The sequence below is a fragment of the Orbicella franksi genome, chromosome 10 (genome assembly GCF_964199315.1).
Source record: "Orbicella franksi chromosome 10, jaOrbFran1.1, whole genome shotgun sequence".
Lineage (NCBI taxonomy): Eukaryota > Metazoa > Cnidaria > Anthozoa > Scleractinia > Merulinidae > Orbicella > Orbicella franksi.
Genome location: NC_138154.1, coordinates 3,547,764 through 3,691,942, shown reverse-complemented (window position 1 = coordinate 3,691,942; position 144,179 = coordinate 3,547,764). Strand labels below are relative to the sequence as shown.

General features: G+C 39.3%; 5 protein-coding genes and 1 pseudogene across 10 annotated transcripts in view; 4 read left to right on the top strand and 2 right to left on the bottom strand.

The window, feature by feature from the left end:
- Positions 1-27,877, top strand: part of LOC145500946 (uncharacterized) — a 41,310-nt gene extending 13,433 nt beyond the window's left edge. For 3 of the 6 annotated variants that reach the window (XM_081480510.1, XM_081480509.1, XM_081480515.1), the window contains 10 exons: positions 523-603; positions 3,438-3,872; positions 5,286-5,417; positions 6,113-6,505; positions 6,923-7,447; positions 8,541-9,065; positions 10,226-10,366; positions 12,390-14,112; positions 15,827-15,897; positions 21,503-21,769. In XM_081480510.1, the coding sequence (XP_081336636.1) occupies positions 523-603; positions 3,438-3,872; positions 5,286-5,417; positions 6,113-6,505; positions 6,923-7,447; positions 8,541-9,065; positions 10,226-10,366; positions 12,390-14,112; positions 15,827-15,897; positions 21,503-21,576 (4,100 nt within the window). In that variant the 3' untranslated portion in view covers positions 21,577-21,769. Of the gene's footprint in view, positions 1-522; positions 604-3,437; positions 3,873-5,285; positions 5,418-6,112; positions 6,506-6,922; positions 7,448-8,540; positions 9,066-10,225; positions 10,367-12,389; positions 14,113-15,826; positions 15,898-21,502; positions 21,770-23,540 lie in introns of those variants that run through there. The other 3 variants (XM_081480511.1, XM_081480513.1, XM_081480514.1) reach the window with 3 other exon arrangements.
- Positions 27,878-54,760: 26,883 nt separating this feature from the next.
- On the top strand, positions 54,761-141,144 carry LOC145501446 (uncharacterized). Its single transcript, XM_081480922.1, has 13 exons — positions 54,761-54,927; positions 62,871-62,942; positions 63,475-63,542; positions 64,023-65,247; positions 65,661-65,741; positions 67,278-67,358; positions 71,391-71,825; positions 73,163-73,294; positions 74,004-74,396; positions 74,813-75,361; positions 133,652-134,200; positions 135,353-135,493; positions 139,943-141,144. The coding sequence occupies exons 3-13, from the start codon at positions 63,525-63,527 to the stop codon at positions 141,142-141,144; spliced, it is 4,806 nt and encodes a 1,601-aa protein (XP_081337048.1). The 5' UTR covers positions 54,761-54,927; positions 62,871-62,942; positions 63,475-63,524.
- On the top strand, positions 65,258-123,375 carry LOC145501096 (uncharacterized). The gene is made up of 6 exons (XM_081480653.1): positions 65,258-65,583; positions 111,532-111,727; positions 117,440-117,520; positions 120,399-120,833; positions 122,243-122,517; positions 123,062-123,375. The coding sequence occupies exons 2-5, from the start codon at positions 111,709-111,711 to the stop codon at positions 122,428-122,430; spliced, it is 723 nt and encodes a 240-aa protein (XP_081336779.1). The 5' UTR covers positions 65,258-65,583; positions 111,532-111,708; the 3' UTR covers positions 122,431-122,517; positions 123,062-123,375.
- On the top strand, positions 79,957-84,187 carry LOC145500039 (uncharacterized). Its single transcript, XM_081479544.1, has 3 exons — positions 79,957-79,967; positions 80,524-81,948; positions 83,448-84,187. The coding sequence occupies exons 1-3, from the start codon at positions 79,957-79,959 to the stop codon at positions 83,581-83,583; spliced, it is 1,572 nt and encodes a 523-aa protein (XP_081335670.1). The 3' UTR covers positions 83,584-84,187.
- Positions 91,948-94,788, bottom strand: LOC145500037 (uncharacterized; annotated as a pseudogene).
- LOC145500036 (uncharacterized) lies at positions 102,900-104,958 on the bottom strand. Its single transcript, XM_081479542.1, has 2 exons — positions 104,812-104,958; positions 102,900-104,053 (listed from the first exon to the last, which is right to left on the bottom strand). Exons 1-2 carry the CDS (start codon positions 104,956-104,958, stop codon positions 103,148-103,150), a joined length of 1,053 nt encoding a protein of 350 aa, XP_081335668.1. The 3' UTR covers positions 102,900-103,147.
- Positions 141,145-144,179: the final 3,035 nt, after the last annotated feature.

The window sequence follows — 144,179 nt, the reverse complement described above, 5'->3', positions numbered from 1 at the left end:
ACGATATGCCAGTATGTCAGATATGTCTGAAATTACTCAACAAATTAAAGGATTGTTCTTTTTAATTTAGTGAGTCATTCCATAAGTAAACTATAGCGAACATATGATACAATACTGATGGATTGTTTGTCTCAGTTTAAAATAATAGATTTGAATTGTTGTCATTAAAAACCAATGGCGTAGCTAGGGGTAACAACCTACAACAGGTGGCAATCTGGTGAGTAGCCTCACTTTGACACAGTGTGACCCCCATTTGAAAAATCGTGGCTACGCCCCCCGGAAAACTGTTTAATGTTTGGAAGCCTTCGATCTGGGAGTTTACATAAGAATGTAACATGTTAGCAGAAAATAATATACACGCAATTTTGGATAGCTTACGTGAAACTGTACTACATTTAGAAGTTCATCAAAGTCATCAGTTTGTAATTGAGCTTTATTCATTAAGAGACCACTGAAGCGATTGCATGTTCAAAAGCATAATTTTGAGTCCTGGAGAAAAGCTATCGTCTTTTCTTTTAATAGATGGTTCTGAAGCCTGTGAGAGCCCAGAAAGAACAGCGGTGCTTACCCAGCAAACACAAATCAAGACTGCGCACGATCCAGGTACCTCGCCTTCTGAGTTTACATTTGTCTACCGACTAGTATATTGACTTACAACATACATGGTACGACACGGGGATCTTTGAATATTTCGCTAAGCAATAATCCTGTGTTTTTGGGAGTACGTTTCACCAGAGTAGAGCCGTTAGAGGTCATAGGTCTGTGTGGTTTCCGCTGTTATCGGCGTGTAATTTCTAGAGTTTGACGCCTCTGTTTTTTGCCACGTGCTAGTTTTTTGGCTCATTTGTGCTGCAAGATATGTTTTAAGCTCTCTAAATATTAGCTCTGGAGGGACAAAGTTTGAAATATTCCGTGAACATGTTGGTTACTTGCATTTTGCATTATTACGCGGGGCCCGGTTGTTTGATTAACTGTTGCAAGGTATGCTACTTCTTATCACGGGAGTCATATTTATCTTTGTCCGGCTTTGCCAGAGAGAGTTGTAGCTTTCCTCGCGGAAATCTTTAAGTCTGTCTTTGAGAGACGTTCTTATGTTTCTTGCATCATGTTTGTTTGTTCTGGCACTACAAATGTAAGTGTTCACGCGCAAGTCTGTGGACTGTTTTGCGTGTTGTTTAGGATATTGTGTGGTTTTGTCCAGTCAAAAAGTTCTGAATTTAGGAGTTCTTCCTATGATTGTTCATGCAGCTCCACGTTGTGGTCGTCATTGCTTTTATTTGCGATGTTGTCAGGCGGTTTCAATCTGGATCTCATCAGTTGCCGGTAGCAGGGAATGATGGCAACCAATGCTCGCCAACACTCCGCACCTGGCGTAATTTTTTGAGATTATATAATAACAACGCATAACTATCTTACGTTTTATACTTAAATTCAAACTACACATGCTGGAGAAATTAAGCATTATCGCCATCATAGAAAACACAGTGTCAAGCTGTGTACAATGGAATCGAAGAATTTATGCTCACCATTCGCTGGTGGCAAAACTACCAATCACAATCAAGAATTCTCGATCCGCCGAACGAGTATATAATCTCCAAAAGATACGCCAGGCACGGAGTGTTAGCAAGCATTGGTCTCCATCACTCCCTGCTATCGGCAACTGATGAGATCCAGAAGGATCGAAACCGCGGTGTTGCCTGAACGACAAGGCTACGAGCCTCCTAACAAAAGAGGGACTATTAACAGTCTCAACAACACCTGTCAACATCGCAGATAGAAGCAATGTCGACCACAACGTGGAGCTTTTTGCCTCAGCAAAACCACACAATATTATAAACAACACGCAAAACAGTCCACAGACTTGCGCGTGAACACTTACATTTGTAGTGCCAGAACAAACAAACTGGAAGGACTGAGGGCTCGATGAAATTGATGCAAGAAACATAAGAACGTCTCTCTAAGACAGACTTAAAGATTTCCGCAAGGAAAGCTACAACTATCCCTGGCAAAGCCGGACAAAGATAAATCTGACTCCCGTGATAAGAAGCAGCATAACTTGCAACAGTTAATCAAACAGCCGGGCCCGGCGTAATAATAGGGACTTTAAGATACGCTACGGCGAGGTGCTACTACGGCTACTTTCACCGTGAGGGACTAGGCTGACAACGGTGTTCTACCCGCCAAACTCAAATGATTAAGATTTTGCTGTACGGCAACGGTATGTGCAGTCTCTACGTGTCTTACAAAAATGACTACTTTCAAAGAAACCAGAGATTTTTCTACTTTCAAACGAAATAGGCTTGATTAATGACAATGATTTCCTTCTCCTGTATCCGTCTTACATCTCTCAGAACTCAGATTTGCCTTTTAGAACTTGACAGCACCGCCTGTAATTCCAACCACAAAGCAAGATATAAACTCTGATATAAAAAAGCTCGATTTCAACACGGACAGGTTGTTCGTACAACGATTACCTGATAAGCCCGAAAATGCAAAACTTTCGATTATAATAAAGTACATTTTCAACAGTAATAAACAATTATAGCTCAGATTAGAACATACGAAGCTTTCTTATCTACGGCTGTTCGGCCCGATACTAATATGACTGAACTGATCATCTTGTGGTAGGTGTTAAAATCGTTCAAATTTTCTGTACAAATGACAAAGAAACAATGATCTTAGAACTTATTTTTATGATTGAGAACTTCATCTTCAAACCAAGCTGTTCAAACAGTGAAAAAAGCGTTAAAATGAGAAGTAAACAACAGGCTTATACTCACGAAGTGAAGAGCACGTGAACCAGGCACTTTCCCGTAGTAGAAAGCAAAGCTACAGTGGGAAAGCCGTACTGGTACGCGCGTCATGACGTCACCGGAAGCGATCTTCACTATCTGCCGCCGTACTACAGCCTAGCCGTACCATATCTTAAAGTCCCTAATGTAAAACGCAAGTAACCAACATGTTCACGGAATATTTCAAACTTTGTCCCTCCAGAGCTAATATTTCGAGAGCTTAAAACATATCTTGCAGCACAAATGAGCCAAAAGAACTAGCACGTAGCAAAAAAACAGAGGTGTCAAACTCTACAAATTACACGCTGATAACAGCGGAAACTACACAGACCTATGACCTCTAACGGTTCTACTCTGGTGAAATGTCCTCCTAAAAGCACAAGATTATTGCTTAGCGAAATATTCAAAGATCCCCCTGTCGTACCATACAAAAGAGGCAGATCCTTAAAGATATACAAGTTCGAGCAAAACTTTCAAAGCGGCTATTACACGTGGATAGGAGTTGTATAGGCCTGTCACCCCATTGTTATCACTGTTAAACCTTTGGAATACTTCCCGAATCACACTCACACGGTTTATATTCAGGCAAGTTAAGCTTTAATTCGTGATAGAAAAAAACTTACTGAAATGAGTTGAATTTTTAAGGTATTTTAACCATGGTGATGAAAATGAACAGAGTTGCATTTCAAAAGGCAAAAAGCAGGGATCCTGTGCAACAAGAGGAAGCCAAGCGGCTCATAATGAAGGAGATGACGAAATGCTTTCTTGAGACACATGCATCTCAAGTCCCAGCGGACAACTACCCTCTCTGCCTTGATTACTATTTAAAAGGAGTACTCGACTTAATAGTAAAAGATGCAACCGAGGGAAGTTTACTGATAACAGTGGAGTGCAGGACTCTGGAAATTCTCGAAGGTCTGTGGGAAGACTACTGTTCTGGGAACTTGAACGCAGAAGCCGAAGAACGCCTTTTGACAGATGACATAAAGAAACGATTTAATGTGGAATCCATTAAGCTGGAAACAACAATTTTGGAAGAAGATTACTTGGCTTGCAAACTGTTCCTAATGGACAACTCAAGTGAGTGAACAATGTGCAGCTTTATGCCTTGGTTTACTTTATGTATTTGATATTCAATATTCCACAATATATAGCTTACAGTAAATTCCAAGGTATGATTTTCTCTTAGTGTTGTTTTTTTTCTTTTCTGATATATCGAAGCACAGCTCAGTGACCGCTGGATGGTGGCAATACGAATATGTTTATATTAAGAGCCTATTTTCGTTCATTCTATACATCTTCGGTTACATAGAAATAAATTCGATATTCGAAACATACAAATCTCATATATTGCCACTTTTTCTGCACCGGATTCCTACAAAGTTTATTTGACCGTGAACATGTCATTTTGATGCCTTGTTTATGGAATTCATATGTATTATCTTATTCAGTGTTAAGGCTGCCGCACAGTAGCCGATTTTTTGTCATAGAACTGCAGACTTTTTGTCGGTGTCAAATCGGGTTTAAATTTGCCGGGCCATCAGCTTGCCGCAAAGTCCAACGGTTCAAATCTGGAAAAGCTCCACCGCAGAGGTGAAAATTTCATCGCGCTTTTCATCGCGCTTGGCTTCCAAATTAAACAGCAGAACAGAGGAAAGTTCCACAAATCTTCTTGTATCATTCAATCGAAAATTCATCCAAACGGCCTAGTACTAGTCATCGAACAAAATTCAGGACCGAATATTTCCAAGCCGTCAGAATGCGTAGCGACAAACAGTCGTGCCGGAAGGAAATCGCTATTCCTCAGTCTCTGTCTGACTGGATACAGTAAAACAATGTCCGTTAAAAATTCCTCTCGTGGATAGGGTGGCAAAGACAAAACTAATATTCACTAGCATAGCCGGTAATATCAATGGGGCGACACAACCCAGAGACCCTTAGGCAGTTACGACGAAAGACCACGCATATTTAAATTGCGTTGTCAAATTTTAATATGCGTCGACATAGTTTAATTTATTTAACAATGACTTAGATCTGCCTCTGCGTTGGAGCTTTTTCCAGTTTTGAGCCTTTGGACTTTCCACTCTTGTATTAATATATGTAGAGTAAACAGCGAACGTAAACTGAATCCCTCAAACCTGCTAAAATGGGCAATTTTGAGCCAAAAGAACGACAGTATACCATATATAAGATGCATTTATTTTTATTGAGCAAGTATTTGTTCATGTTTTCGTGATTTTATGAAATTCTGCGAGGTGTTAGGAAAATTCCATACATTTGCTAAAAAATGTAAATGTGCACACCACACAAACAGTTTGTCTGGGCCTCCTGTGATAACTGTGAACCACCATTACCCGTAATACATTTCGACATTGTCGCGTACGCGTTTACCCTTTTGAAGGACAACCTTCCTTCAAACACTTTTATATAAACAGGCGCAAAAAGAATATCACAAAAATACTAATGCAGTCGTGTTTTGCCTGAATTATTTAGAAGTGAACCAGGACTCATCATTGAAGAAAGATGAATCACTGCCCCAAGACCATATTGAACAAGCTGCTGATGAGACTCAGACTCAAACCGCTGAAGAAGCTGAACCAATGACAGTGCACTTTGCAGTTAATTGTAAGTTACAACTTTTTTCAAGAAGTCACCTATATCAACAGAACATAAGGCACTGATTAAATGCTTTGTATGTGCCCTGGGGTCCAGGACAAATTTGAAGGATAAAATTGAAAAGGAAGCTACAGAAATATTTAAATTTTAGGGTGAGTGCCTACTTATTAAACTAATTCATTACTTTAGTACGTAAGCGCTCATTTTGTTTTGTTTTTTGTTTGTCTGTTTGTTTGTTTTTTTAAACTTTTAAATCTTGAATCTGACTGCTGGTCTATTTATTTAAAATCTGCTGATACTATTCGCAGAATAGTGATCCCACTGCTCCAGACAGGAAAATTTTCTTGTCTTTTTTTGGTTTAGTATCGTATTTCAACTAAAGCAAATATATTAGTACAATATTTGCATGGTGTTGCGTTGATATGTGTTAAAATACACCACATACCTATCCATACGACAACAAGGTTAATGCAGAAATAGTGTCCAGATATCTACAGAAAATGACAACGACAGTAAATGAGGTACAAATAAAGGAAAGAAGGATACCGTCAAAAAAACATACTTTATATGTGCAACTGCATGTTTATAACTTGGATGAGGGATATGTCCTTTGCATGGATTAAAACCCGAAGGGAAAGAACACCAATGGAACATTTGCTATCTTCCTCACGTTTCATTAACTTTTTTCTTTGATAACTTTGAAGACAGAGGCAACGTTCAATACAAACAGTCAGATAATGGTGTTCACGAAGAAGAAGAAGTAAAAGAAAGTCAACAACTACTGTCTGAAGAAGAAAAGAGTGATGTTCCAGTTGATGAAATACCTCAGTACTTTCAGCATCTAAAACTAATTCACGACTCAACGCCAACAGAAGGAAGTGAGAATAGTTTACGGTTAGCAGTGAAGTGCAGCAATCTAGAAGGACTGGAACGCCTGTGGGAAGACTATCGTTCTGGGCGCTTAAATAAAATAGCGGAGAAATACCTCGTGACAGATGAAATTAAGAGGAGATTTCATGTGGAGTCTGTAAATTTAGCAACAGCTATTCAAGAAGAAGATTACTTGGCATGCAAAGAGTTTCTGTCGAGCAAACCAAGTAAGTTGAAAGTAACATTCTTTTAAGGTATGAGATAAGTATGTTTATACATTTTTATTCAGTCAAAACTAAACTGACAGGATTTGAGATGTCTTTCATTCAGGAAGCTAGCTATGTCAAGTTAACAATGATTGTGTCGCTTTGTCACTTGTAGTCTAGGTGTGATTTACCGTTCGACAATCATGTTATACTGAGAACTTTAGAGCACAACAGTGTAATGCACCGTTTTAAAATGATGACCAGCCAGTAGCACCCACAACAGAAAAATAAACAATTACAGTAACAATAACAGGGCACAGGGTGTTGACCGAACAAGACACCACAGTATTTAGAGATTTTTCATGTCACTCAGGTATTTCTGTAGTATTTCTTCATACGTAAAAATGACATTGCTTCTTTCTTTCGCTAATTTGTCAGAAAGCAATGCTAGTTCACCCGTTAAGGCTTCTGGGGAAACCTCGACTCAAACTTCTACGGAAACTCAGTCCCAGATTGCTGTCAAACGTGGGACTTCAGAGAAAATACAGATTCAACCTGCTGGGGAAAGCCAGAGTCAGATGGTTGACAAAAGTGAGATCTTCGTTTCAGGGAATACTCGCATTCCATCTGCGAACAAAACTCGTACTTTGACTGTGGAAGGCACGGAGACCCAAGTTACTGCAGAAGCTCAGACTCCATCGGCTGAGAAAACTAAGACGAGGACTGAGGAAGCTACAGAAACTGGGACAAGAGCTGCGGGAGCTAGAGAAACTCAAGCTACTGGCGTGAGCCAGATTCCATCTGCTGGAAAAACTGAGACCCAGGCTACTACTGAAAGTACGAACCTTACTAGAGGCGAAACCTACACCCATACAAAGACTGCTGAGTACAAGTGCACCCTGCGTACAGAAGATTTTGATATCGAATTTCCAAAGACATACGAGACTAAAACTACGAAAGAAAGTAAGCCCTCAATTTTTAATGTTAGAGATATTTCTTTTCATTATATTAAGAAAATATACCATTATTATCGACCTTGTTATCAGCGTCAAAAGAATCGTTTCCCCTCATTTTTTAGTGTGCGTTCAATAACACGTACACGAACTCAAAAAGTGGTTGCGTTTTTCGCTGCCATCCTAGGGCACCTTTCAGATAACGGATTCAAAAGGTAATGTTTGGTAACTTTCGATCCATTTTGGTGTTTGTTTTTTAAGGTTTGATTTATGTCGTCGTAATTGCGATAAATGGCAGCGAGAAGTGCAATCCTTAGTTAAGTTTGGAACTTCGGGGTTCGCGATTTTTTGAAATGCCCGGTAAGAGGCCGAAGGTAGTTTTGTCTACCATGTCTACCCCCGTAGTTTAAGTTTCAATAGCGAAAATATATCAGACAATCAATACATTGCCGGCTTTTATCAAGTTGCCTCGGACCCACTAAATATTCTCCGTTGTGAGATATAATGAAAAAAGATCTCTCATGCTTAATATATTACGTAACTATCATAGCATATACTATAATAAACTCAGTCTTTGCGCAACATAAGAACACCACAGTCAATATTGTGAAAGAAATTTAACGTGGACACACTGGATGGTCATTTTTATGGCAAATATTTTATTTCATATATTTTAAGCATTTTTTTTAGAATTTTTTATCATTGTTTTCTTTGCATTCGCGTCCCCTAGGAATTCTTAGTTTATATTTAAATTTGTACTCATTTTATTCACTCAGTTGACTTGATAATGACGTTAAGCGAAAATCAAAACGTCGTCTCTGATTTTAAACCAAAATAGTTTTAAGTTTTTCCATATTATTGCAGCGTTTTGTGGTTAAATTGTTAGACAATCATCTTATTTTGAGAACTACAGAGGTCAACAGTGTGATGTACCGTTTTATAATGACGACCAACCAGTAGCACCCACAACAAAAAATAAACAGTTGCAGTAATTACAGGGCACAGACCCGGTGTTTACAGAATTTTTATGTCGCTCAGGTATATCTGTGGTTTTTCTTCAAACGTACAAATAACATTGCTTCTTTCTTTCGCTAATTTGTTAGACAGCAATGTTAGTTCACCCATAAAGGCTTCTGGGGAAAGTTCAACTCAAACTTCTGCGGAAACTCAGACCCAGATTGCTGTCAAACGTAGAGCTCTGACTTTGGACGAAATACAGATTCAAGCTGCTGAGGAATGCGAGGGTCAGATGGTTGACGAAAGTGAGATCTTGGTTTCAGGGAATACTGGCATTCCATCTACGAACGAAACTCGTACTTTGACTGTGGAAGGCACAGAGGCTCAAGTTACTGCAGAAACTCAGATTCCATCGGCTGAGAAAACTAGGACGAGGACTGGAGAAGCGACAGAAACTGGAGCTACTGGCGTGAGCAAGATTCCGTCTGTAGATAAAACTCAGACCCAGGCTACTACTGAAAGTACGAACCTTGCTAGAGACGAAACTCGGATTCACCCTCCCGAAGAAACTTACCCCCGTACAAAGACTGCTGAATACAAGTGCCCTCTGGCTACAGAAGATTTTGACATCGAATTTCCCGAGACATACGAAACTAAAACTACGGAACAAAGTAAGCCCTCAATTTTTAATTTTAGAGATATTTCTTTTCATTATATTAAGTAAAAATACCATTATTATCGACCTTGTTATCAGCGTCAAAGGAATCGTTTTCCCCTCATTTTTTAGTGTGCGTTCAATAACACGTACACGAACTCAAAAAGTGGTTGCGTTCTTCGCTGCCATCTTAGGGCACCTTTCAGATAACGGATTCGAAAGGTAATTTTGGTAACTTTCGATCCATTTTGGTGTTTGTTTCTTAAGGTTTGATTAATGTCTTCGTAATCACGATAAACAGCAGCGAGAAGTGCAATCCTTAGTTAAGTTTGGAACTTCGGGGTTCGCGATTTTTTGAAATGCCCGGTAAGTAGCCGAAGGTAGTTTTGTCTACCATGTCTACCCCCGTAGTTGAAGTTTCAATAGCGAAAATATATCAGACAATCAATACTTTGCCGGTTTTTATCAAGTTGCCTCGGCCCCACTAAATATTCTCCGTTGTGAGATATAATGAAAAAAGATCTCTCATGCTTAATATATTACGTAACTATCATAGCATTTACTATAATAAACTCAGTCTTTGCGCAACATAAAAACACCACAGTCAATATTGTGAAAGAAATTTAACTTGGACACACTGGATGGCCATTTTCACAATAGGAAAGGGAAAATTTCAAGGCTTTTGACAATCTGGAATAATAGTGACAGAAAACAAATAAGATAACTTTTACTTGAAAACTGTCTATTTATTCCTCTTTCTTTAATTAATTAATTAAAAAAATCTTCAGCGATCTTGAAGCTTTGGTCAGTTGCTCTCCAGTCACAACACAGCCAACATTGTAACTTTGATATCACTGGATTTAGAATAAAAGGGTTACATTCACTAAACCTAACACGATTCTTGACAGAAAACAAGTACAAGTATGAAAAGTACTCTTATACCAAGAGACGATCATAGTCTCTTGCTCATAGTCTCTTCACTTTCTTAATCCTGTAATAATAATAATCATCATCATCATCAAGGCAATAATGATGATGATGATAATAATAATAATAATAATAATAACAATAAAACAATAATAATTTTGAGTCATTCAAGTAAACCATTAATATAGATATTGTTTGATAACTTCAAACTATGTTTCAATGTTGCGATTTCTCTCGTATTAATTTCAGATGTGACAAAAGGCTCGACACGTCCAGGTAATAATTCTCAGGCGCTGTCTTATCAGTCTCTTACTCGGGTTCCTATAGAAGATGAGATTCCCCTTGCTGTGAAAATGCTTGACGATGCTGCACTTGAGCAGCAGATCGCAGGTGATTTACTTTACTGTAACCAAAAACGATTTAATTATTTGACTTCAAACTTAAGATTTTATGTAGTGGGGCGCTCGGTAACAAGTTGCGAGAGGTGACAGGAATCAAATCTTTATTGCCTGATTCTGTCCTGTGACTTGTACCGCTGTCTCATCGGTTGGCATGTGTGAGCATTCGGGACGACTGAACCTGGTGGATTGAACTTCTTTACAGGACACCAACCCAAACACTTTCACGCAAATCCCACGAATGAATAGCAAAGCACTTGATACAACGAGCACGACACACGGCCCTTAAAAATTTACGCCAAAACAGGAACTTCAGTGGAGGGCCTAAACAAGGTTAATAGACAAACCCAAACATGACCACCTACTGAAGCTAATGTTAAAACTGGCTAGAGACACTAGGAAAAACAAACTATAAAAGTAAGTACAGGGAAAGATATGTGTGGGCTAACCTTGAGCCGCCGATAATCACAAGATCGATCCTAGGGGAACTAAAACAAAAATTAGGAAACTCAAATTCAGCCTCACAGCACAGCTATCACGTCATAGATATCAAGGGCAAATAATCTTATTGTCTTAGTAGAATTCTGACTAAATTTCCTTCAAATAACAATTTCCAAAATTTTTTCCCATTTAACTTTACGCTTTGGCAAATTTACGTGGATTAAATTATAATTTGAAACTAACAGCTGTGCATTCGCGCTTGTCGGTTTTCTCGAGTCACAGTGTATGTCGTTTTTTCAGTTTTCTCGGGAATTGAGTTATCTGCAGCAATCTTTCTAAATCGTCTTCCGAATCTTCGGGAAAAAACGAAAAAAAGGTGAAATTTTGTAGACGACCTCAAGCCATTCGATACTAAATTAAGTAATGGCTGATAGCTCAGCCAATCATGTTGCAGCATTTGCTTAAGTTTACAGATGGAAGTCTTCTAAGAGTAAACTGATGAGCACACATACACAGCTGCAGATTTGAAATGACAAGAGGCCGTGCTCGATTTCGCCAAAGCTTGAAGTTTATTATAAATGTTTGGAAATAATTTTTTGAAGGACATTTATTTAGAATTTTCAGCCTTGCGGTCCGTGCTCGCAATGTTATTCCATCGTCCCAAAATATCAGTATGTTAGTGGAACTGATCTTCAAAATTCGGAGAATGAAAGTTTTATAAGATAGTACCTTCTTAGGAAATGTTGCTAAAAAATTTACTGTAAAGCAAGGGTCCTGGGCGGCCTTGATATATTGTAGAAGCGAGTAGAAATTTTGGGTGCCTTCATTTTTATAAACCCGACCATTCTTTTGATTGAACCTCTAGCCCCAATTTCAAGAATGAGCGGAATGTATTCCATGCATTTTGCTTCAGCGAGCAGAATAAACTGACTACTTCGAAATAATCACGTCACTTCCCGTCAGGTCGCAAACAAAACACGTTGTTACACAAACAACTACACTCCATGAGTAAGAGGTGCTCCTTCTCTTTTCCTTGTACGGTAAAATAAAAGAATTCTTAACAAAATGCAACTAAAAAACGTTTGGTGGTTAGGTGCGCTTGCTTGCATCGATTTACACATCGATGCATCTGATACCTAAACTCTAATTAAGTCAATAGCTCCCTGGTTAGCACATTAATAACAATAGGTCGTTCTTGTTAAATTCGATCTTTCGGCCTATTCTGCCACGTATAAGTTTCTTAGATTTTGCTTTCTTCTGATTAAGAGGACTAACAAGGTTGAAAAGAGGCTTTCAAACTAGACTCGACTGTGGTCTACCAATTTTTCTGTCGGCTCGGTCTGTGAAAACGCTATATCACAGACGAAGATAGGGCATTTGCTGCGTCATAGTGACTATCATGCGCGCGTTACCTTATTTGTTAAACAAACTATAAAATTCGGACAGGGTGTTCAACAACAACTTTTCTCTTCTTTTAATAAATTGTGCAAGTGAGAAACAACGTTACATAAGCCATTGTATAAGCGAAATAGTTCTCAACTATTTTTCTTTCCTTTTTGTGGTTTTCCTTACAGTTGAAAAGTTTTCTGGTTCAGCATTGGACATTGACGCTCCAAGTCCACATTCTTCACGCAAGGCCCTTGACGTCAAAACCACCTTGACCAGTTTAGATTTGAGTGGCGAAATGATTGGTGATCATGATGTGCGTTCTTTCTCCGAGGATCTTAAAGTCAACAATACGTTGACACGTCTCTATGTGGGAAGAAACAACATTGGTGGTAGTGGTGCGGCTCATCTCTCTGAAGCCCTAAAAGTGAATGGAACATTGACTAATCTGGATGTGGGAAGCAACAACATTGGTGATAGTGGTGCGGCTTATCTCTCTGAAGCTCTAAAAGTGAATGGAGCGTTGGCTTATCTGAATGTGAGTTGGAACAACATTGGCGATAGTGGTGCGGCTCATCTCTCTGAAGCTCTAAAAGTAAATGGAGCGTTGACTAGTCTGTATGTGGGAAACAACAAAATTGGCGATAGTGGTGCGGCTCATCTCTCTGAAGCTCTAACAGTGAATAGAACGTTGGCTGATCTGGATGTGGGTTGGAACAAAATTGGCGATAGTGGTGCGGCTCATCTCTCTGAAGCTCTAAAAGTGAATGGAGCGTTGACTGATCTCTATGTGGGAAACAACAAAATTGGCGATAGTGGTGCGGCTCATCTCTCTGAAGCTCTAACAGTGAATAGAACGTTGGCTTATCTGAATGTGAGTTGGAACAACATTGGCGATAGTGGCGCGGCTCATCTCTCTGAAGCTCTAAAAGTGAATGGAGCGTTGACTAGTCTGTATGTGGGAAACAACAAAATTGGCGATAGTGGTGCGGCTCATCTCTCTGAAGCTCTAAAAGTGAATGGAGCGTTGACTAGTCTCTATGTGGGAAACAACAAAATTGGCGATAGTGGTGCGGCTTATCTCTCTGAAGCTCTAAAAGTGAATGGAGCGTTGACTAGTCTGTATGTTGGAAACAACAAAATTGGCGATAGTGGTGCGGCTCATCTCTCTGAAGCTCTAAAAGTGAATGGAGCGTTGACTAGTCTCTATGTGGGAAACAACAAAATTGGCGATAGTGGTGCGGCTTCTCTCTCTGAAGCTCTAAAAGTGAATGGAGCGTTGACTAGTCTGTATGCTGGAAACAACAAAATTGGCGATAGTGGTGCGGCTCATCTCTCTGAAGCTCTAACAGTGAATAGAACGTTGGCTTATCTGAATGTGAGTTGGAACAACATTGGCGATAGTGGCGCGGCTCATCTCTCTGAAGCTCTAAAAGTGAATGGAGCGTTGACTAGTCTGTATGTGGGAAACAACAAAATTGGCGATAGTGGTGCGGCTCATCTCTCTGAAGCTCTAAAAGTGAATGGAGCGTTGACTAGTCTCTATGTGGGAAACAACAAAATTGGCGATAGTGGTGCGGCTTATCTCTCTGAAGCTCTAAAAGTGAATGGAGCGTTGACTAGTCTGTATGTTGGAAACAACAAAATTGGCGATAGTGGTGCGGCTCATCTCTCTGAAGCTCTTACAGTGAATAGAAGGTTGGCTTATCTGGGTGTGATTGGGACCAACATTGGCGATAGAGTTGCGACTCATATCTCTGAAGCCCCAAAAGTGAATAGAGCTTTGAGTGCTCTGGACAGGAAAAAGGACAGCATTGGCGATAGTGGTGCAGGTCATTTGACTGGGCTTACTCTCCTGCGCAACGTTCGCAGTAGTTTCACGAGAAAAGTATTCCCAAAAATTGAAGGAAGGTAAAGTTATATGAAAAATACGCAAACAGCAAACAGCAAACAGTTTAAGATCAAAGATTGCCAGTTATTCATCTGACGAAAGTTTTGAATTTGATGACTGCCTGTCAGTGCAGTGTTGCCCATTGTAATTTTTAGGCAATCACAGTACATACATACATACATACATACATGCATGCATGCATGCATGCATACATACATACATACACGCATGCTTACACGCATGCATACATACAAACATACATAATTTATTTGGTAAAGAAGGTTGGGGAACTGGCCAGACATTAAGTCCTGACGTGGACCTGCACTATCTAAAATGATTAAATAATATACACTTAAATATAAACATTGGCGATAGTACTAAACAGTGCGGCAGATATCGACGTTAGTCTCGCATCCTATCTATCATTCATGTGGAAGTGAAACACCGGGAAAAACTTGTCAAAAACCAGTATTTTAATTTATTCGTCCCTTGTTGCGATGAAACGATTGAGGAATAGCGAGCTGTTGTTCCCTCTCGTCTCTCACCGAGCAGAAAGAGAAGGGTACCTCTGTTCTCAAGGTAGAGTGAGGATAATCTCGTAAGCAGGTTTTCGACAAACTTTTAACAGAAGAGGTCCCTTTCATTTTTGGGCGACTTGATTTAGTATAAATTCAAAGAAATTTTTGAGTCTTCGGCGATGCATTCGACTCTCCTCGCTTCATTCTTTATCTTCAAGTCGGTTTTTAGCAATTTGATGTGTCATTTCGTTTTAGAAAGAGTAAACTCTGCAAGTTACGGCCACAAGTTTGAACAAACCTTTCTTCGGCGACTTCAAAGCGCGTGATTCAGTTTTGGTGCAAAGGCTATGTGTATAACCTTGTACGTTCATTCATTGCTAGTGAATATTCATCGTTCGTTCGCGTTGTTGACTGTGCCGATGATACTTTCTCATTAATTAAATTTCACTGCTCGCACTTCTGTTTGACTAAGTTTTACCAACCTTTTCCTGGAACAATGTTTAAACTCAGAACCTCTTGCTACCTCGCAAAGAACATGAAAGAAATGATTCCAATTTCACAGCCCAAACGATGCCTCGAGACACCCTTTCCTTAAGTTGTAAATGGGGTCACAAGTCACAAGTTCGCTGTTTAAAGATAAAAGAAACTGAGCCAAACAGAGGAGAAAAAAAGGAACGGTTTTTTATAGAGCGTTTTCACATGACATCACAGCAGCCATATTGGTGCTCCGAAACGATGAAATGGCGGCCATGTTGGTCTACCAAACTAATCCTGTGGGAGTTTAACTCTTTTCTAAGGCCCCGTCCACACTACCCCAGGTAAATTTGAAGACGCAACAATCACTGGTCATTTTGGATTTGTGTTTGAAGAAAACTCGGCCAAGGAACTCAAATGATTATCGTTATGTCATCCTCTTCGAAAGGCTCCATTTTCAAAATGTTTTTGCAAGCCGCCGTTTTCAAATGTCTTCGGTTTGAAGAGTGTTTTTGAAAACCTCCGTTTTCGTGACGGATTCGTGTGGACAGTAGGCCTAACCGGAGAAATAAAACTGCGTTTTCAAATTTCTCCGGCGTAGTGTGGACAAGGCCTAATGTGAACGGTTTCTTTGTTTCAATAAATTTGCATGGCTACTGGCCACGTGAATCTAAACGCTCTATAAAGCACAGTTATATAATATTATTACAGAATCGATGTCTTTTTCTCACGAATCCTTTAGAACTACATTGGAACCTCCCAAGTGGAGAAAAAGGGAAAATCCTGACGCGTTTACTCGCGAAATGGAGAAAGGTATGTGCACTTTGTTGTTGTTGTTGTTTTTTTTCATTTTCTGTGATCTTCGTTCCTCCACATAAATGAAGCAAGGACGTGAATCGAAGCGACGTCGTCCCACAAATTGCTTTTGAATCATACCATACCCATTAGACTACGAGTATTCCCTGTTTCCCTTAGCTTAGTCCGTTGAACGTGATCGTAAAAAAACCTCGAGATAAAAATTTCCTTGCGAAATTATTTCCGCCAGGATTGCTTTCGGGTCACGCACGACGGACTAGGCGAAAGAGGGACCACTCTTAGTCTAAACACAGGCGACCCAAGCTCTCAATGTTATCCTTTTTTTTTCACCTTTATGCGAACGTTCAGCCTAACGTGACATATGGCATATACTATAGAAATAAAAAACGCGCCCGAGTGCATTGTTGAGTTATATAAGCACGCGGGAATTTTTAAGAACACGAGAGAAGTGCATAGAGAAGCACGAGGCGCAGCCGAGTGCTTCTCGCACTTCTCGAGTTTTCTTAAAAATTCCCAAGTGCTTATATAACTCAACAATGCACGAAGGCAAGTTTTTTTATTTCTTTTATAAAATGTAAACCACCACGTTAACATAAAGACATATTAAACAAGAAAAGGATTGCGAATTTTAATTAATCAAAATAAGTATTCTCCTTACATGTACATGCTTTCTTTTTATTGGCTTAAATGCTGAATGAAAAGTAAAACCGTTCCCTTTGTGGCAAGAAACAAACGTTTTCTAAAAAAAGTCAGAACGGTTCTAAAGAAATTATTACAGCAAAAAGAATCTTCGAAAGCTGAAGCAGTTCCCCAATTCACTGACTTTTGCTCTGAGGAGGATAAAGATTGATTTGCATTGAACCGATTGTGCAAGAATTGAACATGCCGCCAAGCATTTCGCTGTGGATCGTTGTGGTGGATGATCGGCTGTGCGTTTCAACCACTCTGCCTGATACTTCTGCTGCTTTTGGCTGACTAAAAGGCTCATCGCATTGTGGAGATTTCTGTTTTGTCTGGTCGGCCCCTTGTAGAGCAGTAGACAAGACATCACTACATTTCCTGAGCTGGATAGACGACGGACGAGAATTGTAATGCTGGAGACTATTCGGGTTTCTGTGTCCCGAAATGTGGCAGATGTGGCGATCTGACAAACCGGCTTGAGACCACAAGGTTATCGCTGTCGCCCGAACACAGTGATTTGTGTAAACTTTGGAAAGCTTGGCCTTTGTACTTATTTCTTTCATCATGTTTCCAAGAGTGTTGACACCAAGCGGGCGGTTTTCGTACCAGATTTCGGGTGTGATGGCGGATTCATTCCAGTCGCGTCGAGGTTGCTGAAATAAGGCTTCGCATTTCGGATTCAGCTTGGAGATATACAAGCTCAGCGCTCGGTAGCCGTCGTTCTCACTCTCTGTTTCGTACATACGAGCCGTCTTCTCAAAGCTGGATCGGTCTTGAAGTCCACCGGGATGGGTTTTGGTGGTCTCGTCGTGGGTCATAGTAACGTAGCGCTTGCCTTGCTCGTCTACTTCAAATGCAAAACTCGTCGGCTTCAAATTTCTCTGCCCTTCACGACCTCTTCTACACCAGTAGAGAACAACATGGAACCACACGTTTCTCAGCAAAGACCATGGATTTGCAAGGCTTAATACTGGACCAGCTTTCAATTTCTGCAAGTCGTCAACTGGCATGGCCTCTTTGTGCTGCACATTTTCCTTCCCTTGCTGTTTCAGGCTCTTAATTTTGGCGTTCAGCATACGGTTGGAATTTGAAAACGTTGAAGAATTTAGCTTCAAACTTCTGTTATAAGGTGGGTTGTTCAAATGCCTCTCTATTGCATTTCTGAACGTGATTAAGGACGACTTGCTGTACTCTTCACCCGTTTTGCTTCGTGCTTCTGTATAAAACTGTGACAGACTGTTGTCAAGTTGTTCGTCGCTCATTTCCTCTAGTTTTGGCAGCACAGGAACTTTTTGTGCACCCCATTCTAGGAAAAGAAAACATTTTTTCCAACTCAGCCTTTAAGTGTTGCAAGCGTATTTCGAGTGGTTAACTGTTAAATGATATATGCAACAGCTGCTAGAAAACATTTAATTGTATAAACAAGTGAAATGTTGCTTTTTGTTGACAAAGATGTAGATAAGCCAGTATAACTCATTATTTAGGAAGCATTGTAATATGCTTTTTTCGTCATTCTGCCTTTTAAATTAAAACAGGTTTTAAGTTTTAGTGTTTGAGATGTGTATTGGATTGTAGTCATGTTTACGTAAATTCATACCTTTGAAAGCGTTTACTGCCCAATTTGTCGAGCTCTTCGTAGACTTTGCTTGCGTTTCCACCAAAAGCCGGTTTCTCTCCGCTTCTGTCAGTTCTGCAAACCGTTTTTTCTTTGGAACAGGTGCCTCATTTTGAGACTCCTTAACGCTGCTACTTTTCTCGGCGTTCAGGAATTCGAACCCGAGTTGAAACCGTGGAAATTCTTCAGCCATAATGGCGGACGGACTAGCTGATTCTCAAATTTTGTCCAGGGCAAAATTTTCGTGACGTAGCTTGCGTGCATATGTTGAGTTATAATGCACGCGCGTGACGTAAGCAGAGTGCTTTATGGAGCTATAATGAACTCGAACTGACCAATCACAGCGCGCGCAATTACTCGAACATTTTATAATATAATATAACGACTGAATTTGACTACGCGAAACGTGACTCTGGCCTTGCAGTATATGGAAGTGTTGTGTTACAACGGTTTCAATTTAGAAAGGTTTGTATGAGAATGCAACGGCTTTGCTTGAAAAGTCAATTATTCCTATATTTTGTGAATAAAATCTACTTACCCTGTTACTGTTTTGTATTCTTTGTTGTTTGCCAGCTCCTCAGGTCGATCTAAGGCGATTTCGGCGAGTTATCGTTCTGTGGGTTTCCACTACTAAAACAAAGACAAGGCCGGACACTGATTTCCGGAGTGCCCGTCGCTCGAAGCGAATAAATCCACTGAAAATAACCCTGCCGATTCAATTCCTCAATAGAATCGAAGAAGAGATGTTGAAGTTCCATGTAAGTTCACTCGCTACGCGATTCCGTCCACAACGCCTTCGCAACGATACATTTATTTCGAGATTGCTTCGCTTTCAAGTTCGAAAACAGCCGCGTCACAAAAGTTAGGACACTTTCGCGGTGTTGGGTAACTATAATTAGCCCGACCGGGGGTAGTCAGCAACGATTTGTCAACGGTCAAACCAAAATGCTCCCCGGGTAACCGGGCACTCCCTTTATGGGTTTGACAAATAAAGCACGAGGGGCGAATGACGTCATCTCCATTTTCGTCCTTGTGCTTTCTTTCGAGTGTTGTCAGTGCAATATTGTGGACTTTCGAGTGTTGACAAAGCTTACTGTAGACTGCAGTGTTAATGGCATTTAAAAACCTTGCAGACATGTCCTCACGAGATGTGTACGACGTTTTGTGCGAACAGAAAGCTGTAGTTTGGCTGCGTGTTGTGTGCCCTCTTCTCTTCGACCAAAACCAATGCTGCTTTTGAAATGTGTACTTTTCACTTCGCTGGCCTAGATTTCTCTGCGCAAAATTTGTAACATTAACCCAACGAAAGTGTTTACATGGGAAAAGAGTTCAACTCGCACAGGATAACTTTGGCACACCAGGGCAACCCTAAAATATGGAATCCGGAATCCAGAATCTGGAATCTGGAATTCAGATATTATGAATGACGATAGAAATAATTCACTTCAACAATTTCTAATAAATGAATATAGGGAAAAATCATTTTTTTAAAATTTTCTTTGCTTTACTTCAACTACAAACTGTAATTTTTAAAAAATTATTGACTATTGTAGTTCTGAACAACCCTTAGCTATACATCTGGCCCGGTTGTTCAATAGCTAGATAAAGCTATACATTGGGTAAATCAAAGGCCAAATTTATACCTCCTGTAAACTGCAGTTCACTTATTAAACAAAACGGCAATTACCAGCAAGCTTATTTTAGACGCTCTCAGGGTGCTTGGAATCAAATTACGATTCACGATATTTAGATCCTCATAATTATAGCCCTTGCGAGAAATAACCATTGCACGAATTTCAATAGATGGGAAATTTTTGTGTCAAAAAAGGATAAGTTTAAGTCCTTTTTCCTAGGCCTCTTATTTTTTACAGGTAAAAGCCATGCAAAGTATTTTTCGTGTATTTTAAGAACTTGTTTTCTTTGATTTATGGATTCTGGATTCCGGTTTCCAGTTTCCGGTACCGGATTCCGTTCATCGGTTTCCTGGTTTTAGGGTTGCCCGCACACCAACATGTCCTCCGTTTCATTGTTTCGGAAGTGAAAATGCTCAATACCTGTTTCCCCAGAAGCCAAGGCGGCAGATGTAAACCCAATTTATTCGAAAACACTCTCACAGAACTTTTCCAAACTTTTTAGTCTTGAAGATCTAGAAGATCCAGAATTCAAGAGGCTTTAAGTCATTTAAAAGTTCAGATCTAGATTTGAAAAAGATTGTTCATAACGGGGAGCCGCAACGCCGTCTATAGACGTTTTTTGCTTGGGCGGTTTGTTTTCCCACTACAGACCACGTGATATTCTCTAGAGCATTCTTTTATCCATCTTAAAATGATTTATTCATATGCACACGACTATTTGAAAATTTGAAAGGAAGAATTCTCAAGAGTATCATCACATGGTCTGAAATGGAGCAACAAACCGCCCAGTCGAAAAAGGTCTATTTGTTGCCATTCCAGCAGCGATGTTAATCGAACATTTTTGAAAAGTTTGTTTAATCTTCAGGAACTGTGTGAAGCAGCTATCCCGACCGTGCTAACACCATGAATAATCACCCATTCATAGTTGAAATGGTGTGCCTCTGAAACTTTAAACAATTAACGTCCTAGCTCTGGCTTTCCATGATTCCATTGTTTCTCGTTGGCTATTCGCTCGTAGAAGCACCAGTAGTGTAATTGCCAATTGTTGAAACAGTTTAGTTGAAAAACAAATATCATTAAATGAATGAATGAATGAATGAATGAATGGATGGATGGATGGATGGATGGATGGATGGATGCATGGATGGATGCATGCATGCATGGATGGATGGATGCATGGATGCATGCATGGATGGATGGATGCATGCATGCATGCATGCATGCATGGATGGATGGATGGATGGATGGATGAATGAATGAAATACTTTATTAAATTGATCGATTGAGAAGAGTTTTAATACAATTAAGAAAGTGCAAGTGATAAATAAAGAAATCCTCTTTATTTGAACATGTGTTACGAGTATTGTAAGATACTCAACAGGTCCCTTGCCAATCAGGACGCAGGATGTTTTGAATCCGCCGACTAGAGAGCCGTGTTTAGGACGTCACAGGGCCTGAATGCAACTGGCTTCAATATTGTAATCAATAAATAAATCCCCTTTATTTAAAATATGTTACAAGTAGTGTAAGACGCTCATGAGTGCCCTAACCATCAGAGCGCAGGATTTTTTGAACGGACCAAAGAACAAAGTCAAAGCAAAGACAACAAGGGAAAAGGCAGGTTCCATTTTCAAGACTAATTTATCGTTTGTTTTTTTTCAATGATTAACAGAAACAACACCGGGAAATATACAGTGGAAGTTAGCAAGTCAAGCCGGACAGGTAATTATTCAATTGTTGCAATGATAACATATCAATTTTTCTCGAAGTTTTAAAGAAATGTTGTAGAGAAACCCAAGGCATTAAAAGATTTCTCTAGTACCGTTTGTGTTTGCATTGTTGTTTCAAGAAAGGTCATCCTTGAAAAGCGAAAACGGGCAGACAACAATCCCGATAGCTACTATGAGCGGTGATAGTTTTCCGTTGCCTCTTCGAAGTTCACGAGGATAGCATGAATAGGAGCATTCATAGCTTTGGAACACCGTGAACTTCGATCAAACAATGGTGAACTATCACTACCCAAAATAACTATTGGCACCGTCGCGTATGTTTTTACGCTTTCGTAGGACAACTTTTCTCGAAACAGCTGTATAGCATTCGTTACAAAGAGGCATGTAGTTGCATCATAAAAGTGGTGAAGAAAACAACACTTTATTTAGCAAACGAAGCGCGTTTGAAAGAGGAATTTCTTTTATTATCTAGACCAGTTATTCTTTATCGGATGGACTCAAGCTCTTTATTGCTCAGTTTTTTTTTTTTTTTTCATTTTATTTTGTTTTCCCATGAAACTTTGATCATTGTTATTGTTGTTTTAACTTAGAAAGAAGAGTTTTCTCAACATCAAATGACGGAAACGAATACTCCTATTCGAACATGTATTATAGTACATTCAAATGCAGCCACTGTAGCTAAAAAAAGAAGTCACACGAGCGTGTGTAAGACGTTTTCCCAATTTTCCAAGTCTTTTGAAGTCTTACAGACAAGTGCGGTTTAAATTACAAATCGTCAAAGCACAACGCTTATGTATCTAGCTGTAATGTGAAGTTTTCTTGCTAAGATGAATTAAGGACTTATGATCAAATTCTCGATAGCCGTTTTTTTTTTTTTTACATTTTCGTCCACAATAGGTCTTTCCTGGATATCTTGCCAAATTTCAATCTATTACGAACATTAGAACCACGTTTTTTGGACCTTTTTTCCCGAGAATTTACGGCCGCCATTAATTTTCCTTGTTCCAAGTCTTGGCTGAGAATAGGAGTAATGACGTCACTCACTCAAAGATACTGCACGGGTTGAAATTATAATAACAATTCGTTTAGAAAATTGCACAAATGTATGATCCAAAGTTTTTGTTCTTTAAGCGAATTGCTGTGCTAATTATTATTATAATTTCAACCCGTGTGGTATTTTTGAGTAAATGACGTCATTTACTCCGATTTTCAACCAAGCCTTGGAACAAGCATGAACGGTGCTAACTACGCCTGTTAACAGTTAAGCAAATCATTTGAGGAAAGCTGTAACTTAAATCATGTTCGACCAGTCCGTAACTGTCCAAATTAACCCAACCCAAACAGTAAGAGGGAATCAGCGTAATTATCATAAAGACCATCATTGCCAAAGCACAGAAAAGAGAAGCAGATATACAGATAACACCACTTACCCTGAAAAGCTTCCCTGCACAGTTGTCTAAGCAAACGAATGTTCTGTCCGGTAATAACCTCCGGTATCAATTCGAAGGACTTAGTTATTTATCAACTTTAACTTAATAGAGGTAAGCTAACCTTCGTAGTAAGTTAGTAACGCTGATGTTTTAGTGTCAGCCCTTCGTCACTTTGGTCAGACGATTGACTGACACTCGAAACGTCAGCTTCACTAACTCGCTACTGAAGTTAATTTTCCTTTGTCAACCTCAAATTGATAAATTGCCGAGTCATTAATTGAATGCGAGGTCCTGTTTGTATATTATTACATACATCTTACTCATCTTGCCGCGTGGGAACGCTACGAGGGATTCAAGTCCCTGCAACCAGTCCCTAGTGTAAACGCTTCGAGGGACTTGTCCCCTAGTGGGGTCTCACCTTTAGAGACAGTCTTCGGTCCAAAACTTAAAGAATATTGGACCAGCAATTAAGTAATCTCATTGGTTATTGACCCTCTGAACAAACCTTGTTGTGTAATAATAGGGGTTATTTTATTTCGTTGTCTTTCAGATGAATTTTGTTCCCTGATGTGATAACAAAAGCCGCTTCAAGATCGACAAGTGGAGCATTACGTGAACGTTTCTACCAGGAGATTGTAGTGAATAAGCAAAATATGATCATTGTTTATCCGTGGAGAATCAGTGAAAAATTTTGTTAAGGATAACATTCCCCTGTACATTCCAGAAACTGATAGTGATTACTAACCATAGCCTCTCAGTATGTATTGTAGAACCAAACAAGTAAACTGTTTGATGTGAAACGACCCCAGAGAAAACTGGGCTCCAATAGGCTTCTTGTTCACAGGCTTACGTAACCGAGACCCTTGCGGAATTACCTTATGCTTACATTAGATTGGATAGAAGCTTGCGTCGAAGCCTGGATGCACTAAAACAAGGTGAAATGTTCCGCGTTTCAATATAGGTTTTGTATAACAAGTGTCAAATTTGTCGCGTGTTTATTGGCCAATTGTTGTGGAGACGGATCCAGGGGAGGGGTTGAGGAGGTTACAAACCCCCCCTTTGAGTAGCATAAATATAATGAAATTGTTTTATACCTAGTTCTTTCACTTCGGTTCCACCAATTGCCTGATCGCCTTAGCGGGAAAAGATGATAAACCTTTTACCATTGCATTATTTTTCGGTTTTCTGGTTGATAAAAAGGAAACTACAGATTTTATATCATGTCTTCACAAACGTTTTTCAAGTGTCAGGAATGCTGGAAATGGTGTTTTAGATGGTAAAATCGGAAAAACGTTTTCTCTCTTGAAGCTCTCGCCTGCGGCATTCCCCATCCACGCCGACGGGGTCGAAGTTATTAAGGTGTATTATTATATGGCTTTGGCTTGTGGCCGATATAACGCGCGCTCTGATTGGTTAATTGTCACTGAATTGTAGGGCATTATTCTCCCGTAATGCCCCGGGCCGATTACGGATTATGCAAATTAGGAAGAGCCCGACTCGGAAAATTCAAGCGGATTGAAACGATGAAAGCCGATTAAAAACAGTAAGAGAGGTAAATTTAATTCCGAGTAGCTAAAAGTTTAGGGATTTTTCCTTACTAAAATTCATATAGAAGTCGTTTTTGACTTACCGGTAACCTTGGCGAGCACTAGTGAAAAGCAATCAGAGTTTGCCGAGTGTTGAGTAAAGCTAAAATCGCTAAATGAAAAACACCATCGGCAGATGTGTCACGTATCCTGAGCAGAAAACCACGAAGAAACTTATAAGTTATCATCTTAGTCACAATAATTACCGAAATATTGAACTCCGTTTCAGTTCTCATCAAATAGATTCCCTCGCTTCAACACAAGAGAGTGAAAATCAGCTTCCAGGATCATCAGATGTCAACAATCGGGCGGTTTCTGTCGGTAGCAGTATTTCTGATACCTGCAGGAAGTTTTAGACGTTCACAAAGCTTGAAAAGTTAATCCATAAATCCCAGAATGAAGAAGGCCAAGATATGTTGTCGAAAGCGAATGCGAAGATCGAGTTATTCTGAGCAGTGCATTCTGAAGCATTAGTATTTTGTTTCACCGAAAGGCCGTTGGTTTGGACTATTTTGAAGCACTTTCTGTCTTTTCCATGTGCGTTGACGTTTTGCCACAAAAGTTGGAAAACCTCTCCCATCAAGTTGTGGCACCACGATACTAAAATACCTTTTTGAGGCTGGGACAATCATTTCTCCCGTGAGGAAATGTGCACTTTTAACGGAAGACGTAATACAGTGGTGAAGTTCACTGACTGTGTAGTTTTGCCCTGGGTTTGAGACGATGAATGAATCGGTAAACGCGCGCATCGCCGGATGTAAATTGACGACTTCCGCTCGAATAATTTTTTCTTTCCTTTAATTCATGAGCCATATAATAAACAACTTAATAACCTCGACCGCTCGGTCGTTACGGGAAAATCTCAAACCTCGGCCTACCGTATTGACCTCGCTGTCGCTCGGTCAATACGGCAAGACCTCAGTTTGAGATTTTCCCGTAACGACCTCACTCTCGGTTATTAAGTAGTTATAACACCCCCCCCCCCTCCCCCCATTCAGGATCCGCCCCTGCATAAGCTGAGAAAAATCTCATGCTAATTTGGGGACACAAAATGTTGACGACGTTAGGAAATTGCAGAAATATTTAACCTACTTAAGCTACCTCCCGTGTAAGAACTAATCAATTTTTAAAACCTTGTATACTAAACCAGCTGTAATTAGGCGCAATTTAGATGTTCAGTGAATAGTAAACAGGTAATGTTGTAAGCGGACGTTTCAAAAATTAAAGTTTGAATACGTCGTACCCAATCGTAAAGAACTTAGAACAAGTACCTTCATTACAAGGAATTCTTCGGGTTGAGAGACTTAGTTTTTTTTGGTCTGTTTTGTCCTGTCTGTTTAGTTTTCTTTTTCCATAAGGTTTTCGTATTCAATTTAGGCCCCATGCCCAATAAGAGGTCGTCACAATAAGAGGTATAAGACGGTATGAACGTAAACGAGAATGCTCTTATTCGCTTCTTTACTAGGGAATTCCTTTTAGTAATTACTAGGTAATACATAAGTGAGAAACACATGTACATATAATACAGTTTTAAAAGAAGATAAAGAACGGGTTCCATTAGTTAAGGAAAGGAATAATAAATAAGACCAGCGAGAAATTGAATACGAACTGAGCACTGATGTAAACGGGAAAGCAGTCCGCACGACTAACACATGAACTGATGTCGCCTCAATTCCTGCAAAATGAAAAGAAAAGAGTAGAACTGAATCTATCGATATTAAGAACTATACAACACTTCAATAAGAAAAGCCTAACCTGAGTAAAACACACAAGGACGTGACAGGAACGCATAAGAATCGCCTCTTCTAACTGATTGTTTACCTCCTCGTGTGCTTTTACCAACCCAAAGTACACCTGCGTTGCAGTTATAAGTACTAGTTTATGGAAACATTTCGTGTCCGAGGACTAAACGAACCCGCGATTTTTGTTCCTAAAGTTACTACGCAATGTAACGTACTAGCATGACATCACCCTGGCACGACTGCTGTTCAAATAGTCCTATTAATTTTGACCAAAAATCAGAACATCTTGGAGTATATCAACAAAGATTTGCTAGAAACGGCAATCTGTTCCAGGGATTTCATTCACTTTAAAGTGACAGGAATCCTGGGAACATCTGCTGAACTACATGCACTAGTAAAGCTGTTAGCAGAGAAAAGGCGAGGAAATGGCCGACGACATTGGGTGGTGGTTTTCCAACTCATCTGAATAATTTCCAAGTCGATTATCATGTGATTTCTCTCATCCATAAAATTTCAAGAAGATAGGCGAGCAGAATAAAGACAATCATCAACTAGGAAATGTCGGCTTGATACTGTTGATATAACACTAGATTCTCACCACTTACATTGATAGGAATCTGTTGTAACCTGTTAGAAGAATTTATATTTATATTCTATTTCCAGGTTGGAGCGAAAAGAATGATTTACTGTTAATTGCATTTCGACAGCTCCTCAACGACCTTGTTCTGTCCAAACTGTTGGTCACATTTGGTGTACGCATGCTCTACGTGATAAAAACCCCATTTATTGCACGGCTAGCTCTGCGAGTGGGCAAGATGTGAGCCAGCTCCTACGCTGTGATTGGCTGGCCGGGCGGGCAAGATAGACCTGCTGGCTTGCTTGCTAGGGATTGCCCGCTGTGTCCCGCAAGAAAAATGGTGTCATTAATGTCATGCAATTAATCCTTTATTGAACAAGCTTGCTCTGTCAAGAGGACTGAATATTAGCCTCGTAAGTCTGAGTCCTCAAATACGCCTAAAAGCACATGGCCAATACACAGCCATCTTGACGGCAAGCTTGGTCAATAACGAAAACATCAGGGGCTTGAGGAAGGTTTGGTTCGTAGTAACCAAATTGACTTGATAGATTCAGAAGCTTATGTTCATTCAAGCTGAAGTTGTTTCTTTATGTATTGCTAAAAACTGTCTTGCTTTCAGTGTCATACAACGACAAATGTAAGATGACTAACATTAGTAATCACTCTGATCACTAGCTGGAGTTGTTTCACCGCAGACCCAACTAACTAACTGCTAGCCTGTTGCCAGCTGGCATTTTAACGTTATGTTTAGTTTCAATTAAGCTACTTGTGTCTTACTCCACTGACTTGGGCTAAATCATGGATTTATTTATTTTATCAATGTTTTTTTTTTTATTTATGTCTTTAAATCTTACCGAGATTTCTTTTGTCTCAGAGGTAACTTAAGAATCTTGAAGCCAATCTTAGACCATACCGCTCTTCCTTTTTCCGGCTTGTTTTTGTTTCCTGCTTCTTTTTGAACTGAATTGTCCAGCTGCTCAGGGAAAAACTTCTGACTGAAAGGACAGGAGGGGTCACCTTCCTCGATGTCACTGGAAGAACCTGGCTTTACTTGGGATTCATTAAAGCTGTCTGAATCACTGCTTCCCCCGGAAGAAGACGCTACTTGACTGTCTTTAGGAGTAACTTCATCTTTATCCGCCACCAACAGTGTATTTAGCAACAGCTCGTTTAGGCTTCCAGCATTTTGTTTGTTGCCTAGAGCTTGTTTCAATTTATCAAGCCTGTAGTGCAATTCTTCAGGCTGTAAATTCATGGCCTTTGCTAGGTCCTGAAACTGTTTTTGTACTGGAACAAGATGCTGCTCAATACTGGACAAATCCTCTTCCAGCCTCACATAATCTTCATAAAAGTTCTTGAAATTCTCCGTCAAAGCAGCGGTTTCCTGCACGCTCTCCTCCAAGCGATTCTTAAGCTGGCATACTTCCTGTTTGCTCTCCAAGAGCGCTTTTTATAATCCTTTTTTCTCGTTTTCGAAGACTGCCGCAACTTTCTCCATTGCATTCTGCAGTTTAATTTTCTCCTTCTCGGCAGCATGTTTGGCGTCTTTCAGTGTTAGATTTAGCCGAAGTTGCTCCAGTTCAAGTTGTCGTTTCAGATCACTAATCTGCGCCACCATTTGCTGAATTTCTTTGTCTTTGACTGACAAATGTTCATTTCTTTGCTCAGCTATTTGTTCAGAATTCTTGATCTTGTTTGCCAGACTTTTTGTTTTGCGTAAAGAACACGAACATGGATGCGAAGACTTACTAACATCTATGGAAACAACAAAGTCGACTTAAGTTACGTGAAAATGGTACAACGCCAAAAGGAAAACATGAAGACTCTAATTAAAGTCAGTCTACAAAGTGTAAGAGAATATTTCTTTTAGGTTTCTTTAAAGGCAGGAATCCAAACTAGCCTGGTGTGCAAAAAGCGACAACCGAGAAAAAAATGTTCCTTTTTTTATTCGTTTTGTAAAAAGAAAAAAAAGCCTTGGTTGATTTAAATGAGAAATTAACACCATCCAGAGGGATGGTGTTAATTTTTCATTTAAATGATCACAAAAAAAGCACGTTTTCGTTTAACGGGAGTTCATCATTGATTCCTGCAGAGTAGACCTAGAGGGCTGGTTATATTTCCCATTTTATTCCAACCATGACTGAAGATTAAGTTTCGCTGCTTGTCACTGCGCACAACCAACTTTTCACAAAGGTGAAAAGTAGTAAAAAGCAACGGATGGCCGAGTGTGGTTAGCAACTGAATGGCAAAAATGAGAAAATAATTCATAGTTGTAAGTACCCCACGTCATTACACCGAACTACTTCAGTCTTCAAACTTTGCTGCACATTATCAAACACAGCGTGCCGCTTGTGATCAATTGAGTTCACTTAATTAAGAGACTTATTCTTTATATGCAATGTTGCCTTAACCGTTTATGATACCCTGGCCCGCACTGTCGTTCTTGGTTACTTCACTAGATAAGAGTAAAATTTCCGACTTTATTTTACATTTCAGCCCATCTGTGTTTACGAACCTGTTCCATTTTTGCTGTGTCCGGTTCTAGGTGACTTTTCTTCCCGTAAAGCAATGCAGTCGGCCACTCCGCTTCCCCAGGGTACCCATGCAAATATTGCAGGAATTCTCTTTCTGTTGTAGTTTTCTCGATATCCATGATATTCATGTTAACAGGGCTCCGTAAACTGCGAAGAATAAACTATGCGCACGAGTAATAAGCAACCCGCTATTGACGTCACAATGCCTAGTAATTGTTAACTTACAAGATGCAAGCGCGCGAGGATGTTTTCACATACGCGCGTGCGCGTTACATTGCTGCATGGCAAGATTGATTCCATTACCAACAAGGAAAGTCGACAAAAGAGGGAAAAGAGTATCGCGACAAAGTTCCACTGAGGTATAGTTCTTGCATAAAAATTGGATTTGTAGCATTGCTGGCACGGGTTAAATGTGTGAATTTTTTCGGATAGTACTTTCTAGTTATTCTTTTCTTGGCTTTATCTTGCCATTGACAGCTCATGGTGAATCTGGCTTCCGTTCGACGCGGTTCCAAGGAGGTCTACTGTAGTTCGTTCAGGAGACGGGCCACAGACCCCGGTGATCAATCATATCATCGTTTAACAAAACGAGCGAATCATCGTTGCACACGTTCGATGCCAGTGATTTGCTTTCGAGTAAGTGGATCCCATACACTGCTCGCATATTCAAGATGGGGTCTTAATAATGACTGACAGGTGTCTTTCTTAATCCCTAGAGTACAACGACACAACGGTTCATTGGCCGAGAGCCAACCACGTGACATGCAAATAACTGCCTACAAACAATGGTCTGCTCATGCATAGTACCGTCTAAATGTGTTTTGCTGCAAATAATATTCTGCTCATTCGTAATTGTAACCCTGATCTCTCGTGAAAAAAGCTCTTTTGAGTTGTCAGAGGGTGATTTAAGGAAGAAAACAAACTTGGTGATCGAATAATAAAACAATTATTGAACTCGGTTATCGCAAAATATCGTTATTTGTCAGTATCTCGCAGGTCAATTATTTGCCTCGGCCTTCGGCTTCGAGAAATAATTGATCTGCTCCCCACTGACAAATCACAATGGTTCGTTCAACCTCGTCCATAGTTGTTAGTTATTCTGAACGTGGAAGCACAGTAAGCACTGTTTAGAAACAAAGGAATGAAAGAGCACAAGTCGGTTAGGTTGCATATTGTTACTGCTAAATAAAGATTAACAATTCAAAAATGTTCAAAACAAAGCATCATCTCTTGTTTATTGAGAGCGTTAAAAGGCAGCCCAGGGTAAAAAAAACTTGGTCCTGTGTATCGTTTGTTCTTCTGCTGCCAGGAGAAACCTTGCCATGTCCTCGTAGGCTTTAGTGGTTTGTAATCTAAAATACTCCAAGAAAATCAAGCCGTTTTACTTTTGGAGTTGACATTCACAGCTTGTTTTGGTGGACATGAATTTTGTTCAGCAGAACTTGCTGGTCTGTCGTTGAAGAGTAAGCATCACCAGTGTGCTACGCTTTAGTGGTGGGTGGTTTAAGTACATTTCCGTCCGGGTAACGTTTTTTGAAGCGCGTTGTCACGTCTGGATCTAAAAGTCGAACGCCATCCAATTGATTTCCCAGAGTTATCCTGTTGAAAGAAAACAAACACCCAATTATACACGAGACTGTCATCAACAATAACAACTACGATATTTGTAGCTAGTTTACCAGAGTAAGTTACTTCGCCACAGTCACACTTACAAAGTCTGCATACCAGCCAAGTGGCTCATCAGGCGGGAGCTTATCCCAGTGTCTGTAGCATGAAGCGACTAGAAGTATTTCTACTCCCCCTGGATGGGATGCTAGTCCATCGCAGGGTTAACCCCAGCATTAAATTCGCCGGTACCCATTCATACACCTGGGTGGAGAGAGGCGCTGTGAGAGTAAAGTGTCTTGGCCAAGAACACAACACAATGTCCCCGGCCAAGGCTGGACCCAGGACCACTCGATCCGGATACGAGCGCACTAGCCATGAGGCCACCGCGCCTGCCACACTTTTTAAGCGTAAACTTGTAAATTTCTCTGCACTGAGCTCCCAAAGGAGCAAAAACAAATAGAATACTCAAACGCTGACGGTTTGAAGGTGCCCAGGGATACCAATAAGACCTGAAAATGGCACTCGGCCTTGAATTTTGAGTACATACCGTCCTACAGACATACCATGCATGATGTTACGATCCAGTTTTTTACTTTTTTTTCAAGAACTATAAATAAACTACTTACCAGTTCGGTTGAACGTTGTGCTGTCCTCCAAACAGTTCTAGAAATTCACAAAAGTAAAAAGTAGAACATTGTCTACTTTACTACTTAACAGTGTTATTTCCGACACGTATTCTAAGTTCCTCGACCAGTCGGTGCTCCAAAAATCGCACGTGATCTACTAGTAAGCGCTTGATTGGCCAAGAAACAGAGAAGCCAAGAGAAGAGAAGAAACAGAGAAGCCAAGCTTTTCTGAACTGAAGCTATGAACCGTTCATACACGCATGCAAGGAAAAACTGCTCTCACCTATTTTCCTTGTGCCTGGTGCAAGCCTTTCAATCACTCCATACATTAGATTTCATCTGGTTTGTTACTCAGTATGTATATAATTTCAGTTAAAATTTCAAAATCAGTAGCAAGCTGTACTAAAATTGTTTGTAGGAGTTTTTTTAAGATTCAAAGGATTTTGCCTCTTTTACTAGAAAATAACGAGAACTCTGTGTGGACCTGATTTTGTTTCTTGGGATTAACAACTAAAGGAAGTGAATACGGCCCGCGTTTTTCGTCTGTTCTGTTGCAATTTCTCTGGTGGGTGTGGAATTCAGTATGCGCAAAGCGAGATCATAGAGAGAATAAGAGGAAGAAAAAAGCGAGCTTTAAGCTCGTTTCCATCTTTTTCCTCCTGTTCGTTTAGAGTTCCTTAACTACACTAAGATGAGAATTTATGAACACGAACAAACCTCAGCGACTAGAACATCACAGTCCAGACCTCTGTTAAAATTCTCATACCAACCTGAAGAACATGAAGTTTTAAGCCTGATGAACATTTGAACGAGCAGCAACACTAGAATAAGTGGTATAAGACACGAACAAAAGCGTGTTAAAATAAGAGAGCTGAGTGACAGTCTATGTGGAATTTCTACCACTGTTGAAAAGAGATAGTTGGCTTCACCGATTGTAGGTGCTCATTAAACCAATACTTCCAACTTGTTTGTTCTTTCAAGAAAATGGAAAGGGATTAGAGTTTTGAAACAAAACAATGAACTCTGAATCGAAGGGATCACAGGGAAAAAACACATTTTCTAGATCATTCCAATATGACAAGAACTGACGTAAGCCAGAATCATTATCTCACCAGACAATGTTCCTTTCCATGATTAAGCCAGTGCCCAGTCCCGCCCGTCCTATAAGCCGTTGTAACTGGTTTGTTTTAAAACAGATTAACTCATCACACCGAGCGTAAATGTTAAACAAAACTCATCAACAATGTCAGAGAGAACATCTTCGATGAGACATTTTACTGTTTAATGTTTGCAGCTACTCTTCTGTTAAGGAACATTTTTCGGTAACAATGACAACTGTGAAGTACATTGAGTAGCGTTTGGCCAAAACGTTTCCTGACGTGCAGATAGGGACGAGTAAGAATTCTTCACAAAACTTCAACAAGCTTCTGGAATTACTTATGAATGAGCCAGTCGTTTTGACGTTATTGAGGTTAAGGGCAACGTGGCAAAGAGATGTTTTCTTTCTTACAGCATTTACATTAGTATTAACGTGAGCACTAAGTTAAGTTCAGTAGCCGTCAAGAACAACCAGCGGAGAAAACAACATAAGACTATTTAGGCCAAAGAGTTAAAAACTTCTAAATCTTTAGCTCGCTATGTGAGGGGAGAATTTGCCGATATTCGTAACCATAAAAAAAGCAGTTAGAAGTTAAAGTGCACCTAACCCCCAATTTTTTTTTCGCTAAAACGAATCTAGACTTTATTCGAAGTATTTGGGCGGAGAAATTTTTGAATTTGGTTGAATCCTCGATTTTCTATGCCCTTTCAAAGTCGCGCTTGAAGGTTTCACGACCGCGTTTTAGGAAGTCTGGGGCGGCGGTACCTGATGACGTCTACCCAGGAACCAAACACAATGGCGCCTCAGTCAACTCTCTGTATTTGCTCGAGAAAATGGAACACGAAACTAATCGTTCCGATGTATTTTGGGACTAAAACGTCCAAGTTTTGTCTCAGAATCATTTATTTTTCGTCACTGGAGTCAGAGTTAAGTTTCGATTCGGAAGACTCCGAAATAAACTTCGATCGAGCACGTTCAACAACTGTGAACTCACTGCTTAGAGCTTTGAGAGCAATTTACAATATTTCAAGCGACGAAGGGGAAGACTTCTTTGCGGACGAGTTGCTTGTATATTAGGAATGGAAAGCTAGATACGAAGTGGAGGAGCAGGCAAACGAAAAGCAGGAAAGAAAACTCAAGGACTGCTTTGGATGGTGATTTCGTCAACTAAACATAAGATTCCCACGCATGTTTATAGCCCGTTTACATTTGTCCTTGGCGAGAATGTATTTTATCAAGGCGTGATTGTTCTGTTAAATCCAGCTTGTGTTTTACTTTCAGTTGAATGCTTCATGTTTATATGAGCGACGTACGTGTCGCAGTTTTCGAGACTTGATGACCTCCAAAACATTGGCTTCGATCGATTGAAAATCGTATTGTTTGGACCTGTATTTTTGAAGCTGCGGGAAGCAAGGCGGAAGGAAACATTTCATACAATTACCGATTTCACATTGTCACACGTTTTAAGTCGTAACTCCAAATAACCAATGTAAATTGTTCTCAAAGTTTGCAGCGAAATTCGTCGGATAAGCGAAAAGGATGTGTTCCCTAAGCGGTCCGCACATGTTACGCGGTCATATTTTCGACGCTATATCACAGAATCTTTGTCGCACTGCTGATTTCCAAACCTTCGAAAAACTCTGTGAGTCTAACAATTTTGTTATCATGTAATTCTAAAGGATTAATCTTCGACTTTCATCTAAATCGAAAGAGAAATAAGTGTTGGTTAGCGGCGTACAGTTGCGATCTATTTACATATCAGTATAACGCTTCTTGATCATGATCGGATCACACAACTTTGTATGTTATAAATACTGCGGGATTGGAAGATATAGGTTGTAGGTAGTATTTCTACAAATTGCTGGTTAGCTTTAAGCAGAAAATTTGTGAAAATAGCGTTCGAAAGTCTGCGGAACAAATTCCAGTGAGAGTTCTTCAATGGTTCTCACAGATTCAGTTCGCTTGTTTCGGTTCGACAAAATCAACCATCGTTTACGTCTTTGTTGCACCATTAGCCGATCATCGTCAGTTAATTGTACAGTATATCTTTCTTTAAATCTAGAATATTGCTGCAACAGCCGATAGCACCTCTGGAAGGCGTTTCTGCGCACTTTTCGAATGTGTATTGCACCATCCTGAAGGAAATGAGAGGACGTGAGATATCCAACCTTCCTGGGTAGACATCACAAGAGCCGCTAGACCCATTCTCCTCAAACTCGGTCGTGAAACAAAATGGCGGTGTTTTGGAGCTATTTTCGAGATTTCGTCGGGGCACAGAAAATCGAGGATTTAACGGAATCCAAAAATTTTTTCGGAGAACTATTTCAAATAACAGGGAGATTCGTTTTAGCGAAAAAAAAATTTGGGGGTTAGGTGCACTTTAAGTGTAAGTCCAATAACCATGGTAACCACCTGTCTATGTCTATTACCGTAAAACGCTTTGTAGTGAGAACTACCTGAAATTGTAAGCAGAGAATATTTACGAGCAGAATAACTGACTTGCCTAGGATGGAATAGCCTAAAACAACAATGAGCTCATTGGCAGCCAATAGCAGTTAGGATCACTAAACGAAATATTAGATCATTTGTTTAGAGCCTAGCATACATACAGGTGTTTTGTAATTGTTCTTCGATTACGCACCCGGTGGTGGGACGCCGGATACCACTATCCCGTATTGGTTATGTTTTTGGTGACATTCATGGATTAAAACGATATCGTTGGACCTAAGTTCTGAGTGCTGTTGATATCTCTGAAGATAATTCCCTGTAACAGATTCCGGTACTGATCCCCGCAGCCAGAGACTTTCCCTAGGTTTTTACAGAAGTGCTTTCCCAGGCCAAAAACCTATAATCACAAAAGCAAACACCTTACGGTACCTTAACAAGAAAGAAGAGCAATTTTTTTCGTTCTATCGATCTATAGTACTGTGTGAAACGTTGTATGAAATAAAATACGGCCTTTATAGTATTCGAATGGTAATCTTCACAGGGCCACTACTTTCGGGTAAGCCGTTATTTTCAGCGGAGCGGTTACTTTCGGGATTCGATAAGAGAGTGAATCAAAGTGGCTGTGAGCCACTAAATTTGGAAAATAAATTATGAAAGGGTGTTATGAGGCATCGCTCGTTAAGGAACTACTTGTGATGTGAGGGCAGTCTAGCTTTCGAACAAGCCCATAAAGCCTTTTCCCATTTAGGGGTCTGTTGTGATATTTGCAAAATGAAAAAGGTCAGCGTTAAAAAACTGTTTGTTACTCAGGCCTCCCAGACGATTTATATTACATGTATCTGTACATGTCTTCATTGTGCTGTATTTAAAAACTGCAAGCTCATTCTGTTTGGTCAAAAGTGAGGTATAGACTGAGCGAAACACTTGAGCCTGCGGTACGTAAATAAATAATTAATACTTTCACACTTTGGATAACTTATGTTCAAGTAGCGCAGTGTGCTAAGTGCTGGCTCTCCGTCCGGGACATTGGGAGTGTTCGGGACAATTCACAGAATATTTTCAACACGTAGTCGTAAAAACTCAAAGCTTTAATCGCGATGCTCGACGTAAAGACATCTCCACGGCTTGTCAACTTGATCTACGCCTACGGTGAAAAACTGAACAAGAAAAAACCTAAATTAACAACACATTCGGACAAATGGAAACTGTGAAACCTATACTTACATGTTTTGTGCGGTTTCGACGGGAAAAGTACAAAACTGTACAAAAAACAACACTGTGAGAGCAATCCGCACAACACGAAACTCTTTCAAAGACAAACCATGTGCGACTGAGTCACGTGATTCAACACAGTCCGACCAGCTGTGCACAGTTCCACCCTAAACGAGTGTCACCTTATAACAGACCTAGATCAAGTTCAGTTTATCAGGTTCGGCCTCAACAAGGAGTTGAAATCCTATTGGTGACTAGGGATTATTTTTCCATTTTTCCTTCGTTGTTTTTTCTTTTTCTGCCGAGAAACCATTTACCGAAAGGTAGCGTTTGTCTTTCCGTTTCTTGTGTTAAAAAAATCGTCTGGAGCCTTTAATCATTCGTTTATGTCGATTGCTTTCGAACTCACGAGATCACGTAGGTTTGTGAAGGAAAAACCACGAAGACTTTCCCTGAATCGAATCGCTAAGCAAGAACCATAAGTGTTTTCCTTACAACGAAAAAATCGTTATACTTTCTACCTCTTGAAAATAACTAACTTGACACGCTGCAAGCGACTGTAAAACGGCCTTAGACGGCTGATGTTCGACAGCTGGGGGAACTCTCCTATATGAAAAGGTCGGGGATGCTCGCCGTCTCGGGTACAAATCAAAGATTCTGGTCTGATTTGGGGTGTTGATGACGACGTCACCATTTTTAGCTGTCAAAGTATCCTTTAGGGTGCACTCGAGGAAATAATAACAAAAGAAACGCTCTCATTTAATTACTGTTTTCAGGCTTGATTTCCGCTGATCTCTCGAGTACGCGAGTCGGGTCTACAAGTGCGCGCGGGATCCTTTCTTGAACAGTGGCTAGTGATCGAACCTACCTCGTTTTAAGTGGTATCTTTTAGGGGTCTAATGAAGCTCAAGGAACGTCCACATTAGACTCCCTTAGGAGTTAAATTCAAATTTTGCGACGAGCATCCCTTGCCTTTTCATACGGGAGTTTCCCCTCGGGTTTGCAAATGTTTAACGGGAAAAGAAGCAGGGAAGGAGTGAAGGAGTGATGGAGTGAAATCGTTCCACCACTACAACTTGAAAAATAACAAATATTTCCAAGTTAAAAATTAACGTTACTTTCGGGGAGCCGTAATTTTCGGGGGGCGGGGGCGTTACTATCGGAATTCTACGGTATCGAAATTGGTCTATTTCGGCAACAGTTAGGCTAATTTACCTTTAGAAGTGAGTCGGGCATGACAAACAGGTAATTGTTTTTAAATATTTTAGTCTTTTGTTCAAATACCGCTAAACAGTTTTTCACGTTCAAGTTCAAGTGGAAAGTAAATTGCAGCAGATCTTTGATCGATATCACTTCCGGTCCATTTTCTGAAAGAATTCTTAGTGAAATTCCAGAACTGTACACTAAATAATTTAAAAAGATGACAAATATACGAAATACTAACGTAACATGTCCTATCCGACAGAATCGTTCAGTCGCTCCTGAGGAATTGGCGAGAACACGTCCCATAATACAATTGAGTCTATAATTTTGTGCATTGAAAATTTGTAAATACACATACAATTATATGTTTTTAATTAACATAAACCGTATAAAATTCTTCCTTTCTCTATACGTTCTAAACGGCAAAACTAGCTGAAAAGAAATAAAAACAGCACTGAGCGTATGTTAGATGCTACAAACATTTCTGCAATCAATGTTTGCAGGCTGGCTCCAAAATTACTTCAACACCATCCAAACAACGGAAATGTTATACGCTATAATCTGAAATTGTTCACAATAATATTTTCAGCCTGAACTCGGTTGAAAGATGAGAATATTCACCCTGGGCCAGAAAAAACAATATTCTTCAAAAAAAAAAAGAGTGTAGTGGGGACGGCGGGATATAAGCATAATTTTAAGCATAAGTTCATTTTCTCTTGCTTATGCTAATGCTTATGTCGCTGCTAGGTCCAGTGGGGACATGGTTGGCATAAGCATAAGCGAAAGACCTTAGCACAAGACGAACACTGATGCTTATGTCGCAGCCGTCCCAACTAGCGCATATTAAGCCTCTTGTGCTAATGTTTATGGTTGTGCAACTCTAGAAATACCGATCCTCTGGAATTAGCAATAAAATTTGACAATTCCTAGCAAATCCCACAGGTAGTGACTCTCGGAAAGTAACGACCCTCTGAAATGTATTTTGGGTATGGGTAATAACTGTAGAGAATACAAACAAGAGACTCTGATCTAGATACAAAGTACTATTCTGGCTTGATATTAATTCCTTTCTACAAACTTTGTCCCATTCCTCCCTGAATAACTCGAAATTTTCTATTTAAAAATTTTCTAAATAAATTAGTTTCTACTTACTTGCATCTGTGGATTGTACAAACACACAACACATGAACCTTGATTTAAGACCTCAGTATATTTTGTAGAAATAGCTGACTGACAGCGTGATAAAAAAGTAGTCATCAAACTCCGCGTCCTCGGCACCTGCATGCCAGCAGGCTTAAGGGTCAATAAGTAAGTAAGTAAACTTCGCAACGGAAAAAAGAGTCAATTTACGTTAGATCTTTGTTGGTTCATGTTTATATTTGAGATCGCTTTTTTTAGATGGAAAGGAATACTTTAGGGACATAAGTGAAGAAAAACACACGGACTCGTAATTATATCGATCTCACTTTACTCTCACAGTGCCTCTCTCCACTCAGGTGTAGAAATAGGTACTGGCGAACTTAACGCTGGAGGTAACCCAGCGACGGACTAGCATACCATCCAGCGGGGGGGGGGGGGGGGGTAGAAATACTCGTAGTCGCTTCATGCTACTGAAACCGGGATAAGCTCCGTTCTAATGGGCCACTTGGTTCGTATGCAGACTTATACCAAGACTGCACGATGATTGTTGATATTGACAGTGAGCTCATTCTTAAAATCACAGGAAAGTTGTTGAATTTTCTAGCTGCCGGGAAGCTTTTCTCTAGAATGGAATATACTCTGATAAACGGTAGTCAATGTCAGGGGCCTTGCCTTGCAACTTAGTGCCCTTGGTGCCAATCACCATGGTAACTGCCCGGTTGAAGTTACCTAAAAAAGTGAGATGTATTAGTTGGGGAAGATGGGAGAATGCGCCTTCCATTTATCGATGATGTCTTTCGCGACAATAAGCATCGAACAAGCAACCTAAATGAAGGGATAAGGTGGAATTTCTTTACAGCGGCAGATTCGAGAAGATCTCTCTTAAGGGATTGAAAAGTCATCGAGAGTCATTTCATTTTCCCGGCAGCTTTATCGATTGTCATTTATCAAAGATACGTTCGAATTCAACCCTAATAAAGGAAAACGCAGGAAAATATGCCGATGTCAGTTACTCATAAAATATAACGTTGAAACTGTTCTTTGATATGAAAACAATCAAGAAAGTCTCATGATGCATTTCTGCTGCGCTAGTCGCGCCGAGAAACTGATTGGAATTCGAGCAATTTCAGTTTTAGTGGACAAAAACTTTGTACCCCCCCCCCCCTTATTTTTGGCAAAAAAGAAGAAATTACAGGAGACAGAGGGCAAGCAAAACGAAACCGCCTCCCCCCCTCCCCCCCTTAGCTCAAGGTCTGGATCCGCCACTGATAACACAAGAAACAATTTTCTACGGGAACTCGAGAAAATTCAGAAATTCAAAATTCAGAAAAATGTGTAAACACAGGTAAAATTTCACCATCAATTTCATTTGTTTCATCAGTACATTTAAGTATTTCATATCAACATCAAGTTTGTTTTCGTCATTTGGTGGTTCTTTGGTGCTGTTAGAAATGATGAAAAGATATCTTTAAAAAAGTCACTTATAAGTTTATAATACGATGTAAATAATCGTCACTCGAACCTCTTAATTCATTCTTAATTTTAAACAATTATTGGTTGAGGTTTTTGTGATATCCGGAATAATCAAGGTCCAGGTAAGTGTTACCAGCCGAAGCGTAAGGCTGAGGCTGATATCACTAACCGAGACCTTGATTATTTCGGTTATCACAAAAACCGAATATAGTAATTGTTTTATTATGTATGAGTTATTGACCAAGTGTGAGGTCAAGATGGCTGGATATTAGCCAAGTTCTTTTTTTTTTTTGCGTGTTTATGGACCGAGAGGGAGTCGAGGTCCATAAACTCGCAAAAAAAGAGCGAGGCCAATATCCAGCCATCTTGACCGAAAAAGCTTGGTCAATAAAGGATTTATTATATGGCCTTCGGGGAAATTTCTCTTGCGGGATACGGCGGGTAGACCCGAGCGGGCAAGATAGTCCCATCTTGCCCGCTTGGGTAGCCAATCACAGCGCAGGATTTGATTCATCTTGCCCGCTCATGATATTTGGAAAAAACTAGCCCCTTCGCCTATCAGAGCTCTTTTCACTAGGTCAAATGAAATTCATGGGTACAACACAAGGCATGCCGCAAAAGGGAATTATCTTCGGAAAGAAGTTAAGTCGGAAATTTTCGAACGCTCTTTTTTGAGAACTGGAGCGATATTATGGAATCAAATTTCTCCAGACTGGAGAGATTTATCTAAACCAATCTTTAAGAAAACAATTCGTAGATTTTTATTTGAGACTCTTTCAGATAGGGGTGACTATGTTGAAGTCGACACCCTGACTCAAGTTCTTAAATTTAGTTCCTGATTAATTTTAACCCATAGTTTAGTTTATCTCTAGTAAATCATAGCTCCTAGTGTCAATAAAAATATGTAAATGTCCTTGTATTAAACGGTTTCGTAAATCCTTCTATATAAAGTAGTTGCATAACAATCTTATTTTTATTTATTTATTTATTCATTTATTTTTTATTTTCTTATTTTTTTTATTTTTTATTTTTTTTTTTGTTTTAATATAAATATAGATGTGGCCCGCCTAGATTAGCCCAGGCTACCTGCGGGTTCGCGCTGTTACTATTATCAAGCATTTTTAACTTAATCTGTATATCTATTTCTGTAAAAATTTGTAAATATGCGAGTCATAGTAATAAAAGTTGTTGTAAAGATGCTGTTCACGGAGCCAGCCATATAATAAACACTGTTTTAAAGAAAATAACGACAAACGCATCATCGCACCGAACACATAGTCCGGGTGCCCACGCTAGGAAAGGGGGTTAAAAAATGATTTCGTTTACTCGACAAGCTGGCAAACTTTGACTCACCCAGCAATGTTCTTTAGACCTTAGGGAAAAATAATGTGGTGGCAATGGAGCTGGCCAAGTGGGCCATGGTAATTTACAGCACCAGAAAGTACACCCCTCCTGAGTATCTATGTGTTTTTTAAAGTGATTTTTACAACAATCTGGGACGAGGGGTGAAATAGTTTATGACCTATAGCCATCAACAGATTTTGTCCAATAATACAAAATTTTCACAGGATAGAGTTCATGCCATGGATAACATGACGATGGTTATAATAAGTCACGTGATCAGATTATGAAGTCATAAAATTGACAAAAACAGAGAAAGTCAATATGGCGGAGTACATTTTATCTGTACACGCAATCTTAAACGTCTTTTTTGGAGGGGGTATTTTACATTTGTTCTCATTTTTGTATAAAGTTCCTTTCACTTATCAATTAAAAACTATTGAGAAAAATATCACAATTTAGACAGAAGATACGAGGCATTTTACATCCAAAATAAAATAAAAATCTAGTTATTGAAGCTTAAATTGCCTGTAGCATTAGGAAGTCCCGTCTCTAAATTTAAAAACGGGCTTATAAGTTATCTACATGTACGTCTACCTCAGTTTACCCTGCTAGATATGGTCACTGCACCCATTTAACCTGTGCTTTTCTCGTTCGTGAACGTGAGGGGTCGCTCATTGTGTCCCTACCCACGTATCCTCAAAAGTATTTACATAATAGTAATCAAATTTATATGGCAAGTAGAGCATTCAAAATTGTTTACTTAAGCAATTAGCGCTTTTCAATCATGTCGTTATTGCACACATGAATGACATCACAATTGAAATAATACAAAGGATTAAAGTTACTCGTCTTTGTTATTTTCTCGGAGGTTACTGCATTTATTTTCACAAGTGCAATCAGCCGTGCAGGAGAGTCCAACTCTCCGGCAAGAACATCTTGCATTGCATTCCTTCTTACTCCTGCACACAATCAGTTCCAAGAGATTCTCTGGAGCTGGATCTTTCTACATCAATTTAGGAACAAGATGTCCCCACTCATCCTTAGTCCACCCATTTCTTTCTTTTACTGTTAGTTAAAGCCTCCTGTCTCGGGCATGTTTCCAAATGAAGCATTGATAGTTGGCCCTTTTGACATATACAATGCACTATCTTCAGTAGGCGGAAGTTTGCTGCTTTCCAGGTGTTTGTTGGTAAAAAGCTTGTACCTGAGAAGGAGAAGACCGATAAATTTGAAACAAACAGTCAACGTTTCATCGCTCATGACTGTGCAGTCTGTACCCAGATTCTTTAGTCCAACAGGGTCATCTTTATGTTTCTTCAGTGTAGTGAGCCCTCCCTTTCTTCCTATGCCGTTTAGGCTACTCGTGGAATTGCATCCTGTCAAAGCATGCATGGCCGGTAAAATTAGATTGCACACATCTGGACCCACAGCCCGGTGTAGGGGAATGAACCCTCTTTTTCCTCCAGTACCTGTGTGCAACCAATGCTCTTGAATGGACAGTTGGCTGAGGTGATACCAACATAAAACTGCTACATCTGTGTCTGGAGAAAAAACGATGATCCTCTTGGAAGAATTGTTGATGTCTGATGACTGGTTTGCAATACATTCGCAATGCACCAACATCCTACTGTCTGCTTCCTCGTGGTCGGAATAGAGAGGAATTATATCTTCTCTGTTTAAAGTCTTGGTCACTTTCACTGTTGACCATCTTGTGATGCTAGAATGAGTGTTTGACCATCCTTGAGTTGTCCGGGAAGGTTCTCACACCAAACGCAATCAGAAACTAGAAACTTCAACAAATTAGATTTGGTTTTTCCACTGGACAAATAACGCTTGAGACTGGCAGGTAACTTCGTTTCTCTGCTCTGAATCTATGGCCGTCCACTGAGATTCTCCCGACTTAATCGAGTCTTCTACATTATATCGGTCTGGGACAAAATGGACTTGACTGGCGAACTAGAATTTAGCAATAATAGTTGCAAACTGAAGAATATTTTACCGACTAAAACCAAGAAGTCGCTATACCGCGCATTTATGCTACCATATTTTAACTATTGTAACCAAGTCTGGCACCACTGCGGAAAAAGAAACTCCGCTAAAATCGAGAAAGTAAACGAAAGGGCTTTAAGGTACGTCTTCAAAAATAAAAGTGCATCTTATCAAGATCTCTTGCAAAGAATCAGACTCTGAGCATCCATGGAAACTCGAAGAATCCAGGACTGGCCGCCATGCTATTGACAATAAACAATTGTATACGGGACAAAGCTCCATCCGCAATAAGAGATCTTGTTATCTTACGCTCATCCAAGGATAATCTTCAACATGACTATATCCTTTCTTTGCCGAAAATTAACACAACTAAATATGGTCTCGAATCATGGAGATATTTCGCCGCAAAGAAATGGAACGAGCTAACAAAAAAGTGATATTAAAACTAAAGTAGGCACTAATAAAGTAAACAACAAAATTCGATCGCTTAAGTTTGACTGATATCGGAATTTATTGTGATTTGATTCTGTAGATTTTCAGTTCTCTTCGTTTACAGTTTTATACGATCAATTATTGAACATTTTAGTTTTAACTTTTAAAATATATTAGGGCCGTGGATTACCTGTAAACTAGCCGATTAGCTAAGATGGATAGATGTAGTAGCTGCCATCTTTGTCACTCATAATTTTAATTTCTCTTATAGGACTTTTCTGTATATTATTTTTAGATGGTTCTAGTTAGGTGTCCCCTATTATCAGTGGGGATTCTCCACTGCTAGATGTAATTGACACGATAATAAAGGCATTATTATTATTATTATTATTGTTGTTGTTGTTGTTATTATTATTATTATTATTATTATTATTATTATAAGTGTTAACCCCACGTTAAATAAAGTATTGTATCGTACTATCTTATCGTATCGTAATAATAGTTGTTGCAATTGTTTCAGATAGCTCTCCAAACTCATCTTTCCTTTTGACAACATCTGAATTACTGCCAGAAGGTCACTAACTATGTATGCTGTTTAATGAAGACTATAAGCAGGAAGTGTGCTTCTGGCAAGACTGTCCATTTCCAGTAGTACTCTTGGTTGGTTTCCTCAGAGACCCATCCATGTTGGCTAATGCAAGGGGAACAGATGCAAGTTCATATGACCGCACTTCTTCTAGATCAATGTCATCGTCTTTGGACACAACAAGAAGTCTACTATACACCTGACTGTCGAGGTTGATTGTCTTCAGACCTTACTTGGCTCAACAGGTTTGTTCAGACTTTGAAAGGTCTTGATGTTGATTTTCTTCAAAGGATCCCAGAAATTCTCCTTGTCAGATATTAGCCTGGCTTGGACAAACTCTCCCATTACCTTTTCGCCTTGCTCCTTAGCAGTGAGTAAAAATTCCGAAAGTTCAGATGGTGCAACTGTCTCAATGGCGATACTGATCAGTGGCATTTTTTCCCCTTCGTACTGACCGATATCGAATGGATTTACCAATTTCGTGTCAACGCACTGAATGATATTATTCACGTCATTTTCAACTCTTTCAATTCTTTTTGACGCCAGTTCTTTATGGAAGCTTGAGCCTGCTGAAGTCCTACTCATAACTTTGAAAAAAGGTGTTACTGCTGCCATCATACGAGCTGCGAGTTCCCTGACCCATCTCGTGTTCCCTCCATCCCAGTAACTCCAACAGTTCCTCCTTTGGTGTGTGTAAAGAGAGCCCTTCCGTTAAGATTTACACTTTTCTTCAAACAGTCCTTTGTTAATGACTGAAATTGTCCCTCAGTATTATCAATTTAAAATTAAACTAGTTGTGTCGGATTCTATATCATATGCTTTTGTATCTTTTTATTAGAAACAAGTACCGTGGTTTTCTTCGCACGCCAGATGTGTTTTTTATACTTCTTTTATGACTTCACCTTCCTTTTTGAAACTCAGTTTTGAGATGCGATCCAATAGGGTAAACTATCAAAGAATAAAAAGAGAATAAAAACAGTTTTTTGGGAAAAATTACCTTGAAGGACGAAATAATAACTACCATGTTCCCACAATGAGACAAACTGCAAGTACTAAGCGTACTCTGAGAGAACATGATACCGAAAGGTATGATGGGAAATAACGTTTGTAATAGGAATGGATAGACGGAAAATGAAGTGGAACAACAATAACATCGTGTTTTTAATCCCCTACATTTTTTCAATACGTATCTCTTCTTCAAAAATATAATACATTTGTAAAATATATGAAAGTTAGTCTTAATGTCATAGCATCACAGAAAAAGAATATTTCCATATTAGGGTTGCTATGGAAATACACAATTTGGAAATTAACATACAAAAGATGGAAGGGAAGCTACCAGTTTTTCTTTATACTTCCTTAATTTGGCAAATATTCGGTGAAACACTGAAGCAGCCCCTCTAAAAATTAAACACAGTGAGCTGCTTCATTAAGTGCAATTTCCTGGGGGACATCCCTAATGAACTATTATTAATTTTTACGTGTATATTCAATTTTACACCTCTCACACCTCCTAGACAACTCTCACAACGTGAGCATATGAGGAAAGCAGCTATTCACAAAATGTGTTTGATTCTTAGCATAGTCTCTATACAACTAGTGGTACAGAGTTACTCCCAGTCCCCACATCAACGTTGCAAATGTCCTCAAACATGTAACTACAAACTGCCCACTCAAGAGTTTCCACTGTCATCCTAGCACTAACTACCACAGTCCAAGGAATAATTCTGGTTAAGTTAAAATTTGCCAGCTTTCCAAGTAAACGGGACGGCCATAGTCGGTCACGGGCACCCGGACTAACAGTTTTTTTTTTTTTGGACAAGCCATGTTCTTACTTCGCTGTCCGTGAACTTGACATTGCTCTTGGAAATCATGCATTACGTGCGCAGCCTGCGGGTTATTCACTAATCTGCTAGCAGATTAGTGAATAATCTGTAGGTTGCGCTGTTTCCCAGAATTAACTGTAGGCCAATGGGAAGACAGATGGTGACTACAATGTACAACAGTGCTGGTTAACAGACGGGTCCAGATATTTTCATCTGGATGGTTAGCTATAGCCAGCTCACGTGGACTAATTGCGTATCCTGACCATTTTAGCAGCCTTTTCCACGTAACAAAACCACCAAAATCTTATTGATCAAGCGTGGTTAGTATTATACGCCCTTCGTCTCCAAGTTCAAACACCGGGATGAACATCCAGACTGATCTCAGTGAACACATTCTCTAAATCTAATTTACAGTTGTGCTGTGTCTCAGATCAAAATATTATCGCACTCATGTTTATTTTTTACTCAATCAAGGTTTTCCAAAGCGTGAGGTGACCTTGACGGGCAGACAAATAAAGTTTAGTACAGCACCATCTCGCACGATAAACAAAACTTTCGGATCTCCAGTGCAAAAGTTCCGATCTTCTATCCAAAAAGAATGCGAATTTATTTCCTCGCTTAACGATTGGTTACACTGCAAGGCAGTAGCCAGAAAAAAAATCGTGACTGAGGCTTGGTCATGAACAAATTAATATATAGATTTAGCCAAGCCTAAAATCCTAAAAGCTCCTGATTACAGTAGGTTAACCTGGCTTGAGCCTGCGATCCAATCAAAAGGGAGTGTGACTTTGAGATAAATATTACAAGAAAAATTCAAGGACCAAACCCGGGGTCATTTATTTTTTCTGGTAATCAAAAACAATATCTCATTCATTGAAATTAAGAACCTAATTAAGAACCTATTTAGCCTAAATTTCCAATAACTACCCCAAACTGATATAAGAACCTATTTTGCCAGACTTCAAAGAATGTAGGCTGTTACACGCGGGGTTTTACGGCATTCTAGCCGATAACAAGGTAGGTATTCTTTATTTATCCACGGTATCAATTCACATCAGGCGTACTGTTAATCGTCCATCGAGCTTAACTAATCAAATTATCTAAAGAAACTAAATTAGTTATCTGTACAGAATTACTATCAAAAAAACTATCAAAAAAACTATCCTATATAATTGAACAGGAGACAATTGCGTTCATCAGTGTGTCTGAATGGACTTTTCTGTGCTATGTAATCCTTTTGTGTTAGATTTGATTTCGTACGTTTTTCGCGTATATTAGTTTATAACTCAGCCTTGTTTTCGTTCGCTTAAATAAGTTTTAGTTCTAATCCTCGGCGTGTGTGGTACGGATCGGAACCTCTTGGACATTTTCGAATATCAAGGACACTTGGATTGTCAGGGCATCGTTTCAAAGTTTGGTTCTTAAAATCGTGTGAAATCCAGTAAATGTTTATCTGGTAAACAATAATTATTAGCTATCGAGGAGGACAAAGCAAGGACGAAGATAATCCAACGTACCTAGTGTAACTGACCTAAGCGCCTGAAAACGTGCGTGAGCGCGTCACGAGTGGTTTTGGTTTTTCTTCTGATCGGTTGAGAAGGTGGTTCGAGGTTTGTACACCAATCACTAACCCAAGTAATGCAACACCAAGGAAAATCCAAATTACTTTAACTTACTTTTATTCTCAGTAAATGCATTATTTTTAGGTTATAAAAGACATTACAATATTAATCATTATTCTTTTATTTCCTTAAAACTTACAAATCCCAAATCCAGTCCCTTCAGCTGTTATGTTTTTAATCGTATCTATAACAAAATGTCGATCCTGATTGGTTCTCCACGCGCCTAAATATCACGTAATCGGCGGCGATCACGTGGGTGTCCAATTACAGGTATCCAACCTGCACTTTTTGTAATAGATGGTTTTCACTGTCACGCAACAAAATATTTAATTAAAGCAAACATTATATGCAACACGTATAATGTAATTTTATATCGAGCCATTTTCTCGCCTTATTGTAATTCGTGTCTCAGTTTTCAAGGTGGAGCAGGGAATGACATATCGCTTAGGAGTCACCAATCAGAGACAAGTAGGCGGGCTCTAGGTTACTACTTTGTTTGCCTGCACTGTTATTTTCGGCCTCTTTACCATTCAGCAGCAACTCTACCTTTATCTTAACGTTAAAGTTTCCCTCCGCCTCCCCAACTCCAGCCATATCTCTTCTAATTCGATTTACCATGTTGTGGTTTTTTCGTGCCCCACCTTTGGTGAAGATACCATCAAATACTTGTAATTTTTCATAAGCTTATTTGACAAATAAACGTCACGCAAGTGGCCATATTTACGCCAGTACAGTGAATGTGAATTGTTTATCGAACTTCTTAATCACGCTTCAGTAAACAAGCGCGTCGAGAGCAGTTCCCAACCCCACCGCAGACAACAATGGAACGAGATAAAAAACTACTCAGTGGATTAAGTCAAGAAATTGAAATGTTATAGGAGATAGGCAAAGAAGACACTTCTCTAAGTTTGAGGTCTCTGCGTTTTCCCAAACTTCAGATATTTGTCGAAATGTTTTGCGCAAATTTACAGAGCCCGGTATGGAGCCGCCATGTCGGTGGAGCTCTGTGCTCCACCAACATGGCGGCCGAAAAATAGTGTAAACATCTGGAACTTACTTTGGCCATCTAGACTACTGATTATATGAACTGAACCAACAAAAATTTACACAAGCACCTTTCCTAACACTTCAACTCCTTAAAATTCTAAACATCACTACATAAGTGTATATTTTTCCACAAATGCGATCGGAGCGGTATGTCACGCACCGCCATAACTCTGAACTTTAAACTGCGCTGGTTTCCAAACTAAGCACGCTTTTGGGCTGAAATGTTGTAAACAGATATAAATTTAGATCCCCTTATTACGGTGGCTTAGAAGGGTCATCGAAAGTATCTCTTTATTTTTTGTTTCGACACTTAACTGGCCATCGACACATAACTGTCGAAAAGGATAACTGTCGATCGCCACTTATAACTGTCGATCGACACTTATAACATCTATTGGCACTTAAAAGACTACTGTGCATTTCTGCTGCGCACCGCGTGCTTCAAAGATGGGATATGATAGGCCTCTGCACGACTCCCAAGCGCGTGTTTTAGCCTTTTTCATACTTTGGATCTCACGAGTATATCTTTGAGCGAACGCTCTCTTTTGTATGAAATAAGGGGCGGATCTCTGTTCTATTAAATGCCATTTTTTAATGAGAATTTGTTTTAGGTTTGGCACTGGTAGTTGATATGTTGTGAAAAAAAGGCAAGATTCGTTTGTTTTCTTTTTGTTTTTGTTGGAGGGCTAATTTCCTATCTTCAAATTTCACTTCTAAGAGAGTCGCTTGAATTAGCTTCTCCGGGTAACCTCTCTCAAGAAGGTATGATTTGAAGACTTTGATTTCTCTTCAAATATTTCTTACAAGAGTTTGTTCTGAGAAGTCTTAGAGTCTCTCCTTTGATGAAACCTTTTTTCACTCCCGGAGGGTGGGATGAAGAGAAATGTGTGTATTGAAACGCCTCAGTAGGCTTGAAGTGGGTACGCACATCAAGAACTAAGTCTTTTAGGAATCTTTCGCCTTTAGAAATTGTTGAATCTAGAAATGTCGTTTCTGTTTCAGATATTTCAGCCGTGAATTTTATTGTCGGATGGTGGCTGTTCGCCTGTTCAATGAACTGTAATATTTCTACTCTGTTTATGATCCAGAGTGAAAATATGTCGTGATCTTTTCCAAACGAGCGATCTGCACTTTGGTTAAGAATTTCTGTTTCTACCTTACTCATGAAGATGTTAGCAAATGCTACTGCCATCTTTGTGCCCATGGCTGTGCCATACATTTGGAGGTAGTTTTTTTCATTAAACTGGAATGAGTTTTCCTGGAGAATTAGCCTTAGCGTTTGTTCCAGTAGTGGTGTTGGGATTGGAGGTTTGTTTACGTAGAATGTTTCGCCCTGCATACTGTTTGGATTCCCTCCTCTTGTGGTATGTTCGTATATAGGCTCGTTACATCCATTGAAACAAGTTTAACATCCGTCAGGACTTTCGTTTTTTCAATGAAATTGATGAAGTCTGTTGAATCTTTGAGGTGAGACTTCTGCTGTTTTGCAATAGGTTTGTGTATTTTAGTCAGGGTGTAGAATTCTGGAATATGAGGCGGATTTGGTGTTTGGGGCAAAGCCACGTTTTAGTGATTTCGTCTATGTGGTTTCCATGGTAGAGATCGTTGATGAGTTGTTGAACTCTGTGTTTGGTCTCAGCTGCCATGGGTGTTTCAAGAGGCCTGTAGTGGTTTATGTTGTCTAATTGTATTTGGCCTTCTTGTTTTTTGTCTTGTGATATAACACTACAATGGTTGTTCCTTTATCTGCTTTTTTGATATTTATTTCGTTTTCACGCTTTAAGGCTTTGAGGGCCTCGCACTCCGTTGGGGAGCAGATTATTTCTAGGCTTTGTGAGTTTTAAATCTGCGAGTTCGCTCTTAACCTCTTCTAGGTAGCTCTCAAGGGCGAGTGATCGTTGTATTGGTGGTTCCCATGTAGATTTTACATGGAAAGGATGTGGTTCGCTGTCTTGCCCGTGTGATATGTACATAAGGCGCATTCTTCTTGCGAACTTATCGAAGTTACCAGGATCTGACGCTTCATTTGTGTTTGTTTTGTTACGTGAAAACATCTATTGGGTATGTAGCTGTAATTGGATGCCCAAGTGATTCGCACGTCAATTACCCGCGCTTTAATGGCTTCCTGTGCAATGTTTCCCACAGTTTTCAAAAGTTATGAAAAGCGCTACAGACGTTTTCGCTCAAAAGAAGTTCTCAACAGACATTTTTAATTCCGAAATTTGTTAGAGATACGATTAATTAGTAATTGGACCTCGTGTCGTAGAATTCAGGAAATAATCGTGCTCGTAATTCAAATCGGCCTAACACTTCGTGCTCGTCCGATTTTGAAATTACTCGCGCGATTACTCCCTTAATAATATAAATGCAAAAATTTCACCCGCTGATTGGCTGAGAGCAAGTCAATTAATCTCAAACAGTGCAGAAAGTTGAAATTGAGTTAAAAAAGGTGAAATTGAGTGCAAAAAGTTGAAATTAAATTGACTGACAGGAAAGTCGCGAAAGCTCAACAAAACAAAATGGTGGGCAGCTCAGAGAAAAGTGACGATATTTTAATACAGAGTTTGGAGGAGAATGCTATGAACAAAAACACCTTACAAAGTACAAATAACTGGGTAAAAGTCTGGAAGTCTTGGGCTGCTCAAAAGGGCTACAACGAAAGCATTGAAAAAAAGAACCGGAGGCCCTGAACAAAATTCTCGAGCAGTTTTACGAACCTGATAGCCTTCGTGTGATTGTTACTGCTATCGACCGATACCTCAGAGAGAAAGAGTACAAATATTCCATCATTCGTGACAGAGAGTTTAAAAGTTCAAAGCAAGTTCTTGAAGGAAAGCCAGGCTACTGCGACAACAAGACAAAGGGAAGCGGCCGAACAAGGTAAGAAGTCTGTAAACAACCGAGGAAAATGAGCTGTGGGAAAAACAAGAAGCTGGGAAGGGAAGTCCGCAAGTTCTCGTCCAAACAGTTTGGTGGCTCCTGACTCAGTATTTTGGCCTTCGAGGTCGCTAGAAACACCACAGCATGACGGTCGAAGATTTCTCCTTTGGACTAGATGAAAACAACACGAAGTGCGTCGAATATATTCATTGATAACCCAACCAAATCACGCCAGTGCGGACTATCCGCAAAGCCCAGAAGCTTCCTTGCAAAAATGTTTGCTACTGGAAGTGCCAGATGTCCAGTTACAATCTTCAAAGAGTTTCTGTCGCGTCGTCCTCCTGAAATACGTCCAACCGGTCCACTTTATCTGTCTTGTGTGTCAAATCTCGGCATCCTCGCAAGTTTGGTACCAGCGACAGCCGATGGGAGTGAACAAGCTCAACGAAATGATGAAGGCTTTAAGAAAAAAAAAACGATCCTGGAGGATTCGTTGAAAACCTTTCCAACCACAGCGCCAGGAAAACAGTAGTAAAGAAGTTGAAAACAGCAGGCCTGGTGCGAAGTTCAATCGTAAAAGTAACGGGCCACCGAAACGAGAAGTCACTGGATGACTATGACGAAGGAGATGAAAATGAGCAGCGACAGCTTTCCCACACCATCAGCCACGGCACAAACATCAATAGCCAGTTAGCTCGAGGAAACAGGTCCACTTCGGTTCATAGTAGCACCAACAGCTCCAGCAATACTTTCAACCCGTCCTCGCTCGACGCTCGCGGCAACGGCAACAACCTCAACCAAGCAAGTTTTGCCGTTCAGATGCCAAGTTACATCTCTGGCCAGAGTGATCAACGTCAGTCTTTTATGAACATGAACCATTTCCACCAGTGTCAAGTCACTTTTAACATCGGAAGCACAGGAGCACCCGGCGTCGACAAAATCTGGATCGGACCGGACCGGATCACGGATCGGATCACGGATCGGATCAAGGAAAAAAATTCAAAATTTTGTTGAGCAAATTGCACTAGAGTGACTACTGTGAGCAGAACGTTTTATTTAATTCAGGCGTGATATTCCTTTATTCTTTTATAATATCAAGCCAACTGGGAGCTGGTCACAGATGAATTTTTTTCAGGCTGTTGGGTTTTGATTGCGATGATCAATCATGTCTTCATATCTTTCTCCGCAGTTCAGATAAATGATATTTCGTGTATTCACTTGCATCAAAGGTAAACTGTCATTAAACGAGTCAGTATGGTAATAATAGGACGAACGTATGAATAGAAACACAAAAACTAAAAACACTAAAACAAGACAAGACAAGTCTATACTTTTACAACATGTAGGTTTGGAATACGATATTTCGCACTGAAATAAAACGAAACAAACCATTTGTATTTCAAGGAAATATAGCTGTTTTACAAAAAATTCTGGGAATAACATCGATAGTGTGAACGATAACGCAACCCGAGAATAAACAACATTTTAGGAGTTACGTCACGATTTTTAGAGTTATTTTTAGGGTCGTAAAGAGTTGCCTTTAAATAGAATAAAACCTTAAAATGATCGTGTTCTAGGATAGAAAACACTTAAGAGGCAAGAACAAATCAAAACGGAATGAGGATCGTTAAGGATGGCAAAGATTAACGGGGATTGCAAATGACGAACTTGAAAAACTAGGCTAGTTTTTTCAAGATGTGCAAATCGTGATGTAGCTCCTTCAAAGCAAGTCATGTCCTTAAGCTTTCGTACGTAAGTTTTCTCATTAACTGTAACGCCAGCTGTAACGCTCGCATCTGACACGAAAATGTAGCCGAGAATTAGCCACTGATAACAATTTCAAAAACGAGAATGGGAGGTTCACACAAGCTTCGAGCCAACTAACGTTCAAATATACCTACATCTGCCTGTTCATTACAATTTAAATTCGTCGTAAATTAGGCGCTTATGTGGCTTTTTAAATGACCTTGTCATTCTCTGTAATTAACATGTCATTGCGTCAAATTCGGGATTCTTATTTTCATTTAACATATTTTAGTTTTCCACTTTTATTTTTTATTTATCATTATCTTATAAACGGTTTGATTTTTGTTTTTGATTTTTTTTTTCTTTAAAACTTTGGTTTTTTTTTTCTGTGATCCGATCCGTGATCCGATCCGTGATCCGATCCGTGATCCGATCCGTGATCCGGTCCGTGATCCGATCCGTGATCCGATCCGGTCCGATCCAGGTTTTGTCGACGCCGCAGCAGCACCTGAAAAGCCACAGTCAGCTGCACTCCATGGCGAGGACAATATTTCTAACTGATCAGTTCAGTTTTCGAAAAACTTCAATTGTTGAACATGAATCGACTGCAAAAATTATCAAGCGAACCATTTTTGACGCCTTTTCAGTCCTCCTTTTTCCCGAAATCGCTTTTAGAATGATTGATACCTCCAGAATTTGATCTTTGTCGATTGAACGACATTTTTGGTCTGCATTTTTTTTTTACAAGTTTTGGCATGTCAATCAAGACTGTCATTTTTCGACCAATAATGTTAATGTTGGTGGGACCAGTGAGCCGTGACAAAAAGTAAACACGATCAAAGAAGAATCAGACTCGAATTTTTGTATGTATATTATTAACAAGTAATCAAATGAATTTTCATGTGCAATTTGGAATAAAAAAGCACTCGCAAATTTTTGAAAGATTACTGTACTTATTTATTCCAAATTACACTCGAAATCATTTGCTTACCTATACGAATTGTACTCCACTATTACTTATGCAAATTTGCGTCAGTCACCTGCAGAATTAGCATATCAGTAACAGGAAACTGAAAGTGAAAGGTAAAACTCGAGACGGCGTTTGCTCACACCAAGGAATACACTACACTTGATCGAGTCTAGCTTCTCCTATTCTAGATACGCATTATTCAAGAAGACTGAGTGACATGACTTAGCGTGAAGTGGCATGATTCCAGGTTTGCTTTACCTAGTTAGTTCATGCGCATTTTGTAATGCAAGTCGACGACCGTATTCTAGAAACAGTTTCACTATTTTCGAATGATCCCAGCGAGAATCGTTAATTCTTTGAAGCTAACGGCATGAACGAAGATCGAAAACCAGTAAATGTAGTTTGAAAAATTGTGTGTTCATCATTAAAAAACTCCGACCTTGTTAAATTTATAGGATGAAGAAAATGTTTACTAAGCACCGTTGGCTGATACAGGATTTCGCATATCGTGTTAAGATTCGGCTTTACCGATTCTATAACATAGGCTGATGCAATCTCTTGCACTACGAGAGGTGAAATAGCACTGTTTTAAAGGAATCAAGATGTAATGACGTCTGATGTACGTAATACGCGGGTGTTCGTCTTCTTATTTACCGGTTATCTTACTCCCGTTAGTGGGATTCAAACAACGCCGGACTTCCCAGCATGTTGATGAGTTCACTTCAGTTCCCCTTTAACTTGTGAATTACCGAGTCTCTTCCGGCAAGACTCGTCAAAATACAAGTTTATCGATGATTTAGTTGTTTTTCTTAAAATTGACTGTAGAGCCTTAGCGCTAGTTTGACGAAAAACTGCCAAACATCATACGAATGTCGGTGGAAGAGGAACTCACCGACACTTTCGTGAGAGCTAAATTTTCACAGGCTCAACGCTATGATGCAACTCTAAATACTATGGGCATTCCAGTGCGAAGGAGTTCTTCGTGAGGTGTCGATGATAGATCACTTTGTTCACAGGCGGACAGAACAAAACGTTGGCCTTTATATCGACAATTTGCATTATGTGCACTGTCCTACAGAGATTTAGCTGTCGTTTGCTTGAGTGCACCAATGTTAATTATTCAACGAGCTAAAATAAGTGTAAAGTTTGGTTTGAAAGAACGCTTTTAATGATGTCCTTGGTACTTTAGTTACATTATTTGTAGCTACTAACCGAGTTAATCATTAAGTGCAAGAAGTCATGATATCAGTTAGGTAACTGTGAGAATATTTATTTAATTGTTGTTTTAATTTTAACATAGTTTCAAGCGTTCTTGTCGGCGTCTGTCTAGTCTCCCCAAACTAGCTAGCATTAACCAAATAAAGTAAACGTAGGGATATGTTTTTTACTATATTATTTGAAAGGAGCTATGAGCTTTAATAAAAAAAGGCTGTAGAAATGGTCACTCGACAGTGAAATTGTTTTGACAGTATTGACATGCAGCAAAGTATGAATAATATTTTGCGTCAAAACGGCTAACGAAGCATGACTTGGATGTCAAATTAACTTTCGAATTAATTTATTTTCAATTGCATCATCTGATAACGTTATTCACCTGGTGTTCAAAAAGATCTACTTCTTTGAATTCCTTTAAGCATCACATTACAATCAGACGGTTGGGAAGCAGCCTAGCCTTTTTGACGTCTGAGGCGAGCTTTGAATCAGTGCCTGGATATGCTAGGCGCAGAATTTGTTGCTAAGGAAGACATTTCTTGGGTAGCTGGCGGCACCCTTTGGTCCGTCACTATGTAAGAATGAATTTCTTGGAAACTGCGACTGTAGAGACTGCAAGTTTCGCATAAAATTTAACCAAATGTAAAGTAATGAAGCTTTAGAAGATTTCTGTTTAACGTTTTACCCCATACTTCATTATGCCTACATTTACATCCTTGCTGAAAGGAAATTAGAGTAACTCGTATTGTTCAAAGATTTTCTAATTTTGGAGGAGGGGCGCACAAAGGGGGGCAAAGTCTTATATAGCATCGGCGTCTCCACAAGTTTTAAGATTATTGGTCTCATTCTGCAGTAGGTAATCTCACCGGTTGATAGTAAACAGAAAGTCAGTTAGTCCAAGAAGGAGTTTGGTCATGGAAGACCAGTTGAAGAACACCCGGGGCGGGGGGGGGGGGTTAAAGTTGGTTTTCAAAGTACTTACGGAGTTGAGTAATAAGCTCATACAGTTTAGTATCTTGCAGAAGTAAAAGAGTTGCAGTAGTCAATCTTTGATGTTAGCTGAAGTTGATGTATGTACAGTGGTTTTGGAGGTTTCATTTACGACCACACTCCCTATAGAGCGCCAGTTAGAAAAGGAAACTTAGTTTATTTCTCTTAAAGTTTTCCCTGTAGAGATTTTTCAGCGTGGGTACTGTTAAAATAGGGCTTATTTTTGGTTGACAATTTTTGGCTTAAGGCCGTCACCATGGCAACATCTCATCTAATGTCAGGCAGATATACTCCTCATTTTGGCTTAAATTCCTTAATATTTATACTTTCCTTCGGTGAAATTATTTTATACTTTGCCACTTCATGGAAATAATATTGCCTGACATTTTGAATTGGTAAAAAGTCAAGGTTGCTCAGACAGTTTTTCCAATATTCTGTAATTTGTCATTCTTCTAAATATATTAGATTAGCTCTGACGGATTTTAGCAAAAATAGGGTATTTTATAGGAATTGTATGGGGTTACAACTGAGCCAAACTTAAAAAAAAATTACCGACGGAAACGGGGAAAATTCATTGTCAGTTTTGCTTTTTGTGCTCATGTTGACGTCATAGAATATCGAAAAACATTGACGTTTTCCTCCGAGCGCGCGCAGATTACTTGAGGCTTCGTCCTCAGTGCGCGTGCGATCGTAAAACTATAGGGAGCCACATCAAGATATGTTGCATAGTCGGAAAAAGGAGGATTGACACGCTGCGGTAATATGGGGGGCCATGGACATAGAATCATCAAGTAAGAAAGCGATGTCTTTTACTGTCAACAAACAGGCAACCATTAGTAATGCTTCAATCGTGTTTATGTCCGATCTTGAGTGACAAGACGGCAAAAATACCAGCATATGATCGTGAGGCATCAATAAAGCAGAAAGCTAGGTTTCCATTTCAGACTAATTCAATGTTATTAGGACAGGACGTTTTATGGACCAACGTAATTTATATGTCAAGTATAGGTAGAAAAAATACATATAATCAAGTGGCTACGAGCCACTCAACTTAGAAAATGGATATCCTTTTAATCCGTAGCTTAAGTTAAAGTTAAAGCCCACTGACATTGTTAAGAAATAGTGCAAAACGCAACGGTCAGAGAATACACGAGAGACCGAGTTATCCTTGTCCGAGAGATCGAGACAATTATAAGAAAGTACCGCTTCTTGGCCGATCACCAAAGCAAGTAATAATTCTAATTTTCATTCCTCTCATTTTTTTTCGTTCTTTATTTTCCCAGCCACTATCAGTGATTTTTTTTCTCTCTTTGTAACCTTTTCTCGTCTTAGAAATGAAAAAAAAAAAAACGCGTTCAGTATAGAGTCACTATACCACAAGGACAGCATCGCTTCTTGCCCGCTCAACAAAGTTGAGCCCTGAAAGTGAAGAATGATCATCGCAGTTAATTTAAGCAATTGGAAAGAAGAAGCCTGAAAAAAAAATATATCAGGGCTTCAACGGGATTCGAACCCGTGACCTCCGCGATACCGGTGCGATGCTCTACCAACTGAGCTATGAAGCCACACATTGGGAGCGAGGTCAATTAATTGAGTTCATCTCTTCCCGTGAGGAAGTTAAGCCCTGTTCGGCGGGGTTCGCACTAGGATGGGTGACCAAATACGAATACCCCGTGTTGTAATAACCTCTTTTTCTTCCTTCCCTTTCCAAGGCGATATTAAAGACTGCAGAACTCCCAGCCTTGTGTAATGTCGTTTCTTCTATTTGTCAGCTATTTGTTCCTCATTTCACCATGTCCGTATTTACGTGTATTTATTTACAAAAGCGTATAAATCACCACTTGAATCATGACTTGAATCATTCGAAAATTCATACAGCTCGTCAATTTTGTGACTTTCAATGTCTTCTTTTTCGGCAATCAATCAACCTGTATGAGCGGACTCCTTCGGGAAATGGGCTATTTATATAAGTAGACGCTTTGCTGCGTGTACCCAGGCAGTCGTTACACTGAGAAGCACCAGTTATATTGCAATGCTGAATGTTCTGCATTTGAAGTTGTACGAAATTCAATCGAATTGATGTGCTTAAGCTCTTCTGCTTTTGATTGCATTTCTTGGAATCGATGAATAGCTTATTACTCGTTTGCAGGTCTTTAGGGTGTGAAATGAGTCAAGGTCTTTATATCAGCCTATAAACGTTTCAGTCTATTTTCCTTAGCCTTTGTCGTTGTTATTTGCGTTTCTCAAGCAAGCGAGACATTTTGAATTTCATAGTTATGGCGGTGCGTGACATAGACCTACGAACGAGTTTGTCGAAACCATACACTTATCTCGTGATTTTTAGCCCATTCAGAAGTTAAAGTATTAGGAAAAGTGCTTATGTAAATGCTTGTTTGTTCATTACAGACAATCAGTTGCCTAGATAGCCAAAGTAAGTTCCAGATGTTTACACTATTTTCCGGCCGCAATGTTGGCGTACCGCGAAGGTACACCAACATGGCGGCTCCATACTGGTCTCTGTAAATTTGTGCAAAATATTTCGACGAATATCTGAGCTTGGGAAAACGCACAGACTTAAAAATTAGAGGAGTGTCATCTTTATTAATCTCCTATAACATCACAATTTCTTGATTTTATCCACTAAATGGTTTTCGAATAAATGTTTTATTGCGTCAGGATTGCGTAACAGTGCAAGCCAAGAATTGTTTTGCTGGGGTCAACATACATAAGTTTCTTTCAGCTTAAATGTACAATAACTCGCTACATAAGTTTCACTCTTGAAAAGACACATGACTATGTTACAAGAAAATAACGAGAGAATATCGTTTAGTTCAAGATTTTATCTTTATTATACTTTACGAAGTTTATCGGAGCGTTTTACTTAGGTGTACTCGAACAGATACATTCGTAAACAAACTCTCTAACCTTTCTGCTCGTGTTGCTCAGACGTTCTTGAGTTCGAACTGGGATTCTGCTTGGTTCACGATCACGTCTAAAAATACGATGACGCTTGTGAAGATGCTTTTTATCAAGTTGAAGAGTTGATAGCCCCGGATGATGGCCCCTTTGGTATGACATGATTCTTGATAAATTCACTCAAAATGTTCGCTCGTAAATTGATCTCTCGTAAGACTTGCTGACCGACCCGTTCCGAAAACGCTTAACGTCCCGTAGTGTTGGTCTGCCTCAAACGGTGTGTTCGTTTGTATGTGATTTCATCGTCCTTGAAATCATGGAATCCGTGCTAACTTCTCACGACGACAGCTTCTGTAAATGCCATGTGCTGTACGCATGCACAGGTGACGCGTGTGCTTTACAGACCAGACGGCGATTTGTGACTGAACGTGGTAAAAAAAACGAAGCCGAAATTTAAACCCAGGTCTCACTGCCTGGGTAATTACGTACGGGTAGCTTCTATTTATAAACACATTCGTGCAAAATGTTCCAAATGTCTGACAGGAAGTAAAGGAGTAAAGGAGTGATGGAGTGAAATCGCTTCACCAGTACAACTTGGACAATAATGTTTTCCAAGTTAAAAACGTACCTGCGAAAATTTATTCAATGTAGAGCATTTCCTGCAGTAAGATATTGAGTACTTCGGTCAGCAATCAAAAAATAACTAACTTGACACGGCACAAGCGACTGTAAAACGGCCTTAGGCGGCTGATGTTCGACAGCTGGGGGAACTCTCCTAAATGAAAAGGTTGGGGATGCTCGTCGTCTCGGGTACAAATCGAGGATTCTGGTCTCACTTAGAGCGTTGATGACGAAACGTCACCATTTTTCGCTGTCAAAGTATCCTTTAGGGTACACTCGAAGACATAAGGAGGCAGCGTGGCCGAGTAGTCAGAGCGCCGGATTTGAAATCGGTAGGTCCTGGGTTCAAATCCCGTTCTGATCGCTAGCTGATGTTGTTATCGGTAGCCCCGAGTTTAACTTCTCGGCTGCGCTTGTAAATAGCCAACTGGTCTGCCTCCCGCCAGTTGGGATTCTTAACCTAGTTATGTTTATTTGAATATTTATTTATCATTGTTTGTTTGCATTGGTCCTGAAAAGCCCCAATGGGGAGTGGCCAATTAAGTATACATCACATTACATAAATAAAAGAAACGCTCTCATTTAATTTCTGTTTTTGCTGCACATAATGCCCTTTAAGTCATTTATTTTCTTATTGTGTTAATATTAGTATTGGTATAGTTTTTTAGCAGTGTCCCCTAATTAGTATGGTGTTTTTATTCCCAGGCTATAAGGTTTTTTGACACTTAAATAAAGTTCTCACTCACTTACTCACAGGATTGATTCCCGCTGATCTCTGTCGGGTTTACAAGTGCGCCCGGGATCCTTTATTGAACAGTGGCTAGTAATCGAACCCATTCCGTTTTAAGTGGTATCTTTTAGGGGCCTAATGAAGCTCGAGCAACGTCCATATTAGTCTCCTTTAGGAGCTAAATTCAAATTTTCCGACGAGCATACCTGACCTTTTCATATGGGAGTCTTCCCCCGGGGGGCTCCAGATGTCTAACAGGAAGTGAAGGAGTGAAGGAGTGAAGGAGTGGAGTGAAGGAGTGAAGGAGTGAAGGAATGAAGGAGTGAAGGAGTGAAGGAGTGAAGGCGTGAAGGAGTGAAGGAGTGAAGGAGTGAAGGAGTGAAGGAGTGAAGGAGTGAAGGGGTGAAGGCGTGAAGGAGTGAGGGCGTGAAGGCGTGAAGGAGTGAAGGAGTGAAGGAGTGAAGGAGTGAAGGAGTGAAGGAGTGAAGGAGTGAAGGACAGAAGGACAGAAGGAGTGAAGGAGTGAAGGAGTGAAGAAGTGAAGGAGTGAGGGCGTGAAGGCGTGAAGGCGTGAAGGAGTTAAGGCGTGAAGGAGTGGAGGAGTGAAGGCGTGAAGGAGTGAAGGAGTGAAGGTGTGATGGAGTGAAGGAGTGAAGGCGTGAAGGAGTGAAGGAGTGAAGGAGTGAAGGCGTGAAGGAGTGAAGGAGTGAAGGCGTGAAGGAGTGAAGGCGTGAAGGCGTGAAGGAGTGAAGGCGTGAAGGCGTGAAGGCGTGAAGGAGTGAAGGAGTGAAGGAGTGAAGGCGTGAAGGAGTGAAGAAGTGAAGCAGTGAAGCAGTGAAGCAGTGAAGGAGTGAAGGAGTGAAGGAATGAAGGAGTGAAGGCGTGAAGGCGTGAAGGCGTGAAGGCGTGAAGGCGTGAAGGAGTGAAGGAGTGAAGGCGTGAAGGGGTGAAGGAGTGAAGGGGTGAAGGAGTGACGGGGTGAAGGAGTGACGGAGTGAAGGAGTGAAGCAGTGAAGCAGTGAAGCAGTGAAGCAGTGAAGCAGTGAAGCAGTGAAGCAGTGAAGCAGTGAAGCAGTGAAGCAGTGAAGCAGTGAAGCAGTGAAGCAGTGAAGCAGTGAAGCAGTGAAGCAGTGAAGCAGTGAAGCAGTGAAGCAGTGAAGCAGTGAAGCAGTGAAAGAGTCATGGAGTGAAATCGCTTCACCACTACAACTTGGAAAATAGTATTTTCCAAGTTAAAAATGATATGTTCTTCTTGTGGCGAAACATCTAATTTCTCATGCTTCTTTTTAATTTTGTTTTTCCACAAAATATTGAAAAATTGTTGACAGGAAAAATAAGTATATGCTCTACTCTCCCCCCCCCCCCCTCCCCCTACAATAAAGCATGCAATTTGCAGGATTTAAAATGTATTCTATTTTAATTTTAATAGATGAGTCATCAACCATGACCGGTTTGTAAAAGCAACCATGACACATAACCAAATTTTACGCCAACACATGGTTTGTCTCTGTTTTGTTAAGTTTTGAATGAACGAAGCTCGTCTGCTGGCAAAAAACTGAAAAGCACAAACTCTATTTACTATTGCTCTAGCAAAGGTGGGGGCACAAGGAAAAAAGCCACAGGCCTCCTATTGGCTCAAAAATGGATTCAGTCTAAACACAGCGCCTGTCTGTCGTCATGAACGTAGTTGTTTGGTAATTAGTTCTCTTTTATCATTTTAGTGACTTTATCATAGCCTGCAAGGAATCCTTCCTGAACCCGACGTTTCCTATGGTGTCCTCACAAAAGAGAAGGTATCTACAGGAGTTATTTTTAAAGAAGTAAATCAGTTTTGGCGTGAACAAATCATTTTGTCTAGCCCTAATGACCATAGTACAAAGTGTTAGGAAATTAGGCAATTAATCGACTCTTTTCTTCAGTTATTAAAGGAAACTGCGCGCTGTATATTCATACTACTAGCGTAACTAACTCTTTCCTGGGTACAGTTCTTTCTATTTTTGACGATACTCGCTGGCGTTGAAAACTTTGTCCTCGAACTCTTTTGTTGGCTCTCCTCCCTTACCTCAGATAAGAAAGGTAGCTATCTCAAAACTGATCCTTCAAATTAGGCATTCATGCTGTAAGCATAGAAAGATCTTAATGGAAGCCCTCTGTGAAACATCGGTGTAAACATGTCTCATTACTTGTTTACTGATGATATAATTTTCAGTTGTTCTCTTTGACAATGGCACGCAAAAACAAACACTATTGTGCTGTATTGCACTTTATCCCATACCTGGAAGAAAAAGAGCCAATGAAGCCATGAATTCCCATTTATCGTTTTAGTGACTGTGTAACCAGTAAGGACATTCATTGGGCACCAAACGCTTCAGGCGATGTCTTCACAGGGAAAGGTATTTAACTCTTTATGTCTTAAATAATTCTCTAACTCGGTAGCTCGTGTACAAAGAAGCTGTATCACCGGTTACCGGGTCTCTCCACCCAGGTTTAAAAATGGGCACTGGCGAATTTAATGCTGGAGGTAACCTTGCGATGGACCAGCAGTGGGGGGAGAAGAAATATTCTTAGTCGCTTCATGCTGCAGAAACCGGAGATAAGCGTCGGCCTGATGGGCAACGTGACTCGTATGCAGCCCGCGTGTTTATCACCGGGTACACAATTTATTTCATCATTCACTTATTTTTCATCAAATTCAAGGAAACCCCGTAAAGAAGTGTTGTAAGATAGGAGTAGGCATTTTTCGCTTTCTTCGTTTTAAAACTGAATTTCTCTTCTCTCCTACATGGGACAAACTTTGAGGCCGGGAACCCACCAAAATTGTTTCACTTAAAATTCCAGTTACTTTGTTAACAATTTTGCATGATTTATTTCAGGAGTCAAAATCATCGAGCTCTTCCCAGGAATCCAGTGGAGGAGAATTGCAAGAAAATAGTGGAGCACACTCATCATCAAGAAGATTAAAAGTTACTTTCCTGGCATCAGAATGGAGATCAAGTAAAGGAGGACTTTCCACTTTAAACAGAGAGTTAGCAATAAACGTTGCAAAAAGTCCTGAGGTGGAGGTAACCTTCTTTGTCCCACGATGCAACGAGGAGGACAAGAAAACAGCTCTTGGTCACAAGATTAATCTTGTTGAGGCAATCAGGCGGCCTGGTATGGATGAGCTGGCATGGCTAATCCGCCCACCAAATGATTTACAAATTGACATAGTTGTGGGTCATGGTGTCAAGCTTGGTCATCAAGCACAATTTATACGTGAGTCACACCAATGTAAATGGGTTCAAGTCGTTCATACCGCCCCTGAAGAACTTGGCATGTATAAGACATATTCGAACCCAGTATCAGTTAATGAGAAAAAGCATGAAATAGAAGTCGAACTTTGTGAAATGGCTGACTTTGTTGTAACAGTTGGGCCCAAATTGACTGAGGCTTTTCGCACTTACCTTCGCCCGAGTGGGAAAGATCAAATGGTCTTTGAATTTACTCCTGGAATTTTGTTCGAGTTTTGTGAAGTCCAGCAGGTTGATGATGAAAGAAAGAAATTTGGCATCCTTGTTTTTGGGCGTGGGGATGACGAAGACTTTGAATTGAAAGGATTTGACATTGCCGCCAAAGCTGTTGCTATGGTAGATGACACCCATCTAACTTTTGTTGGTGCACCAGATGGAAAGCAAGACGAGGTTAAAACTCGTTTGCTCCAGTATGGCATCCCCGCTCAACGCCTAACTGTCAGAAGCTTTTTACAAAGCCGGGAGAGTTTGAAAAACTTACTTTGCGAAGTGGATCTTGCAATCATGCCCTCGAGAACGGAGGGCTTTGGTTTGACAGGTCTTGAAGCCTTATCAGCTGGTCTGCCCATCCTTGTAAGTGGAAACTCTGGATTTGGAGTCGCACTAAGTGAAGTATCTTTCGGTTCATACGTTGTGATCGATTCAGAGGATTCCGATACATGGGCCAAAGCTATCAAGGATGTCCGGAAGAAAAAGCGGTTTAACCGTCTTGACGAGTCCAAAGTATTGCGTGCCTCATACGAGAAGAAGTACAATTGGGAAACCCAAACTAAATCTCTCATTAGTAACATGGCCCGCATAACTGAAGGTATAAAGATTCTCAGGATTACCTTTGATTTGTTACGGACAGCTGCAGGCTGTCAGTAATTATGGTATGTTTACTTACAGCAGAAATCATTTTCGTAATAGTTAAACCCATTCGTTGGGGGCACGAAATTCTGTGAAAGTAGAGCTGTATGTACTTGCTTGTAATCCTTGGATATAAAAGCAAATTAGAAAACAGCGTTCAGTAGTCAAATTTGATGCTCAGCATTTTTATCTCAAAAAAAGGAAAATCTGGAAGAACTTTTGCGATATTTTATTCTATTCGATTAGATTAGATTAGTTAGATTGGATTAGGTGAGATTAGATTAGATTAGATTATGTCAGATAACATTGGATTAGATTATACATAGAAGTTTAAGTATAGCCGAAGTAAACTGTCATGTTTTCTTTTGGTAGATTCTCCTGCAGCTGATCCGAGCTCTTCAAGAAAAACAGCACTGACTCAACAAACGGAAGTCTTGAGTGAGCGTCTTCCAGGTATCGTACCTTCTAAGCATACGTTTGTGGAAACGTCTGTTCTGTCAACAGGTATAATGACTGTAGGAATCAGATGTGTAGAAAATTCTGCAAATTGTGGAATCTCCAGCACAAATTACAAACTCTAAAGCCTCATTTACAATTAAGGGTATTGTCAACTCGATTTACAAGAAACTCGAAACCTCCTCGAAAACTTTGTAGAATATACATGCCAGAAAAATCAACAAGATCTGTGAACAGTTGTTATTATTAACAATCAGTTTTAAGTCTCTCCGATGTTTCGGGTGGGCTCGTTTGCGCAAAAATCGGCTCTTACACCGTGGCAATAAAACCCAACAGTAAAATGAAAGAATTCGATTCAGCTGGGGAAAATATTTAGTTTTTAATACTATTTAAGCAAAAGTGGATCCCCTTCTTTTAACAGAACGACGTGAAATCTTCTTGTTGATATATTTGTGTCCAATTTCTGGAATCAATATCTCGCTGTAGTCACATCAACGCGTTAACTAGTTTGTTCTGCTTAGTCTTTACTTAAACGATGTCAGACTTACACCTGTGACAGTAATTCGAGGGTGCAGTCAACTTTTCCATCGCGCGAATGCCGCTTGTAGGTACAAGTTCCGATCAGCCGACTGTAGTAAGTTCTGTTAGAATTTTGCATGATGTCAGATCTAAAAGTACCATACAAGTCGAACAACTGTATCTGCAGTTTATGACAGCCCATCTTAAAGTGCATATGACATGAAAAATAATTTCTGCTTATCTGCAAGGCCTTTCAAAATACAGGAGAATGGCGTTTTTCTTTTTGAAATATCTTTTTTCGTTTTAGAGTTATTGACGTTTTTCTATTATGCAAATTAGAACAGTGATGACGTCATATTGTTTGCAACTAAAAATGGTAAAATAGGGAATAAGCAATATCTCTAGAAGTCATTGAAGCAGTGTTCTTGAAACTTGGCACCACAAATGTGTATCACAAAAGAAACAAAATGACACCCTTAGTGCTGTTGCCATAGTTCCAGTCTCTTTCTGTCAAAAAAAAAAACAAATATCCCCATTTGCAACCTCTAAAGTGAGGCACTGCGCGCGTCTTACGAAAAAGAATACGGTTGGGAAGACCAAAGCAAAACTCTCATTAGTAAGATGATCAGTTTGACTCAAGGTAGGAATTTTTTCAGTGTCAACTTCTGTTAGTAATAATAGAATGTCTACTCATACAACAACAGAGTAATTTTCTTAATATTTTAGCTCATCTGGTAGGAGGTTTGGAATTCTCCGAAAGCAAAGCTTTGTACTTGCCTGTTATCCTTGGAAATAATTATAGAGTAGAAAACAACGTTTGATGCTCGGCTTTTTTATCTCAGAAAAAGATAACCTAGGAAAGCTTTTGGGAAATTGTATGGTATATACAAAATTGTGTGAGAATTATCGCTGCCAGTATAGTCCCCTTAAATAATCGGTGAAGCAACTAAATATGAGTGAAATGTAGTTTTGATACTGGAATGACAAATATGTGTTCATGTTTTCTTTTGGTAGATTCTCCTATAACTTGCCAGAGCTCAACAAGAAGAACACTACTGACTCAACAAACGGAAGTCATGACTTGGCGTCTTTCAGGTAGCGTACCTTCTAAACATACATTGTGAAAACATGTGTTCTGTTAACTGGTTTAATGACTCAAGGAATTAGAAAGCAAACTTTAAGGACCCGTAATCATTATCAAAGGCGCTTTTCACCCATTTTCTAGGAAATCGTAACTCGTATAAATTTAAAAGAATTGTAGAATATACATGCCAGAAATGCCAACAATGAAGTTCCCACCAGTATGTCCAACACGTGTTGTCATTGGCAACCAGTTCAAAGTGCTTCCAATGTTTCCGATTGGATCGTTTTGGACAAAGATCAACTCTTTTACTTAGGCTATAAAACTCTTGAGTAACGTTAAACTACACACGATTTAGTAATATAATAAAAGAATTCGACTCAGCTAGGTAAAATATCGAGTTTTTGGTGCTATTACAACTCAAGAGAATTTAATTCTTTTAACAGAAGTACGCTTGGTGATTCCTTTTAGTCTATATCCTTTTCTTCCATTTCTGTAATTAGCTACCACAAGGAAAAGCACTCGACATTCGTGGCTGATCTTGTATGAAACGCATCGTCTACCTAATATCATATAGTCGACACTAACACCAACTGATCTGAGCATGCGTTTGGAGTCGAATGAATTGATTTTGTTCTGAAGAGAATAGTACTACGAGGAGAGCAAGGGATTTTTGGAAAATAATATATAGAGGATAATACATGGACGCGCGTAGATATGGAATGTTTCTTCGATATCTCACGAGCGGGCGCAGGGAGCGAGCGCGATATAAAGTTGAACTCGAGAAGAGAAATTCCATGTCTGCAAGTAACCATGCATTATCTTGTCTATTACATAAACACACTGATAACGACATTTTTGACGATTTTCCGAAGATTTCCGAGCACTTCCGAAGATTTCCGAAGATGCTCCTTAAATTCTCCGAAGACCATGCGAACGTTTCTGAACATTTCCCGAAAATTTCCAAAGATTTCCAAAGATAACCGAAGGTTGCCGAAGACTTGCCAGGATGATACGAAGATGTTCCGAGCATACACCAACAAATTTACCTAAGGTATCAGTATAACCCATTTGACAATCCGCGCGCGATCCGCTCTAGCGTTCGTGGTGTTAACAAAAACCCATATAAACCGTATATTTATTCGAAGCTTAATAACTACAGATTATGACCCGACCTGTTTAACACGGTAAAAATTTACCGTGTTTCGAAAATGTGAATATGTTTACAAAGCTTTACGAACCCATAAATTAAGGTATACGCCCGCTAAATTTAGGTTGGAGAAAACGATTAACATGGCATCCGTTTCTTCACACATTGACCTCAAAAACCGTGTCTCAGTTTTTTGGCACATGCGTTTGTTATTATTTTACAAGAGGATAAAGTTAGAAAAGGGAAAAAAATAGGACTGCACGCGAAAGAAAGGCATAACTTTTTAATAAAAAGAATAATCAGAATTCGCAGACACGGTTTTGTCGGCGAACGTTCTGACAACATTCTCTCCGAATTTTAGCCAATTTGGTCCAGGGGCTGCCGACCTGGAACTCGAAATGCACGTTCAACTCGCCTATTTTTCACTTTCGAGAAACAGAGAAAAAATACAATTCGGCGGCATCCAAGTGTTATGACATTATCACACCAAGGGAGACACCGCAGAGGAATCAACTTTCTGTATAACAATAGGACTGTGACAGTTAACATGGAACAGGAACGAATTTCCCGCGACCGCGCTCGGTAAATTATTTACCAGTGAATAAACCGCGTTTTTATGTGTGAAGTCAGAATTCCAAGTTTAGTAAACGTGAAATTATCTTTTGATTTACCATATTAGCGTTCGAAATTTTACGTATCGGTTGACTAATCGTCAAAATTATGACCATGTCAGTTAAGATGACGAAGGCGCGTAGAAGGTCATGGAGAAAATACAAGCGCACAAAGGGAAAGGCTGAAGCGGACTTCGTAACGGGAATTTAACGACTGATGTCTCAGTTGTTGTGAAGGCTGAATTGGTGTTTCGGGTTGGGCAGCTTTCATCTTGGCATCGTATAATCCACGATGAACCAAGTCCATTTCGTGATAGCGCGTTTTCCATAATGTTGACATCTCCTTGGCAAAAGCGACATGAAACCGCATCCCCGAGACGTTCTTGTAGCCTTTCACCCGAAACAATCGATCTGCCTTTCAACTTCGTCCACTTCTCTTCGTCAGTCTCCTCTGCTTCGACAGTTTCTTGCAACAGTATTTTAGCACGGCTGGCGCTCATTTCGGCTAGCTCGCTGGCTTCGTGATCGTGATAGTTGCCGAGTTCATCCAGCAATTTTTCTTGGTTGTAAAACGACCCTTTGTCGCTTTCCGCTAATTTACCGGCCCACTCTTTGTCGAAAGTGTTTTTCGCCTTCTTTGACCTTCCTTTAGCCGATGAAAACGGGCAAGATCGCTTTTTCTTCTTCGAAGACATCCGGCACTGATTATGGCGCGCGAATCGCGTGTCAACTCAGCATCATCTTGATGTCATGTGACTTCTTGCCTCGATAATTAATTCATTTGACAGAACTTGTCAACTCTCAATTAAGTAATCGATATGCAAAAAAATCTTTCTCGCGCTATAAATAGCAGCAGATATAATATTTTTTCGTGGAAATTTTTTTATCGTAAAGATTAGCTTAAGGTTTATCCAACCGCCTAAAAAAAGTGAAATTATGCAAAATGACAAATTTTCCCCTTACTGATACCTTAAGTACAGCTTAATGGTCAAACATGATATCAGTGAAGTCGTCAATATCGTCACGTGTGAGGAAAAATACGCTACCCGAGTCCCGGATGTGGCTTCGTATGAGTTTTACGAGTGGTGTATTTTCCAGTAGAACACTCGTGATTGTGTAATAAATAGCTTTGTGATATTATCAAAGAAGTAACACGAGTGCCCAACCCTTTGAGGCAGGGCTGATTAAATAACTGAAATTAATTTATTAATTAAATAACCATTTAAGTTTAGAGCGGTTTTCAATTGAGTGTCGAAAGAAATTAGACAATTACTTTGGTTTTGGTTTTGGTTTTACTATGGTTTGAGATTGGCTGAGTAGTATAATTGGTAAGTGATTGGTGTGGTTTTGGTTTTACGACACTCAATTAAAAACCGCTCTATACCTGAGCACCTTAGTGCGTTAGTGGTTAATGAATTAGCAGCCGGAAACCCCCTGAGCATCCCAATATTGTACTTTGCACTAAAAAGGAAAAGGAAAATAAAAAGAAATAATGAATAAAAATTTTAAAAAAGAATGAAATAATAGAATGAAAATAGGAAAAACTAGTCAAACAGTAGAACCCCGTTTATACAGTCATCATCAGGCTATGAAAATTTGGCCATACTGAACGGGGTGGCTGTATCAACGGGGTAAGGTCAAATTTCTTAATGGTCTAAATTGAGTGACGTCTAAACAGATATATCACAATTGTACTTCTAATCAACTGTTCTTTAATGAGCATCCGGAACAGCAGATATAATTTTTTTTAAAAAAGATTGAAGATTCGCTCAGTTCATACAATAGTAACATTGGAAAGATGAGCATGACTAGTTCGAGTGACCGTATAAACGGGATAAAATTAAAAAGGATTTTACAGGCTGGGATTTCAGAATGTGGCCATTGACCATATTAACGAGGTGGCCACATTAACAGGATTTTTTCATAGGAAAATGAATGGGCGTTTGGCTGGGACAAAAAAAGTGGCCGAAATAACGAGGTGGCCATAAGACGAAACAAAATTTGTCCTTCACATTTTTGACTATCTTTATTATAATAAACCAATTAATCATGAAAATGAATCGACAAGCCAAATTGCGTTGATGGGCAAACACAATGCCAAGCCGAGTGCCGATTGTATCTGTAAGGTTTCAGAATTACGTCTTGATTTGACTCATAATAAAGTAAATCTCATCTGTTAATTAAAAGATTATAATCTTAACAAATTATGGAAAATGAAGGTTTTAAATGTGGGTAATTTAATTTTTAACCGTTGATTCTTGATTTAAATGTTAATTTTTTTTAAGGTACCGTACCCATCGTAATAAAAATAGACAGCGTTACATTTCAAAAGGCAAGAAGCAGGGATCCTGTGCAACAAGAGGAAGCCAAGCGGCTTATAATGAGGGAAATGACAAAATGCTTTCTTGAGACACATGCATCTCAAGTCCCAGCGGACATCTACCCTCTCTGCCTTGATTACTATTTAAAAGGAGTACTCGACTTAATAGTAAAAGATGCAGACGAGGGAAGTTTACTGATAACAGTGGAGTGCAGGACTCTGGAAATTCTCGAACGTCTGTGGGCAGACTACTGTTCTGGGAACTTGAATGCAGAAGCCGAAGAACGCCTTTTGACAGATGACATAAAGAAACAATTTGATGTGGAATCCATTAAGCTGGAAACAACAATTTTGGAAAAAGATTACTTGGCTTGCAAACTGTTCCTAATGGACAAGTCAAGTGAGTGAACGATGTGAAGCTTTATGCCTTGGTTTACTTTATGTATTTGATATCTAATATTCCACAATCTATAGCTTACAATAAATTCCAAGGTATGATTTTCTCTTAGTGTTGTTTCTTTTTCTGATATATCGAAACACAGCTCAACCGCTGGCTGGTGGCAGTACGAATATGTTTATATTAAGAGCCTATTTTCGTTCATTCTATACATCTTCGGTTACATAGAAATAAATTCGATATTCGAAACATACAAATCTCATATATTGCCACTTTTTCTGCACCGGATTCCTACAAAGTTTATTTGACCGTGAACATGTTATTTTGATGTCTTGTTTATGGAATTCGTATATATTATTTTATTCAGTGTTAATGCTGCCGCACACTAGCCGATTTTTTGTCGTAGAACTGCAGACTTTTTGTCGGTGTCAAATCGGGTTTAAATCTGTCGGGCCATCAGCTTGCCGCAAAGTCCAACGGCTCAAATCTGGAAAAGCTCCACCGCAGAGGAGGTTTTTGACCTGAAAATTTCATCGCGCTTGGCTTCCAAATTAAACAGTAGAACAGAAGAAGTTCCGCAAATCTTCTTGTATCATTCAATCCGAAATTCATCCAAACGGCCCAGTACTAGCCATCGAACAAAATTCAGGACCGAATATTTCCAAGCCGTCAGAATGCGTAGCGACAAAAAGTTGTGCCGGAAGAAAATCGCTATTCCTCAGCCTCTGACAAAACTAATACCCACTAGCATAGTCAGTAATATCAATGGGGCGAAACAACCTAGAGACCCTTAGGCAGTTACGACGAAAGACCACGCATATTTAAATTACGTTGTCAAATTTCGTCGACATAGTTTAATTTATTTAACAATAACTTAGATCTGCCTCTGCGCTGGAGCTTTTTCAGTTTTGAGCCTTTAGACTTTCCACCCTAGTATTAATATACGTGTAGTAAACAGTGAACGTAAACTGAATCCTTCAAACCTGCTGAAATTAGCAATTTTGAGCCAAAAGAACGACAGTACGCCATATATAAGATACATTTCTTTTTTATTGAGCAAGTATCTGTTCATATTTTCGTGATTTTATGCAATTCTGCGAAGTGTTATATAAATTCCATACATTTGCTATAAAAATGTAAATGTGCACAGCACACAAACAGTTTGCCTGGGCCTCCTGTGATTACTGTGAACCACCATTACTCATAATACATTTCGACATTGTCGCGTACGCGTTCACCCTTTTGAAGGACAACCTTCCTTCAAACAGTTGTATAAAAACAGGCGCAAAAAAAATATCACAAAAATACTAATGCAGTTGTGTTTTGCCTGAATTATTTAGAAGTGAACCAGTACTCATCATTGAAGGAAGATGAATCACTGCCCCAAGACCATACTGACCAAGCTGCTGATGAGACTCAGACTCAAACCGCTGAAAAGGCTGAACCAATGACAGTGCGCTTTGCAGTTAATTGTAAGTTACAACTTTTTTCAAGAAGTCACCTATATCAACAGAACATAAGGCACTGATTAAATGCTTTGTATGTGCCCTGGGGTCTAGGACAAATTTGAAGGATGAAATTGAAAAGGAAGCTACAGAAATGTTTAAATTTTAGGGGGAGTGAGGTGCCTACTTATTAAACTAATTAATTAGTTTACTACGTAAGCGCTCATTTTGTTTTCTTTTGTTTTTGTTTTGTTTTGTTTTGGTTTGTTTTTATTTTAAGTTTTAAATCTTGAATCTGACTGGTGGTCTATTTATTTACAATCTTCTGATACTATTCGCAGGATAGTGATCCCACCGCTCCAGACAGGAAAATTTTCTTGTTTTTTTTTGGTTTAATATCATATTTCAACTGAAGCAAATATATTAGTACAATATTTACATGGTGTTGCGTTGATATGTGTTAAAATACACCACATACCTATCCATATGACAACAAGGTTAATGCAGAAATAGTGTCCAGATATCTACAGAAAATGACAACGACAGTAAATGAGGTACAAATAAAGGAACCAAAGATAGCGTCAAAAAACATACCTTATATGTGCAACTACATGTTTATAACTAGGATGAGGGATATGTCCTTTGCATGGATTAAAACCCGAAGGGAAAGAACGTCAATGGAACATTTGCTATCTTCCTCTCGTTTCATTGACTTTTTTCTTTGGTAACTTTAAAGACAGTGGCAACGTTCAATACAAACAGTCAGATAATGGTGTTCACGAAGAAGAAGAAGTAAAAGAAAGTCAACAACTACTGTCTGAAGAAGAAACGAGTGATGTTCCAGTTGATGAACTACCTCAGTACTTTCAGCATCTAAAACTAATTCACGACCCAACGCCAACAGAAGGAAGTGAAAATAGTTTACGGTTAGCAGTGAAGTGCAGCAATCTAGAAGGACTGGAACGCCTGTGGGACGACTATCGCTCTGGGCGCTTAAATAAAATAGCGGAGAAATACCTCGTGACAGATGAAATTAAGAGGAGATTTCATGTGGAGTCTGTAAATTTAGCAACAACTATTCAAGAAGAAGATTACTTGGCATGCAAAGAGTTTCTGTCGAGTAAACCAAGTAAGTTGAAAGTAAAAATTTTTAAGGTATGAGATAAGTATGTTTATACATTTTTATTCAGTCAAAACTAAACTGACAGGATTTGAGATGTCTTTCATTCAGGAAGCTAGCTATGTCAAGTTAACAATGATTGTGTCGTTTTGTCACTTGTTGTCTAGGTGTGATTTATCGTTCGACAATCATCTTATACTGAGAGCTGTAGAGCACAACAGTCTAATGCACCGTTTTAAAATGATGACCAGCCAGTAGCACCCACAATAGCAAAATAAACAATTACAGTAACAATTACAGGGCACAGGGAGTTGAGCGAACTAGACACCACAGTATTTAGAGATTTTTTATGTCACTCAGGTATTTCTGTAGTATTTCTTCATGCGTAAAAATAACATTGCTTCTTTCTTTCGCTAATTTGTCAGAAAGCAATGCTAGTTCACCCGTTAAGGCTTCTGGGGAAACCTCGACTCAAACTTCTACGGAAACTCAGACCCAGATTGCTGTCAAGCGTGGGACTTTAGAGGAAATACAGATTCAACCTGCTGGGGAAAGCCAGAGTCAGGTGGTTGACAAAAGTGAGATCTTCGTTTCAGGGAATACTCGCATTCCATCTCCGAACGAAACTCGTACTTTGCCTGTGGAAGGCACAGAGACCCAAGTTACTGCAGAAGCTCAGACTCCATCGGCTGAGAAAAGTAGGACGAGGACTGGGGAAGCTTCAGAATCTGGGACAAGAGCTGCGGAAGCTAGAGAAACTCAAACTACTGGCGTGAGCCAGATTCCATCTGCTGGAAAAACTCAGACCCAAGCTACTACTGAAAGTACGAACCTTGCTAGAGGCGAAACTCAGATTCAACCTTCCAAAGAAACTTACACCCATACAAAGACTGCTGAGTACAAGTGCACCCTGCCTACAGAAGATTTTGATATCGAATTTCCCGGGACACACGAGACTAAAACTACGGAAGAAAGTAAGCCCTCACCTTTTAATGTTAGAGATATTTCTTTTCATTATATTAAGAAAAAATTACCATTATTATCGACCTTGTTATCAGCGTCAAAGGAATCGTTTCCCCTCATTTTTTATTGTGCGTTCAATAATACGTACACGAACTCAACAAGTGGTTGCGTTTTTCGCTGCCATCCTACGGCACCTTTCAGATAACGGATTCAAAAGGTAACGTTTGGTAAATTTCGATCCATTTTGGTGTTTGTTTTTTAAGGTTTGATTAAAGTCGTCGTAATTACAATAAACGGCAGCGAGAAGTGCAATCGTTAGTTAAGTTTGGAACTTCAGAGTTCGCGATTTTTTGAAAGGCCCGGTAAGTAGCCGAAGGTAGTTTTGTCTACCGTGTCTACCCCGGTAGTTTAAATTTCAATAGCGAACATATATCAGACAATCAATACTTTGCTGGTTTTTATCAAATTGTCCCGGACCCACTAAAAATTCTCCGATGAAAAAAGATCTCTCATGCTTAATATATTACGTAACTATCATAGCATATCAGGAGCCATAATCGGGGACGGAGACCGTAAGCCGCGCCATTTCAAGTATTGGGGTTGTCCCCATGATATGGGACAATAATTCTATTTTTAGAACAAATTGCGCCATCACCTGCGACACACGCGCGTACCTGCTGCGAGGATTTTTGCGGATGTCGCGCGGGGGAAATGGCGTCCGAAATTCCCGAAATGTTTCATGTTTTTGCCCCACAACTTAACGCGTTTACGTCTGTTGGAATTTTGCTTAAGTATTTTCGTCGTAAGCTGCTCCAGTTTGAGTGAAGTAAGACAGTGTCGAACTTAGGTATGTTCCGCTGTAAGCTTATATATATCGCTGACCAAGTTGCGTTCCGACTGATGCTTCTTTTACATGAGCTGTACATTACTCCACTTTAAATTTCACATATGTTGAAGATTAACAGCTTTTCCATTACACAGCAAAAAACTAGCTGGATATATTTAGATATAGCAGAGCTTCAGGACTTCATAGTTTCCTAGCTCCTCTTGCCACACGCTTGCGAGGAATTTGTCAGTCTATCGCGACCGAAAAGTAAAACAAAATAATTGCTAGTTTAAGTTTCGCTCGAATTGTAAGCAACGCTTGATGTTTCATCAAGGCTTAATAACTTTACGTCCGTAGATACTGCTCAGTTTTATTCGTGTAAAAATCCAGTAAATTCTCTGTTGTCGATGAGTGAGAGCGCCCGCCGATGCGTGTTTTGTACAGTCAGTAGACATGACAAATTGTACTTCCGCCGTACTTTCGTGTGAAAGCGTACATCGAACTCAAACAATAGCTCTATAGTTTTTAAATATGTTTAAGATTGATAAATGTTTGAGAACATATTAAAAGCTAAGCTGAAAATATGTGAATAAAGCAGAAACAATCAGCAAAGTTACGATGACGCTTTCTTTAATCAACTTGGAATAACGATTTCGATTTAGATGATCGAGTTATCAAAACTCCTTGTCTATTTTCATTTTCGCAGTGTAAAACTTCACTATGCTTATGTTGACGAAACACACATGGTGGTAGTAGCCTTTTTTGCATTCGTGAAATTTGTTGCAACATCTCAGCACAAAAGATAACGAAAGAAATCTTTGTCAAGATTTGTTGACAATTGAAAACACCGACTCGGACTTGAAAGTGCACGAGCTGCATGCACTATGCAAATGAGCTAATTGTACACGTCAGACTTTCCTTTCAAAAACTTTTGCAAACTCACCAAACAAGCAGAGACAATAAGAAACCATCAAAACAGGTTTTGGTTATGATTAAACATTGTCTGAGAAACTCACAAATTAATTCGATACCAGAGTAGAGAGTTTTCTTGCTATATTCTTAAGCATACGCGTAAGCTTACAACTAGCGTGAGCAGATCTTATTATTCATTCCCAGCGCGAGATTGAAGTCTTGTTTTCGACCCTGAAAAACCCACCTTTTCCGTTAGCTTAGAACATAAAACTACATATAAGCGCCCTGGTTCGTATTCCCTGCCATCGCTGTGAAAAATACGCAAGAGAATCTCTCAACTCTCACCATTTGATCACGCAACGTGACAACATCCACGCGAGAGCCCCTGACATGTGCGTGAATCCGCGCGGATATATGACGTCAGGATGGCGCAATTTGTTCTAAAAATAGAAAAATTGTCCCATATCATAGGTGCGCGCGAATCCCGAGACTTGCGGTCTCCGTCCCCGATTATGGCTCCTGAGCATATACTATAATAACCCAGTCATCGCGCAACATAAAAGCACCACAGTCAATGTTGTGCAAGAAATTCAACTTGGACACACTGGACGGCCATTTTCCCAATAGGAAAGGGATAATTTCAAGGCTTTTGACAGCCTGGAATAATAGTGACAGAAAACAAATAAGATAACTTTTATTTGACTACTTTTTATTTATTCCTCTTTCCTTAATTAATTAAATAAATCATCAAAGATCTTGAAGCTTTGGTCAGTTGTTCTCCAATCACAACACAGCCAACATTTTAACTTTGAAATCACTGGAGTTACATTCACTGAACCTAACACGATTCCTGACAGAAAACAAGTACAAGTATGAAAAGTACTCTTATACCAGGAGACGATCACAGTCTCTTGTTTGAACGTCGTTTTAGAATTTCCTTAATCTTGAAACAATAATAATAATAACAACAATCATCATCATCACCATCAGAATAATAATGATGATGATGATGATGATAATAATAATAAAATAATAATAATTTTGAGTCATGCAAGTAAACCTTTAATGTACATATTGTTTGATAACTTCAAAATATGTTTCAGGAGGTCCCGTGGCCGAGTGGTTTAGGGCGCTGGATTTGAAATCTGGTGGTCCCTGGTTCAAATCCTCCGCCCTACCGCTATCTGGATTTGTTCTCGGTAGCCCCGAGTTCAACTCCTCGACCGCGTTGTGTAAATAGCCAACTGGTCAGCCTCCCATCAGTTGGGATTCTTAATAGTTTATGTTATATTTGAAATATTTGTTTATTTATTTACAGTGTCCCCAATTAGCACATTAGTGCTAAATACATCGACACTTAAATAAAGAATATTGCAATTTCTCTCAAATTATTTTCAGATGTGACAAAAGACTCGACACATCCAGGTAACAATTCTCCGGCGCTGTCTTGTCAGTCTCTTACTCGGTTTCCTATAGCAGATAAGATTCACTTTACTGTGGAAAGGCTTCACGATGCTGCACTTGAGCAGCAGATCGCAGGTGATTTACTGTAACCAAAAACTATTTCATTATTTGATTTCGAACTTGAGATTTCTATGTAGTGGAAGACAGAGACAAGAATCTAATCTTTATTGCCTGATTCCTGTGACTTATATGGCAGTCTCCTTTTGATTGACTAACAAATGCACACGCACTTTTAAAAATACTCTATCGGTTGGCATGTGTGGGCATTCGGGACGACTGACCCCGGAGGATTGAACTTCTTTACAGGACACTAACCCAATCATTTTCACGCAAATCCCACGAATGAATTGAAAAGCACTTGATACAACGAGCACAACACTCAGCCCTTAAGAATTTACGCCAAAACAAGACCTTCAGTGGAGGGCCAAAACAGAGTTAATAGACAAACCCAAACATGACCACCGACTGAAGCTACGGCTAAAACTGGCTAGCGACCCTAGGAAAAACAAACAACAAAAGTAAGTACAAGGAAAGATATCTGTGGGCTAACCTTGAGCCGCCAATAATCACAAGATAGATCCTAGGGGAACTAAAACAAAAATTAAGAAACTCTAATTCAGCCTCTCACCGCAACTGTCACATCATAGATATTTGAAGGGCAAATAATCTTATTGTCTTAGTAGAATTCTAACTAAATTTCCTTCAAATAATAATTCCATTTAACTTTACGCTTAAGCAAATTTACGCGGATTGAATTATCATTTGAAACTGACAGCTGTGCATTCGCGCTTATCGGTTTTGTCGAGTACAGTGTATGTCGTTCTTTCAGTCTTCTCGGAAATTGAATTATCTGCAACAATCTTTCTAAATCGTCTTCCAAATCTTCGGAAAAAAACCAGAAAATCTTGTCATTTTCTAGACGACCTCCAGCCATTCGACACTAATGGCTGATAGCTCAGCCAATCAAATTGCAGCATTTGCTTAAGTTTACAGGTAGGAGTCTGCTAAGAGTAAACTGATGAGCGCACATACACAGCTGTAGATTTGAAATAACAAGAGGCCGCGCTCGATTTCGCCAAAGCTTGAAGTTGATTATAAATGTTTGGAAATAATTCTTTGAATGACATTTATTTAGAGTTTTCAGTTTTGCGGTTCGTGCTCGTAATGTAATTCCATCATCCCAAAATATCACTAATAATTTTTAGTGGAACTGATCTTCAAAATTCGGAGAATGAAAGTTTTTTAACATAGTACCTTCTCAGGACACGTTGCTAATAAATTTATTGAAAAGCAACGGTCCTGGGCAACCTTGATATATTGTAGAAGCGAGTAGAATCTTAGGGTGCGTTCATTTTTATAACCCCGACTATTCTCTCAATCGAAACACTAGTCCTAATTCCGAGAATGAGCAGGATGTATTCCATGCATTTTGCTTCAGCGAGCAGAATATACTGAATACTTCGAAATAATCGCGTCACTTCGCGTCAGGTCGCAAAAATCACGTTGTTACACAAACAACTACACTCCAGGAGTAAGAGGTGTTCCTTCTCTTTTCCTTGTACGGTAAAATAAAAGAATTCTTAACAAAATGCAACTTTAAAAACGTTTGGTGGTTAGGTGCGCTTTCTTGCATCGATTTTACACATCGATGCATCTGATACCTAAACTCTAATTAAGTCAATAGTTCCCTGATTAGCACATTAATAACAATAGGTTGTTCTTGTTAAATTCAATCTTTCGGCCTATTCTGCTACGTATAAGTTTCTTAGATTTTGCTTTATTCTGATTAAGAGGACTGATAAGGTTGAAAGGAGGCTTTCAAACTAGACTCGACTGTGGTCTACCAATTTTTCTGTCAACTCGGTCTGTGAAAACGCTACATCACAGACGAAGATGGGGCATTTGCTGCGTGATAATGACTATCATGCGCGTGTTACCTTATTTGTTAAACGAACTATAAAATTCGGACAGGGTGTTCAACAACAACTTTTCTCTTCTTTTAATAAATTGTGCAATTGAGAAACAACGTTACATAAGCCACGGTATAAGCGAAATAGTTCTCAACTATTTTTCTTTCCTTTTTGTGGTTTTCCTTACAGTTGAAAAGTTTTCTGGTTCAGCATTGGACATTGACGCTTCAGGTCCACATTCTTCATGCAAGGCACTTAAGATCAATACCACCTTGACCAGTTTACATTTGACTGGCAAAAGGATTAGTGATCATGATGTGCGTTCCCTCTCCGAGGATCTTAAAGTCAACAATACGTGGACTCTTCTGTTTTTGAGCATCAACAACATTGGTGATAGTGGTGCGGCTCATCTCTCTGAAGCCCTAAAAGTGAATGGAACATTGACTTATCTGGATGTGAGCGGGAACAACATTGGCGATAGTGGTGCGGGTCATCTCTCTGAAGCCCTTAAAGTGAATGGAACATTGACTAATCTGGATGTGAGTTCGAACAACATTGGTAATAGTGGGGCGGCTCATCTCTCTGAAGCTCTTACAGTGAATAGAACGTTGGCTTATCTGGATGTGGGTAGGACCAACATTGATGATAGTGGCGCGGCTCATCTCTCTGAAGCCCTAAAAGTGAATGGAGCATTGACTAAGCTGAATGTGAGAAACAACAGAATTGGTGATAGTGGTGCGGCTCATCTCTCTGAAGCTCTTACAGTGAATAGAACGTTGGCTTATCTGTATGTGAGTTGGAACAACATTGATGATAGTGGCGCGGCTCATCTCTCTGAAGCCCTAAGAGTGAATGGAACATTGACTTATCTGAATGTGAGTTCGAACAACATTGGTGATAGTGGTGCGGCTCATCTCTCTGAAGCCCTAAAAGTGAATGGAACATTGACTAATCTGAAAGTGAGTTCGAACAACATTGGTGAAAGTGGTGCGGGTCATCTCTCTGAAGCCCTAAAAGTGAATGGAACATTGACTAATCTGGATGTGAGAAACAACAGAATTGGTGATAGTGGTGCGGCTCATCTCTCTGAAGCTCTTACAGTGAATAGAACGTTGGTTGATCTGGATGTGAGTTGGAACAACATTGATGATAGTGGCGCGGCTCATCTCTCTGAAGCCCTAAAAGGGAATGGAACATTGACTAATATGACTTTGAGCGGGAACAACATTGGCGATAGTGGTGCGGGTCATCTCTCTGAAGCCCTTAAAGTGAATGGAACATTGACTAATCTGGATGTGAGTTGGAACAACATTGGTGATAGTGGCGCGGCTAATCTCTCCGAAGCTCTAAAAGTAAATAGAACGTTGACTGCTCTGGACAGGGGAAAGGGCAGCATTGGTCATGCGTGTGATCTGATTGGGCTTACTCTCCAGCGCAACGTTCGCAGTGGTTCCTCGAGAAAAGTATTCCCGAAAAATGAAGGAAGGTAAACTTATATGAAAAATACCCAAACAGTAAACAATTTAAGATCAAAGATTGCCAGTTATTCATCGGACGAAAGTTTTGAATTTGATGACTGCCTGTCAGTGTGGTGTTGCCCATTAGGCAATCACACTGTAGCAGATATCGTCGTTAGTCTAGCATTCTATCTATCATTCATGCCGCGGAAGTGTAACACCGGGAAAAACTTGTCAAAAACTAGTATTTTAATTTATCCGTCCCTTGCTGTGATGAAACGATTGAGCAGTTGCGAGCTGTGGTTCCCTCTCGTCTCTCACCGAGCAGAAAGAGAAGGGTACCTCTGTTCCCAGGGTAGAGTGAGGGTAATCTCTGTTCCCAGGGTAGAGTGAGGATAATCTCGTAAGCTGTTTTCGACAAACTTTTAACAGATAGGGTCCCTTACATTTTTGGGCGACTTGCTTTGGTATAAATTCACGGAAAGTTTTGAGTCTTCGGCGATGTATGCGACTCCCCTGGCATCATTCTTTATCTTCAAGTCGGTTTTTAGCAATTTGATATGTCATTTCGTTTTAGAAAGAGTAAACTCTGCAAGTTACAGCCACAAGTTTGAAAAAACCTTTCTTCAGCAACTTCAAAGCGCGTGATTCAGTTTTGGTGCAAAGGCTATCTGTACAACCTTGTATGTTCATTCATTGCTAGAGAATATTCATCGTTCGTTCGCGTTGTTGACTGGGTTAACGATGCTTTCTTTCCAATGAAATCTCACTGTTCGCACTTCTGTTTGACTAAGTTTTACCAACCTTTTCCTGGAACAATGTTTAAACTCGGAACCTGTTGCTACCTTGCAAAGAACATGAAAGAAATGTTGTCAACAAAAACTGATTCCAATTTTACAGCCCAAAGATGCCTCGAGACACCCTCCACTTAAGTTGTAAATAGGGTCACAAGTCACAAGTTCACTGTTTAAAAATAAAAGAAACTCAGCCAAACAGAGGAGAAAAAAAACGAACGGCTTTTTATAGAGCGTTTTCACGTGACGTCACAGCAGCCATATTGGTGCTCCGAAACGACGAAATGGCGGCCATGTTGGTCTACCAAACTAATCCTGTTGGAGTTTAACTCTTTTCTAAGGCGCCGTCCACACTACCCCAGATAAATTTGAAGACGCAACAATCACTGGTCATTTTGGATTTGTGTTTGAAGAAAACTCGGCCAAGGAACTCAAATGGTTATCGTTATGTCATCGTTTTCGCAAGCCACCGTTTTCAAATGTCTCCGGTTTGATGAGTGTTTTTGAAAACCTCCGTTTTCGTGACGGATTCGTGTGGACAGTAGGCCTAACCGGAGAAATAAAACTGCGTTTTCAAATTTCTTCGGCGTAGTGTGGACAAGGCCTAATGCGAACAGTTTCTTTTGTTCCAATAAATTTGCATGGCTACTGGCCACGTAAATCTAAACGCTCTATAGAGCACAATTATATGATATTATCACAGTATCGGTGTCTTTTTCTCACGATCCCTTTAGAATTACATTGGAACCTCCCGAGTGGAGAAAAAGGGAAAATCCTGACGCGTTTACTCGCGAAATGGAGAAAGGTATATGCACTTTGTTGTTGTTGGTTTTTTTTTTCATTTTCTGTGATCTTCGTTCCTCCACATAAATGAAGCAAGGACGTGAATCGAAGCGACGTCGTCCCACAAATTGCTTTTGCATCATACCATACCCATTAGACTACGAGTATTCCCTCTTTCCCTTAGCTTAGTCCGTTGAGCGTGATCGTAAAAAAACCTCGAGATAAAAATTTCCTTGCGAAATTATTTCCGCCAGGATTGTTTTCGCGTCACGCACGACGGACTAGGCGAAAGAGGGACCACTCTTAGTGTAAATCGCCATAAAAACCCCTCTGTCTTAAGGCCAGATAAATTGACCATCACATGAACTCATCACGGCAACCCTACTGCGCTGAGAATTTCAAATGATAGTCGGTTTTCTGTAATCTTTACATGCACTCGGCTTTTTTTGGCGTGATCGTGGTAACGTTCCAACAGCCATTTGGAATTACATTTGATACACCAAGAGAGTAGATAATGTACATCTTACGCGTGACATTACATTGCAAGTGAAGTTTATTTCTACATTTTAAAATAACTTTACTTAAGTATATTTAGAACTAAAGGGAGTTTCCCTTACAAAGTCTATAACGCGTTTGTTTACTGAATCAACAGTCACTATACTTTTGAAAGCCAATATTCATTGCTTTGAACCGTCAGAAGTTTAAAATTTCTCCATCGGCGACCACAAATTCAAAGACAGTATCCCTTTGTTCAAATTAGATATTCAAAAGTGAAATAAATTACCAGATTAGAGTTGACTTGCATTTGTTTCCTGTACTTAGAAATCATGATCACATTGTTCGAATAGTATGCTTATTATATTTGGAGATTTAGACAATGATTTCTCTGCTATGTTTATTTTTTCAAATTAACAGAGTTGACCATACATTAATGTGATGTATGGATTTGTTGCGTTCGAGAGAACGCAGTTCTAATCGGTAATGGAGGAAAATCGAGTTTTCCTGTATGTATCTTTCTGTGGACACCAATTTGGCCCCCCCAAAAAAATTCTTCAGGGGCGAATGACGTCATCTCCATTTTCGTCCTTGTGCTTTCTTTCGAGTGTTGTCAGTGCAATATTGTGGACTTTCGAGTGTTGGCAAAGCTTACTGTGGACTGTAATAGATAAGTTGAAGGCAGTGTTAATGGCATTTCAAAACCTTGCAGACATGTCCTCACGAAATGTGTGCGACTTTTTGTGCGAACAGAAAGCTGTAGTTTGGTTGCGTGTTGTGTGCCCTCTTCTCTTCGACCAAAACCAATGCTGCTTTTGAAATGTGTACTTTTCACTTCGCTGGCCTAGATTTCCCTGCGCAAAATTTGTAACATAAACCCAACGAAAGTGTTTACATGGGAAAAGAGTTCAACTCGGACAGGATAACTTTGGCACACCAGGGCAACCCTAAAACACGGAATCCGGAACCGGAACCGGAATCCGGAATCCAGAATCTGGGATCCGGAATTCAGATATTATGAATGACGATAGAAATAATTCACTTCAACAATTTCTAATAAATGAATATAGGGGAAAAAATTTTTTTTTATTTTCTTTGCTTTACTTCAACCACAAACTGTAATTAAAAAAAAAAATTATTGACTATTGTAGTTCTGAACAACCCTTAGTTATACATCTGGCCCGGTTGTTCAATAGCTAGATAAAGCTATACATTGGGTAAATCAAAAAGCCAAATTTATACCTCCCGCAAACTGCAGTTCACTTATTAAACAAAATGGCAATTACCAGCAAGCTTATTTTAGACGCTTTCAGGGTGCTTGGAATCAAATTACGATCCACGATATTTAGATTCTCATAATCATAGCCCTTGCTAGAAATAACCATTGCACGAATTTCAATAGATGGGAAATTTTTGTGTCAAAAAAAGGATAATGCAAAGTAATTTTCGTGTATTTTAAGAACTTGTTTTCTTTGATTTGTGGATTCCGGATTCCGGTTTCCAGTTTCCGGTACCGGATTCCGTTCACCGGTTTCCTGGTTTTAGGGTTGCCCGCACACCAACGTGTCCACCATTTCATTGTTTCGGAAGTGAAAATGCTCAATAGCTGTTTCCCCAGAAGCCAAGGCGGCAGATGTAAACCCAATTTATTTGAAAACACTCTCACAGAACTTTTCCAAACTTTTCAGTCTTGAAGATCTAGAAGATCCAGAATTGAAGAGGCTTTAGGTCATTTTAAAAGTTCAGATCTAGATTTGAAAAAGATTGTTGATAACGGGGAGCCGCAACGCCGTCTATAGACGTTTTTTGCTTGGGCGGTTTGTTTTCCCATTACAGACCACGTGATATTCTCTAGAGCATTCTTTTATCCATTTTAAAATGATTTATTCATATGCACACGACTATTTGAAAATTTGAAAGGAAGAATTCTCAAGAGTATCATCACATAGTCTGAAATGGAGCAACAAACCGTCCAGTCGAAAAAGGTCTATTTGTTGCCATTCCAGCAGCGATGTTAATCGAACATTTTTGAAAAGTTTGTTTAATCTTCAGTAACTGTGTGAAGCAGCTATCCCTAACACCATGAATAACACCCGTTCATAGTTGAAATGGTGTGCCTCTGAAACTTTAAACAATTAACGTCCTAGCTCTGGTTTCCCATGATTCCATTGTTTGTCGTTGGCTATTCGCTCGTAGAAGCACCAGTAGTGTAATTGCCAATTGTTGAAACGGTTTAGTGGAAAAACAAACATCATTAAATAAATGAATCAATGAATGAATGAATGAATGAATGAATGAATGAATGAATGAATGAATGAATGAATGAATGAATGAATGAAAGACTTAATTAAATCGATCGATTGAGAGAAGTTTTTATACAATTAAGAAAGTGCAACTGATAAATAAAGAAATCCTCTTTATTTGAACATATGTTACGAGTAGTGTAGGAAAGATGCTCAACAGGTCCCTCGCCAATCAGGGCGCAGGATGTTTTGAAATAACCATTGACACAATCAGAGAGCCGTGTTTAGGACACATGCCCTCCTTATACGTCACAGGTCCTGAATGCAACTGGCTTCAATATTGTGATAAATAAATAAATCTCCTTTATTTAAAGATATGTTACGAGTAGAGTAAGACGCTCATGAGTGCCCTAACCAATCAGAGCGCAGGATTTTTGAACGGACCAAAGAACAAAGTCAAAGCAGAGACAACAAGGGAAAAGCCAGGTTCCATTTTCAAGACTAATTTACCATTTTTTTTTCCAATGATTAATAGAAACAACACAGGAAAATATACAGTGGAAGGTAGGAAGTCAGGCCGGCCAGGTTATTATTCAATTGTTGCAATAATAACATATCAATTTTTCTCGAAGTTTTAAAGGAATGTTGTAGAGAAACCCAAGGCATTAAAAGATTTCTCGAGTACCGTTTGTGTGTTTGCATTGTTGTTTCAAGAAAGGTCGTCCTTGAAAAGCGAAAACGGGCAGGCAGCAATCCCGATAGCTACTATGAGCGGTGATAGTTTTCCATTGCCTCTTCGAAGTTCACGAGGATAGCATGAATAGGAGCATTCATAGCTTTGGAACACCGTGAACTTCGATCAAACAATCGCCTATCACTACCCAAAATAACTATTGGCACCGTCGCGTATGTTTTTACGCTTTCGTAGGACAACTTTTCTCGAAACAGCTGTATAGCATTTGTTACAAAGAGGCATGTACTTGCATCATAAAAGTGGTGAAGAAAAATATGTAAACAACACTTTATTTAGCAAACGAAGCGCGTTTGAAAGAGGAATTTCTTTTATCATCTAGACCAGTTATTCTTTATCGGATGGACTCAAGCTCTTTATTGTTCAGTTTTTTTCATTTTAGTTTGTTTTCCCATGAAACTTTTATCATTGTTATTGTTTTTTCAACTTAGAAAGAAGAGTCTTCTGAACATCAAATGACGGAAACCAATACTCCTTCTCGAACAGGTATTATAGTATATTCAAATACAGCCACTGTAGCTAAAAAAAAAAGAGAAGTCACACGAGCGTGTGTAAGACGTTTTCCCAATTTTCCAAGTCTTTAGAAGTCTTACAGACAAGTGCGGTTTAAACTACGAATCTTCGAAGCACAACGCTTATGTATCTATTTTTTTTTTTTTAACGCTTATGTATCTAGCTGTAATGTGATGTTTTCTTGCTAAGATGAATTAAGGACTTTTGCTTAAAGTGCCCATATAATCAAATTCTCGATATCCCTGTTTTTTTTTTTTTTTTTTTTTTTTTTTTTTTTTTTTCATTTTCGTACACAATAGGTCTTTCCTGGATATCTTGCCAAATTTCAATGTATTACGAACATTAGAACCACGTTTTTTGGACCTATTTTTCCCGAGAATTTACCGTCGCCATTAATTTTCCTTGTTCCAAGTCTTGGCTGAGAATAGGAGTAATTAACGTCATTGCTCAAAGATACCGCACGGGTTGAAATTATAACTAGTTGTACCTATCGTTAAGTGCCAACGAGTGAATTGAGTTAGTAAACAAGAGTCGATTGAATTTTGTAATTAACAAATAAAGAAGCTTCGACTGTGCTCTGTTCTGTTGTAAAGCACGCAGGAAGCGGTAGAGAGGACGAGAGTGTTTTTCCCTACTTCTTGAGTGCTCTACCGCTTCCTGCGTGCTTTACAACAGAACAGAGCACAGGTGAGGCTACTTTATTTGTTTTATGATAAAGAATCCGATAATTTTCCCGCGCATTTGGCCGAATTTTCAAACCAAACTTTATTTTCCAAACGAGCAAAGGTGGCGTCAGCCGTGCATTGTTCTCTGATAAAGCACTCTAAGATACGCCAATCACCATCCTTGTTAGAATTGTTCAAATAATTTGATTGGCTAACGAAGCGACAGCTGTCAATCACAAACTGTACTTAAGCTAAGCTTTCAGTTTTGAGTAGTTTGAGCGGCTTTCGAGAGAAGAACGTTGCCTTCAAAGTTCGCTTTTAAGTTAATTTTTAAATACGGATCTAAAGGCAGGTGAAGGTTTATAGTCCAGAGGAATCCGGCCATATTGTGGCCCATGAAAACGTGCACTTTTCCAGCGGAAATTACGAAACGCGGAGCTCAAAGCTTGCGGATGAAAATGCGAAATGCCGAGTTGAATTTGAAAGGAACTACAGTTATTTACGGCTTGTAGCCGCACGCAGCAAGATTGCCCGAACTAGCGTAAAAGTTAGAAAGACTAAACGGCTCCCACTGGTTCTACTCCGAGCACAGAAGAGAATATCAGAGCAAGCTTTGCACTGACCACTCGTCGGTCCACTTCACTGAGATGAACGGAGAACGAGCGTTACTACACTGCATGTAAGTGTTGTTTGAGCAATTGAGCATTTTCACAAAAATAAAGCTTCTCATCATAAACAGAGAGTCAGACAGTTCAATATTTGTTTTCTGACATTGTTTTACTTCTTAAGGACGGTACCTACTTTTCTTAGTGCGCACACGTTCTGCGCATCACGCAAGGCATGGTTTAAGCGCCACGCGCGCGCTAGGTTGACATGACGCAATCAACTACGCTACCAAGTACACGACTAAATTGAAAGCAAAATTTTCCTACTGTGACCAAATCAAGTTTAATGAACCTGTACACTTAAACTAGGAACATCAGAACAGCAGCATATCGTTAACCACTAACTGTTAACGTCTTCCAGCTGAAAAACTAGCTGTTATCTGTCGAAAATTATTCTGAAATCCAACTGTGAACATGTGCCTGAAGATGGCGTAGTGCGCGTGCAAAACAAGTGCGAGATACGCAAATGTTTTACTTACTGGGGAGGTGACAGGAAAAAATGTAACGAGTACCGTAAAAAGTTTCAAAAAGGATCAATAACTTTAAAAAAACGCGTTGTTACCCCTATATTTTACGTTATGAAATGGAAGTGCCAAGCCTATTCAGCACGTGATTAGTTTCTGGTTGTGAGCAAAAGATATTTAGACGGTATTTTAGCTGAAACAGAGGAAGGCTGTCAGAGACGCTAAAAGTGCTGTTGCAACGATTTTGTTATTAAAAAGATACCAAGAATGGTTTTCATGTTACCATTTACCATGTAGTTTGCAGATCTTTACAAATGTGTTTGCTTTTCGGTATGTAAAGGCGAATTGTAAAGAAGCTGTGAAGAAATACCCTCTCCTTCTGTTTTCAGAAAAATGCTGATGTCAGCATTTTTGTTGAGATTCAAGGCTAATTATCTCGAAAAAATGCGTGGCTACCCCCATTTTTCTTCGTGGATTCCAAGAGCCCTCGCAAAGATCTACTTTTTCCGCGTGGTCCTAACCTGGCGCAAAAGCCTTTGTATTTAGTAGGCACCGTCCTTAAGTATAATTTCTGCCGTCGTAACAAATATAATGTCTTTTATCGAAGCAGTGTTTAGGTTGAGAATTTGTTTATTTCGCTACATGTTTTGTCGGCGGGAATCTAGCAAAAATTGTTATTTTAGTACAGTTTTAACACTACTGTTGCTAACAATGGTCTCTGTGAGCCATATTTACCACAGACAAATAGCTCGTTTCCATTGCGTTTGTCTGAATCACAGGGGATATTTAATTTGGGGCAAATTTGTCGGCAAAATTTGAAAGCCAACTTACCGTCATCAACCCGTGCTCTGTTCTCTGATAAAGCACGCTCTTTCAGTCAATCAGAGCGTGCGTTATATGGAAACTTTATTATAATATTTATTTGGGATACTTCTAGTATAACAGGTGTTAAAATCAATTTCTTTTAGTTAATGTTTCAGATTATTGCTGTAATTGAACACAACATTGTTTCTTTTTCAACTCAGTGAGTGAACAAAACGCCAAACACTTTTTTTGTATTTTTAAAAATCATACTTGTTATACTTCCGGTATAACAGGTGTTAAAATCAATTTCTTTTCCCTCGTTGGGCGATTATTTTGGTAAGTACTTAAGTAATTTGCCTACCATTCTGCTTTTTGAGGCATATACATCTTGGATTCAAGTTGTTGTGATTGATTCAATTCGGTGATTCGACGAATTATTTCAGTAAGTAGTTTGTCTGACATTGTGCTTTTTGAAGGTGAATGTAACTTGGATTTGTTGCGATTGAATCGCATAATTGGAAAACCTCATTCAGGTGTCCATTCGAGCGAAAGCGCTCTTTGAGAGTAAATTTCACCCAACGTGTTGACAGAGCCAAAGAAGCTCAAATCGAACCAACGAGTTCACTTCTGACGACCTCTGAGCACAGTTCTTGAAATTAAAAGAAACTTCAAACCAAACAAATCACTTAAAAACTTACCGCGAATCACCGAATCATAGTTAGTGGAGGGGACTGGTTATGAAGACCGGCAAACTTCAAAGAGATAGGTTATTGTTTGAGTTTTTCAAAGTCACGTGACAATGACCGTGCACACTCAAATTCAAGATGGCGTCGTTTGCGAGCGAACGTGTGGTCATTTGACGTGTTTTATACGCTAAGAAATGTAGTTCTGTCATCATGAATGATTTTTAAAAGTTTATCATTTCAAAAGTAAAATGCCCGGCGATAACTGTTCGGTTTTTGGCTGTGGTACGTGTCGGAGGACGAAAGGAATCGGCTTCTGGAAACTGCCCTCGGCACGAAATGCCGAGTACAAGAAGTGGCGAGAGGAGTGGTTGAGTGAGATCACGAAAACAAGAGTTATTGACAAAGATTTCCAAAAACAGATCGACAGTGACAAGGTGTTTACCTGTGAGAAACATTTCAAACCTGAGGATGTAGAATTATGTAAGTACTGCTGTTGTTATGTCCGTTTTTTTTTTTTATGTCAACATTAGTTAACTATCTGTCAGCTGTCTCTCGTTTGTTTGAACTTTATAACCTTACTCTGATTATGGTTTTAAAATATCTTATTTTTTTACTTTTATTTCAGTACATTCGGAAAAGATGGTGAAAAAGAAGAAATGACAACCCTGACATGAAGATGTTTGGCTACAACAACAACACCATCAGAGTGCAACGTTCCGTCTCCTGTCAGTCTGGGAACACACGTGGGAGGAAAGACAGACACAGATCATGGGTCAATGTTTCAAATGACTCAGTGCCAAAGAGAAAGAAACGATGATTAACTTATACATAAGTCAAATTTATTTTATTTAACGGACAGTGCGGGGAGGAGGGGGGACTTTTAGTCCCCACCCCCACTTTTTCACAAGGATGATGTTTTATTTTGTTTATCTATGAGGTACCAGACCTCCCTACAAACTTGCTACTGCTACTGCTGTTGTCTCTGAACTAGGGTCAGCTAGAGGAAGTTTTATGGCAGTCTTCTATAAGTAAACAAGTATACATTGTTTAATATATAGACATGTATTTTTTCTACGTAAATATTTCAACTTGCACATATGAGTGTAAATAATTTCTATTTTTAATTAGTTATTGTTTTGACATCCCTGAAATAATGTTCAGTTCTCTCAAAAATTGATTGAGCATTTTTTGAGATTGCCCACAAACTACCAACCACGATTTAAGGATGAAGTTAACTTCTGGCTTTCAATGGCATTCTGGTCTTCTAATTTGCCAGCCTTAGTTAAAGGGGAACAAGTATAAATGCTTCCAATTTTCTCCTTACTGTGTACTAACATACAAACAGCAACCTTGGTAGACAGTAGTGTAGCAGCATCCCCCCCCTCCCCGGCCACTTTTTCGCAAGGATGACATTTATTTTGTTTTAGTATGAGGTACCAGACCTCCCTACAAACTCTCACACCCGGCCCTCGTTTTCAAGCCCCCCAGTTTAAAATGGGCTTCGTCCCTAATATTTTAAATATACATTGTGACATGTATGCTGATTGACCAGCCACTGGTATTTTTCTATGCAAATATTTCAACTTGCACATATGAATGTAAATAATCTTTATTTTTAGTCAGTTATTGTTTTGAAGTATAAGCAAACTTGTGTTAACATTATTTAACAACAAATGCAGCAGTAACTTATTATAAACAAACAAATATGGACATGATTTGGTCAAGGCGTCACAATAAATAAAATTGTTTATTGCATGGTGATTTTCACACTTTAGCTTTGCCTTTGTTGGTCATACTCATGGGAGGCTCTGCTTATGTCCTTACGAAGTGCTTTTGATTTCATTTGTTTCAATCTAATCTTATGTTTCTGGATAATATCTTTCGCAAAAGAACATGAACGCACTTTGACATACAATTGTATGATGTTGTGCAAAACATCTTTGGCAACACTACTGTTGATTATCAGTTCAGAACTGGATAACATTGAATTGTATGCTGAGACAACTTCAACATCATGAACAGATCTTGATATAATACTAGCATAGGCAATATTTTGCATGTTAGCCTTAGAAGTGGCATCCCTGAAATAATGTTCAGTTCTCTCAAAAATTGATTGAGCATTTTTGAGTTATTTTTTTGTAAAAAAAAATACCTCTTAGTCGGCGCGTCGGGTATGTTATGGACGGGTCAATGGGTGAGTGAGTGAGTGAGTGAGTGAGTGACAGATGTATGTATGTCACACCAATCAGATTGGATCTACTATGAACAGCCAATCAAATTTCTTGTTGTAAAGGTAAATGGTACGTGAGAAACACAAGGTATGTATAAACACAAGAACTTTGGTAATTGAAAAATAAAGAGTGACGTGTATGTTGCCGGTTTGTGATTTTTAGTCCGGTTTGGAGGGGAGTGTGACAGTTACATACGTACATTGGGTTGTTTTAGAGTGCATAATTTTCAGTGTAATGGTGGCTAGTTATGAACGAGATGAGTCTTGAGTTTTGAAGCAGTTCATGAGTAGTAGGCAAATGGCACGAGATATTTTTATTTTTAATTACAAAGGGTAACTTGATACTTTTGTTTTTCACAAGGAGTTAATTCAATAAGAGGTCACGAATCGTCGGTTCTAGTTCTTAGGACATGTTTTAGAGGAGACGAGACTATTAAGATTTGAAGCAGTTCTAACGTTTACAATAGTAAGTGTAGGTAACGATTGTTTTGTTCTTATTGCATGCAAATATAACGAGATATTTTTATTTTTTAGTTACAATGGGTAATTTGACACTCTTGTTTTTCACAAGGTAGTAAATTCAATTAGAGCTGACGAATCGTCGCCAATTGTTCCCACGAGATGTTTGCTATTTTTAGTTGCAAATGGTAACTCGACACTTTTGTTTTTCATATGGGAGTAAATTCAATTAGAGTTTACAAGTTATCGGCTATTGTTCCCAGGACATCAAACAAAAAAGAAGCTTTCATTTCTAGAGTGTTTTTACGTCTTTGCAGTAGCAGTTTAATATTTTTATTTGATGGGCATTTTATGACATTCTTTTCAGTCCGATATTTTTAAAGGTAAAAAGTATGAAAACTGTTCAAATGTTCTTTGAAGACTGTGTGGCACCAAGTTAAAGTGCAATTGAATTAAATCAGACTTTCAACGTGTCAGAGAGGTTTTTTTCTCTTTCTTTAAATTTTCGGTGAAGTAGTGTTGTTGCGTTGTGTTGTGTAAAAAGGGTAAACTTACTACTCGTATAAAATGCGAAAAGTTCTCTTAACTTGAGTATTTTTGAGCAAAAATTCCTCTTGGGGGCTGGAAGGGCTCCCGAGGGGGTACTCCCAGAAAAATTGGTTGGGGGTGTGCGGCCCGCTTCCCAAAACCCTTACCCTATTTGTGACCAAAATCTGCAATATTCCTTACCCTATTTATGACCTGACCAAAAATTCGAAACCCTATTTACGACCTGACCCTCAAATCAAAACCCTGTTTCAGACCTGCGTTATAATTAGCTCCCTAGTTCAAACCAATGTTAAATTACCGTAAACATATAAATTTGTGAAGGGCTTTTGTTGATTTTCTTTTCGATAATGATAAAAAAGTGGCTTCTTCTTAAAGCATACCCATATCAAGGCTAGAGTGCAAAAACCGTACCCTATTTATGACCGAAATAGCCAAAATCAGCTAAAATCGATACCCTATTTATGACCAAAACGGCTGAAAAACCATGCCCTTCGGGGCCGCACAGACCTATACAGCCCGTAGTTATAACACAAGTCGCTACAAAAAAGCAGCACCGATGATACTCGATGATACTCGATCGAGCTGAAAGAAGATGAACGTCAAAGCACAGCGCTTTTCGTTAAATTCTGGGTGGCTAAGAAAGAATCTAATACTTACTTCATCTGCAGCTTCTCTAAACTGTTCATCAAGCTCTTCTTCTTCTTTCAAAATACCTAAAATAGCGTCCAGATCATCTCCAATGATAAACTAATCGTTCGTGTCCGCCATATTGTTTGGGAATGAAAGTTTGGCGTGTGCACGGTCAATGTCACGTGATGGTGCAATTCAACCTCAAACTCGAAACAAAAGGCCAGCCCTTTGAAGTTTGCCGGGTTTCACAACCAGTCCCCTCCACTAACTATGACCGAATTGATTGCAAATAATCCTTTAAAAGCACGTTCAAATTAAACAAACAACATTGATAATCTTCGTCATATTACATGTAAGCCTGCTTTACACTGTTCTCTGCTTCACACTTTTGTCTCCGTGAAAACGCGTTAAATCGAAGTTACATGCACCTCATTGATCCTTTACTAACTTATTTTACATTCACCTTCAAAAAGCAGAATGTCAGACAAACTACTTACCGAAATAATTCGTCGAACGGATGGCGAGCAAATCCTGAGCGTTACCAGGGCCGTAGCATGATGTCACAAAGAAAAATAGTGTTCTGATTGGTTCGCAACCTCGTTCCCAGGGTCCTCTACCCTGGTTGCGGCTGGTCACGTGTCTGCTAGATTTTGGCAGATTCCAGAGCTGTGATTGAAGGGAGGGGTTGGAAAGTTAAATGAAGAATACAAAAGCAAAAACCGACACAACATAGGATGATTTTTTGAAGGTGTAATATATTTCGGCTGGCCAAACCAGCCTTCTTCAGGTACAATGGAAAATTTTACATTGGTACGTGTTTTTATGTAGCCGATATTTACGTAATACCGGAAATACGCAAAAGTAATTGACAGTGTAAATTAAAGATAAGCATACGGTAAAATAAAATAACATGATAAAAGAACATAATAAAAGAAAACAAATAAAAACAATTAATATGTTTCTTCGCAGATGTTCAGACCATTAGGATCAATTGTGCTGCCTTTTTGAATTAAAAAAGCTTCCCTCGCCTTACGGATAGAGCCTCAGTTATAAATATATAGGGCCTGTTCGCACTAGGCGAAATTTTGTTTGATTTGCCAAAAAATCTGTCAACACGCAGCCATTTCTAGTGCGAACGATTTTTTGAACCTACCAAAATTTTTGCAAGCACAACGAAACTTCAAAGATTCCGTCGACTAGCTTTGGAGGCTGTAAAAATTTTGTCAGGCGAGAAAATCCTTTGTTCCTTGACATCCATCCGTCATTGGGTCATCAAATTTCGCAACATATGGATTACGAAGCGAACGTGACCGTATGACTTCCCGCTATTTTAATTGAGCTAGATGGATCCGCACAGAAGCAACATCGATCCATGGTACTTCAATTATTATGGCTCGCAATGCTACCAAGATCAAGATCAGGGTAATCAAAGTTATTACGATTCCCAAATCGCTACGCAACAGCACTACTTCTTACAGTTTCCATCGTAGCAAACTCGAGCGGATTCACAATGCATCCACGTCCGCTGAACACAGCATCCACATCCGTAACATCCACTGAAGATCAGACGACTGCTACAGCTACTGGAAGCACAGAAAACACGAAAAAGGGAACAAAGAGAAAAAACGCCAAGTATGAAACCTTTCCCTTTAAGACATGTCACGACATCTTGATGGTAAATTGATCAAATTATTAACTGACATCCGTCACTAAAAAAATTTCGCATCTTTATGTGCGAACAGGATTACGAAAACAAAAAATTGGTGATTACAAAATTTTCATTTTTTTTGCAAACGCTAAACTCAAATTTTCGTCTTAGTGCGAACAGGGCCTTAGAAACGATTTTTTCCGATGGGGATTAAATGCATGTCGTTATCAGTGTGGTTAGGAGAGGAAGGAAATGTTCGGCGGCTGTAGTAGGTTTAGATTTGTTGTTAGGGTTATCTATGGTACGGCGGTGTTCATTAAATCGGTCTTTTAATCGTCGTTTCGTCTCTCCTATGTATTGTAAATTACAGCGGTTATATTGAATCATGTAGATGAGGTTTTTAGTGTCACTTTATGGGGCGCGTTTCCCCGGTAGACAAGAAGGTATATGTAGTAAGTCCGTGAGAAATGTAGGGACAAGTAGCACAGTTTTTGCCACAACAGAAAGAACCAGAAGGGAGTTGGGGATTAGAAGAATTAGAAGAGAGTTTAGCTGTAACTAGTAAGTCACGAAGGTTAGGGGAGCGTCTGAAGGCTACAACAGGCAAATGCTGAAAGTTTGTCTAACGCACTGAGCTTGCCTATTGAGCCCAGTAGGGAGTGGAATTTTTTACCCTCCCGCTGTGGATCGGCAAAAATCACAGCGAAGGCATTGGCCGTTTTTATACCAGAGGACGCATTTAATATCCGTCCAGAAGGATAATGTGTCCTCGCCGCTTTTATACTAAAGACGTATTATCAGTCTGGGCGAACTTGGACAAACATTTGTAGTTCGTCTAGTTATTCGTCTCTAGTATAAATACGGGCACAAGACGTGTTATGCGCCTAAACGAACTATACTTCGAAATTCGTCTTGAACGACGTACTAGGAGAGAGAGTTCGTCTAGACGCATAATACGTCTATGCCCGTCTTTATACTAGAGAGGCATAACCAGATGCACTACAAATGTTTGCCCAAGTTCGTCCAGACGGATAATGCGTCTTTAGTATAAAAACGGCCATTGACACATTCGATATAGGAGTTCAATGCGTTCTATGTTCGGCTAAAAGGTTAGCTAGCGTCGATAGTTGGACGGTCTTTGGAATTTGTGGCAGTGAAAAAATTTGGCAAAGAATTTGGAAATGACGACCACCACAATAAATGGACCGCGCGGTGAATTTAATTTCATCTTTTATTCGGCAAAATCACAACGAAGATATTTACTCGTTCCGTTAGAGTTAAATACGTCGTATGTTCGCCTACAAAGGTAGTTTTGAATGTGATTGAATTACTCTCATCGACAGTTTGACGGTCATTCCATGCTCTTGCGGCGAAAACATTTTACGAAGAACTTGACATCAACAACGTCTGCCCGCTGAATATTAAAGCTTGATTTAGCTTAAGCTTATATTTTTCGATCGGCAAAATCACAACAGCAGTATTGATGCATCAGTTTAGAATTTGATACGTCCAGTGTTTGGCCAAGAGACCAACTCTGAATTTGATTGAATGCATCCAATCGAAAGTTTGACAGTCATTTGATTCTCTTGTAGTAAAAAATTTTATGAAAAACTTGACAACAACGACATCGACCGCGCGTTTGCAAAATCCAACGGCTTTTGTTTCAAAACTGTTGAGCGGTTAGTTCAATTTTCGGTCGAGAGAGAATGCATCCCATCGAAAATTTGACGGTTATTTAATTCTTGTGCTGTGAAGAACTGATTAAACTAATTCGAAGCAGGCTGGAAGTTCATGGAAGTTCAGATAGAAACGAAGCACCGGTCAGGCAGGATCTCTGACAAATAACTTCCTTTCAAAATAACGTCTGTAAGGCAGAGCAACTTTCACCCCCATGGACAGTGTTGACAAAATTAAGTTGAGGACCCACCCTCTGTGCAGCTTTGGTTGGAATGCATAGACACGTGACTAGCCGCAACCAGGGTACTTTCTCGAAGTAGAAAGAGGACCCTGGGAACGAGGTTGATTGGTTCGGGCTACATCCGGCTACATCCTAATATGGCCAAAAAAATATCATTGACGGAACCGGATTACGCGAAAGTCGGGCTGAAAGATCTGAGATTTTTTCTGCATAGCCATCAAACTACGCACGGCTCTATATCATGATTTCAAGAGGTCTTTTGGTTAACGATTACTCAGAGTTTCTCCTGATGAAAAGGCTCTTGAATTCACTTCGTCCACCCTATACTAGTTGAACAAGTATTTGCAGCACATAAAGTCACAACTATGCAGATCTGGTAGAATGGTGCTAACTGCGCCTATTAACAATTAAGCAAATCATAGTTGAGGAAAGCTGTAACATAAATCATGTTCAACCAGTCCAATTCAACCCAGCCCAAGCAGTAAGAGGGAATCAAAGTAATTATCATAAAGGCCATCATTGCCAAAGCACAGAAAAGAGAAGCAGATATTCGGATACCCCCACTTACCCTTAAAAGCTTCCCTACACAGTAATGCCTAATCTACGTCTCTAAGCAAACGAATGCTTTTTCTGGTAATGACCTTATTCCGTTTCAATGCGAAGGAGTTAGTTATTTATTACTTATTTTCAGTAACCCTGCGTTTTCGAGCATTAGCCCTTTGTCACGTTGGTCTGACGAGTGACTCAGTAACGCTCGAATTTTTCCTGTCAACTTTAAATTGATAGATAGCATACATCTTACTCAGTAACTAATCGCGAGGGCCGTACTGGCTGAATATTGGCCCTAGGTCCTAAAAAAAAACTTGAGAGCGATATTCTCCCAGTATGGCCCCGAGCAAGCTTTATTATACGACTGAAAATGTTTAGAAAAAATGCCACAATCACGTACTGGAAAAATATCGCAAACGTCAAGCACTTAATTCTGATTGGGCGCGGGCTAGACGTATACTCACGTTTAATTTTAATTAAAACAGAAAAGAAAGAGAGTTGGAAGAAGAAGAAAAAAAAGGAATCCTTTGTGTGAAAGCAAGTTCTTTCAGAAACGTCAACCATTAAAACTACCAGAAAATCTGTAAGAGTGATCGCGAAGGACCATTAACGTCGACACACACAACGGGACTAGTCTCTGCAAGAAGTCGCGGGGACAAGTCCAATCGTGTAAACTAGCCATTTTCAAAAAATCTAGTCGCAGGGACCAAACTTGGCCCCTGCAGGGACTTGTCCCACGTAACCCTTTGTGTGAACTGTTCGTGGAACAAGTCCCTACGACCAACTTAAAATATGCCAACCACATATCCGCATGATAAGCCGTCCCATAACTCCCTGCGCGCTTTGTTTTAAGATAGTGCCTCGCCGCTTGGGCATTGTAAATTTAAGCTTAAAAAATTCGGTTTCACATCAGAAAAGACAGAGTGAAAGAATGCTATCTTTTGCATCCAAAGGTTTTCATATATTCCCGTCCAATTAGTCCCCGCGTGTGAACGCTACGAGGAATTAGTCCCTGCAACCGGTTCCCTGGTGTAAATTCTTCCAGGGACTTGTCCCATAGTGTGGTCTGACCTTTAGAGACAGTAACTTAAAAAATATTGGACCGGCATTGAAGTAATCTGATTGGCTGATTTTAGTTATTGGCCCTCGTCGTAGAATAATAGGGTTATTTTATGACATTGTCTTTCAGGTAGACGTTGTTCTCTGATGTGATAAGAAAAGCCGCCTCAAATTTGACCAAGTGGAGCGTCACGTGAACGTTCCTACTACGAGATTGTAGTGAATATATAAGTGAAAAATGACCAGTTTATCCGAGTAGAATCAGTGAAAATGTTGTTAAGGATAATATTCCCCTGTACATTCCAGAAACTGACAGTGATTACTAACCATAGCCTCTCAGTATGTATTGTAGAACCAAACAAACAGTAAACTGTTTGATGTGAAACGACCCCAGAGGGAACTGGGCTCCAATAGGGATTTTGTTCACAGGCTTACATAACCGAGACCTTTGTAGAATTACCTTATGCTTACATTAGATTAGATAGAAGTTTCTGTCGAAGCCTGGATGCACTAAAACAAGGTGAAATGTTACGCGTTTCAGTGTAGGTTTTGTATAACAAGTTTCAAATTTGTCGCGCGTTTATTGGCCAGTTGTTGTGGAGGCGGATCCAGGGGAGGGGTTGAGGAGGTTACAAACCCCCTTTGAGTAGCATTTTTTGGTTATTTGTTAGACTCATCATTATGGAATAAAATTGTTTTATACGTAGTTGTTTGACTTCGGTTCTACCAATTGCCTGATTGTCTTAGCGGGAAAATATGATGAACCTTTCACCATTGCATTACTTTTTCGGTTTTCTGATTGATAACAAAGAAACTACAGATTTTACATTATGTCTTCGCAAACGTTTCTCAAGTGTCAGGAATGCTGGAAATGGTGTCTTAGATGGTAAAATCGGAAGAAAAAAAAATTACCTCGAGAAGTTCTCGCTTGCGGCGTTCTCCATCCACGCCGATGGGGTCGGAGTTATTTAAGTGTTCACCCCCCCTCCCAATTCAGGATCCGTCCACTGCACGACGAAAGAGCTGTCGCCGTGCCGCCCTGATCTTCGTAGATAATAAAATATTAACGTGAAAACACCTAATAGGCTGAGAAAATCTCAAGCTAATTTTGGGACACCAAATGTTGACAACGTTAGGAAATTGTAGAAATATTTAAGCTAGTTAAGCTACCTCCCATGTAGAAACTAATCAATTTTTTGAACCTTGTATACTAAGCCAGCTGTAATTAGGTGCGGTTTAGATCTTCATTTAATAGTACAGGTAATGCTGTAAGTGGACGTTTCAAAAATTTAAGTTTGAATACATCGTATCCAATCTTAAAGAACTTAGGACAAATACTTTCATTATAAGGGATTTTTCGGGTTGAGAAACTTAGTTTTTTTGTTTTGTTTTGTCTTGTCTGTTTGGTTTTCGTTTTCCATAAGGTTTTCGTATTCAAATTAGGCCCCATGCCCAAATATATATCACGTAAGCGGATATACGTACTTGGTTCTGACAAAGAGATTTGTTTGCTGGGTCCGGAAACTTCCTTCTCTGATGCAAAGGGAGCATCTTCATCGTCACAACAAGAGGTATAAACGTAACCGAGAAGGCTGGTTTATTTTGCTCAAATTTGCTTCTTTACCGGGGAATACCTTTTAGGAATGACTAGGTAATAAATGCGTGAGAAATACATGTACATATAATACAGTTTTACACCAAGAGAAGGTAAAGGACGTGTTTTACGAATTAAGGAAAGGAATAAATAAGACAAACGAGGCGTTGAATACGAAGTGAGTGCTAATGTAAACGGGAAAGCAGTGTGCACGACTAACACATGAGCTGATCTCGCCTCAATTCCTGCAAAGTGAAAAGAAAAGAGTACATCTCAATCTATCGATATTAAGAACTATTCAACACTTCAATAAGAAAAGCCTAACCTGAGTAAAACACACAAGGACGTGACAGGAATGCATAAGAATCGCCTCTTCTAACTGATTGTTTACCTCCTCGTGTGCTTTTACCAGCACAAAGTACGCCTGCGTTGTAGTTATAAGTACTACTTTATGGAGACATTTCGCGTCCGAGGACTAAACGAACCCGCGATTTTTGTTCCTAAAGTTACTACGCAATGTAACGTCCTAACATGACGTCACCCTGGCACGACTGTTATTCAAATAGTCCTATTGATTTTGACCAAAAATCAGAACATCTTGGAGTATTTCAACAAAGATTTGCTAGAAACGACAATATGTTCCAGGGATTTTATTCACTTTAAGTTGACAGGAATCCTGGGAACATCTCCTGAACTACATGTACTAGTAAAGCTGTTAGCAGAGAAAAGGCGAGTAAAGGGCCAATGACATTGGCTGGTGGTTTCCAACTCAGCTAAATAATTTCCAAGTCTGATTATCATGTGATCTCTCTCATCAATAAAATGTCAAGAAAATAGGCGAGCAGAATAAAGACAATCATCAACTAGGGAATGTCGTCTTAATACTGTTGATATAACACTACATTCTCACCACTTACATTAATACGAATCTGTTGTAACCTGTTAGAAGAATTTATATTTCCAGGTTGGAGCGAAAAGAATGATTTACTATTAATTGCATTTCTGCAGCTCCTCAACGACCTTGTTCTGGCCAAACTGTAGGTCACATTTAGTGTACGCATGCTCGAAATGATAAAAACCCCATTTATTGCACGGCTAGCTCTGCGAGTGGGCAAGATGTGAGCCAGCTCCTACGCTGTGATTGGCTGGCCGAGCGGGCAAGATAGACCTGCTGGCTTGCTTGCTAGGGATTGCTCGCTGTGTCCCGCAAAAAAAATGGTGCCATTAATGTCACGCAATTAATCCTTTATTGAACAAGCTTGCTCTGTCAAGAGGACTGAATATTAGCCTCGTAAGTCTGAGTCCCCAGATACGCCTAAAAGCACTTGGCCAATACACAGCCATCTTGACGCCAAGCTTGGTCAATAACGAAAACATCAGGGACTTGAGGAAGGGTTGGTTTGTAGTAATCAAATTGACTCGATAGTTTCAGAAGCGTATCTTCATTCAAGTTGAAGTTCTTTCTTTATGTATTGCTAGAAACCGTCTTGCTTTCAGTGTCATACAAAGACAAATGTAAGATGACTAGCATTAGTGATCACTCTGATCACTAGCTGGAGTTGTTTCACTGCAGACCCAACTAACCAACTGCTAGCCTGTTGCCAGCTGGGATTTTCACGTTGTTGTGTTTAGTTTCAATTAAACTACTTGTGTCTTACTCCACTGACTTAGGCTAAATCATGGATTTATTTATTTTACGAATTTTTTTTATTTCTTATGTCTTTAAACCTTACCGAAATTTCCTTTGTCTCAGAGGTAACTTAAGAATCTTGAAGCCAATCTTGGACCATACCGCTCTTCTTTTTTCCGGCTTGTTTTTGTTTCCTGCTTCTTTTTGAGCTGAATTGTCCAGCTGCTCAGGGAAAAACTTCTGACTGAAAGGACAGGAGGGGTCACCTTCCTCAATGTCGCTGGAAGAACCTGGCTTTACTTGGGGTTCATTAAAGCTGTCTGAAGCACTGTTCCCCCCGGAAGAAGACGCTACTTGACTGTCTTTTGGTGTGACTTCGTCTTTATCCGCCACCAACAGTGTATTTAGCAACAGCTCGTTTAGGTTTCCAGCATTTTCTTTGTCGCCTAGAGCTTGTTTAAATTTATCAAGCCTGTAGTGCAATTCCTCAGGCTGTAAATTCATGGCCTTTGCTAGCTCCTGAAACTGTTTTTGTACTGGAACAAGATGCTGCTCAATACTGGACAAATCCTCTTCCAGCCTCAGATAATCTTCATAAAAGTTCTTGAAATTCTCCGTCACAGCAGCTGTTTCCTGCACGCTCTCCTCCAAGCGATTCTTAAGCTGGCACACTTCCTGCTTGCTCTCCAAGAGCGCTTTTTGTAATCCTTTTTTCTCGTTTTCGAAGACTGCCGCAGCTTTCTCCATTGCATTCTGCAGTTTAATTTTCTCCTTCTCGGCAGCATGTTTGGCGTCTTTCAGTGTTAGATTTAACCGAAGTTGCTCCAGTTCAAGTTGTCGTTTCAGATCATTTATCTGCGCCACCATTTGCCGAATTTGTTTGTCTTTGACTGACAAATGTTCATTTCTTTGCTTAGCTATTTCTTCAGAATTCTCGATCTTGTTTGCCAGACTTTTTTGTTTTGCGTAAAGAACACGTACATGGATGCGGAGACTTACTAACATCTACGGAAACAACAAAGTCGACGTCAGTTACGTGAAAATGTTACAACGCTAAAAGGAAAACATGAAGACCCTAATTAAAGTTGTCTACAAAGTGCAAGCGAATATTTCTTTCAGGTTTCTTTAAAGGCAGGAATCTAAACTAGCCTGGTGTGCAAAAACTGACAACCGAGAAACAAATGTTCTTTTTTTAATTCTTTTTGTAAAAAGAAACAAAAGCCCTGGTTAATTTAAATGAGAAATTAACACCATCCAGAGGGATGGTGTTAATTTCATTTAAATGATCGCAAAAATAGCACGTTTTTGTTTAACGGGAGTTCATCATTGATTCCTGCAGAGTAGACTAGAGGGCTGGTTATATTTCCCATTTTATTCCGACCATGATTGTAGATTAAGTTTCGCTGCTTCTCAATGCGTACAACCAACTTTTCACAAAGGTGAAAAGTAGTAAAAAGCAACAGATCGTCGAGTGTGGTTAGCGACTGAATGGCAAAAATGTGGAAATGATTCATAGTTGTAAGTACCCCACGTCATTACACCGAACTACTTCAGTCTTCAAACCTTGCTGCACATTATCAAACACACCGTGCCGCTTGTGATCAACTGAGTTCACTTAATTAAGAGACTTATTTTACTTTATATGCAATGTAGCCTCAACCGTTTATGATACCCTGGTCCTCACTGTCATTCTTGGTTACTTCGCTAGCAAAGAGTGAAATTCCGAATTTAATTCGCATTTCAACCCATCTGTGTTTACTAACCTGTTCCATTTCTGCTATGTCCGGTTCTAAGTGACATTTCTTCCCGTAAAGCAATGCGGTCAGCCACTCTGGTTCCCCAGGGTACCCATGTAAATATTGCAGGAATTCTCTTTCTGCTGCAGTTTTCTCGATATCCATGATATTCATGTTAGCAGAGCTCCCGTAAACTGCGAAGAATAAACTCTGCGCACGGGTAATAAGCAACCCGCTATTGACGTCACAGTGCCTAGTAATTGTTAACTAACAAGATGTAAGCACGCGAGGATGTTTTTACGCACGCGCGTGCGCGTGCAGTGCTGCATGGTAAGATCGATTCCATTACCAGCAGGGAAAATCGACAAAAGAGAGAAAAGAGTATTGGGACACAGCTCCACTCAGGTATAGTTCTTGCATAAAAATTGGATTTGTAATGTTGCTCGCACGGGTTAAATGTGTGAATTTTAAGCGATAGAACGGCTGTCTAGTTATTCTTTGCTTAGGTTTATCTTGCCATTGACGGTTCATGGTGAATCTGGCTTCGTTTCGACGCGGTTCCAAGGAGGTCTCCTGGTTTAGGAGACGGCCCACAGACCCCGGTGATCGATCATAACAACGTTTAACAAAACGAGTGACTCATCGTTGTACACGTTCGATGCCATTGATTTGCTTTCGAGTAAGTGGATCCCACACACCGCTCGCATATTCAAGATCAAGTTCTTACTAATGCGGTGGAACGATCCAACGGCTCATTGGCCGAGAGCCAACCACATGACCTGCAAATAACTGCCAACAAATAAAGGTCTACTCATGCGTAGTACCGTCTAAATGTGTTTTCTGCTCATGCGTAATTGTAATCATGATCTCTCGTGAAAAATGGCAGATTGCTCTCCTGAATTGTCAGAGAGTGATTTAAAGAAGAAAACAAACTTGGTGATCGAATGATAAAACAATTATTGAACTCGGTTACCGCAAAATATCGTTATTTGTCAGTGTCTCGCAGATCAATTATTTGCCTCAGCCTTCGGCTTCGGGAAATAATTGATCTGCTCCCCACTGACAAATCACGATGTTTCGCTCAACCTCGTCCAATAATTGCTAATTATTCTGAATGTGAGAGAACAGTAAGCACTTTTTTAGAAACAAAGGAATGAAAGAGCACAAGTCAGTTAGGTTGCATGTTGTTACTGCTGAATAAAGATCAACAATTTAAAGATGTTCAAAACAAAGCATCATCTCTTGTTTATTGAGAGGGTTAAAAGGCAGCCCAGGGCGGAAAAACTTGGTCTAGTGTATCATTTGTTCTTCTGCTGCCAGGAAGAAACATTGCCATGTCCCCTTGGGTTCTACTGGCTTGTAATCTAAAATACTCCAAGAAAATCGAGCCGTTTTACTTTTGGAATTGACATTCACAGCTTGTTTTGGTGGACATGGATTTTGTTCAGCGGAACTCGCTTCTGGTCTGTCGTTAAGAGTAAGCATCACCAGTGTGCTACGCTTTAGTGGTGGGTGGTTTAAGTACATTTCCGTCCGGATAACGTTTTTTGAAGCGCGCTGTCACGTCTGGATCTAAAAGTCGAACGCCATCCAATTGATTTCCCAGAGTTATCCTGTTGAAAGCAAACAAACACCCAATTATACGCTAGACTGTCCACAAATAGTAGCAACTACAATACTTGTAGTTAGTTTACCAGAGTAAGTTACTTCGCCACAGTCACACTTTTGAAGTCTGCATACGAGCCAAGTGGCTCATCAGGCAGGAGCTTATCCCAGTTTCTGTAGCGTGAAGTGACTAGGAGTATTTCTACTCCCCCCTGGATGGGATGCTAGTCCATCGCAGGTTACCCCCCAGCATTAAATTCGCCGGTACCCATTTATACACCTGGGTGGAGAGACACACTGTGAGAGTAAAGTGTCTTGGCCAAGAACACAATACAATGTCCACGGCCAGGGCTCGATCCAGGACCGCTCGATCCGGAGGCGAGCGCAGTGAGCATGAGGCCACCGCGCCTGCCACACTTTTTAAGTGTAAACCTGTAAATTTCTCTCCACTGAGCTTCCAAAAGAGCAAAAACAAAGAGAATACTCAAACGTTGACGGTCTGAAGGTGCCCAAGGATACCAATAAGACCTGAAAATGGCACTCGGCCTTGAATTTTGAGTAAATACCGTCCTACAGACATACCATGCATAATGTTACGATCCAATTTCTACTTTTTCTTTTCAAGAACTATAAATAAACTACTTACCAGTTCGGTTGAACGTTGTGCTGTCTTCCAAACAGTTCTAGAAATACACAAAAGTAAAGAGTAAGACACTGTCTACTTTACTACTTATCAGTGTTATTTCCGACACGTATTCCAAGTTCCTCGACCAATCGGTGCTCCAAAAATCGCACGTGATCTACTAAGAAGCGCTTGATTGGCCAAGAAACAGAGAAGCTAAGAGAAGAGAAGAAACAGAGAAGCCAAGCCAATAGTAGGTCTTTGTATTTTCTGAACTGAAGCTATGAACCGTTCATACACACGTGCAAGGAAGAACTGCTCTCATCCATTTTCCTTGTGCCTGGTGCGAGCCTTTCAATCACTCCATACATTAGATTTCATCTGGTTTGTAACTTGTCTGTCTCACCTAGGAGAAAAGATTACTCAGTATGCATATAATTTCAGTTATAATTTTAAAATCAGTAGCAAGCTGTACTAAAATTGTTTGTTGGATTTTTTTTTTCAGATTCAAAAGATTTTGCCTTTTTTACTAGAAAATAACGAGAATTCTGTGTGGACTTGATTTTGTTTCTTGGGATTAACAACTAAAGGCAGTGAATACGGCCCGCGTTTTTCGTCAGTTCTATTGCAATTTCTCTGGTAGGTACGGAATTCAGTATACGCAAAGCGAGATCATAGAGAGAATAGGAGGAAGAGAAAAGCGAGCTTTATGCTCGTTTGCAACCTTTTTCCTCTTGTTCGTTTAGAGTTACTTAACTACACTGAGATGAGAATTTATGAACACAAACAAACAAACAAACCTCAGCGACTAGAAAGCTGTCCAAATTATTCGAAACAGGAAACACGGCAACGACAACATAACATCCAACGATAGGCCCAGCAAGTTGTAGCAATGTGGCCGCCTTTACTTGAACGCTCAAACGACACTGCTTCCCATGCACACGAACGACGTGAACCAGCAATAGGGCGCCATTGCGCCCATGTGCTTGGTGTTCGGCCTTCCCGATTTAATACGACAACAATACGAAATAACACTCGTGATGATTCATTTCTCCGGGAAATCCCATGGGACCTCCGAAGTTTTACACTCGGAATGGTTTAACACGGAACCGTTTTCAACATAGTTGTTTAATGCGCATGCGCAATAAACACAAAAATTGTAAACAGTAAATATTTAACAATTAGACCCGTAGCCCTTACGGGCTATGGGTCAATAGCCCATGAGGCGAAGCTGAATGGGCTATTGAGCCGTGGCCCTTGAGGGCGAAGGGTCTAATTGTTCTAGCATCACCCAACTAGTGGGACAGAAAATGCAATAATAAAGCTAGCCAATGCAAGTTGAAGAAATATTTATTTGGGAATAAAACGAAAGAACGTGTCACGCTCGATTGCGCCAATTTCGCTACTCGAGGACTACTACTAATAGTCCTTTAGTAGCGTAGCCAATGAAAATGCAGGATTTGCGTTAGTCCACTAGTTGGGTGATACTAAAATAAGTGTATGCTCTACTCCACCCCCCACCCCTCCCCTACAAAAAAGCATGCAATTTGAAGGAATTAAAATGTATACTATTTTAATAGATGAGTTATCAACTATGATCGGTTTGTAAAAGCGGCCACGACACATAACCAAATTTTACCCCAACACATGGTTTGTCTCTGTTTTGTTAAGCTTTGAGCGAACGAAGCTCGTCTGCATGCTGGCAAAAAAACTGAAAAGCACAAACTCTATTTATTATTGGTCTAGCAAAGGTGAGGGCACAAGGAAAAAAGCCACAGGCCTCCAATTGGCCCAAAAATGGGTGAAGTCTAAACACAGTGCCTGTCTGTGGTTATGAACGTAGTTGTTTGGTAATCAATTTTCTTTTAATTTTAGTGACTTCGTCATAGCCTGCAAAGGATCCTCCCTGAACCCGACGTTTTTTATGGTGTCCTCACAAAAGAGGTATCTACAGGAGTTATTTTTAAAGAAGTAAATCAGTTTTGCCGTGAGCAAATCATTTTGTCTAGCCCTAATGACCATAGTACAAAGTGTTAGGATATGAGGCAATTCATCAACTCTCTGGCTCAATTATTAAAGGAAACTGCGCGCTGTATATTCATACTACTAGCATAACTAACTCTTTCCTGGGTACAGTTCTTTCTATTTTTTGACGATACTCGCTGACGTTGAAAACTTTGTCCTCGAACTCTTTTATTGGCTCTGCTCCCTTGTCTCAGATAAGAAAGGTAGCTGTCTCAAAACGGATCCAAGCATAGAAAGATCTTAATGGAAGCCCTATGTGAAACATCAGTGTCAACATGTCTCATTACCTGTTTACTGATGATATAATTTTCAGTTGCTCTCTTTGACAATGGCACACGAAAACAAACACTATTGTGCTGTATTATACTTCATCCCATACCTGGAAGAAAAAGAACCAATGAAGCCATGAATTCCCATTTATCGTTTTAGTGACTGTGTAACCAGTAAGGACATTCATTGGACACCAAACGCTTCAGGCGATGTCTTCACAGGGAAAGGTATTTAACTCTTTATGTCTTAAATAATTCTCTAACTCGGTAGCTCGTGTACAAAGAAGCTGTATCACTGGGTATCGGGTCTCTCCACCCAGGTTTAAAAATGGGCACTGGCGAATTTAATGCTGGAGGTAACACTGCGATGGACCAGCAGGGGTGGGAAGAAGAAATATTCTTAGTCGTTTCATGCTGCAGAAACCGGGAATAAGCGTCGGCCTGATGGGCCACGTGACTCGTATGCAGCCCACGTTTTTATCCCCGGGTACACAATTTATTTCATCATTCACTTATTTTTCATCAAATTCAAGGAAACCCCGTAAAGAAGTGTTGTAAGATAGGAGTAGGCATTTTTCGCTTTCTTCGTTTTAAAACTGAATTTCTCTTCTCTCCTACATGGGACAAACTTTGATGCCGGGAACCCGCCAAAATTGTTTCACTTAAAATTCCAGTTACTTTGTTACCAATTTTGCATGATTTATTTCAGGAGTCAAAATCATCGAGCTCTTCCCAGGAATCCAGTGGAGGAGAATTGCAAGAAAATAGTGGAGCATACTCATCATCAAGAAGATTAAAAGTTACTTTCCTGGGATCAGAATGGAGATCAAGTAAAGGAGGACTTTCCACTTTAAACAGAGAGTTAGCAATAAACGTTGCAAAAAATCCTGAGGTAGAGGTCACCTTCTTTGTCCCACTATGTAACGAGGAGGACAAGAAAACAGCTCTTGATCACAGGATTAATCTTGTTGAGCCAATCAGGCGGCCTGGTATGGATGAGCTGCCATGGCTAATCCGCCCACCAAATGATTTACAAATTGACATAGTTGTGGGTCATGGTGTCAAGCTTGGTCATCAAGCACAATTTATACGTGAGTCACACCAATGTAAATGGGTTCAAGTCGTTCATACCGCCCCTGAAGAACTTGGCATGTATAAGACATATTCGAATCCAGTATCAGTTAATGAGAAGAAGCATGAAACAGAGGTCGAACTTTGTGAAATGGCTGACTTTGTTGTAACAGTTGGGCCCAAATTGACTTACCTTCGCCCGAGTGGGAAAGATCAAATGGTCTTTGAATTTACTCCTGGAATTTTGTTCGAGTTTTCTGAAGTCGAGCAGGCTGATGATGAAAGAAAGAAGTTTGGTATCCTTGTTTTTGGGCGTGGGGATGACGAAGACTTTGAATTGAAAGGATTTGACATTGCCGCCAAAGCTGTTGCTATGGTAGATGACACCCATCTAACTTTTGTTGGTGCACCAGATGGAAAGCAAGACGAGGTTAAAACTCGTTTGCTCCAGTGTGGCACCCCTGCTCAACGCCTAACTGTCAGAAGCTTTTTACAAAGCCGGGAGAGTTTGAAAAACTTACTTTGCGAAGTGGATCTCGCAATCATGCCTTCGAGAACGGAGGGCTTTGGTTTGACAGGTCTTGAAGCCTTATCAGCTGGTCTGCCCATCCTTGTAAGTGGAAACTCTGGATTTGGAGTCGCACTAAGTGAAGTATCTTTCGGTTCATACGTTGTGATCGATTCAGAGGATTCCGAGACATGGGCCAAAGCTATCAAGGATGTCCGGAAGAAAAAGCGGTTTAACCGTCTTGACGAGTCCAAAGTATTGCGTGCCTCATACGAGAAGAAGTACAACTGGAAAGCCCAAACTAAATCTCTCATTAGTAGCATGGCCCGCATAACTGAAGGTATAAAGGTTTTCAGTATTACCTTTGATTTGTTACGGACAGCTGCAGGCTGTCGGCAATTATGGTATATTTACTTACAGCAGAAATCATTTTCGAAATAGTTAAACCCATTCGTTGGGGGCACGGAATTCTGTGAAAGTAGAGCAGTATGTACTTGCTTGTAATCCTTGGATATAAAAGCAAATTAGAAAACAGCGTTCAGTAGTCAAATTTGATGCTCAGCATTTTTATCTCAAAAAAAGGAAAATCTGGAAGAACTTTTGCGATATTTTATTCTATTCGATTAGATTAGATTAGATAAGATTAGTTAGATTGGATTAGGTAAGATTAGATTAGATTAGATTATGTCAGATAACATTGGATTAGATTATACATAGAAGTGTAAGTATAGCCGAAGTAAACTGTCATGTTTTCTTTTGGTAGATCCTCCTGCAGCTGATCCGAGCTCTTCAAGAAAACAGCACTGACTCAACAAACGGAAGTCATGAGTGAGCGTCTTCCAGGTATCGTACCTTCTAAGCATACGTTTGTGGAAACGTCTGTTCTGTCAACAGGTATAATGACTGTAGGAATCAGATGTGTAGAAAATTCTGCAAATTGTGGAATCTCCAGTAAAAATTACAAACTCTAAAGCCTCATTTATAATTAAGGGTATTGTCAACTCGTTTACAAGAAACTCGAAACCACCTCGAAAATTTTGTAGAATATACATGCCAGAAAAATCAACAAGATCTGTGAACAGTTGTTATTTTTAACAATCAGTTTTAAGTCTCTCCGATGTTTCGGGTGGGCTCGTTTGCGCAAAAGTCGGCTCCTACACCGTGGCAATAAAACTCGATAGTAAATGAAAGAATTCGATTCAGGTGGGAAAAATATTTAGTCAGGGGCACCCAACGGATCGTTTCGGTAAATTATCTGTTCGGAAGGCCTTTAATCCCCTCTGATTTTCTTGAGAGAATTGGCACCTCGAACTTTCGTGATATGAGAAATTTAATGTCTGTTGTTTTCGGACTGTTGAAAATGTCGTTTTGAGTACCGAAAAAAGGTCAGCTATCATTTTCGGAAAGGCGATAAGGCCTAAGGTTTTCGGGAAATGGACAAAAAAGCCCTAATAAATTCGAGAATACTCAAGTTCCCGTAGAATATCCGAACAGATAAAAAATTTTTAGTGCAACCTGAAATTAACCTACAGAGCTTTAAAAGTACTCCAGATAGCCTAAAACAGCATCTAACAGCATTAGAGAGAAAACGGTCGTTGGGTGCCCCTGTTTAGTTTTTAATACTATTTAAGCAAAAGGGGATCCCCTCTTTTAACAGAACGACAGCTGGTGAAATCTTCTTATTGATATATTTGTGTCCAATTTCTGGAATCAATTTCTGGCTGTAATCACATCAACACGTTAACTATAGTTTGTTCTGCTTAGTCTTTACTTAAACGATGTCAGACTTACACATGTAACAGTAGTTCGAGGGTGCAGTCAACTTTTCCATCGGTCGAATGCCGCTTGTAGTTACAAGTTCCGATCAGCCGACCGTAGTAACTTCTGTTAGAATTTTGCATGATGTCGGATCTTAAAGTACCGTAGAAGTCGAACAACTGTATCTGCAGTTTATGACAGCCCATCTTAAAGTGCATATGATATGAAAAATAATTTCTGCTTATCTGCAAGGCCGTTCAAAATACAGTAGAATGGCGTTTTTTTTTTGAAATATCTTTTTTCGTTGTAGGGTTATTGACGTTTTTCTATTATGCAAATTAGAACAGTGATGACGTCATATTGTTTGCAACTAAAAAATGGTAAAATAGTGAATAAACAATATCTCTAGAAGTCATTGAAGCAGTGTTCTTGAAACTTGGCACCACAAATGTGTATCACAAAACAAACAAAATGACACCCTTAGTGCTGTTGCCATAGCTCCAGTCTCTTTCTGTCAAAAAAAACAAATATCTCCATTTGCAACCTCTAAAGTGAGGCACTGCGCGCGTCTTACGAGAAAGAATACAGTTGGGAAAACTAAACCAAAACTCTTATTAATAAGATGACCAGTTTGACTCAAGGCAGGATTTTTTTCAGTATCAACTTCTGTTAGTAATAATAGACTGTCTACTCATACAACAACAGAGTAATTTTCTTAATATTTTAGCTCATCTGGTAGAAGGCTTGGAATTCTCCGAATCCAAAGCTTTGTATTTGCCTGTTGTCCTTGGAAATAATTATAGAGTAGAAAACAACGTTTGATGCTCGACGTTTTTATCTCAGAAAAAGATAACCTAGGAAAGCTTTTGGGAAATTGTATGGTATATACAAAATTGTATGAGAATTATCGCTGCCAGTATAGTCCCCTTAAATAATAATAATAATAATAATAATAATAATAATAATAGATTTGTATAGCGCCATATCCAGGGCTCATGGCGCTTTACAGTAAGAAATGTTATTAAAAATAAAATTTACATTAAAAATTTACATCAGTGATAAAAAATTACTAACAAATAAAATAGCTAAGCTGTAAAAATGAAAGTAAAACTAGGAATCATTAAAACCTTTAAATAAAAACTGACTAACTTAACTAAGTGACTGACTAACTAACTAGCTAGACTATCTAATCTACTAATTAACTAACTAACCAAAAGTCTAGTTATAAAATTTGTTAAAAAGATATGTCTTTATACAAGTCTTAAAATCTGATAGCGAGCCGCTCCCTCTTATATTGTTCGGAAGAGAGTTCCATAGGCTAGGTGCTACAAAAGAGAAACACCTATGACCATAGCCTATTAACTTGACAGGTGGTACTTTCAAGAGGTTTTTGGAGGAGGATCGAAGATTTCTGCTTGGTACATAAGGTTCTAGCAGTTCAGTAATGTAATTAGGGGCCTGGCCGTTGAGCGCTTTATAGGTTAAAAGTAAAATCTTATAATTGATGCGCTGGCTTATTGGAAGCCAGTGTAGCTGCTTTAAAACCGGCTTGATATGATCGCATTTCCTTGTTCTGGTAACAACGCGAGCCGCAGCATTCTGGACATTTTGTAGACGATTTGGTAGTCCATATAGAAGCGAGTTGGCGTTATCTAGTTTGGAAGTGATGAATACATGTACTAACTTTTCAGTGTCTGCTAGAGATAGACAGACTCTTATCCTGCTAATGTTTCTAAGATGGAAGAAACAGGCCTTGCAGGTACTGGTAACATGCTTTTCCAGTGACATGTACTCATCAAAGATGACTCCAATGTTCTTTGCAGAAGTAGATGGCTCGATCTGTTCACCAGACACATCGACGTGGTCTATTAATGGGGGTGGACGATGTCGTGCGCTCAATATCAAAAGCTCCGTCTTTCCTCCGTTTAGTTTCAGCTTATTGCACACCATCCACGAGTCGATCTCAGAAACACATGCTTCTATTTTAGCTATAGAACCAGGTTGTTCGGCGTAGTTGGGCTTAAATGAGAGGTAGAGCTGGGTGTCATCAGCGTATAGATGGTAGTTAAGTCCGTGCCGTTTGATGATGTCCCCGATGGGCGATGTGTATAACAAATACAGGATTGGCCCTAAAACGGATCCCTGGGGAACACCGTAGCGAAGTTCTTTCATCTCTGACTTGGTTCCGTCAATCATCACAAACTGCTTTCGGTCTTGAAGATAGGATCGAAACCATTTTAGCGCATTTCCTTTCACGCCGTAGCGTTTTTCCATTCTTTCTAGTAGCAGTTTATGGTCGACGGTATCAAACGCCGCAGACATGTCCAACAGTAGCAGGATAACGCATTTCTGATTATCTATCTAACAGAGAATGTCATTTTGCACCCTCAGGAGAGCAGTCTCCGTGCTGTGAAAGCGTTTATATGCTGACTGAAAAGATTCCTCTAGATCATTATCGCGTAGATAGTCGTTCAATTGACAAGATACTGCCTTTTCAATTATCTTAGATACAACCTTCAGATTTGAGATAGGTCTAAAGTTTGAATAATCCTCAGAGTCCAGGTTGTCCTTCTTCAGCTTCGGTTTGATCATTGCTTCCTTCAGTGCAGCGGGCATAGATGCTGATTGGAGAGACATGTTAACGATGTTAGTTAACACGGGTAGAATAGTTGATTTACATTCCTTAAGAATAGAAGCCGGTATAGGGTCAAGATCACAGGATTTTTTACCGATTTTGTCCACAAAACTTTCAATCTCTCTTTCTGACATCACCCTGAACTCTGTGAATTCGGCTTGACATGGCTGTTTGTATGCTTCGCAGGACTGGGTACCAGAAGTCACTTCTTTGGATAGCTCCGTTCTTATGGATGCTATCTTCTTGTCAAAAAAGTCGGCAAAATTGTTCGTAAGCACAAACGTTGAGGGTGCGGTCGGATAGCGTCTATCTACTCTGCGGTGTAATAGCTTGTCGACTGCGTTGAAAAATATTTTTGGAGCTGATGCATTCTCTGAAATAATAGATGAATAGTATGAAGCCTTTGCGTCCCTTAGCATTTTGTTCACTACCTGGCACTGGTCGACAAACATCTGTCTGTCGACGCACAGTCTCGACGATCGCCAGCGGCGCTCCAGCCTTCGACGTTTTCTCTTGGCGTTACTAATACCCTCATGGTACCATGGTGCTGATGGACGGAGAGTTATCATGCGTCGTTTTAAAGGTGCATGCCTTTGAAGTATTTCCGTCAGAGTATTTTCGTATTTTTCAGTGAGATCCATAAGATCAAAGGCGTTGGTTGTCAGAAGGTCAGATTGCTTTAGGTCGTCATTACAACTGACCATATTTACCGAGCGCAGTTTACGATAACTAATTTCCATTCGTTCCAGAGGTGGTTTCTTTAGGCGTAGCTTGCAGTGTACAGCAGAGTGATCGGACAGCATTGGATCGCGTATTTCAACGCTAGTGACTAGCTCGTCCTCGGCCCTAGTTATGATCAGGTCTAAGGTGTGGCCTTTCTTATGGGTGGGTCCATTTACATGCTGGACTAGACTGAGCGATTCTAAGATCTTGTTAAATTTTACAGTCTCCAAATTGCTGATTTTATCCATGTGATAATTGAAGTCACCCACTATTAGAAGGTTGCCAGGGGAAACAACGAACTGTTCTGCGAGGGTGCAAAATTCTTCAAAGAATAGAGAACAATTTAATTGATTTCCCTTGGATGGAGGCGGTCTGTAGATAGTTACAATTCTTATAGAACCAGTGGAGCATGTCGTCACAATGTCCAGGTATTCGAAGGAGCTGAAATTTGTCTGGGTTTGTTTCGTGACTTTCATTTGTTTCTTTATTAGGAGACCAACTCCTCCCCCTCGTGAGTTTTTCCGTGGAACATGGTAGAAGCGGTATCCGGTTGGACAAACTTCAGCAATTGAAAAATTATAGTTTTCATTATTGCGCAGCCATGTCTCAGTCACTGCAAAAATATCCACGTTATTGTCGACTGCATAATCTTTTATCGCAAGTTCCTTCTTGTTGATCGATCTAGTGTTCAATAAACAGAAGTCGATTGGTATAATACTATTCTGCAGATTTTTGTTTGAGCATCTTATGCTGGTAAGATTGTGCCAATTCACTCCTCTGGAGCAGCAATTTTTGGAGCCAAGGGTGACGTTGTGTGACACAGTGGTGGGCCGTGATGCATGGCTGCGTTTGGCTTGCGATGAAACAATGACCGGTATTGTTTTGTTCACAGAAGGCCCGGGATTTAGCTTGAATGTCAGATCGCCAATTAATTCCATGTTGAAAGCGGCGGAGCTGTTGGGATAATAAAAACATGGTCTTTTGTGTCTTTTCATCCTATGCCGCTTTGGTAAATACCTGTGTAGAAGATTATCAGTGATTGCGTAATTATCCATCCAGCCGTGTGGTATGCGCGTTGTAAACAATACATCATTGCTTGAGTACAAAGCGAAATCAAGAAAATTTTCTTTGTACGAAATTCCGTCACCTTGAAACCACCAAGTCGCTTGTAGTCCAGAAGTAAAATTCCGTATTTCCTGAGTGGATAAATGGTCTTGAGTCTTGAAACTTTCCCACACATGACCTTTTTGGTTTAGACCATCTGCCAAGTACTTGTATTCCGTAACCGAGCATCTTAAAAGCACTAAAATGGCTAAGAGCAGGGAGCTTCTATAAATACGTCTTACCCTCATTACGAATGCACTGAAGCAACTAAATATGAGAGAGATGTAGTTTTGATACTGGAGTGACAAATATGTGTTCATGTTTTCTTTTGGTAGATTCTCCTATAACTTGTCAGAGCTCAACAAGAAGAACAATACTGACTCAACAAACGGAAGTCATGACTTGGCGTCTTTCAGGTAGCGTACCTTCTAAACATACATTGTGAAAACATGTGTTCTGTTAACTGGTTTAATGACTCGAGGAATTAGAAAGCAAACTTTAAGGACCCGTAATCATTACCAAAGGCGCTTTTCACCCATTTTCTAGGAAATCGTAACTCGTATAAATTAAAAAAAAAAAAATAGAATATACATGCCAGGAATGCCAACAATGAAGCTCCCACCAGCATGTCCAACAAGTGTTGTCAATTGCCAACCAATTCAAAGTGCTTCCAATGTTTCCAATTGGATCGTTTTGGACAAAGATCAACTCTTTCACCAAGGCTATGAAACTCTTGAATAACGTTTAGCTACACACGATTTAGTAATATAATAAAAGAATTCGACTCAGCTAGGTGAAATATCGAGTTTTTAGTGCTATTACAACTCAAGAGGATTTAATTCTTTTAACAGAAGTACGCTTGGTGATTCCTTTTAGTCGATATCCTTTTCCTCTATTTCTGGAATTAGCTACCACAAGGAAAAGCACTCGACATTCGTGGCTGATCGTGTATGAAACGCGTCGTCTACCTAATATCATATAGTCGACACTAACATCAACTGATCTGAGCATGCGTTTGGAGTCGAGTGAATTGATTTTGTTCTGAAGAGAATATTACTACAAGGAGAGCAAGGGATTTTTGGAAAATAATATACAGACGAGAATACATGGACGCACGTAGATATGGAATGTCTCTTCGATATCTCACGAGTGAGCGCAGGGAACGAGCGCGATATAAAGTTGAACTCGAGAAGAGAAATTCCATATCTACCAGTAACCATGCATTATCTTGTCTATTACATGAACACACTGATAACGACATTTTTGACGATTTTCCGAAGATTTCCGAGTACTTTGCGAAGATTTCCGAAGATTCTCCTAAAATTCTCCGAAGGCCATGCGAACGTTTCTGAACATTTCCCGAAAATTTGCGATTTCCAAAGATAACCGAAGGTTGCCGAAGACTTTCCAGGATGATACGAAGATGTTCCGAGCATACACCAACAAATTTACTTAAGGTATCAGTATAACCCATTTGACCATCCGCGTTCGATCCGCTCTAGCGTTCGTGGTTTTAACAAAAACCCATATAAACCGTATATTTATTCGAAGCTTAATAACTACTGATTATGACCCGACCTGTTTAACACGGTAAAAATTTACCGTGTTTCGAAAATGTGAATATGTTTACAAAGCTTTACGAACTCATAAATCAAGGTATACGCCCGCTAAATTTAGGTTGGAGAAAACGATTAACATGGCATCCGTTTCTTCACACATTGACCTCAAAAACCGTGTCTCAGTTTTTTGGCACATGCGTTTGTTATTATTTTACAAGAGGATAAAGTTAGAAAAGGGAAAAAAAATAGGACTGCCCGCGAAAGAAAGGCATAACTTTTTAATAAAAAGAATAATCAGAATTCGCAGACACGGTTTTGTCGGCGAACGTTCTGACAACATTCTCTCCGAATTTTAGCCAATTTGGTCCCGGGGCTGCCGACCTGGAGCTCGAAATGCATGTTCAACTCGTCTATTTTTTACTTTCGAGAAACAGATGGTCAAACATGATATCAGTGAAGTCGTCAATATCTTCACGTGTGAGGAAAAAATACGCTACCCGAGTCCCGGATGTGGCTTCGTATGAGTTTTACGAGTGGTGTATTTTCCAGTAGAACACTCGTGATTGTATAATAAATAGCTTTGTGATATTATCAAAGAAGTAACACGAGTGCCCAACCCTTTGAGGCAAGGCTGATAAAATAACTGAAATTAATTATTAATTAAATAACCATTTAAGTTTAGAGCGGTTTTCAATTGAGTGTCGAAAGAAATTAGACAATTACTTTGGTTTTGGTTTTGGTTTTACTATGGTTTGAGATTGGCTGAGCAGTATAGTTGGTAAGTGATTGGTGTGGTTTTGGTTTTACGACACTCAATTAAAAACCGCTCTATACCTGAGCACCTTAGTGCGTTAGTGGTTAGTGAATTAGCAGCCGGAAACGCCCTGAGCATCCCAATATTGTACTTTGCACTAAAAAGGAAAACGAAAATAAAAAGAAATAATGAATAAAAATTTAAAAAAAGAATGAAATAATAGAATGAAAATAGGAAAAAATAGACAAACAGTAGAACCCCGTTTATACAGTCATCATCAGGCTATGAAAATTTGGCCATACTGAACGGGGTGGCTGTATCAACGGGGTAAGGTCAAATTTCTTAATGGTCTAAATTGAGTGACGTCTAAACAGATAAATCACAATTGTACTTCTAATCAACTGTTCTTTAATGAGCATCCGGAACAGCAGATATAACTTTTTTAAAAAAAGATTGAACATTCGCTCAGTTCATACAATAGTAACATTGGAAAGATGAGCATGACTAGTTCGAGTGACCGTATAAACGGGATAAAATTAAAAAGGATTTTACAGGCTGGGATTTCAGAATGTGGCCATTGACCATATTAACGGGGTGGCCACATTAACAGGGTTTTCTCATAAGAAAATGAACATCAGGAAATGAATGGGCGTTTGGCCGGGACAAAAAAAGTGGCCGTAAGACAAAACAAAACTTGTCCTTCACATGTTTGACTATCTTTATTATAATAAACCAATTAATCGTGAAAATGAATCGACAAGCCAAATTGCGTTGATTGGCCAACACAATGCCAAGCCGAGTGCCGATTGCATCTGTAAGGTTTCAGAATTACGTCTTGATTTGACACATAATAAACTAAATCTCATCTGTTAATTAAAAGATAATCATCTTCACAAATTCTGGAAAATGAAGGTTTTAAATGTGGGTAATTTAATTTTTAACCGTTGATTCTTGATTTAAATGTTAATTTTTTTTTTTAAGGTACCGTACCCATCGTAATAAAAATAGACAGTGTTACATTTCAAAAGGCAAGAAGCAGGGATCCTGTGCAACAAGAGGAAGCCAAGCGGCTTATAATGAGGGAGATGACAAAATGCTTTCTTGAGACACATGCATCTCAAGTCCCAGCGAACAACTACCCTCTTTGCCTTGATTACTATTTAAAAGGAGTTCTCGACTTCATAGTAAAAGATGCAATCGAGGGAAGTTTACTAATAACAGTGGAGTGTAGGACTCTGGAAATTCTTGAACGTCTGTGGGAAGACTACTGTTCTGGGAACTTGAACGCAGAAGCCGAAGAACGCCTTTTGACAGATGACATAAAGAAACGATTTAATGTGGAATCCATTAAGCTGGAAACAACAATTTTGGAAGAAGATTACTTGGCTTGCAAACTGTTCCTAATGGACAAGTCAAGTGAGTGAACAATGTGAAGCTTTATGCCTTGGTTTACTTTATGTATTTGATATTCAATACTCCACAATCTATAGCTAACAATAAATTCCGAGGTATGATTTTCTCTTAGTGTTGTTTCTTTTTCTGATATATTGAAATACAGCTCATGACCACTGGCTGGTGGCAGTACGAATATGTTTATATTAAGAGCCTATTTTCGTTCATTCTATACATCTTCGGTTACATAGAAATAAATTCGATATTCGAAACATACAAATCTCATATATTGCCACTTTTTCTGCACCGGATTCCTACAAAGTTTATTTGACCGTGAGCGTGTCATTTTGATGCCTTGCTTATGGAATTTATATGTATTATTTTATTCAGTGTTAAAGCTGCCGCACACTGGCCGATTTTTTGTCGTAGAGCTGCAGACTTTTTGTCGGTGTCAAATCGGGTTTAAATTTGTTGGGCCATCAGCTTGCCGCAAAGTCCAACGGCTCAAAACTGGAAAAGCTCCACCGCAGAGGTGGTTTTTGACCTGAAAATTTCATCGCGCTTGGCTTCCAAATTAAACAGCAGAACAGAGGAAAGTTCCGCAAATCTTCTTGTGTCATTCAATCGAAAATTCATCAAAACGGCCCAGTACTAGCCATCGAACAAAATTCAGGACCGAATATTTCCAAGCCGTCAGAATGCGTAGCGACACACAGTTGTGCCGGAAGGAAATCCCTCTTCCTCAGTCTCTGTCTGATTGGATACAGTAAAACAATGTCCGTTAAAAATTCCTCCTGTGGATAGGGTGGCATAGAAAAAACTAATACTCACTAGCATAGTCGGTAATATCAATGGGGCGACACGACCCAGAGATTCTTGGGCAGTTACGACGAAAGACCACGCATATTTAAATTGCGTTGTCAAATTTTAATATGCGTCGACATAGTTGAATTTATTTAACAATGACTTAAGTCTGCCTCTGCGCTGGAACTTTTTCCATTTTTAAGCCTTTGTCTTTCCACCCTTGTATTAATATATGTATCAGTAGTAAACAGCGAAAGTAAACTGGATCCTTCAAACCTGCTGAAATTGGCAATTTTGAGCCAAAAGAACGACAGCACACCATATATAAAATACATTTACTTTTATTGAGCAAGTATTTGTTCGCATTTTCGTGATTTTATGCAATTCTGCGAAGTGTTATGTAAATCCCATACATTTGCTATAAAAATGTAAATGTGCACAGCACACAAAAAGTTTGTCTGGGCCTCCTGCAACTGTGAACCACCATTACTCACAATACCGTGATTTCGACATTGTCGCGTACGCGTTTACCTTTGAAGGACAACCTTCCTTCAAACAGCTGCATATAAAACGGCGCAAAAAATATCACAAAAATAGTAATACAGTTGTATTTTGCCTGAATTATTTAGAAGTGAACCAGGACTCATCATTGAAGGAAGATGAATCACTGCCCCAAGACCATACTGACCAAGCTGCTGATGAGACTCAGACTCAAACCGCTGAAGAAGCTAAACCAATCACAATGCACTTTGCAGATAATCGTAAGTTACAACTTTTTTCAAGAAGTCACCTATATCAACAGAACATAAGGCACTGATTAAATGCTTCGTATGTGCCCTGGGGTCTAGGACAAATTTGAAGGATGAAATTGAAAAGGAAGCTACAGAAATGTTTAAATTTTAGGGTGACTGCCTACTTATTAAACTAATTCATTAGTTTAGTACGTAACCGATCATTTTGTTTTGTTTTGTTTTGTTTGTTTTTTTTGAACTTTTAAATCTTGAATCTGACTGGTGGTCTGTTTATTTACAATCTGCTGATACTATTCGCAGGATAGAGATCCCACTGCTCCGGACAGAAAAATTTTCTTGTCTTTTTTTGGTTTAGTATCGTATTTCAACTAAAGCAAATATATTGGTACAATATTTACATGGTGTTGCGTTGATATGTGTTAAAATACACCACATACGTATCCACACGACAACAAGGTTAATGCAGAAATAGTGTCCAGATATCTACAGAAAATAACAACAACAATAAATGAGGTACAAATAAAGGAACCAAAGATACCGTCAAAAAAACGTACCTTATATGTGCAACTACATGTTTATAACTAGGATGAGGGATATGTCCTTTGCATGGATTAAAACCCGAAGGGAAAGAACACCAATGGAACATTTGCTATCTTCCTCTCGTTTCATTAACGTTTTTCTTTGATAACTTTAAAGACAGAGGCAACGTTCAATACAAACAGTCAGGTAATGGTGTTCACGAAGAAGAAGAAGTAAAAGAAAGTCAACAACTACTGTCTGAAGAAGAGACGAGTAATGTTCCAGTTGATGAACTACCTCAGTACTTTCAGCATCTAAAACTAATTTACGACCCAACGCCAACAGAAGGAAGTGAGAATAGTTTACGGTTAGCAGTGAAGTGCAGCAATCTAGAAGGACTGGAACGCCTGTGGGAAGACTATCGTTCTGGGCGCTTAAATAAAATAGCGGAGAAATACCTCGTGACAGATGAAATTAAGAAGAGATTTCATGTGGAGTCTATAAATTTAGCAACAGCTATTCAAGAAGAAGATTACGTGGCATGCAAAGAGTTTCTGTCGAGTAAACCAAGTAAGTTGAAAGTAAAATTCTTTTAAGGTATGAGATAAGTATGTTTATACATTTTTATGCAGGCAAAACTAAACCGATAGGTTTTGAGATGTCTTTCACTTAGGAAGCTAGCTATGTCAGCTTAACAATGATTGTGGTGCTTTGTCACTTGTAGTCTAGGTGTGATTTATCGTTCGACAACCATCTTATAGCGGAGCTTCAGCGCGCGAAGCGCGCCAGCGAAGCACCATGGGTAAGTAAAATTGGTAACCCATCAAGCCGAGAAAATTTGGTTATGACGTCAGCGTACGAGCGAGCGAGCGAACGCCGTCCGTACAGACTCTGGGGGAGGGGGAGGGGCGTCTCGCGGTAGTCCTCACGGGGAAGCTAGGGAATGCCATCTGTTCTGGGCGGGACTTTTCAGAAAAGTCAGGGAAAAAAAAAATATTATTTCTATTTGTTATGTTAACAAACGATCGGAGGGGTTGATCTAACGTTTTCAAGATAGGGTTTAACTGAAGCAGAACGTGAAAGAGAACGGCAGAGAGCAAGGATTGACAGCCAAAGAAGTGGCGAAGAAGATCGCGAAAGAGCGGGCCAAGGCTAGAAAGGAGGCGAGATAGTACTGAACAGTGCTGTGAATTAGATCGAGTTAGGGCTAGAGAAAGGATATGAAATAATACCGAACAATGCCGTGAGGCAGAGGGAACGACGGCTATAGAAAAGAGCTGGAATACCCGAAAAATTTACTCAGAAGACTACAGAACTTCGCGCGTCGAGCTAGGTGTGCGCTGTGCAAGAAGTCACATGATTTCATCAGGTGATCAACAAGAGAAATCAAACGTGTTTCTTGTGTTTAGAGGAAAAAACACAGCGGGAAAAGAGTAGTTGATTCGTTGATCTATCGAAAAGATTAGTTCAGTTCAGTCTTCGCAACTTTTGCTGGAAGTTTCTGCCTATAGGATTCAAACTGAAGTGAACTGCCAAATTGTGGTAAGCGACTTTTTTTACATAGAAACTTTCGCGTTTTCCATAAAAATTATGTAGTTGCTTCGGCGAGATAAGCTTAGAAGTTAAGCTTATATCTTCAATAGGAGTTTTAAAGTCTCCCCGATTATCTGATTTGGAACCATACTGGGAGAAATTTGATAAATTTCAAACAATAAGACTAGAGTCGTTGTTGAATATAAAGTTGCATACTGTAAACAAACAAGCTTAGTTTTCTGTTGTTTTTCGCCGTATACCGATAACCTCACGTCTAAAAGTAATAAAACTGTATTTGTAAGTACTGCCAGGCGAGTTTTGAAGTTTTCTTTGTGTTAGTAAGGACAGCCGCTTTGTAGACTGCTATAATTTCTTCTTCTGTTTACCTTTGGAAGAAGGAAAACCATCGATTTGCTACCCTTGACAGCTTTTGACGCTCGTATGTTGTCATGCATACTGCGTTTACAAATTATGAAGACTTCCTCGTTTTGTTTGGTTAATTTATTGGGTTTAGTGAAATGTTTGGCTGAATTTCTTTTAAGGTTGTTGGTAAAAGACTGGTAAAACCACGGCCGAAAAAAGGACTGCAAAGCCGTCGGCGAAAATAATATTCAAATTACGCTTTGGCGCGAATAATTATTAAACTTGAACACCGCAAGTCTTTGAGATTTTGGACGTTTTCCGGCTTCTAAATGCATTTGCTGGCTTTAACTGGAATGATAATCAGTCTTAAACGAATTTTCTGTAACATTTCTGGTATCCTTCGTTTGATTCAGGTGTAGTGATACTCATATTGACTCCATATTGTGTTTATGTAGTTTTCCTCGGTTTGTTGCTGTTGTTGAAATGTCGAGTGGATGATTAGTATTACACTAGGCTTGCTGGTGGAGCAAGTATGGAATATAATTTTCCAAAATAGTAAATCCATACACTCTTCTGAAACGTGGTAAATTGCTAACAGCACCTCCATATTCCCCTTTTGCACATGAACATGAACTATTTTTTCTACATCAATCAGTGACCCTGCATGCAGAGAAAGCTCTACACGGAGACGATTCCATTGGTGCCACTGCATTTGGGGATACACGGTCCCTATTTTTCAATTTTCGGGGGGCTTTTCGTGTTCAACTTTGGTGCATGACTAGGATATATTTTTTATCCATTTAGCTGTAATTTTACTGATGTCTTAATTAAACATATCTTGGATTTGGTTGACCAAATGCACATATGCATCAAAACCTCCGAGTGTGTTCAATTGTCTACATGTAGTGAAGGCAAAATATGTGTAGATGGTATAACTTACTTACAGCTTACTGATTAATTTTTGACATAATTTAATGACAAAATTATATATTTGATGGGGTCACCCAGTAGTTAACAGTCCCTGTAGTCCACAATCTTCGTGGAGAAAAAAAAACACATCAATTATTGAAGTTGAATTATAAAATTACTAATGGTAGCCCACGTGTAAGTATTCATCCACAAAGTGTTATTTTTACCATTAATGCCAGGGGGAGTTTTTCATTGTGAATGTTGCAATGTTGCAATGGATCTCATTATATTCCTGTATGCTGTTCTTAATACTGTACAGCTGTCATACCTTTAACTGTATCTTTTTACAGTCACTTTTGGGAAGTGTCTTAAGGCTATGTAGAATTCCAGTATTTTTTAAAAGGTAGACAGTATTAATAGCATATTTTATGAAAAAAAACTGAACTATTGATGGATGTACAGCATGAAGGAAAATAGCAATGCACGATTATGTTACAAAATACATGTACAAATTCACGCCACCACTGAGTCAATTGTAAACATTGTAATATTTAGATTTAGCCAAGCCTAAAAGTGGAGCTCTTGGGCCGGGTTGCTCAAAGCCCGAGTAAGCTAACCCAGGATTTTGAGGTGAGTTTTGTAACTTTGCGTTGAGGTTTTCTGTTTATAATGTCTGGCCTTCTGTTTTGAGTTTCAATAATCTCAAACCACATAAAACATAAACAGTGAAAAACATTAGTACACCTTCTGAACAACCCAGCTCTGATCAACAAGTTCACCTAGCTTGAGCCCATGATCCAACAGAAAACCAGTACTTTGTCAGCGGTCAACTTTTTAAAAAACATGTGACCTTGATGAGCTCTTAACCTGAGCCCATGATATGGTCACATAATACTGGTCAGCAGATACCTTGTTTTGACAGCTGTCAATTGACCATGACATGGATGTCCAATATCATACATGTACAATTAAACTATGGCCACCATGTTCTGCGGCATTGGCTTTGTTGGGTGCACCCACCACGATCCACACTGCTAGACATGCCGACCATGAAAAAATAGTTCTATGGTTTTCTATTTGTACACGTGCATGTGGTTCTGTTTCTATAGTTATGGGGCTCCGCTTGGCGGCGGCGGCTCGGAGCTCTGCTGTAAAGGTGGCTGTGTCATACATTGTTTCACAAAAAATGGAAGGAAGCAATTAGTTCATGGTTAAAGGTTACTGTATATCTTTGACAGGTGTTTCGCATCCAAGAGAAGTAATGCTCCCCTTTTGCACTGTACTGTAGATACCTAAACCCCTATATCAAATTAAAGCTTATAGAGCTGGTTATCAAACGAGCCCAAGAATTTTGAAATAAAATGAATTATCCAATTATCCAGGCCCCCTAATGGGAGTGTCCAAATCACCTTTAGAAAGCTACAGGTCAGTGCAATTTTTTTGCTAATTTAATATGTTACTCAGGTTCTAGACCCAAAGTGCTTAAACAATTTGTCTGCATTTTGCCATATTCAATTTCAGTGAAAATAAAAGTTACAGAACAATTTTGAAATAGGATTAAAAAAATATACGAAGTGATTGTACAAAAATCACTTTTGAGAAAAAAAAAAATTCAAAATAAAATATCCCCTGACATGTTTTTGTTGTTTACATGTCAAATTAGCTATATCATGTAGATGCATGAAACTTCAAAAGGCATATGGTAACCCTAAAGACACAGCATTTACGACAGAGTGATTCTGAACTATATCCTTATTCTAGATCTAGATTACACAATTATATCACTGTCACTCAAGACTGCATAACCTTCATGATCTAAAGACAAGGACAAGATCAGATCTACTGACTTTTTCAAAAAGAGGAAGCTTGGGATTACATAACCCCAGATATGCATGTTTGCTAAGATGACTTGACATCCCAATTTGTTTATTTTTTTTTTAACCAGCACATTCAATACAGACTAAGGACAACAAAAGAGAAGCCACTAACTGGAATGCAAACAGTTTTAAGACCTAAATGGAAGATCAAGATGTCTTTTATTATTTGGACCAGGACAATAAACATTAACTGAGAAGAAAGTTGAAGCCACTAGATGGAATGCAAACAATTTATAGACACTACAAAAGTGTTACTCTTTTCTTTTCAGTCCAGACTGAAGTGTCATCATGTTCAAGATCATATATTTCATGAAAAGTTTACAAGGATCATATTTGAAATAATTTTCCCAATAAGCCTATTGCAATAGTGGACGACATCGCCTCAGCAAAGACAGGAAGATCTTCCAGTGTCATTTGTTGATTGCAATTATACAAATTAAGTAAGAAAGATACTAAAGTTACATTCCCCAGACCTGCTAATTAAACTTTGACAATCCTACCTGCAAGACAACTCAGAAGACTTGCATAAACTCTTCAGATCACATGAAATACATCAAATGAATGGTTCTTGATCCTTCTCAAACAGTACTCAACAATTATTAATGACACAAGATGCAACTATGGTACTGACAAACATGATGCCTGTGCTGACCTTTCATGAAAGCATATGCATTGCTGATGAAAACTTTAAATAAGCAAAAAAGCAAATGACTTTTAATTAATTGAATTAGGAAAAAAGTAGACATAGAGTTCTAGAGCTGGTATTCTTGGTTTGCACTGTCACACAAAAATTAATTCGAATTGACCATTCAGTGGATAAATTCAAGACATTGTGATGTTATAGGAGATAAATAAAGAAGCAAAATGTGCTTGTTTCCAGACAAAACAAGCTAAGGTATAAATTTATACCCCTCTTATGCCTGATGAGGGTAAAAACTTTAACTGGTGGCTCTTTAGTGTTGGATTTTAGAAAATGATCATGTCATGTGCAAATGAAGATTATCCTTGAGGTCAGATTGGGTAAGATTTGAGTCCTAGATCGAATTTTGGTGGTTTCGCTAACCTTGGTATCATCTTTGGTTGAACTAGCAACTCAATTTATTTTAGCAAACAGTTACAATCCCTTGAGCCCAGTGGTTAAATGATCGACACACCTTAGAAAGATTGACCATAATAAATGCAAATGTTTGCTAGCTAATTTTGCAATTAGTTGTGGCAAACAGTAAACACCTCAAATTTTCTGCTGTTCCTTCCCAAATAAATTTGCACTTGATTCACTTATTACAAAATATAATGGAAGACTTCTACTTTCATCAATATCATTCGTCGTTTTTCGTCTTTGTCAAAATTATTGTAATGAAACAAAATAATGAAAGTACTGATTTGGATCGTTTGCACTTGAGTGATTCAATGGCAACTAGTCGTGTCAGCCCAGCACATTGGTTTGTAAAAACAGTTTTCTCACGTTAAAAATATCCCAAACCATCTTCGCTAGTGTTTAAATAGCCTGTAAGAGCAATTATCTAATTTCTTGTATAACCGAAATAGAGGATTTATTTTAAGACTGGTCACAAAACAAATTTGTTCCATGACCGATAGAAACTTATCTGTTTCTGTGGTTTCTGTGGTTGTAGATCTCGCTCATGATTGGTTATAACACAATAAACATTCCAGACATATTTTAGGTGTTCACGGTTTTGTGAGTTTGACTGTAAGGCTCTCCAATAACTGCATAGGTACCATGCACTTCAATTGTACAGTCTTATAACAGTGATTGGCCTTTTTAGGGACTACACATTATAGTACATTGGCCAAAATACAAATAGTCCAAAAACGAAGAACAGTCTAGAAAGTAAATTTAACAAAGCCTGCAATGATTACAGAATGATTAAGCCTTGTTATTGTTTTATTCAAGCAACACATACTTAGCATAAGCTTTTGCTGACAAGGATAGTACGAATCTGGAACGATATTCCCACAACTCTGGTTACCGTTGTACTATCTAGTAAAACCACAACCTGCATGCCTCTTGTAAGATTTGTTTATCAAATAGAACCAATAAATTGTATCCATTTTACCATTCTGCAAACAGAATAAGAGTGGACATAAATAAATAAACAAATTAATTATTCAAAATTATTTCATTAAATTACTGTAACTAACATGATAGCCACCTAATTTGTTATAAACTACAACTAGATTCTAACATGGGACCTACAGAAATTTGATTACCTATGGTATTTTGAACTTTAACTCCCAACATTTAAGTACATTGTATATGGGAGTAGACTCTTTTTCCTTTATGTTCTAAAGATACTTATTTATGCACTGCATCATTTACTCTGTACTGATGATACTGCTTACAAAATTCCAACAGTTTAGCTGTTCTATATATTAAAATGATTCTGTGGTTATTTTGAAAGGGTCTGTACGGTAGAATATTCTTTGATGGCCTATGTAATTTAGTAATGTACAAAGATGTTCCGATTTCACTTCCACTTTGCTGGCAATCAAATTGAAAATGGTCAGTGTAAAACGCAGACTGCGGACTGCAAACCGGGGTTAAATGCAGACTGAGAGTAAAATGCAGACCGCAGACTACAGACTTCATAAGTACATATCGTTTTATAATAATAGTATCAGGCGCTGGTCTTAAGCATGATTATTCAGGCTAATTGCAGTGAAAGACTGTACTCCGGTCAGCTGAGTCGCGCTCCGGTTAGACTGAATATCACTCCAGTTGGCCTGGATATCACTTAGGTTAGCCTCCAGTTAGCCTGTTTTCGCTTAGGACTCAATGGTCAGTCTACATTTCAGTCTGCAGTTTGCGGTCCGCAGTCTGCGTTTTACTCTGACCGAATCAAAAATCTAGTGTAAATTAGCTTACTTACACTGTAACACTGTAATCAACCCTAAGGCCTACCACTATCAAAATGAAAAATGTCAGATGGCTTACCTCTTAATCTTTTCAAGAAAGTACCTATTCTTGTGTCAACATTTCATGGCGTTCAACTTCGAATTTTTCTGTTGCGGATCTTGTTAGACCTTTCGTGAACACGTTGCTTATGATCTGACATGTTTATAACTGAGCATTAATTTTTCCGATACCTAATAAAGAGGAAAAATCACTTGAAACCTAAAAACTCTGATCAAAATGGTTAAATCCGACGTGTTTTGCAGGGTTATATACTTGCCACGAGCGGCGAATTAATGTATTGTTCCCAGTGTTCCTCGGCCCCTCTCGAAAGGGGAAAATCCGCTGAGTGCAGGCGCAGGGCTACGTGAACGGCTACCATGGGACGATTTGTGTAACGAACGTTCGAAGAGATCTAGATAGAAAAAAGTCGTGGGAGAGGGGGAAGGGGTGGCCTCTTAAGTTCCCCTGAAATCTGCCCATGAATTAAGGCTCCATTTTCGTTTTCATTATCACATCACCTAGACTGCGAGCAGTCTCTCTCGTCCTCGAAAATCCATGGGAAAGAACGCAAAACAAGTAAGCGCGCGAGCATGACTCATGACTGTGAGCGTTACGCGCGAGCAACGATACCGCGAGCCGCTAGTAGCGCGGACATCGGAAGACGGCTGCTAGCGGCTCGCGGCATTGCCATTCGTCGCTCGCACGTCACGCTCACAGTCACGCTCGCACGCTTACTTGTTTTGCGTTCTTTCCCATGGTTTTTAGTGCAGAGTGCACTATTGGGATGGTTATGGGGGTTGCCTGCCGCTAAGGAACTAAGGCGCTATGGCACTATGGCGCTAAGGTGTAAACTTTAATGTTTGTTTAATTAATTAATTTCAATTAATTAATTAGTCTAGAGGCAGGCAAGTAGTGGGAGTAGGGTGGGAAAGGTACATGTGTACTCTACGTAAAACACATTCCATCGCCGTCGCTTAACTTTGAACATCGCAAAGCTATATATTTGTTTCAGGTAACCCCTTGCTCTCCTTGTGGTACCATTCTCCTTAGAACAAAACTAATTTGCCCTAAACGCATGCGTAGATTAGTTAGGGTTCGTGGCCTCTATATTAGGTGAAGGATACATTGCATACGGAATCACGCACAAATGTTGAGTGGTTTTCCTTATGGTAGAGCTCAACATGTAAGACGCATGCGTTCTAGCATTGTTAGTGTTATACACTATCTTTACACGCAGTATTTTATATATCGTGTCATGTGACCAAGGACGGCAGTTATTTTTCAGGTAGCGCCAGTTGTCCCTTTTTATTGCAAAAGTGAAACGTTACTGTGGCTGCGTAGCTTTTAGAATTACAAACAGGTCGGTTCAACAGATATCATCTGCTGTTTTCAATCTACAATAGTGTGCTTGTCAGAGTTCAAATATATTGCTTCTCCTTAGCGACTTGTTTATTTCTTGCCTTAATTGTGTCTGTAAGAGAGACCAAAAAGTTCTCAAGTTAGTGGCGTTAATACTCCGCAAATTGTGAATTTGTAACAAAAGAAACCAGAAAAATGCTCAAATATTGCTGCAGACGCCGTGGCACCTAATGAAAGCGCAAATTAATTTAATCAGTCTGTGAGGAGACTCATTCATATCGGCCAAGTAGCGCTGTTTATCTTCAATACTTTTCGTTGAAAAGCTTCTCAGCCATCAATATCGTTGTGGGTTAATTTTGAATTGTTTTATTGTTAACAACAAAGGTGGCAACAGAAAAAGAAAGTGGTATTTCGTGACTATCTGATAATTAAATTAGTTCTTGTTCATCGGTAAAAATTTGCATTTTTAGTAAAACATCGTCTCTGTTCCGTTTCTTCATCACTACATCAGATATTTAACTTTCTTTCATTTATCTCCAAAAAACAAGGACATCTTCCGTATGTTTTGGAGAAAACAGGGGTTTCATATTACATGGCTTTGCGAGGAAAACAAAAGTATCAAGTTACAAAGTTGGCGTGAAGAGCTAAATTGTCACGTTTGCTGCTTCAGCGTATTGTTGAATTTAAAATGAACGAAAATCAACTTAAAGCACCAGTAGTAATTAATTTGTGCGTAATGTTTGGACCTTGAATGAAAATACAACCTTGAAACATACACACTGCAAAGGGGAAAAGCCGTAGCAGACTACCAAGATAGACACAAACCGGAAGTGAACCGAGTAGGGGTGAGTACTTATGGGACTACTGTACCAGAGCTATCAATTGCGCTCTGCACTATCTGAGATTGTCTCACTAGTCGGTATAGCATGCGTGGGGCCGCACACACGAGGAATGCGCTCGATACAGAAAAACCCTTTCTCTGTTCTTCTCACACGTTGATTTATTTGGTGCATACAATTCAGCCCAATAGCCCTTTAAGTTTAATGCTTAGCTTTTTTTTATTTGCATTACAATGTAATCCAACGCGGATGCCATGCAAGTTGGATTATAAACAATTTATGGGCTGAGGTTTCTGTGATATCCGGAATAATCAAGGTCGAGGTAAGTGAAGCTGATAACACTAACCGAGCCCTTGATTATTTCAGATATCACAAAAACCGAATCTAATAATTGTTTTCTTATACATTGATTTAAAGAAAATAACGACAAACGCATTATCGCACCGAACACAGTTTATTTTCTACAAACCATGTTCTTACTTCGCTGTCCGTGAACTTGACATTACTCTTGAAAATCATGCATGGCGCGCGCAACCCACAGATTATTCACTAATCTGCTAGCAGATTAGTGAATAATCTGTAGGTTGCGCTGTTTCCCAGAATTAACTGTAGTTTTTTTTTTTTTTTTTTAGCCAATGAGAAGACAGATGGTGACTACAATGTATAATGATTTTAACTATTAACAACATCCAATTAAATAACTGAGGAGCTCCGCTTTTAGGCCTGGCTAAATCTATATATTACTGAGAACTGTAGAGCACAACAGTGTAATGCACCGTTTTAAAATGATGAGCAGCCAGTAGCACCCACAACAGAAAAATAAACAATTACAGTAACAATTACAGTGCACAGGGTGTTGAGCGAACTGGACACCACAGTATTTAGAGATTTTTTATGTCACTAAGGTATTTCTGTAGTATTTCTTCATACGTAAAAATAAAATTGCTTATTTCCTTCGCTAATTTGTCAGAAAGCAATGCTAGTTCACCCGTTAAGACTTCTGGGGAAACCGCGACTCAAACTTCTACGGAAACTCAGACCCAGATTGCTGTCAAACGTGGGACTTTAGAGGAAAGACAGATTCAACCTGCTGGGGTAAGCCAGAGTCAGGTGGTTGACAAAAGTGAGATCTTCGTTTCAGGGAATACTCGCATTCCATCTCCGAACGAAACTCGTACTTTGACTGTGGAAGGCACAGAGACCCAAGTTACTGCAGAAGCTCAGACTCCATCGGCTGAGAAAACTAGGACGAGGACTGGGGAAGCTACAGAAACTGGGACAAGAGCTGTGGAAGCTGGAGAAACTCAAAGTACTGGTGTGAGCCAGATTCCATCTGCTGGAAAAACTCAGACCCAGGCTACTACTGAAAGTACGAACCTTGCAAGAGGCGAAACTCAGATTCAACCTTCCAAAGAAACCTACACCCATACAAAGACTGCTGAGTACAAGTGCACCCTGCCTACAAAAGATTTTGATATCGAATTTCCCGAGACATACAAGACTAAAACTACGGAAGAAAGTAAGCTCTCAATTTTTAATGTTAGAGATAAATATTTTCATTATATTAAGAAACAATTACCATTATTATCGACGTTGTTATCTGCGTCAAAGGAATCGCTTCCCCTCATTTTTTAGTGTGCGTTCAATAACACGTACACGAAATCAAATAGTGGTTGGGTTTTTCGCTGCCATCCTAGGGCACCTTTCAGATAAAGGATTCAAAAGGTAACGTTTGGCAAATTTCGATCCATTTTGGTGTTTGTTTTTTAAGCTTTGATTAAAGTTGTCATAATTAGGATAAACGGCAGCGAGAAGTGCAATCGTTAGTTAAGTTTGGAACTTCGGAGTTCGCGATTTTTTGAAAGGCCCGGTAAGTAGCCGAAGGTAGTTTTGTCTATCATGTCTACCCCTGTAGTTTAAGTTTCAATAGCGAACATATATCAGACAATCAATACTTTGCCGGTTTTATCAAATTGCCTCGGACCCACTAAGAATTCTCCTTTGTAAGATTTGATGAAAAAAGATCTCTCACGCTTAATATATTACGTAACTATCATAGCATATACTATAATAACTCAGTCATCACGCAACATAAAAACACCACAGTCAATGCTGTGAAGGAAATTCAACTTGGACACACTGGACGGCCATTTTCCCAATAGGAAAGGGAAAATTTCAAGGCTTTTGACAGCCTGGAATAATAGTGATAGAAAACAAATAAGATAACTTTTATTTGACTACTTTTCATTTATTCCTCTTTCCTTAATTAATTAAATAAATCTTCAAAGATCTTGAAGCTTTGGTCAAATTTTCTCCAATCACAACACAGCCAACATTGTATCTTTGATATCACTGGATTTAGAATAAAAGAGTTACATTCAGCAAACCTAACACGATTCCTGGCAGAAAACAAGTGCAAGTATGAAAAGTACTCTTATACTAAGAGACGATCACTTATGTAACTTCTCTTGTTTGAACGTCGTTTTAGAATTTCCTTTATCCTGTAACAATAATAATAATAACAATCATCATCATCAAAACAATAATGATGATGATGATAATAATAAAATAATAATAATTTTGAGTCATACAAGTAAACCTTTAATGTACATATTGTTTGAAAACTTCAAAATATGTTTCAATATTGCAATTTCTCTCAAATTATTTTCAGATGTGACAAAAGACTCGACACATCCAGGTAATAATTCTTCGGCGCTGTCTTGTCAGTCTCTTACTCGGGTTCCTATAGCAGATAAGATTCACTTTGCTGTGGAAAGGCTTCACGATGCTGCACTTGAGCAGCAGATCGCAGGTGATTTACTTTACTGTAACCAAAAACTATTTCACTATTTGATTTCGAACTTGAGATTTCTATGTAGTGGGGAGCAACAAGTTGCGAGAGGAGACAAGAATCTAATCTTTATTGCCTGATTCCGTCCTGTGACTTATATGGCAGTCTCCTTTTGATTGACTAACAAATGCACACGCACTTTTAAAAATACCCTATCGGTTGGCTTGTGTGGGCATTCGGGACGAATGACCCCCGAGGATTGAACATCTTTACAGGACACTGACCCAATCACTTTCACGCAAATCCCACGAATGAATAGCAAAGCGCTTGATACAACGAGCACAACACTCAGCCCTTAAGAATTTACGCCAAAACAGGAACTTCAGTGGAGGGCCTAAACAAAGTTAATAGACAAACCCAAACATGACCACCGACTAAAGCTACGACTAAAACTGGCTAGACCCTAGGAAAAGCAAACAATAAAAGTATGTATAAACCAATTACTCTGTTATCTGTTTTCCATAAAATAATGGAGAAGCTAATGTTTAATAGATTAGTTAATTTTCTTGATAAACATAATATACTAGATAATAATCAATTTGGTTTTCGTAGTGGACACTCCACTACTCAGGCCTCTATGCTTATCACTGATAAAATCCAAAGAGCCATTGAAAGTAAATTACCAGTATATTCTTGCGGGATATTTTTGGACTTAAGTAAAGCCTTCGATACAGTAGATCACAAGATTCTCTTAGCTAAACTGGAACATTATGGAATTCGTGGTTTACCAAATTAGTGGTTCCGCTCATACTTAACTAACAGACAGCAATTTATTTCTCTAAACAATTTTGACTCAGATCCTCTGCAAATAACATGTGGGGTACCACAAGGCTCTGTGCTTGGCCCAGTATTATTCCTGATTTATATTAATGATTTCACTATTATGTTCATCTATTTTTGATTTCCATTTATTTGCTGATGATTCTAATCTATTTTATACCCATGGTGATTTACAGCATCTAGAGCAAAATGTTAATCGAGAACTCAGTGAAATTAGCCTATGGCTTCGTGCCAACAAACTATCTCTCAATATTACTAAGACACATTTTGTAATATTTCATCCTCACCAAAAAAAGATAAACAATTCCTTGAACATTGAAATAGATGGTAAGCCAGTTAATCAACAAAAGAGTGTTAAGTACCTTGGCATTCTCATAGACTGTCATCTAAATTGGAAAGAACAAATTCAACAAATTTCAAAAAAAATATCTAGGGGTATTGGTGTCCTATCTAAGATTAGACATTTTGTTAATACAAAAACACTAGTTCAATTATACCATGCCATTATTCTTCCTTTTCTCTCCTACGGCTGTATAGTTTGGGGCAACACTTATGATCATAATATTAAACCACTTCAAATAATACAAAGGAAAACAATCCGTTTAATTACTTTCTCAAATTTTGATGCACATACAAGTCCTTTGTTTGCTAAGCTTAACCTTCTTAAACTTCAAGATTATATTAAGCTTCAAACTCTTTTTTTCATACACCAGTTTAATACTGACAAACTACCAAAGATCTTTGATTCGGTTTTTGTCAAAACATCTTGTAAACATAATGTAAATACTCGCTTTGCATCTAGATCTACTTTCTATCTTCCAAAAATTCGAACAAATTATGGCAAATGTAATATTAGATTTAATGGACCTAAATTATGGAATGAACTCGATGAAAGATTCAAGTGTTGTACTTCTAATCAATTTAAAAAAGAACTAACTTCGCATTTCATTAGTCTCTATTAATCTTTACTGATATTTTGATGGTTTATATCTATTTATTTTGTTTTGTTTTGTATATTTAATCTTGTACCAAGTTTATGATATTTATGAGTACCAATGTATTTGTTGTACCTCTTTCCTGACTCTCACATTTTTAATTATTATAATTACGGTCACCCAACTAGTTTAGCTTTTTAGTTATTTTGGGTGTCCCACTACTGTATGTACTGTACTGTTTATTTATTTATTTATAATCATAATCTTGTAAATTCTTTTAGTTGTTTACAGTAGTAGAAATAAACTGTTGTTGTTGTTGTTGTTCTTGTACAAGGAAAGATATGTGTGGACTAACCTTGGGCCGCCAATAATCACAGGATCGACCCTAGGGGAACTAAAAAAAAAATTAAGAAACTCTAATTCAGCCTCTCAGCGCAACTGTCACATCATAGATATCAAGGGCAAATAATCTTATTGTCTTAGTAGAATTCTGACTAAATTTACTTCAAATAATAATTTTCAACTTTTTTTCCCATTTAACTTTACACTTTAGCAAATTTACGCGGATTGAACCATCATTTGAAACTGACAGCTGTGCATTTGCGCTTATCGGTTTTGTCGGGTTACAGTGTATGTCGTTCTCTCAGTCTTCTCGAGAATTGAATTATCTGCAACAATCTTTCTAAACCGTCTTCCGAATCTTCGGGAAAAAACGACACGACAAAACGTTGTCGTTTTGTAGACGACCTCCAGCCATTCGACACTAATGGCTGATAGCTCAGCCAATCATATTGCAGCATTTGCTTAAGTTTACAAGTAGGAGTCTTCTCAGAGTGAACTGATGATCGCACATACACAGCTGCAGATTTGAAATGACAAGAGGCCGCGCTCGATTTTGCCAAAGTTTGAAGTTTATTATTAATGTTTGGAAATAATTCTTTGAATGACATTTATTTAGAGTTTTCAGTTTTGCGGTCCGCGCTCGTAAAGTAATTCCATCATCCCAAAATATCACTAATAATTGTTGGTGGATTTGAACCTCAAAATTCGGAGAATGAAAGTCTTATAAGATAGTTCCTTCTCAGGAAATTTTGCTACTAATAAATTTACTGAAAACTACTGCAGGGGTCCTGGGCGACCTTGATATATTGTAGAAGCGAGTAGAATTTTATAAACCCTACTATTCTTTCAATTGAACCACTAATCCCAATTCCAAGAATGAACAGGATGCATTCCATGCATTTGGCTTCAGCGAGCAGAATAAACTGAATACTTCGAAATAATCACGTCACTTCGCGTCAGGTCGCAAAAAACACGTTGTTACACAAACAACTATACTCCAGGAGTAAGAGGTGTTCCTTCTCTTTTCCTTGTACGGTAAAATAAAAGAATTCTTAACAAAATACAACTAAAAAACCCTTTGGTGGTTAGGCGCGCTTGCTTACATCGATTTACACATCGATTCATCTGGTACCTAAACTCTAATTACGTCAATAGCTCCCTGATTAGAAACATTAAGGTGGCCGAACACAGTTTCGCGCGCGCTTTTGCTGATGCAATTCAGCGCGCGCACAAGGATTGCAAAAAAAAAAAGAACGTGCCGTCAACAGTACGATCATTTTATTTACTCAACACCCGCAGTATCTGTGCTATTTTTCTCTATAATTGAACGCAGCGTATTGATGGCTTTAGTCTTTTATTACAAAGATATGTTAGAAAAGGTAACGATGCAAAGAACCCAGCAATTCTCAGCTTTTTCTTTCTTACCGAAAGAACCCAGTTAAATGCAGCGCATGCGTAATAAATCAAAAAATTGCGATTGAATGAAAATTGCACTCTCGGAAATGCGCCTATTTCTCGAGAACCACTCATTAGAATTTCACGAAATTTGGCGCGAACATACTTTAGGAAATAAGTAACTGGAGTATTGAAAATAACTGAACTTTGACAAAGGAAATTCTAGATATTCCAGTGAACCTTCAACAAGGGATAATTAAAGATGTCTCTGTTAAATTATTAGCAAAATGGTGTTAACTTGCGAAAATCGTTACAAGCTTGTTGCATGCAAATTTTAAAGAAAATCTAATGACTAGATTTTCTGCAAATAAACAAAACCGATTTTAAAGGCCTGTTTATATTTATTCATGTTGCCATGGCAACGGCACATACGTCAGCTTAACCATCAAAAAACCAAAGTTTGTGTTGTTAACTAGCTTGCTGCCATTTTTGACGACCGAGGGATCAAGGGTTTAGAGAAAAAGGTGAATGAAACACAGGTATCAAAGACTGTGTTCAGCCACTTTAATAACAATAGGTCGTTCTTGTTAAATTCGATCTTTTGGCCTATTCTGCTACGCATAAGTTTCTTAGATTTTGCTTTATTCCGATTAGGAGGACTAATAAGGTTAAAAGGAAGCTTTCAGACTAGACTGTGGTCTACCAATTTTTCTGTCAGCTCGGTCTGCGAAAACGCTACGTCACAGACGAAGATACGGCATTTGTTGCGTGATAATGATTATCATGCGCGCGTTACCTTATTTGTTAAACGAACTATAAAATTCGGACAGAGTGTTGAACAACAAATTTTCTCTTCTTTTAATAAATTATGCAAGTGAGAAACAACGTTCCATAAGCCATGGTATAAGCGAAATAGTTCTCAACTATTTTTCTTTCCTTTTTGTGGTTTTCCTTACAGTTGAAAAGTTTTCTGGTTCAGCATTGGACATTGACGCTTCAAGTCCACATTCTTCATGCAAGGCACTTAAGATCAAAACCACCTTGACCAGTTTAAATTTGAGTGGCAAAAGGATTAGTGATCATGATGTGCGTTCCCTCTCCGAGGATCTTAAAGTCAACAATACGTTGACTCTTCTGATTTTGAGCCACAACAACATTGGTGAAAGTGGTGCGGCTCATCTCTCTGAAGCTCTAAAAGTGAATAGAGCGTTGGGTAGTCTGGGTTTGAGTTGGAACAAAATTGGTGATAGTGGTGCGGCTCATCTCTCTGAAGCCCTAAAAGTAAATGGAACATTGACTAATCTGAATGTGAGTTCGAACAACATTGGTGAAAGTGGTGCGGGTCATCTCTCTGAAGCCCTTAAAGTGAATGGAAAATTGACTAATCTGAATGTGGGAAGCAACAAAATTGGTGATAGTGGTGCGGCTCATCTCTCTGAAGCTCTAACAGTGAATAGAACGTTGGTTTGTCTGGGTGTGAGTGGGAACAACATTGGCGATAGTGGCGCGGCTCATCTCTCTGAAGCTCTAAAAGCGAATAAAAGGTTGAGACTTCTTTATGTGGCAGACAACAAAATTGGTGATAGTGGTGCGGCTCATCTCTCTAAAGCCCTAAAAGTGAATGGAACATTGACTAATCTGAATGTGAGTTCGAACAACATTGGTGAAAGTGGTGCGGGTCATCTCTCTGAAGCCCTTAAAGTGAATGGAAAATTGACTAATCTGAATGTGGGAAGCAACAAAATTGGTGATAGTGGTGCGGCTCATCTCTCTGAAGCTCTAACAGTGAATGGAACATTGACTAATCTGAATGTGAGTTCGAACAACATTGGTGAAAGTGGGGCGGGTCATCTCTCTGAAGCCCTTAAAGTGAATGGAACATTGACTAATCTGAATGTGGGAAGCAACAAAATTGGTGATAGTGGTGCGGCTCATCTCTCTGAAGCTCTAACAGTGAATAGAACGTTGGTTTATCTGGATGTGAGTGGGAACAAAATTGGTGATAGTGGCGCGGCTAATCTCTCTGAAGCTCTAAAAGTAAATAGAACGCTGACTGCTCTGGACAGGGGAAAGGGCAGCATTGGTCATGCGTGTCATCTGATTGGGCTTACTCTCGAGCGCAACGTTCGCAGTGAAAAACAAATATCATTAAATGAATGAATGAATGAATGAATGGATGGATGGATGGATGAATGGATGAATGAATCAATGAATCAAAGACTTTATTAAATTGATCGATTGAGAAGAGTTTTTATACAATTAAGAAAGTGCAAGTGATAAATAAAGAAATCCTCTTTATTTGAACATGTGTTACGAGTAGTGTAAGATGCTCAACAGGTCCCTTGCCAATCAGGACGCAGGATGTTTTGAATCCGCCGACTAGAGAGCCGTGTTTAGGACACTCCTTATACGTCACAGGGCCTGAATGCAACTGGCTTCAATATTGTAATAAATAAATAAATCCCCTTTATTTAAAGATATGTTACAAGTAGTGTAAGACGCTCATGAGTGCCCTAACCATCAGAGCGCAGGATTTTTTGAACGGACTACAGAACAAAGTCAAAGCAAAGACAACAAGGGAAAAGGCAGGTTCCATTTTCAAGACTAATTTACTGGTTTTTTTTTTTTCAATGATTAACAGAAACAACACCGGGAAATATACAGTGGAAGTTAGCAAGTCAAGCCGGACAGGTAATTATTCAATTGTTGCAATGATAACATATCGATTTTTCTCGAAGTTTTAAAGAAATGTTGTAGAGAAACCCAAGGCATTAGAAGATTTCTCTAGTACCGTTTGTGTTTGCATTGTTGTTTCAAGAAAGGTCATCCTTGAAAAGCGAAAACGGGCAGACAACAATCCCGATAGCTACTATGAGCGGTGATAGGTTTCCGTTGCCTCTTCGAAGTTCACGAGGATAGCATGAATAGGACCATTCATAGCTTTGGAACACCGTGAACTTCGACCAAACAATCGCCTATCACCACCCAAAAATAACTATTGGCACCGTCGAGTATGTTTTTACGCTTTCGTAGGACAACTTTTCTCGTAACAGCTGTATAGCATTCGTTACAAAGAGGCATGTACTTGCATCATAAAAGTGGTGAAGAAAAATATGTAAACAACACTTTATTTAGCAAACGAAGCGCGTTTGAAAGAGGAATTTCTTTTATTATCTAGACCAGTTATTCTTTATCGGATGGACTCAAGCTCTTTATTGTTCAGTTGTTTTTTTTTCATTTTATTTTGTTTTCCCATGAAACTTTGATCATTGTTATTGTTGTTTTAACTTAGAAAGAAGAGTTTTCTCAACATCAAATGACGGAAACCAATACTCCTACTCGAACATGTATTATAGTATATTCAAATACAGCCACTGTAGCTTAAAAAAAGACGTCACACGAGCTTGTGTAAGACGTTTTCCCAATTTTCCAAGTCTTTAGAAGTCTTACAGACAAGTGCGGTTTAAACTACAAATCGTCAAAGCACAACGCTTATGTATCTAGCTGTAATGTGAAGTTTTCTTGCTAAGATGAATTAAGGACTTTTGCTTAAAGTGCCCCTTTGATCAAATTCTCGATATCCGTTTTTTTTTTTTCACATTTTCGTCCACAATAGGTCTTTCCTGGATATCTTGCCAAATTTCAATCTATTACGAACATTAGAACCACGTTTTTTGGACCTTTTTTCCCGAGAATTTACGGCCGCCATTAATTTTTCTTGTTCCAAGTCTTGGCTGAGAATAGGAGTAATGACGTCATTCACTCAAAGATACTGCACGGGTTGAAATTATAATAACAATTCGTTTAGAAAAGTGTACGAATGTAAGAGCCAACGTCTTTGTTCTTTATGCGAATTGCTGTACTAATTGTTATTATAATTTCAACCCGTGTGGTATTTTTGAGTAAATGACGTCATTTACTCCGATTTTCAACCACGCCTTGGAACAAGCATGAACGGTGCTAACTACGCCTGTTAGCAATTAAGTAAACCATTTGAGGAAAGCTGTAACTTAAATCATGTTCGACCAGTCCGTAACTGTCCAAATCAACCCAACCCAAACAGTAAGAGGGAATCAGCGTAATTATCGTAAAGACCATCATTGCCAAAGCACAGAAAAGAGAAGCAGATATACAGATAACACCGCTTACCCTAAAAAGCTTCCCTGCACAGTTGTCTAAGCAAACGAATGCTCTGTCTGGTAATAACCTCCGGTATCAATTCGAAGGACTTAGTTATTTATCAACTTTAACTTAATATAGGTAAGTTAACCTTCGTAGTAAGTTAGTAACGCTGATGTTTTAGTGTCAGCCCTTCGTCACTTTCGTCAGACGATTGACTAACACTCGAAACGTCAGCTTCACTAACTCTCTACTGAAGTTAATTTTCCTTTGTCAACTTCAAATTGATAAATTGCCGAGTCAGTAATTGAATGCGAGGTCCTGTTTGTATATTATTACATACATCTTACTCATCTTACCGCGTGGGAACGCTACGAGGGATTAGTCCCTGCAACCAGTCCCTAGTGTAAACGCTTCGAGGGACTTGTCCCCTAGTGGGGTCTCAACTTTAGAGACAGTCTTCGGTCCAAAACTTAAAGAATATTGGACCAGCAATTAAGTAATCTCATTGGTTATTGACCCTCTGAACAAACCTTGTTGTGTAATAATAGGGCTTATTTTATTTCGTTGTCTTTCAGATGAATTTTGTTCCCTGATGTGATAACAAAAGCCGCTTCAAGATCGACAAGTGGAGCATTACGTGAACGTTTCTACCAGGAGATTGTAGTGAATAAGCAAAATATGATCATTGTTTATCCGTGGAGAATCAGTGAAAAATTTTGTTAAGGATAACATTCCCCTGTACATTCCAGAAACTGATAGTGATTACTAACCATAGCCTCTCAGTATGTATTGTAGAACCAAACAAGTAAACTGTTTGATGTGAAACGACCCCAGAGAAAACTGGGCTCCAATAGGCTTCTTGTTCACAGGCTTACGTAACCGAGACCCTTGCGGAATTACCTTATGCTTACATTAGATTGGATAGAAGCTTGCGTCGAAGCCTGGATGCACTAAAACAAGGTGAAATGTTTCGCGTTTCAATATAGGTTTTGTATAACAAGTGTCAAATTTGCCGCGCGTTTATTGGCCAATTGTTGTGGAGACGGATCCAGGGGAGGGGTTGAGGAGGTTAC

Bases quoted from the DNA above. Each gene is read 5' to 3' on its own strand.
- LOC145500036 (XM_081479542.1), bottom strand. From the start codon at position 104,958: ATGAATATCATGGATATCGAGAAAACTGCAGCAGAAAGAGAATTCCTG. The intron at 104,054-104,811 runs GTTAGTAAACAC...TTGTTTCCGTAG, and splicing joins ACATAGCAGAAATGGAACAG to ATGTTAGTAAGTCTCCGCAT.
- LOC145501446 (XM_081480922.1), top strand. The intron at 65,248-65,660 runs GTATAAAGATTC...TTCTTTTGGTAG, and splicing joins CATGGCCCGCATAACTGAAG to ATTCTCCTGCAGCTGATCCG. The intron at 65,742-67,277 runs GTATCGTACCTT...TTCTTTTGGTAG, and splicing joins CTTGAGTGAGCGTCTTCCAG to ATTCTCCTATAACTTGCCAG.
- LOC145500039 (XM_081479544.1), top strand. The intron at 81,949-83,447 runs GTAAACTTATAT...CGATCCCTTTAG, and splicing joins TTCCCGAAAAATGAAGGAAG to AATTACATTGGAACCTCCCG.
- LOC145501096 (XM_081480653.1), top strand. The intron at 117,521-120,398 runs GTAGCGTACCTT...TTTTTTTTTAAG, and splicing joins CATGACTTGGCGTCTTTCAG to GTACCGTACCCATCGTAATA. The intron at 120,834-122,242 runs GTGAGTGAACAA...TGAATTATTTAG, and splicing joins GTTCCTAATGGACAAGTCAA to AAGTGAACCAGGACTCATCA.